The sequence below is a fragment of the Neovison vison genome, chromosome 2 (genome assembly GCF_020171115.1).
Source record: "Neovison vison isolate M4711 chromosome 2, ASM_NN_V1, whole genome shotgun sequence".
NCBI lineage: Eukaryota > Metazoa > Chordata > Mammalia > Carnivora > Mustelidae > Neogale > Neogale vison.
The window spans coordinates 65,554,290-65,698,468 of NC_058092.1; the positions used below are offsets into that span (position 1 = coordinate 65,554,290).

Consider the following 144,179-nt stretch of genomic DNA (forward strand, 5'->3'; position numbering starts at 1 on the left):
GCAGCCTGAAACAACAAATATCTGGCATAGTCACTGAGGGTTAAGAATCTGGGAATGGCTGTTTCCGGTTGTTCTGGCTTAGGGTCTCTCCTGAGTTTGCAGCCATTTGAAGATCTGACCAGGACTGGAAGATTTGCTATCAAGATTTGCATACTCACATGGCTATTGTCGGGGATAGGAAGGGGCGATAGGTCCTTGCCATGTGGGCATCGTAACAGAGCTGCCTGAGTCTCTTTAAAACTACTGCTGGCATCTCCCAAAATTGAGTAATCCAAGAGGTATCAAGGCAAAAGACACAGTATCTTTTATAACCTAGACTTGGAAGTGACTTACCATAGTGCCATGCTAACATAGCATGTTATGTTGATCATACAGACCACCTTTTGATACGGTGTGGGAGGAGGTTACACAAGGGTGTAGATATTAAATGGTGGGATCGTTTGGGGTCATTTAGTGGCTCGATGCCACTGCAAGGAATGACAGTACACTCTGTAGTTAAGGTAGACCTTTTTCGTTGGGCAGCCTTGATGTAGGATCGAGACCTTTGCTTGGAATATGGATCCAGTTGGTATTTGGAGATGTCTTCGTTGTAGAAACGACACCACTAAATCATCATCTGGGATTTCCAGTTTCCCTTACTTACAAAGGAGAAAAAATTTACATGAAAAGCAATGGATGCCGAGCCCCCTTAGTTTTTATAATTTTGTACCCAAGTTTATACATTTGTCTTCCCCACATCTAGCTTGATGATAATTTTTATATTGTTTACCTTTATCAAGTCTTCAAAACTTTCATCCTAGCTTTTATAAAACCATAACTCTTTCTGCCTTTATCGCTCTTCCTTTTGTAATGTTGATGTCATTTCAAGAGCATGCAACTGATCCGATCAAGTTGAAGAACAAACCCAAGTGACTCAGGGTAGGTATATGAGGAATGTTCATACACACTGGCGAATCTTGGATTTCCGATAGCCTTAAACTTAGCATGTCCCAAACTGAGCTCCTGACTATAGCTGCTCCACCTCCTCTGGCCAGTCTTTCTCATTCCAGGAAATGACAACTCCATTCTTCTACTCCTCGGGCCAAAAGCTTGGTCGTCACATCACATGTTCAATCTGTTGCCAAAATCTCCCAGTTCTACTTCTTAAAATGGACCAAGAAAAAGAAAGTGCCAAACACGTATCCTCGCAGGCATCACTGTGGTCCAAACTCCCATCACCTTCCAGCCCAGTTATTTTGGAAGCCTCCCAGATGGTCTCCCCGCTTTATTTAGTGTATTTGCAACACATCAACCAGAGTGAAATGTGTTAAAAATATGTCTGATCATGTCACTACTTTGTTCAAAATCACCATGGCCACCCACCTTAAAGGCCAAAGTCCTTCCAACGTTGGGCAAAAGGGTTCTCTACCAGCTGTCTCCTGCCCCACTCCGCGTCCTCTTTCCCCCTTGGCCTGCCCAGCTTCACCTGCACAAGCCTCCTTCCTCTTTCTAGAACATGTCAGGATCCTCCTTGGGGTTTCTATATCTCCTCCTGGACCCTTCTCCCCCAGTATTTCCAGATATTTACATAATTCATGTTCTCATGCATCTCCAGAGATTTACCTAGCTTACCGTCTCACTTTCCTCAGGACTGATTTATATGAGGCTGTCCCCAACCATGCCATCTACAAGAACAGTATCTCCCTGCCCCATTCCCAGCATTCCCTGCTTTCACTGCTCTGGATCTATCCTTCGAGCATATCACTAAGTACATAGTTTATTTGCTCACCGTCTGCCCTCTTCCACAAAATGTCTCGAATACAACGGCAGAGCTTTTTGTTTTGTTACTGCTGTATCCTCAGTATCTAGAACTGTGTATTTGTCCAATGAGTGAATGAATGAATGAATGAATAATGGATTGGTGAAAGAAGAATAGGCCTTGCATGCTGTGGGTAGCTATCAGTTTTGTAGGAAGACTGGATTAGTCTGTTCAATCTGGTGAATCCACTGAGTGGATGTCCCTTAAGAGAGCTACGCATTTCTTTTAAGTCATACAAATAAATGTATCCTTTGAAGTTGAAAAGTGTAGGGAGGAAAGGGGTAGAATGAGAGTTTATAATAGGGGACACTGGCACAGACTGGGAGTGAAAGGGAAACTTCTGAGAAAGCAACATTCAAGTAGACAGCGAAAGCTTATACTGAAGTTAGGAAGGTAGGGAGTGGGGGAAAGAGGATTTCATGTAGAGAGAACAGCTTGTGCAAAGGCCCTGAAGCTGGCAAGTTCCATGAACTAAAGAAGGTCAAGATGATGGTATTGAAGGGAGCAAGGGGGCAGGGTGAGCTAGGTCACCCAGGTCACATGTCTGTATTAGCTTAAGTTTAAATAGCTGTTTCAATTACCAATCTGGAGCTTTTCTCTAATGGAAGAATGAGTAGCTTACACCTTTTAAAAGAATTTCCAATCCAAGTAAATAGTGAATGTGGATGGGGTGGACAAGAGAAGTTACAACTGAGAGTAGAAGGCCTTCTCAATACCCTGAGAATATAACCTGAGAGCACCACTGTCCGCCCAGAACTTGAAGTTGGAAGTGGGTGTCCCTGGTGGATTTCTGTGGATGCTAGTTCAATTAAAAAATTTTTTTTTCTTTCATCGATATTTTATTATTTATTTTCTGCCTGCAGCGAAGAATTGAAGATCTCCCCAACCAGAAAAATTCTCCCTCTGGATAAGCATTTCAGGTTTTAATATGCGTTGTCAGATGGGTTTAATTGACAAGCTTGTGGTCCAGGTTGAAAAGGCCCAAGAGTGCTAATGTCCGCAGCTGTCTTTATGTAGGTTTAGAAGGACCGGAGACGATTTGCTTTCAACTAAGGAAACGTGGGAGATTGTATAAGTATTACTTGTTTTTAGGGTTTTGGGGGGTTGGTTGGTTTGTTTGTTTAACCTCCTCTTCCCCCTCCCCCGCCACTCCCCTCTATCACCCCTCTCCTTGGAGTTCAAGAGGAGAGCCAAGAAAAGGACAGCCACAGACAGACGAAATGGTCCCGGGACTGCTGCCCTATGGCCTCAGCAATAAAAGAAAAACTGGCCAAGGTCATGCTTTGGATGAAGATAAGGTAGTAAGTGGCTCAGCGTCTTGGTTAGAAACCAGGACGGGAAGAGTCGCTGAGAGAAGTGGGCCCCAGGGCCAACCGACTGTGGGTGTTGGGGAGCCAGCTCCAGCCCATCCATGAATCCCATTCCAGTATCACTCCCTTCTCACCGGGGAGGCGGCCTTCGGTCCCCGGCCCCCGCCAAGAGGTGGAGGCAGACCCCTTGTGAAAGGCTCCACGACCCAGAGTCGGGCGACTCGCAGGTTCTGGCGGAAAGTTGGCAGCCACCACCCCCTCTCCCGCCTCCCTCCCCAACACCCCACCCCTCTCCGGGCGCTACGGCGGAGGTGGGGGTGGGGGGAACTGGCCTAGTGTTCTGGAACAGCTGCAGCCGGCGCTGGGCCCGCCTGGAATGCGGGAACAGGCTGCGCACCAGGACTTTTATGGAAACTTGCTGGTGGAGCCGGCGGCGGCGGCGGCGGCAGCCAGAGGGCTCCCAGCGGCCGGAGCGGCAGCGGCGGCGGCCGGAGCGCCCAGACCCCCGCCCACACCCAAGCGCAGGACGCGCACAGCCTCTCGGCGCGCATCGAGGACCCCAGCTCGTCGCCGGCTCCTGGCGGGTGAGAGGAGTCGGGGAACGTGGGGCGGGGGCGGAGGCGGCGGACCGGGAGGGGTCGGGGCCGCCGCCGGGGCGGGGGCCGCGGGGAGACGCGCCCCCCTCCCGGCTCCCGGCCCGGCTGCGCCGCAGCACCCGAGCGCGCGGGGCTGCGGCCAGCTGGGGCGGCGCGCCCGGCCCGGCCCGTCCTGCAGACTCCGCGGAGTGGCGGCCCGGGTCTGCGCGTCTGACAGCGCGAACCGGCCTTTGGCTCCGGCGGCCGTTCCCTCGCCCGCCGCCCCTGCTTCGGGCCCCTCGCCCCGGGTCGCCCGAGTTGCGTTCGGGCGCTTGCTCCACTCCTGCAGGGAAGAGCCCCGCGCGAGCGGCGTGGGTGCAGTCCCTTCGCTCTGCCCTTGGGGTCCAAGCGGGTATAAAGTTCAGTGTCGTCCCCCACCCACCACGTGCCCCCGGCGCGGTCTCTATCCCGCGATGCCTGCTGTTTTTAAGAGAAATCTTTTCCTGGTCTGCCCCTGCGGAGGCTGGGGAGTAAAATGTGCTTTAACAGCCTACCATTTACCCCCCTCCCTCCAAAGTACGTTTTGGAGGCGATTTTGTCCGAGGTGGGATGTTGGGGTGCGCGGCTACAGTTGGAAGTTGGAGTGCATGACGTGGTCACCTCCTGAGACCTCCCTTGTCCCTCTGCGTTTTCCAAATGCGAAGCCATTCCAACTGTTGATAAACTGTGACACGCTCTACGGTGCTAAAAATGTATTGGCATTTGTACGGAAAATAACCAAGTCCAGAGGTTAGTTGATTGTCGCAGTGCCTTCCAGGGCTTCGTTTTATATTTATTTAAGGTCCATAAGGCGAACAAAGAGAGTTGGGGGGAGGGTGCGGTGGAGAGAGAGCGAGAACAAGGTAAAAAATAGCATAAGGAGATGTCCTAACAAAATGTCTGTCCTAGGGAAAGAGGCAGGTAGAAAAATGAAGTGAACCGTAAGAAAGAAAGAGTTCCACGAGCAAAGCAATGGCAGCATCATTCATCAGCTCAATTTTGTTAATGAATTCATGTAACGGGCCCATTGGCCTGCGAGTCACAACATAGCTATGTGTTGGGCAGTACCATTAAGTAAACCTGAGTATTTATACCATCTTAGTCACACGTCATTACGTGAACCTCATTATTTACCCCCTCCAGTCCTTGTACAACTTAAATAACTGCCATCAGAAAACTCAGACGACACAGAAGTCTCTGAAATTCTTTTGACTTTGAGGTGTGCAGAAGTGGAAAAATGCATCATCAAATTGAGCGACAGTTTTCTGGGGAGATGTGTTTAATATAAATGAAATTTGATTATTTAATATAATTAGTTCAGATTTATACTTATAGGTATTAGCCCCCTATTTTTGAAACTCTTTTATATTTTGACTGAAATAATTTAAGTAAAAATGTGGGGAATTGTGTATTTTATCTGCAACAACTTCCTTAAGGAGCCCTGAACAAAACCCACAACAAAATTATTTTAAATCCAGTTTCCCTCAATACAGTATTGGTGTAATTGTTTTAATGGAAGATTCACATTTCTAAAACCATTTTAGGCAGAACTGAAGTGAATAGCAATTTTTCTTGCTCACCTTCAATGGAATCTGTGCTATTTTTGAAAATTTGATATGTAAGACTGATCATTGTCAAAATGTATGTCATCTTGAGATGGCTATATTTAGCATCAACAAAAGAATGCCTTATCTAGGCTTTTGAACAGTATTTTTCCCCTGAAATTACACTTAAAGTATTTAGGTTAGGGTTTCATTTGTGAACAGAATGAAAACTAAGTATGTATATTTGGAAGAGATTAATTGGGGATTTAGATTGCTTAGAACCAAAGTGACCTAAAATTACATACTTCATTTAGGGGGAAAAAAAACCACACCAAAAAAACCCTACTGCTATTTTTAAAATACCATAAAAGCAAATAAAGGTATTGTTTAAATAAAAACACATGCCTATAAGAAAGAAAACAGTGCAATAAATGTAGAAAAGTAGATGGGGAGATGTCTAAAAGTTTTTTTATGGAAGAGAGGACTCAGTACATTTTACAGTATGTAGGCCATATACACACACAAAATAACTTGGTAGTCTACTTTATAATTTAGAAGGAAAATGACCTACAACATTCTTTTTTTTAAAATATTTTTTTATTTAACAGAGAGAGAGATCACAAGTAGGCAGTGAGGGGGGGGGTTGGGGAAGCAGGCTCCCTGCTGAGCAGAGAGCCTAACACGGGGCTGGATCCCAGGACCCTGAGACCATGACCCAGCTGAAGGCAGAGGCTTAACCCACTGAGCCACCCAGGTGCCCCGACCTACAACATTCTCAATAACTTCACCTATTTCTGTTCTTTAATCAATTTGTGCTCCGTATCACCTGTGTAGTTTTTTCATTCTCTCTTCTGGTTTTGTAATTGCAAAATCACATATTGTTTACATACACTTGGAATTGTTGTATTTTCTCTTTCTGTTTAAATATTCAGTGCTTGTTTGGCCAGACTTAGGGTGGTGTACTTTCTACTCTCTAAGATGAGTGGATTTTTATCCTGAAATCCAACTGACTAAACTTCTAGTAAAATTTGTTTTTGTTTGTTTGTTTGTTCTAAAAATATAACCATACTTATGGTTAAAAATGATCAAGAATGGAACAGGGGACTTTCAAAATAGGACGCATGTACTGTTAGTGTTTTGATACGTTTCTCCTTGTCCCCGTGCACAGGACTTTTTTCTTGTGTTGCCGTATCTCTGGGAAGCCGTGTGTGCACGCCCCCAGTGCAGTCTCTGCCATCCAGTAAGTGTTCAGTACCTCTTCTTTTTCTCCCCATGCCTCCTTTTGTTTTTTTCCTTCTTGTCAGCTCCTTTTTGCTATCAGATTAGAAGACAGATTGGGGCTCCCTGGGCCACGTTTTGAGGTTGGTGAAACTTCACCTTTCTCTCTGGGCCTCGTTCTTGTCCTTTCCTCCCCTTTGCCTGTGCCTCCTCCATTCAGGCCAAACTAGGTCTCCCTTTGTCTCTCTATTTTCTCAGTGCTGCCTGTTCCTTTAGATCAGGGGCCGCAGATTGGCAGCCAGAAAGCCACCTGCAGCCACAAGCCTGGTTACAAATTGGTACATTTTATGATAAAATAAGGATTTCCAGCCTCTCCTGAGAAACTGGGTCATTTCTGCATAGCAGCAGTACCCTGGGACGAGGTAGTTGCTCCCCCTGGAGAGCGCACATACCCCTTCTGACACCGGTCTCCGCTGTTCCCCGTTCCCTTACAACCAGCCGTCATTCACTCACATTGCCTGTTGGTGACACTGCCCTACATTGTCTTACAGTTACATTACCTGACCCTAAACTCTTGAGTATGCAGTAGCCCCGATGGAAGTGTGAGGCAGGTCTGAAGCCGTGATAGGGTGGGAAGTCTGGACCCGGCATTAAGAACTTGAACTTGAAATGCTGTCGATGTATTTGGGTTAGCAATCCTTCTCGCAAATGAGAGGATCACGGGAATGAGAAGTTAGCATTCATTGGCAGTAACTGCTTGTGTAAGTTGGAGCTGGAAGGGGCCATGTGTCACTAACTAAAACATTTTAACTGCTGGGATTTCAGAAAGCACAGGGTAGGTATTTCCGGGAAAGAAATCTTTCCTAAAACTCTTAAAATATCCTCCTCTCTTTCCACCCTAGAAGTATTCAGAAGAGTTTAGTTTTGTTTTTAAACCTTCTAGAGATTGGCCATAAGGAGGACTTAATTGCTGTTCCTCTTCTGCCTCCCCACCCTCCCTTGGTTTGGAGCCTGATGTCTGGGTCTGTCGGTTCCCTGCTGTGTCCTTCGTTGAAAGGCCATCAGCTTCCACCTGCCCAGAGGGTCAGGCCACCCGGGCTCCTTCTGAGATTACCACGGCCTTGTGCTTGGGAAACCAGCTTCTGGTTTTTCACAGTTTAACATAAACCCATTTGATTTTATTTTCTATTCATTCATGGATGCGTCCTCATCATTAGCCCTCTTTTTGGAGGTGCTGATCAAAGTTTGACTTGGGCTGGCTTTGGATCAGGCAGTTTTTCTCTTATCTCTTTGTCATTCATCCAGCCCGCCAGTATGAATTGAGTTTATACCGTGTTCTAGTTGTTGTGTGAGACACTGAGGATAAAAAACAGAGTAGAGCAGCATTCTTTTAAGGGGCGTATAATATGGTGAATGCTCTTTGAAAACTATCACATACTGTCTTATGAGAGCAAAGTGTTATACATTATTAATACAGAAGAATATCAAAGGTTGAAAATAAGATTCTTGGCTATCAGTGAGGAATTGTTTATTGGTAGGAGGGAAAAAAATCTCATTATTTGAAATAGATAAAATATTTTTGAATTATGACAGGGTTTATGATTGGCTTTATATTTTGATTTAGCTTATTAAATTTTATTTGTTTAATTGACAGAGTGTACAAACGGGGGAGAGAGGGTAGAGGGAGAAGCAGACCCCCCAAAGAGTGGGGAGCCTGATGTGGGCTCGATCCTAGGCCCCTGGAATCATGACCTGAGCCAAAGGCAGATGCTTATCCAACTGAGCCACCCAGGTGCCTCATATAATATTTTTAAAGTTTAAGGTTATAATGTTCATTAACTAAATGTAATAAAGTCACATTGTAAAACAGTCTGAGGGGTTTGAAGTGGCGGGGGGGTGGGAGGTTGGGGTACCAGGTGGTGGGTATTATAGAGGGCACGGCTTGCATGGAGCACTGGGTGTGGTGAAAAAATAATGAATACTGTTTTTCTGAAAATAAATAAATTGGAAAAAAAATAAAGTCACATTGTATTTAAGCATATATTTCTGCCATAGTGAAAAATGATAAAAATTTGGGCTCATATTTTATAAAGCTCAAAACATTTGTTCAAAGACTGTAAAGAGGTAGGTTTTAACAATTATTTGTAGTATACAGTTAAGTGTTCTAAAATCTTTTTTTAAAGACTTTATTTATTTATATGACAGAGAGCTAGAGAGCACAAGCAAGCAGAACAGCAGGCAGAGGGAGAGGAAGAAGCAGGCTCCCCCCTGAGCAGGGACCCCAATGTGGGACATGATCCCAGGACCCTGGGATTAAGTCCTGAGCCAAAGGCTGATGCCCAAATGACAGAACCACCCAGATGCCCCAAGTGTTCTAAAATCTTAAAGGAAAGCCTGGGTGGCTCAGTCAGTTAAGCGTCTGCCTTTAGCTCAGGTCATGATCCCAAAGTCCTGAGATTGAGCTCCATGTCAAGCCCTGCTCAGCAGGGAGTCTGCTTCTCCATCTCCCCTTCCTCTGTTCATGCTCTCTTGGGCACTCTCTCTCTCTCTCAAATAAATGAAATCTTGAAAAATAAAATCTTCTTAAAAGTTGAGACTAAGAATTTACTTGAATTTAATGAAATGCAGATTTAAAGCTGTCCGTCTTGACGATTCTGTTCCTTGAGAAAGGAGGTAACACATTATCACAATGAAACAGTTATTATAAATGATAGCTATGATTTAAAATTCTTTTCTTGATTGCTGGATTATTTGCTATCTTGGAATATTTTAATTGTATGTCTAAAAAGGAAAATTAATTAAATTTAGAAAATACGGAAGTCAAACATGGATCCAATGAGATTCTAGAACCGAAATACTAACATGCATATTTTTAGGTCCACTGTGCTTAATATTACATTCTACTATAAGACTTATATATTATCTCACAGCTGGAGCTTCACACCTTAATATCCAGCCTGGAAATTGTAACAGCCCAAAATTACACTCTTTTCTTGAACACATTTTATCAGGCTATGAAGTCATCTTCAAAAGCTTCTTGAAGCTTATCTCACTAATTGCTATGCCTGTTGATACCAATATTAATATTACCATTGAGCATGTTATATATGTTTCATGTACTTAAATGAGGTAAAAATGGAGAGTGATATGGTGAAGTGAGTAGTTGAGTAATAGTCAGGAAACCTGGAGGCTAGTTCCTTGTTCGGTGACTGAACGGCTTTGCAACCTGGATAAGTCACTGAATCTCTTTGCGGCTATTTTTTCATGTGGTAAATGAAGGAGTTGGACTAAGTGATCTTGTTTGTTTGTTTATTTAAGATTTATTTGAGAGAGTGTGTGCGCATGGGCCCATGTGTGTGAGTGGGGGGAGGGGCAGAGGGCAAGAATCTTACCCCGGGCTCAATCCCAAGACCCATGAGATCACCACCTGAGCCAAAAGCAAGAGTCCGATGCTTAACCGACTAGGCCATCCAAGCACCCTGGACTAAGTGATCTTTAAGGTCCTTAAAAATGAGCTCTAAAAATTCATGATTTTTTTATTTGACAGCACTAGCAAGGGGAAAAAGAGAGGGAGAATCAGGTTTCCCACAGAGCAGAGAGCCTAATGCGGGCTCAGTCCCAGGATCCTGGGATCATGACCTGAGCCAAAGGCAGACACTTAACTGACTGAGCCACCCAGGTGCCCCCAAATCCATAATTCTTAATCCATGTATAAACAGACCCCAAATGTAATTTTGAAAGGTAGTAAAACCTGTTCAAAACTCTATTCATTTTCTTCAAACGTATTTTCAAATTTAATCTCAATTAATGGTAACTCTGTCCACTCATTCACTCAAGCCAGAAACTTTGAGTTAATTCTTCACAGTATTCGTCTTCTCTCCTCTCCCTCTCCGGATCTAACTGGCCAAAATTCTTGCAGTAGTACCTTGGCTACAAGGTAAATTCGCTGGATTCAGGGACTTGGTGTGTTGGTTCACTCTCATCCTTCCACAGCCTAGAATAGTGCCTGGCCTATAGCAGGAGTTTGATAAACCCTGGTTAAGTAAATGGATGAATGGGCCACCATGTCCTGTCAATTCCACTTCTGAAACGTCTCTTTCAACTTTTCATTCGTAATGCCACAGTCTTAATTCAGGCTCTTGTCTCGCCAAGAGCACTGTGCTTGTCCTCTTCCCTGTAGCCTTCCCCCATTTACTCCAATTTTTTTGCATGGCTGTCAGAGGGCTTTTTCTTTCTAGAATACATACCTGATTCACATTCTTTTTTTTTTTTTTTAAGATTTTATTTATTTATTTGACAGAGAGCGAGAGCAGGAACACAAGCTGGGGGAGTGGGGGAGGGAGAAGCAGGCTTCTCGCTGAGCGGGGAGCCCCATGTGGGGCTCAATCCCAGGACCCTGGGACCATGACCTGAGCAGAAGGCAGATGCTTAACAACTGAGCTACCCAGGTGTCCCTGACCCACATTCTTGCTTTAAAAATTCCTTTTTTGGATCCTCACTGCCTAGTTTAGATCAAGTCTAAGCTTTCTTAATAAGACATGTAGGAATCTTCCCAGTACGTGCCTAGCCTTTCCAGTTTCACGTGGATTTGCTGGATAACTTACAGCTCCCCAAATCTGTAATGGGTCATTAGGCATTGGTGTTTTTGTTCATGTTGGTTCTTTTGTCTGAATGTGTGGAATCCTATTTATCTTAAATCTGTTTGTCTTTCAAGGTCTAAATCAAATGTCACCATCTCTATGTAACTTTCCTTAAGTCCAGCCCCTCTTTCACCCCCCTGTTGTCTTTTCCACAAATTTTCCATGTTTCTATAGTCCTGTACATATACTGCTATTTTAGTACTTAATACTTTGTGTTATAATTATTTCTCGTCCCATCTATTTCACCAAACAAATGTACATGACTTCAAAGGCTTTTTCATGCATTTTGTATCCTATTGCCACACATAATGTCTGGGACAAAGTACGTTCTCCTTCTCATAAAAATACTATATTGTAAATATAAACCAAATATGTCAAAATTGAAAAAAAATGGAGCCTTTCTGATAAATCATTTAACAATATGCTATAGACTGTAGTAATGTTACAATACAGTCTCTGAAACCTATGATGTGTACTGAGTTGTCTTCATTTGACATGAATGATTAATATGTTAGAACGGAATCATTAAATCCCGTCATCATCCCAGCTTTCTTTATTATGACCAAGCTCTAACTGATGAGCTACATGTTTAGCCTTATCTTTTGGTGTTTTCTCTCTACTCATTCTTCATAACAATTCATCTGTGCCTGTGATCTTGAACACTGAAACAGTGCAGAAGAGCTGGATTGTTGTGTTGCTGCTGCCCCCTGAAGGTAGCCAAGGGCATTGCATCTGCCTGTGACGGCAGAAGAAAAGCCAATTAATACTAGGTTAAGAAAAAGGCTGTGAGATTTCCCATATAAAAGCCTTTGACATTCAGGTTGCTGAGTATAGGAATTAACTTATTAAAATAACTTCATTTAGCATTCTAAAACAGTTATGGGAGTGCTCAGTCCAACTACTTTGTGGAATGAGAACTGACGAACGTTCTTTCCTGTAATTCAGCCAATCTCAGAATGTGGTTTTAGAATACCAGGGAGTCCCTAGGAGCCTTTAGGAGCCCCTGAAACCCTTCCTTTTCCAATTACATGTCTGTATGAGGCCATATCTTTAAATACTTAGAACAACATATCTCAATAGTTTGAATGCAGAAGCAGGTATGAGAATGTATCTGTCTCTTATTAAGCCAGAATTAAAGAGATGTGCAAAAATATAAAACAATGTTACTTTCAATATATTAATTTGAAAAAGTTATTTTTAAAGATTTTATTCATTCATTTGACAGAGAGAGAGAGAGAGAGATATCACAAGTAGGTAGAGAGGCAGGCAGAGAGAGGGGGAAGCAGGCTCACTGCTGAGCAGAGAGCCCGTTGTGGGGCTCAATCCCAGGACCTGAGCTGAAGGCAGAGGCTTAACCCACTGAGCCACCCAGGCGCCCCGAAAAAGTTATTTTTTATAAAATGTTTCTGTTGATATATAATGGGTTTGTTATTAGTTTAAAAATGACTCTCTTGGGAAGACTTTAAAGTAACCACTCAAAAAAAATTTTTAAGTATCTATTTGATGAAGTCATTAATAAGATTAAGTTCCATATGTAAATAAAATGTGAGAATTTTTTTTAAAGATTTTATTTATTTATTTGACAGACAGAGATCACAAGTAGGCAGAGAGGCAGGCAGAGAGAGAGGAAAGGAAGCAGGCTCCCCGCTGGGCAGAGAGCCCGATATGGGGCTCGATCCCAGGACCCTGAGATCATGACCTGAGCTGAAGGCAGAGGCTTTAACCCACTGAGCCACCCAGGCGCCCCGAGAATTTTTTTAATGTAAGGATTTTTTTAAAAAGCTGCAGTATGTTGCAGGGTAGACCTGGGGTCTCTTTACTGAATAAAGAAGAGTGGGAAGAATCTTTTAATTTACAAAACATTAAATATCTGTAGATATAATCTATACAGAAGTTCTCTCAGGCCTCTCTATATGGCACAGACATTAATCCCTGAACTCAAAAAGTTTGAGAACCACCCCTCTAAATCATAGCCTTTCTTTTAAGGCATTTTTTAAAAACATCAGAGAACTTATTTTTATATGTGTTCACACTTTCAGAAGTTATTTAAATGAGTCATTTTTAACTAAAAATGTTAGCCTCTTTATATTGTTAATTATCTTTTATCCCATATAGACTATGAGCTCCACAAAAAGATATCTTAGGGATGCCTGGGTGGCTCAGTGGGTTAAGCCTCTGCCTTCAGTTCAGGTTCTGGGATCGAGCCCCACATTGGGCTCTCTGCTCCTCTAGGAGCCTGCTTCCCCTTCTCTCTCTGCCTGCCTCTCTGCCTACCTGTGATCTCTCTCTCTGTGTGTATCAAATAAATAAAGAAAATCTTAAAAAAAAAAAAAGATATCTTAGGGGTGACTGGGTGGCTCAGTCAGATAAGCATCTGACTCTTGACTTCAGCTCAGGTCATGATCTCAGTGTCATGAGACTGAGCTCTCTGCTGGGTGTGAATCCTGCTTGACATTCTCTCTCCCTCTCCCACCCCTCCTTAAAAAAAAATACGAAGAGGGATGGCTGGGTGGCTCAGTGGGTTAAGCCTTTGTCTTTGGCTCAGGTCATGATCCCAGGGTCCTGGGATCGAGCTCCAAATCAGGCTCTCGACTCAGAAGGGAGCCTGCTTCTTCCTCTCCCTCTGCCTGCCTCTCTGCCTACCTGTGATCTCTGTCTGTCAAATGAATAAATAAAATCTTTAAAAAAGTGAAAAAAAAAAGATTTTATTCTGTTCATCTTTGTAGTGCCTTACACTGTGTCTAGCACATTGTAGAAAGTTGTTCAATAAGTTTCTTGAATGAATGAATAAATACTTGTTTTAGGTAGTTTCATCTTTTCTCATTTATTCTTAATTCTACCACACTCCTAACATCTAAATCTTATAAAATAACATGCAGACCATCTACCGTGTGGCCCATTATAGGGACTCCTTTGTTTACACTCTTCTCCTTTATTCATTATAGATACCCCAGGTCTTTCCTGCAATGTACTGTAGCTTTAAAAAAAATCCTTACCTTTTGTTTATGTATGTATCTTGATTTTAGTAATGATTTCATCAAATGGGAACTTAGTGATTTTGTTTGAGTAGTTGCTTTGAAGTCTTCCCAAGAGAGAATAAAAGGCAAGAATTAAGGATTTGATTTGGAGAGTAGGAGGCTATATTTTGGGGGACCTAGCATGTGGTGGTTGCCCCTGTAGTAGGATTTAAAACCCCTAGGATGGGGTCACCTGGATGGCTCAGTGGGTTAAGCCTCCGCCTTCGGCTCAGGTCATGATCTCAAGGTCCTGGAATCAAGCCCACATTGGGCTCTCTGCTCAGAAGGGAGACTGCTTCCCTCTCTCTCTCTCTGTCTGCCTCTCTGCCTACTTGTGATCTCTCTCTGTCAAATAAATAAATAAAATCTTAAAAAAAATAAATAAAAATAAAAATAAAACCCCTAGGACATACTTATGTGTTGTGCTGCGTGAGATGCACAAAGACGTATTGTTGAAGATGATGGAGAAAGTGAGTGATCGTTGAAGTTTCTTGATGGGTATGGGAGGGTATGTTATATTAGTCTAATTTTATACATGTCTGAAATTTCCTTAATAAAAAGGTAAATAAGATAGATTAGACTGATAGGTCTGGGATGTTTAACCATATAAAAAATTCTAAAGTTTATGCCGGGTATACCTAGAAGCCTAAGCACATTTAGAGGTCTCAGAGACCGAAGGAGAGAAAACATTCATGCTTAGGGTTTACTGGGGAAAAAAATTGCAATTTCTACTATAATTAGTTTGGGAAAATACTTTCCTGATAAAAAAGTGGCTTAAGAATCGTGGTGGAAGGGGGCACCCGGCTGGCTCTGATGGAGCAGCATGGGACTCTTGATCCTGAGGTCAGGAGTTTGAGCCCCACAGTGGGTGTAGAGATTACTTAAATAAACAAAACTTAGGGGAAAAAAAGAATCCTCTTGGAGGTGGAAATGAGCTACTGAATGTGTTTGTTAGGTGAGAGGTTGAAGGAATGAGAAGGGAAACCATGTCTGAGGGAGTGCGCAGAAGGCTTAACAAGCCCAGGTGAGAATCTTCATTGTGATCCGTGCTGCCCCAGCAGTTCATGTGCTCAGAGCTGGAGCCATAGGCCCGAGTTAAGGAGCACAGAGGCGCTGGGGATGTGGTGGTTGAGTAGGTGAGCCTGATGAAGACAGAAAGAGGGTGACTTGTTACCGTACTAGAAATCAAAGGAATCATGGCTACAGGTTACTCTGAAAACTTTACTGAACCTCATTTTACTAATCATGTATACTTAAAATCATTACCCTTCAACGGATGAATGGATAAGGAAGATGTGGTCCATATACACTATGGAGTATTATGCCTCCATCAGAAAGGATGAATACCCAACTTTTGTAGCAACATGGACGGGACTGGAAGAGATTATGCTGAGTGAAATAAGTCAAGCAGAGAGAGTCAATTATCATATGGTTTCACTTATTTGTGGAGCATAACAAATAGCATGGAGGACAGGGGGCGTTAGAAAGGAGTAGGGAATTTGGGTAAATTGGAAGGGGAGGTGAACCATGAGAGACTATGGACTCTGAAAAACAGTCTGAGGGGTTTGAAGTGGCGGGGGGGGGTGGGAGGTTGGGGGTACCAGGTGGTGGGTATTATAGAGGGCACGGCTTGCATGGAGCACTGGGTGTGGTGAAAAAATAATGAATACTGTTTTTCTGAAAATAAAAGAAAGGGGGAAAGATCATTATTCTGATAATATGTAACCAGTTTCTTTTTTTTTTTTTTTAAAGATTTTATTTATTTATTTATTTGACAGAGATCACAAGTAGGCAGAGGTGGGCAGAGAGAGATGGGGAAGCAGGCTCCCTGCTGAGCAGAGAGCCCGATGCGGGGCTCAATCCAGGACCCTGGGATCATTACCTGAGCTGAAGGCACAGGCTTTAACCCACTGAGCCACCCAGGTGCCCCTATATTAACAGTTTCTTAACTTTGAAGAAATTGCATTGAAACAGTTTCCCTCTAGAAACTGAAGTAACTTTATGTACTTACCATACTTGGATTCTGGGACCTATGGATAAGACTTGGTAATTTGAAAATGTTTATTAGGATTCTGAAGAAGAGAAAACTGTTGAAATGGATACTTTGAATTTTAATAGCTTCTCCTCTTGTAAGTTTATTAATCAAAATGACAGTAATATGTGTGAATACTAAATATATGAGTATATTTGGTAACTTTAATTATATGAAATTAAAGGAGGGCTTGGGGTCTCTGCTCTAATGGGGCAAATTCCACGTTTGTAGACTAGCAGATGAAATGTTGACTAGTAGCATATAAAAAAGCATCAAAGTGGGAGGCAATGATAAAATTAGTCCAAGACTGAATGGATATTTGGATTTTGAGAATATGCGCCCAAAAGATTAGATTGAAAATCTTCTGTAACTGTCTAATAGCAGATTTTAACACAAGTACAGTTAGTTCATTAAGGAAATTGAAGTTGGGTCAAAGGAATGGGATCTTTTAGACGATTCAGTTTTGATCATTTCTACATGGATATTAAAACTCTTTCCATGATAGCTTTTGGGGTTTATTTTTAATTACAATGTATTATTTAATGGGCATTGAGACAGGCACTGGAGAAGAGCCAATCTGCTATAATCTGGGAAAGGAGTGTAAAGTCTATCAGATGGACAGGTGAAAATCTGGGGGGATGTAAGAGAAGTGCAAACAGTAGTCTGAGAATGGAGGTCATTATCTTGGGGATCTAACTGGAACGGGGAGGTATGGTGCATGTTGCTTTCCAATTTTATATCAGAGATGGTTGATGTTAGAATTTTACCCATGTTGGGGTGACCTATGGGTGGCTCAGTCTGTTAAGCATCCAGCTCTTGATTTCGGCTCAGGTCATGATCTCAGGGTCGTAAGATTGAGCCCCACATCGGGCTCTGCACTCAGTAACAAGTCTGCTTGAGATTCTCTCTCTCTCTCTCTCTGTCTTTCCTGATCTCCCTCTGTCCATCTATATCTCCCTCAAATAAATAAATAATTCATTTTTGGGTATTTATTTACTGAGGATTTTATTTATTTATTTGACAGAGAGAGACACAGTGAGAGAGGGAACACAGGCGGGGGAGTGGAAGAGGGAGAAGCAGACCTCCCACAGAGCAGGGAGCCCGATGCGGGGATTGATCTCAGGACCCTGGGATCATGACCCGAGCTGAAGGCAGACACCTAATGACTGAGCCACCCAGGTGCCCCATCTTTTTTTTGTTTTGTTTTAAAGAACTCTACCTTGCCTGTAGATAGTGAAACAGACTGGACCATTAAAAATTCTGTTCCAAGGCTTTTGTTGAGAGTTTGGGCCAAGGGGCTGTTAACAGCATATGAGACTAGGAAGAGTGTCTGTCTGTTCATTGAACTGTATTTCTCAATGCTCAGCCGAGTGCCTGGCACATAGCAGATGCTTAATAAATATTTGTATAATAAATGGTTTGTTCTATTTATATTGTATTCCTGCATGATGAAAATCATAATGATAGTAATAAATTATATCCCCAAAGCTTTAACTGTTTACAAAGTACTTCACCTTGAAGTTGGCAGGATTTACTTATGTAGTAAATAGTTATTATGTATGTCTTCTGTATGCCAGGCACATGCCTCGGGCTATGGACACAGTAGTGCATCAACTACAGTCTGTACTCTCAGAGCTCACACTCTGGTAGAGAGGTAGTCAGGAAATGGTTCATTACCGTACATTATGGTTAATGCTAGAGTCAGGGTAAACATGAGGGTACAATGAAAAAACACACAGGGAAGCACATAGTCCAGTCTTGTGGGGTCAAGGAAGACTTGCTGGGAAAAAATGACTGCCGAAAACCTAAAAGAGGAGGAGGAGTTAGTGAGGAGCTTTAAGCTGAGCTTTAAGCTGAGGGAGCTAGCTATGCAAAGGCTGGAGGGGTGCCAATTTTTCCTCATGGATGATAGCAGGAGAGGAAGGTGTGGCCAGAGATGTGGCTAACAAGGCAATGAAAACTACCAAAATGTATTACATCACTGAATAAAAAGTGTAGAGTGAGAAGAAAAGGGCAAAGACTGAAACATGTGGGCAGACAACATAGAAGAAGAGAGAGGCAGAGCAGCCCTCAGAGGAGACAGAAGGAATGGTCAGAGACACGGAGGAACAGGGAGAGAGCGGCGTCATGTGCCAAGGGAGGAGGATTTCCCAGTGGAGGCCTGGGATCATGGACCTGAGAATGTCAGATGCAGTCTTGACCTTCTGAAGGAGGGAACTGTCCATTTTATTGGGCAGTGTAATGAGAAAGGTATTGTTGTGCCCATTTTTTATATGAAACTGAAGTTCACAGAAGTAAACTGGCTTGTCTAAGACTAGGCATCTAATAAGAAGCCCAAACAGAATCCCTAATACAAGTTTTCTGGGTCTAACTCCAGTGCTTCCTCCACCATCGTGGCGTTCCTAATGTGACTGGAAAATCAGCTGTTTCCTGAGAAAGTGTCATCAGGATATAATTTTGAGCATTTTGCTACAAGGGTCCTTAAGCAACAGAAGCTCCAGTTGAATACTTTGGAAGACTTCAAAATATGTTTATTAACCTTTTGCCAAATTTAAAAATACATCGGTTTAAACATTTTTATATGAGAGGAGGTTTATGAAACATTAGGACAAGATTGAACCTGAATATGCGGTTTTAAAAACTGAAGTGTTGTTAACAGTGTTTTATATTAGTTTCAGGTGTACAATATATCTATTCAACAATTCTATTCATTAGTCAGTGTTCACCACGATATGGGGGTACTCAGCCGGTTGTCACCGTATTTACTGTGTTCTCTATACAGTGCTTTTCATTCCCGTGACTTATTTATTTTATAACTGGAGTTTGTACTTCTTAATTCCCTTTATATATTGGGCCCATCCCTCTACATGCCTCCCCCGCCCTGGCAACTACTGGTTTATTCTCTGTTTTTAAGAGTTTACTGGGTTTGTTTCTTTATTCATTTGTTTTTTTTAGGTTCCACACATATGAGTGAAATCATATGGTATTTGTCTTTCTCTGATTTATTTCACTTAGCGTAATGCCCTGTAAACCCATCTGTGTTGTCACAAATGGTAAGATCTCATTCTTTTTTATGCCTGAGTAATATTCCTCTGTGTGTGTGTGTGTGTATCTTCACATTTTCTTTATCCATCCACACACTGATGGACACTTGGGTTGCTTCCATATCTTGGGTATTGTAAATAATGCTGCAGTAAACATAGGGGTGCATTTATCTTTCTGAATTATATATGACCATTAGAATGGCAAACACTGGAATCTCCATGACATCTTTCACAGTGGTGGTGCTGGTTTGTATTCCCGGCAACAGTGCATTAAGGTTATGTCTTCTCCATATTCTCCCCAACACTTATTTCTTATCTTTTTGATACTTAGTCATTTTGACAGGTGTGAGTTTATAGCTCACTGGGGTTTTGATATGCATTCCGTAATGATTAGTGATGTTGAGCATCTTTTCTTTTCTTTTCTTTTTTTTTAAATATTTTTATTTATTTATTTGACAGAGAGAGATCACAAGTAGATGGAGAGGCAGGCAGAGAGAGAGGAAGGGAAGCAGGCTCCCCGCTGAGCAGAGAGCCCTATGCAGGACTCGATCCCAGGACCGTGAGATCATGACCTGAGCCGAAGGCAGCGGCTTAACCCACTGAGCCACCCAGGCGCCCCGAGCATCTTTTCATATGTCTGTTGACACTCTGTACATCTTTGAAAAAATATCTGTTTGGGTCCTCTGCCCATCTTTCAATTAGAGTGTTTTTTTTTTTTGATGTTGCATTGTAGAACTTCTTTACATATTTTGAATATTAACCCCTTATTGCATATGTCATTTGCAAATATCTTCTCCCATTCAGTGAGTTGCTGTTTTGATGGCTGATGGTTTCCTTTGCTGTTTCCTTCATTGTTTTGGTGTAGTCCCAAGAGCTTATTTTTGCTAAGTTTCCCTTGCTTGAGGAGACCTGCCCATAAATATGTTGCTGGGGTGATTTCCAAGAGATCACTGCTTTTGTTTTCTTCCATGCATTTTATGGTTTCAGGTCTCAGATTTAGGTCTTTTTAATCCATTTTGAGTTTATTTTTGTGTGTGGTGTAAGAAAGAGAAGTTCTTTTGCATGTTGCTGTCCAGCTTCACCATTTATTTTCCTTCTTGTATGATCCTACTTCCTTTGTTGTAAATTAACTGACCATGTAGGAGTGGATTTATTTTTGTGGTCTCTATCCTGTTCTGTTCCGTTGATCTACGTATGTCTTTTTGTGCCAGTACCATACTATTTAGATTTCTACAGCTTGGTAATATGTTTTGAAATCTGGGATTGTGATACCTCGTTTTGTTCTTCTTTCTCAAGATTGCTTTAGCTATTTGAGGTCTTTTGTGATTCCAGAGAAATTTTAGAATTATTTGTCCTACTTCTATGAAAAATGCTATTAGTATCTTGATAGAGATTGCATTGAATCTGTAGATTGCTTTGTGTATGTTTTGGATGTTTTTTAATGATATCAATTCTTCCAATCCGTGGGCATTATATCTTTCCATTTGTTTGTGTTGTCCTCCGTTTCTTTCATCTATGTCTTAAAGAGTTTTCAGCATACACACAAATTAACTTCCTGGGTTAAACTTACTCCCAGGTGTATTTATTCTTTTTAGTGCATTTGAAAATGAGATTGTTTTCTTAATTTCTCTTTCTGCTACTTTCTTATTAGTGTATAGAAATGTAACTGATTGCTGTATATTAATGATCTGGAATTTTTGTATCCCCACATACTTTGTATCACAAAAAATTGTGATCATTTACATATTAGGCAGCTATTATTTAGTCCAAGTTGGTCCCTAGTTGGCTGATATATGAGAGGGAGGCAGTTTGGGCAGAGTTGAGCCCTTCTAGGAAGGCCAGAGTATTTAGGACATTGTGGAGTGAGGATGGAGAGGGTGGTAGCAGACAGAAAGGAGAGGATTTAAAGGAAATGGAAAACTTTCAGCTTAATGATCCATTCCTCGGCTAAGTATCAGTACTGTTGGACTTCCTTCTGCAGAACTTCCTTGACGAATGTATGGTTCATTGTTGAGATTCACTAACATGTGTGACATTCACATAATTTTTGAACATTTCAGTCCATGTCATGACTTTGTTGGAATCACATATACTTTAAAAATCCCTGGGGCGCCTGGGTGGCTCAGTGGGTTAAAGCCTGTGCCTTCGGCTCAGGGCATGATCTCAGGGTCCTGGGATCGATCCCCAGATCAGGCTCTTTGCTCAGCGGGGAGTCTGCTTCCTCCTCTCTCTCTCTCTCTCTCTCTCTCTGCCTGCCTTTCTGGTTACTTGTGATCTCTGTCTGTCAGATAAATAAATAATCTTTTAAAAAAGTAAAAACAAAAATCCCTCATAAAATCAAAATCCTCACTGTCATACAATTAAAAGTGAATTTGGTAACTATAGGAGTATACTTTTAAGTAATGTTCTGCTAGATAAATTCAGAGGCAATTTAGTAGAATGGTAAGAGGTCTTTCCTTAAGAGAATGACATTCATGTGAATATTGTTACCTGATTTTTCACTATCATTAATTACAACAATAAGAGTGCTGGGGCGCCTGGGTGGCTCAGTGGGTTAAGCCCCTGCCTTCGGCTCGGGTCATGATCTCAGGGTTCTGGGATCGAGTCCCGCATCGGGCTCTCCCCTCAGCAGGGAGCCTGCTTTCCTTCCTCTCTCTCTGCCTGCCTCTCTGCTTACTTGTGATCTCTCTCTGTCAAATGAATAAATAAAATCTTTTTTTAAAAAAAAAAAAGAGTGCTAACTCTTGTTGCTAACTCTAACTCGTGTTGCTGACTTTGGTACTTTTAGAATCAGAGAAAATAGTACCTGACTTTATCACATGTGAATGAATTCACTAAACCACAACCAGCTGAGTTAACTGCTTTTCATTCAGTACTTGAGAATCATTTAATAACCTAACTGTGGGATCTACTCAACTCCAAGTAATTCTAAGAGAATAACTGCTAGCACGTATCAACTTAAAATGAAACAAATGTGCTTAAATAAAAATTGTGCTCTCATGGGGCAAAATATCAGCACCATATTCTACGGCCAGTTGCCAGCTCAAGACTACAAATTCATTAAATGTAGAGAATACTATCAGTCATGTCTTCTGAGCTTCCAGTATATTTCTACTTCTCAGAATTATGGTTCTCAAATAATTTGACTACACTAGTAGGTTAAACCTTCTAAGCTGGCTGGTATTCCCCTCCCTTCACTGCATACACCAGTTGTACTGTTTTCTTTTTCCTTCTTTCTTTCTTTCTTTTTTTTTTTTGCATTAGTATAATACAGTGGGTAAGACTGTAGAGTGTGGGGGTGTCTGGGTGGCTCAGTGGGTTAAGCCTCTGCCTTTGGCTCAGGTCATGATCTCAGGGTCCTCAGATCGAGCCCCGCATCTGGCTTTCTGCTCAGCAGGGAGCCTGCCTCTCTCTCTCTCTCTCTCTCTATCTGCCTGCCTCTCTGCCTACTTGTGATCTCTTGTCAAATAAATAAAATTTTTAATTAAAAAAAAAAAGACTGCAGATTCTGTAGTCAGACAGCCTGTTGTATCCTGTGTCCACCAGTCATTACTTGTGTGGTCCTGAGCAAGTTACTTAACTTTCTAAGACTCAGTGTCCCATCTGTAACAGTTTACAGGCTTCAAACCTATTGATAAGCTCAAAGATATTATTCTTGTCTTGATATTTTAAGAATTTTTAAATTACTGGGCTTGGAAATTTTGAGAGGCTTTACCTGAAAGGATTATTGAGGGGAGTGGATGAAATAATGCTTGTTAAACACTTGGCACGTTTCCTGGCACACAGTAAAGTCTCCATAAAATGTTAGCTTGGATTATTAATATCATTTTATTCATATGTGATCAAAAGATTTATTAGTGAGATAGTCAGTTTCAATAAGAGAATACAACCATGGACTGTGGAACAGAATTCTTTCTTGTAAAGTTACTGATCCAAACGTAGTTAAATTCATACCTTTAACTTTAGCTCAGGGAGATAACTGGGTTAGCAATTGGAATATAATGCTTTTTCTACGAGGCAGAGTTACACCTCTTAAAAATTTATAAAGGAATCCTGGGGTGCTTAGGTGGCACCATCGGTTGAGCCTCTGAGTCTTGATTTCAGATCAGGTGGTGATGTCAGGGTTGTGAGATCAAGCCCTGTATTGGGCTCTGCGCTTAGTGTCGAGTCTGCTTCCCCCCTCCCTCTAAATAAAATATTTGAAGATAATAAAAAATGTAAAGGAACCCTATAGATATTTGCCTTCTTGTTTTTGAAAATTTTTTCTCTAACATGAAACTATCTGAGAGATAGGAACCCTACTGGTTTGTAATCTACACCTTAAAAGACAAGTCTGGGGATGTCTGGGTGGCTCAGTCGGTTGAGCATCTGCCTCTTGCTCGGGTCATGATCCTGGTGTCCTGGGATCGAGGCCCGCATTGGGCTCCCTGCTCAGTGAGGAGTCTGCTTCTCCCTCTCCCTCTGCTGCTCTCTCTCTGTCGAATAAATAAATCTTTTAAAAAAAGACAGGTCTGTAAGACAAAAAACCAGTAAACTTACTGTGCTACAAGTTTTTTATCATCAAAATGCAGAACATAGCAAACTCTGCAAAGGATCACTTATATTTTATTTTAAAAAGCTAAATTTAGGGGCACCTGGGTGGCTCAGTTGGTTAAGCGATTGCCTTGACTCAGGTCATGATCCTGGAGTCCCGGGATCGAGTCCCGCATCGGGCTCCCTGCTCGGCAGGGAGTCTGCTTCTCCAGCTGACCTCTCTCATGCTCTCTCTCATTCTCTCTCTCTCTCTCTTTCAAATAAATAAATAAAGTCTTAAAAAAAAAGTTAAAGTTAGTACTATTCAAATTTTCACAAACTTTCAGAGCTCAGAATACTGAAATGATATTTAAAGACTTTTGACTGGTTTTACTCATACTGATTTTAAAAATTAAGCTTATTTTATTCTGAATCTATAAATAAGTCAAGATATAATTTGAAGATTTTTTTAAAAATTAAATGAAGGTAGCTAATTCATTTATTCTCCAGGACTATTCTTGACGGGCTAATTTTTCATCATCAGCAAACCACACAATTTTCTTTCATTTCACCGCACACACAGACAAAAAATGTTCCCTAAATTTCCCTCTGGGCAGTTCATCCAGCTAAATTTATCAATCCCTATAATCCTATGTGAGATTGCTCAAAATTTCCTCTTGTCCTTTGGTATTACTCTTTTAGATTATGCAAATAATATATTAATATGTGCTCACCGGCAGGGGAATGTAGATTTTTAACTGAAGACGGTAAAAAAGGTAGTGAGGGAGGCCATGAGTAATGAAATTGATCAAAACTGTGGGCACCTACTAATGTTAGGTATTGTTCTAGAATTTTTCACATATGTTATCTACTCCTAACTGGGAAGCACAGAATCGAAATTTGGATTTAGGTGTGATTATCAAATTGTGATCAAAGTGTGAGTTGTTAAAGGCTCACCCATATTATTTATGGATGCAGTGAAAATAGTGAAGTAATATATTTGAACAAATTTGAAAGAACCATTCACAAATCTTTGACAATCTATCATAATTTAGGAGCTCTAAAAGAAGAATGAGCCAGAAATCATTCTAAGGTTTGAGAAGCTAGGAGAATGAAGGGTAAGTTTTATTAGTTATACAAGAAGAAATCTCTACTAGTTAATTCTAGATGTGATAGAGTGACTCAAGTAAGAGCTCAGGACTAGAGCTATTATTTTTATCTCAGGCACACAGATTACTCACAAACCTTGGTAATGACACACAGTCACATGTGGTCTGCTTTTATTAGAAAGTATTATTAATAATGTAATAAGCACCCACAAGCTCACGAACAGTAAAAGTTAAGACTTTGTTGATAGTTTTATGGAATTGTGTCCCATCCACCTCCATCATATTGTCTTCTTCCAGAGAGAAAACTTTAGCCCCAGATGGCTTCACTGGAATGTTCTTGGAAATATTTAAGGAAAAAGTGATATCAATTGTACATGAGGAAAGTCTTACAGAAAATTAAAGAAGAAATACTTCCCAACTCCGTCTATGAGAGCAGTATTACTTTGTTAACAAAAGCAGATGTTACCAAAAAAGAAAACTACAGACCAGTATCTCCCATAAATATCGATACAAAACTTAACAAAATTTCATCAAATTGAATTTATCAGTCTGTTAAAAAGATAATGCATCATGACCAAATAAAGTTTATCCTAGGAATGTAAAGTAGATTTAACGTTTGAAAAATAATCTATAATAAAAATAAAAACCATCTGGTTAACTCAATAGATACAGGAAAAGCATTAGATTAAATCCAACATCCATTCCTGAAATTACTCTTGCACAATAGGAATAGAAAGGAACTTAATCTCATACAGGGCATCTAATAAAAATCTGTACCTAAGATTATAGTTAATGGTGAAAGACTAATCATGTTTCTCCCAAGATCAGGAATAAGGCAAAGATGTCTGCTCCCCTCACTTCTATTTGACTTTGCATCGACTGTCCTATAGCCAGTATAGTCAGGCCAAAAAAAGAAGTAAGAGACATCCAGATGGGAAGGGAAAAAGTAGAAATGCATTCATAGATGATATAATCATCTATTTAGAAAATCTAGTGGAATCTCCAAAAAAACTCTGGTGGAACAAGTAAGTTAGTTTAGCCAGGAAGCAGGATATAAGATCAGAATATAAAAATATATTTCTAGGGGCACCTGGGTGGCTCACCCAGTTGAGCATCTGCCTTCAGCTCAGGTTATGATCCCGGGGTCCTGGGACCAACTCCAGCATCGGGCTCCCCGCTCAGCGGAGAGTCTGCTTCTACCTCTTCCTCTGCTTCTTCGCCCAGCCCCCAACTCATGCTTGCTATATATTTTTATATACAAGCAACAAATAATCATCGATTGAAATCTAAAAAAAACCACCATTTATAATAGCATCAAAAATATGGAATTATTTATGGATAATCTCACAGAATATGTGGAAGACCTGCATACTGGAAACTACAAAACATTTCTGAGAAAAAAAATTATAGAATATATAAATAAATGGAGAGTTGTATAGATAAATAGAGTTAAAAATGGAGAATTCATGGCTTAGAAGACTCAAGATGTCATTACAGATTCAGTGCTGTCCCAATCAAAATCTCAGCAGGCATTTTTACAGAAATTGATTACCTGATTCTAAAATTTATATGTGAATTCAAAGGACTCAAAAACAAGTTTAAAAAAGAACAAAGTCAGAATTACACTAACGTTTTCAAGGCTCATTATAATGTTCACTAATCAGACACTGGGGTGGCTCACTCAGTTAAGCATCCCAGTCTTGATTTTGACTCAAGTCATGATCTCATGGTCCTGGGATAGAGCCCTGCATCGGGCTCCCTGCTCAGCGAGAAGCCTCCCTCTTGTGTTCCCTCTCTCGCCGTGTCTCTCTCTCTGTCAAATAAATAAAACTTTAAAAACAAAGAAGTTAAACATACATTTACCATAAGGCTTGGCCATTATACTTTACTTGAGAAATAAAAAGCATATGTTCACACAAAGACTTGTACATGAATATTCATAGCAGTTTTATGTATAATAGTAACTATAAACAACCCAAATATCCATCAACAGTTTGTGGTATATTCATACAATGGAATAATATTCAGTACTAAAAAGTAATGAACCTTTGATATATATAAGAACATGGATGAATCTCAGAAATAATTATGTTGGGTAAAGAAGCCTGACAAAAGAGTACATACTATCTGATTCCATTTATAGGAAATTTCATCTACAGTGACCAAAAGCATACCTGCCTGGGGATGGAGGTGGGAAAAGCAAGAAAAGGAGGGAGTTAAGGGGTCTGAGAAAAATTTTGTGAGTAAATATATATTCTTTTATGGTGATGTTGTCACAGGTACATTCATATGTCAGCTTATCAAATTGTGCCCTTTTTAAAAGTAGTTTATTGTATGTCAATTAGTACAGCCTTTAAAATTTTTTAAGCCAATGGATAAAATTCTAAATATTATTCAGTTCAGAAGTAGGCAGGGAAACAGTAATAGAAGAAGGAAAAAAAAAAGGCAAGCAAGAAGCAAATAGTAAAATGGTAGACTAAAGCCCACTGATATAAATAATAACATTAAATGTTAATGGACTAAATGCTGCAATTAAAAGATATTATCAGAATTGATTTTTCGGGGCACCTGGGTGGCTTAGTGGGTTAAAGCCTCTGCCTTCGGCTCAGGTCATGATCTCAGGGTCCTGGGATCGAGCCCTGCATCGGGCTCTCTGCTTAGCAGAGAGCCTGCTTCCCCCCACTCTCTCTCTCTGCCTGCCTCTCTGACTAGTGATCTTTGTCTGTCAAATAAATAAATAAAAATCTTAAAAAAAAAAGAATTGATTTTTCAAAAAACCAAGGTCCAATTATATGGACCAATATGAAGTAAATAACTAGAAAATTATATACATCACTCAGGTTAAACCTCAAGTTGGTGCAGCTATTTTAATATCCAATAAGTTCAAGACAAGACAATGAGATCAAAAGAAAATTTTATATTGATGAAGGAGTCAATTCAAAAAGAAGATACCATAATGCATATCCACTTAAAAGAGCTTGAAATTACATGAAAAGAAATAGATGGAATTAAAGGAAGAAATAGCCAATTTCACATAGTTGAAGACTGTTAGAAGAGCTAGTCCACACACACAAAAAAAATTAGTAAAGACACAGAAGATCTAAATAACACAATCAACTACCTTGACCTAGTTGATATTTATAGAATAATATACCCAGTAACTTCAGAATACAAATTTTTTGCAAGTACACTTGATACATTCAACAAGCTCTTCTGAATTTACAAGGATCTTTTTTTTTTTAAGATTTATTTATTTGAGAGAATGAGAGAGAGAGAGCAAGGGGGAGGGACAGAGAGGGAGCAACTCAAGCAGACTCCATGTTGAGCATGGAGCCTGTCACAGGACTTGATCTCATGACCCTGAGATCATGACGTGAGCTGAAATGAAGAGTTGGACACTCTATCAGCTGAGCCACCCAGATGCTCCCATAAGGATCTCTTAATACCTAATGTGCCTTGTCCATTCTATACCCTGAATCTTGGGAAAGGAAGCTGAAGGTTATCCCAGTTTATTACTTGCTTGGATTGTGTCAGTGTTTTTTGAGGAGCAATTAACATGCTGTTACTATTTACAAATATACATAGCATATTAAGAATTAAGTCATTAAAAATTGTTACTCAGTACTAATATATTTTTTCAGGTGCAAAAACATATAGAACTCCAAAAACACCCTGAGACTGCATTCAGCAAACATGAATGATATTTCCCAAAAGGCTGAGGTAAGTCTCCAAAGAGGAAACATAGGATTGACTACAGAGCTGCAGAAACATAGATATGCTTGGTGGGAGGGTCATAGTTCATAATGATATAGTGTCAGGACAGAAAATGTAAAAGCTAAATTTCATAGGCTGTTCCTGGGCCCAGTGTTTTCATTTGGGTCCAAATCTTGGCAGCATAATTATTAAATTTGTGGATGACCGTGAAGTAGATGTGATGGCTAGCACCTTGAATAGAATTTTAATACTTTGATAAGTCTTAGAAGTTATTTTTTTACTATTAAAAAGCCAGATTTGATGTTTATCTTTGGGAGAAAGCAATAATTCACTCTCAAGTGAGGCTCCTTCTCAGCTCCTTTTTCCAGCAGCTGCAGTAAAACTTCTCTTCACCTTTTTTCTGGTTCTTGGCTGTACTTACTGGGAGTTGTAGTAAGAAGAGTTCATTTGCTGACACCCCAACATTATGAATTAAAAAAAAAAAAAACAACCTTACATGGCCAATGACAGCATAAGACAATAATAAAATAAGGGCTGGGTATGCCACAGATTAATAAGTAATTTTCCATTATCACTAGGAGAAAAGGGTTTGGTGTTCTGAGGCACTGATGTTTTATTTACTGAAACTTTTTAGCAATCAGCTTAATTTTCAAAATGATTAAAACAAGCGGCTTTCCTGGTTTTAGAGTGGAGGGAAATATTTGCTCCCCTTTTTTTTTTTTACTAGATTCCTCCTTTTACTAGATTCCTCCTTTTCTGGGAAGCTCTTTTGCCACCTTAGAGTTCAACCTGCTTGGAATGATACGTTTTTACACATTTTTAATGTTGGTTTACAGACATTTTAGATGGGCTATACAGCAGCAGTACCAACCTCAAAATCACTGCTTATATGTAAAGACCCTAGTACACCTCAGCCATACATGGAAATAAAGGACAGCCTTCAGTTTGATTCATATTTTTTAGGGAAACAAGCAAGAGTGTTGATATATGAATTAGACTTTAAATCTGAAAGCCTAAACTTTTGCTTTGTTTTTACCTTCACCTAATTTATTGAAATTAGTCATGGTATCTTTTAAGGGAGAGATGACAAATCTGAATCTTTAATTATGGTGTAGGAAAATAGAGTATATTGTTTTAAATTACAACCCAGTATTCAATGTTTATATTTCACTAGCCTTCAGCTTCAGGGGAATACATCTACAAAATGGTACTTCTTTATATTAATAAAGGTTTTACTCATATTTTCTTAATTTCATGTTTCATACTTAGACTTTAGCAAGTAATCAGATTATGATTGTACAAATGTTTCAAACTTGTTTCTATTTTGTTCTAATAAGTATTTCTTATGTTGCTTGTTCTGATCTGTCTTTACCTGATTTCTTCCTGTGTTTTTTTTTTAACCTTTTTCTCTTTATTTTCTTCTAACGAAGATTCTGCTTTCTTCATCTAAACCTGTCCCAAAAACCTATGTGCCAAAACTTGGCAAGGGTGATGTAAAGGATAAGTTTGAAGCCATGCAGAGAGCCAGGGAAGAAAGAAATCAAAGGAGATCTAGAGATGAAAAACAAAGAAGAAAAGAACAATATATTAGAGAGAGAGAATGGAACAGGAGAAAGCAGGAGGTTATTTTATTTTATTTTATTCTTGTGCAAAATTAATTTTCATCTTTTTAATTTAGACTTTATTATTCACATTAGCCATATTTTATATTAACTATAATTAAAATAATTTTCTGTATAAGTTCATTTTGAACTCTGAATATAATATAATTTAGTCTAAATTTTGGATATGTTCATATTAATTTATTTAACCATTTAGATTAAAGAAATGCTTGCATCTGATGATGAGGAAGAGGCATCTTCGAGAGTAGAAAAGGCTTATGTCCCAAAGCTAACAGGTAAGAAACTTGAAAGGTAAATTGTAAATGAAATTGCAAAAAGGGAAACGTAGCAAAATATCGAACGTGTTTCATATGTTCTTAGGAACTGTTAAAGGTAGATTTGCTGAAATGGAGAAACAAAGACAAGAGGAACAGAGAAAGAGGACGGAGGAGGAACGAAGACGCAGAATTGAGCAGGATATGTTAGAGAAGAGGAAGATACAACGTGAATTAGCAAAAAGGGCTGAGCAGGTATTCACTAAATATTGAATTGGTATGTGCTTCAGAAACTAATTGTACAGAGTAAAACTAACCCATACATTGCCTAATTAAAATATTTTAATATAACATTAGCTTATTAAGTAGCCGCTAACTTGAAAACAAGATCTTAAGTACAAATATTTATTATCAAATGCCAAGAAGGATAAGGGCAGAATGTACTTAATTTTAAGGTTGAATGCTGAGATAACTTTTGTTGTGTACCATCTTGTCATTCAGTCCATATTCCTTACATGGTCCACACTTCTTGTTTTTCTTGACATGTTAGAAGGTTTCACAAAGATGTAAGGCAGTTTCACATAAACTATCCACAATATGCTGGTCTTTCAAGTAATCAATAAATACTTGTTGGTTATCACACATGAAGGCATAATTAGGATATCTTCCTACTCAAGAATTTGAGACAAATCATATTTTATTTAATAATGGTATTATTAGATAGCTTTTTTTTTTTAAGATTTTATTTATTTATTTATTTCACAGAGAGAGAGAGAGACAGCAAGAGAGGGAATATAAGCAGAGTGAGTGGAGAGGGAGAAGCAGGCTTCCCATGGAGCGGGGAGACTGATGCAGGGCTTGATCCCAGGACCCTGGGATTATGACCTGAGCTGAAGGCAGATGCCCAACGACTGAGCCACTGTTAGGCTATTAACTAGCTAATTAACTTTTTTTGCTTTTAGAGGTTTTTTTTTTTTTTTTTTTTAAAGATTTTATTTATTCGTCAGAAAGAGAGCACACAAGCAGGGGGAGCTGCTGGGTAGAGGGAGAAGTAGGCCTCCAGGCTGAGGAAGGAGCCCAATACAGGACTTGATCCCAGGAGCCTGGGATCATGACCTGAACAGAAGGCAGACACTTAACTGAGCAGCTACTCAGGAGTTCCAGCTTTTTTTGTTTTTTTAAGTTGGGGATGGTGGTAGAAAAGGGCAGAAATGTGTGGCAGCTATTTCCTTCAGACAGCCATTATTGATGCCCATAGCCACAAGGAACAAATTAGAGGGGAGAAAAAAATTACTACTATGATCTTAATTAGTCCTTTTTTTTTTTTAAGATTTTTATTTATTTATTTGACAGACAGAGATCACAAATAGGCAGAGAGGCAGGCAGAGAGAGAGGAGGAAGCAGGCTCCCTGCTGAGCAGAGAGCCCGATTTGGGGCTTGATCCCAGGACCCTGGGATCATGACCCGAGCTGAAGGCAGAGGCTTTAACCCACTGAGCCACCCAGGTGCCCCTTAATTAGTCCTTTTAATGAATTCTGATTCCCATGTTTTTTAGCTTAAAGCATGAGAACTAAGAGGTTGGTAAGTATTTTTAAAATACTCAAGAATCTGAGGGCACGTGGGTGGCTCAGTGGGGTTAAGCATCTACCTCCAGCCTGGTGTGCTCGCTTCGGCAGCACATATACCTCCAGCCTGGTCATGATACCAGGGTCCTGGGATCAAGCTCCCCATCCGGGTCCCTGCTCCGTGGGGAGTCCGCTCTTTCCTCTCCCTCTGCCTGCTGCTCCCCCTCCTTGCGCTCTCTCTCTCTGTCAAATAAATAAAATCTTTTAATAAAAGAAAAGTCAAGAATCTGATCTAATTTTCAGAAAATCTATTCTCTCAAAATGATTAATGATTATAATGACATATAAACTTGAAGTCTAATAGTCTTTATTTTATTTTATTAAGTAAAGAATCGATCAATTCACAAAATTTCATTCATGCATTGATTCTTTTTTTTTTTTCTTAAAGATTTTATTTATTTGACAGACAGAGATCACAATTAGGCAGAGAGGCAGGCAGAGAGAGAGGAGGAAGCAGGCTCCCTGCAGGGCAGAGAGCCCGATGCGGGGCTCGATCCCAGGACGCTGGGACCATGACCTGAGCCAAAAGCAGAGGCTTTAACCCACTGAACCACCCAGGCGCCCCTCATGCATTGATTCTTGTTTTATATTATAAATTATCTATAGTCACAGACTTGAAAGGAGGACAGTGATACTGTTTATGCACTTTACCTAGTTTGTAAGATCAAAAGAGACAGTGTATTGAGGTTAATGAAATGGTACTTATTGCCTAGAGTTGTTGATAAGATTATATGAGGGCCGCTGTTAAGTATCTGACTTTTGGTTTCAGCTCAGATCATGATCTCGGGGTCCTAAGATTGAGCCCCGCATCAGGCTCCCCACTCAGCAGGGAGTCTGCTTCCCCTCTTTCTCTGTGTCCTCACACTGCTCATGCACACTTGCTTGCTCTCTGTCTCTCTCAAATAAATAAATAAATAAATCTTAAAAAAAAAAAAGATTATATCTAAGTGCAGAGCACTTAGAACAGTGCATGGTAGACAGTAAGTAGGCTATAAATAACATTTCACCTAAATAATAGTACATGTAGATAAAATATCATGAAACCATTTTAGCTTTCCTCCATCTCTCATCATTAACAAATTAACATAGTCTTCACAGTATAAAACCATTTTTATCGCAAAACTATACTTGGCTATTTTTTTTTTTTTTGTATCTGGCTCTTTTTGCCTACTCTTCAAGTGCCTTCAATCTATTTGCTATGCTCCTTAAAATTTCCTATCTTTCTAAAAAGAAAAATGACAAAGAAGGCAAAGTGTATGCCACACTTACATGTCAAAGAAGTTTACCCAAAATTTGCGAAACAAACAAACAAACAAACTTTCTGGGGGCACCTGGGTGGCTCAGTGGGTTAAAGCCTCTGCCTTCGTCTCAGGTCATGGTCCGAGGGTCCTGGGATCGAGTCCCACATCGGGCTCTCTACTCAGCAGGGAGCCTGCTTCCTCCCTCTCTCTCTGCCTGCCTCTCTGCCTACTTGTGATCTCTGCCTATCAAATAAATAAATAAAATCTTTAAAAGAAAATACTTTCTGTGCCATGAATAGCCACTTATATAGTGGCATATAATGACATATACCAAGGATGCCTGGGTGGCTCAGTCATTTAAGTGTCTGCCTTGGGCTCAGGTCATGATCCCAAGGTCCTGGGATCGAGTCCCACATCAGGCTCTCTGCTCAACAGAGAGCCTGCTTCTCCCTCGGCCTGCAGCTCCCCTTGCTTGTGCTCTCTCTGTCTGACAAATTTTTTAAAATGACATATGCCAGATGAATTATAGAAAAGAGTTAGAATTACCTGTATTTTATCACTTTGTACCTCTTTATCTAAAGAAAGGATGGCATGTACTTTATTTTTTATTTTATTTTTAAAGATTTTATTTATTCATTTGAGAGAGAGAGACAAAGAGAGCACAAGCAGGGGGAGAGGCAGAGGCAGAGGGAGAGGGAGAAGCAGAATCTCTGCTGAGCTGGAAGCTCCCCCGTGGGCCTTGATCCCAGGACCTGGAGATCATGACTGGAGCCAAAGACAGATGCTTAACCATTGAGCACCACGGCGTCCCAGGATGGGCATGTACTTTTATCTCTCCCATTTCCAGTCACAAAGATGAGAATTAATTTTGCAATGAAATTTCACCCGGAAGTACAAATATAATAAGTATTATAGATTTTATATTATAAATATAAACTATATTAGCATATATAATTACATTTATAATGTAAATTATAAAATAAGGTAATAAAATTTATAGTTAAAATATAAGGTATTTGACAACAAATAGTGGGTATGTACAGGTGGTTAGTCTACTTATTTTAAATTTTATGTACTTTTTCAAAAAGCACTAACTAGACTCATGAGACTTTAAGACCCACTATGACCCCAAGAACTGACTATATAGGCAGTGGTTTCTCAAAGAAAAACTATGCCTGTGTTGAAGAATTGAGTTTGAATATGATGAAGACATGGGATACTAAGAGAGAGAGGGAGACAGAGTATTGTGGGGGAAAAAAAGCCACTTCTTTAGTAACTCCAGAAACTACCTGGCAGGGTGCCTTAGAGTCCTGCTTAATGAAAATTTTGGCTTATTACATTATTTAAGAATGTGTAGAGCAAAATAAACTATTAATAGTAATTTTATCTTACAAATATGGAAAGTCCAATTAAAATTTTTTTTCTGCTCACGTCTAATAAAATTGAATCTATCTTTGAATTTAAGAAGTATGACATAGGCAATCAAGAAAAATCTCAATGTTGGGGCAGCTGGGTGGCTCAGTTGGTGGAGCATATGACTTGATCTTGGGATCATCAGTTCGAGCCCCACATTGGGGATGGAGTTTACTAAGAAGAAAAAGTTTTCATGTTAATTTGAAAAACCCACTTGTACAAGTCCATATCCAAGAATGCGTGAGAAGGGATTCCTGAGTTAGGAAGATAACTGAGATTCTAGGATCTTATGATGAATTAAAAATGGGTAGACTTCATATACTAAATGTTAGAATCAAGACCTATAAAATTTGGGGGAGAATCTTAATTTAGTATAATCTGGTTATCTTTGAGGATACTCCAATGGGCAAGGTTAACATCTGTCAACTTATAAAATGAGAATTTATTGGTAGAGGACTGGGATGTTGGAAACAAAGGGGTCAAAAGGAAGTTGCTCTGGGAAGGAGTAAAAGGAGTTTCCTTTTCATAATCAAAAGAAATAGTTGAGGGGCACCTGGGTGGCTCAGTGGGTTCCCAAAGCCTCTGCCTTCGGTTCAGGTCATGATCTCAGGGTCCTGGGATGGAGGCCTGTGTAGGGCTCTCTGCTTAGCAGGGAGCCTGCTTCCCCCAACTCCCGCCTCTTTCTGCCTGTCTCTCTGCCTGCTTGTGGTCTATCTTTCTCTAAGTTAAATAAATAAATAAAGTCTTATTTAAAAAAAAAGTTGTAAAGCATCTCTTGGGTGGTAGCTTCTGAGAGCCAACAATATAACAGAACTGAATGTCTCAGTTCTCTGTGAATATACTGACAACATGGCCACTCAGACAAATTTACCTTTTCCTTTGTTTATTGAAACCCAGTGGAAATAAAATTCTGTCTTTGTTAAAGTTTTAACAGTGGCTTAAAATGAGCAATGAAGCCACCATACAACAACAAAATGAAAGCTACTCCAGATATAATTTATTATCTTACCATACGCTAATAAAAATCTGACTATGTTTTAGCAGCAAGTAAAAAAGAAATTTGGAGTTAAGACATTTAGAATTTCTTTCCTATACTCTCAAAGTTTGGCTTCTCACCATTTCTCCTAGAACTTTTTATTGAGAGACAAATGTGATTTGTCAAGGAATTGTTAGCATTCTTTAGAAGGTAAATACTTTTTTTTTTTTCTTAAGTTTATTTATTTATTTAAAGTAATCTCTAGAGGCGCCTGGGCATCTGCCTTTGGCTTAGGTCATGATCCTGCGGTCCTGGGATCAACTCCCCGCTTGGTGGAAAACCTGCTTCTCCCTCTCCCACTCCCCCTGTTTGTGTTCCCTCTCTCTCTCTTTCTCTCTCTCTATCAAATAAATAAAAATCTTTAAAAAGAAAAATCTCTACATCCAGTGTGGGGCTTGAACCCATGACACTGAGGATCAGGTGTCACATGCTCTTCCAACAGAACCAGGCCACTGAAGAGAAATAATTTTGTAATTATTTTATTATAGTATAAAATTTTTCTTAGTAGAACACAGCACTCACTAAAACGTTCACCATTTACATAGCAATATATGTAATAAATAATTGTGCAAAAGAAATTATTCTAAACACAACATAATAAAATTAATGTGTAAAATCCAATTTATTTTTAATTAAATCAGAATTTATTTTTCAAGAAATTTGTTATCTTAATAAAATGTATTAATTCTCCCATGACAGAGAATATAGAAAAGGAAAGTGAAATGATGAAGAACAGGGACTTAGCCAGCCTAGTTCCTCCTATGAACCAAGGTACAACAGAATTCCCTTAGACTGGTTAAGGAAAGAACTACTTCCAGATTCTTCCACTGATGTTAAAAATCATGTCAAAACATAAACAATATGAATGTTTACTTTCTAACTTCTCCCATTTTCCCACTGCTTATGTTTCCTTTTCCTGAGATCTCAAACACTGCATTATTTAAACCATCTATCTTCTCTCTTGTTTCTGTTTGTTACATACATTAGCTTGCCCCTTAAGTTGCCCTAATGGTGTTTCTTATGAGTAATGTCCAAGTTGAGACCCCTTCTATTAAATGAGGGCCTTTTCCTCCTAGATGTGGTTAAAATAAGAGTAAACGATTATATCTACCCGAGTTCTTGTCCCTACTAAACTTGCCATGTGAAAGCTAGTGCACTGCACTGTATTACTATGTCAGTTATATTTTTTCCATATATTGATATTGCAAAATATAGTCATGATTATTTGATTACTAATGATAGGTTTTACTTTAGCTGGGGCAGAGACAGAGAATGGAGAAATGTTTCTGTATCTCAGTTTTATTGCTAATTTATAATTGCTACTTGTAAGCTTACAGCAGGTCATGAGTTTGGTCCACTCAAATTCCAGAATTACAAAGGTAGGCTTTATTTTCATTTTTTTCTTAATATATTCCCTAGATACTGATTTTTATGTCAAAATACAAAAACTAATATAAGGTTTAATCTCCACTTAAAAGAACATAATAGGCTAATTTGGAGAAACATTAAAATATTCAAAAATTATAAATTTGAAAATTTACCATAAATCACAGCTAAATTACTTTTCAAGTGTATATTTAAAAGCAGAAAGCAGAAATTCAATGTAATGTAATGATATGAAATTCTCATTCAATAGATTGAGGACATAAACAATACGGGAACTGAATCAGCACCAGAGGTAAATGGACATTTCCTTTAATGAAACATCACCTAAAATTATCTGGTTCACAAATAATCTTTTAATTAAAAAATTAAAAGCATTTTTATTTTTATTATAATTAGAGCAACAACAACAAAAGGACAAAAGTATTTTGCAAAGCAAGATCATAATTCTGCACTTTCAAACAATAGCTTAGTGTCTTAAAAGTATGAAAAAAAAAGTATGCTTTTGCTTTCATGATTAGAGACACAAGCCTCAATTTGAGATACTCTGTCAAGACTACACATTTCTTGAACTGTTACTAATAGTCAAGATTGTTGAAAGTTAACATTTTTTAAAAGCAGGGTTTTTTTCATTTGTCTTCTTTCCTCAGAGTTCTTCATAAGTTTGTTTTGATTATCACATACTAGTAGAAAGTACAGTGTCTAGTACCACGAAGGAATGTTCAACCACCACAGATATTTTAGTTAATCCCTTTTTATCTAACAGAGAAATTTGAACATCAGTCAATTTGATGGTGTGCCTAAAACTACAGCCACATAAAGTGGAAGGAATTTTATTTTAGAGGCATGTGTTACATATTATAACTTTATTTTTTAAAAAGTTCAGAGGTAACTAGATTACACAATAGAACTAATTAAAATGAATTTTAAAAACAAATTTAAGAATATTTTACTAGAACCAAATGCTAATGAGTATTGTCTATAAGTGTTTTATAAATAACTTAGAAATACTGTTTGTTTTTCCTCACTAAATAATACTTTTGTTAAGTATTTAAAAACTTACATGGAGGAAAAAAGCCTTATGGAGAGACTTTTGTGTGTGTTTAAACTGTATCTATCCACCATCAAATTGATTGAGAGTACATTCACATGTATATCACCTTTTGTGGAACTAGTGCACGGACAGCTAAATTCAGATGATGTCATGCGGTTTTATCCAAACAGCTGTATTAACACCACCTTCTAGGAAAGAAGATGCTCCTTGAACCTTATCAGCAATGGATTTCAGTTAAATTAACTCAATGTACAGTGAGTTCAGAGAAAGAACTATTGAATAGAAATCGGTAAAAAAAATATAAATTTTTGTTCTTCATAACATTGATGGCAATGTAATGAAATATACCAATAATGGAGGTAAAGTCCCCTGAAGCCGAAACTTTGATTAGCAAGAAATTTGCTAATTATCTATTTTATAAATTAGGAAGGAGATGATTCACTACTTATAACAGTGGTACCTGTCAAATCACATAAAACTTCTGGAAAGATAAAGAATTTTGAGGATCTAGAGAAAGAACGAGAAGAAAAAGAAAGGATCAAGTATGAAGAAGATAAGAGAATAAGATACGAAGAACAACGGCGATCTCTCAAGGAAGCGAAGTGTCTTTCGTTGGTCATGGTAATTTTTATTTTTTTGGTTTTTTAGGAACAAATCAAAGCAGTTAAGTTACCAGCGTTTCTTTTTGTGATTAATAGATGTGTTTTCACAATGTTTCTTAGGATGAAGAACTAGAAAGTGAGGCAAAAAGAGAATCACTCTCTCCTGGAAAATTGAAACTAACTTTTGAAGAACTGGAAAGACAAAGACAAGAAAACCGAAGGAGGCAAGCTGAAGAGGAAGCAAGACAACGTTTAGAAGAAGAGAAACGTGCTTTTGAAGAAGCAAGGCGGCAAATGGTAAAACAAATATATATATAAAACGTATTTTTAAATATATAGAATATATATATTTTTGAGATTTTATTTTTAAGTTTTATTATATTATCTTTATATTCAATGTGGGGCTTGAACCTACAAACCCGAGATCAGGAGTTGCACACTCCACCAACTGAGCCATCACGTGCCCCTATAACATATATATTTATATATAATGACATTATATATAATGATATATAACCTATAAATTACATTTTTATACATGTTACATAAATGTGACATATAAAACATTTACTATTAGGGAAGGAACCTGGCTTTAGATAAAATTCATTCCTATAATTCAAGGAGATTTTCTATATAAAAAGTTCTGATTTTGAAACTGTACATTTTTCCTATATAAATGCATCTGTATTATTTTCTAGTTTCCATAATGGGACATTTTACCAAATATGCTTTAAATTTTTTCTTTTAAAGATTTTATTTGACAGAGACAGTGAGAGAGGGAACACAGGCTGGGGGAGTGGGTGAGGGATAAGCAGGCTTCCCACAGAGCAGGGAGCCCGATGCAGGGCTTGATCCCAGGACCCTGGGATCATGACCTGAGCCAAAGGCAGAAGCTTAACAACTGAACCACCCACGTGCCCCTATGCTTTTTAAATTTTTATTTTTATATTATAAATCATAAATATGCAAAATAGTCGATGAGCCTGGTTTCTCTTTATCTTTAGTTCAGCCTTTAGTATATTTAATGACAGGGTACAGTACATGCATGCTTTCAAGTCTAGTTATAAATGTACACTTAGTTTTGGTCCAGTTTTGAACATAATAAAATGTTTCCTATAGAATACGCAGTTTGTCATATAAGGTATATCGATATGTGTGTGTGTGTGTGTGTGTGCATGTGTGTGTAAGTATAGAGTATAGTGGCTAAGAGCATAGCTTCTGGATTCATGTATCTGGATTCACACTGCCTGGATTCACATGTTTACTGTTCATTAAGTGTGTAACCAGAGACAAGGTATTCAACCTCCCTATGTCTTACTTTCCTTATATGTAAAATGGTGAAAATAATTGTCTACTTCTTAAATTGTTGAGTGAGTTAATACAGAAAGCAGTTAAAGAAATGTCTAGCATCTAAGTGCTATAAAATGGTAACAGTTAATTATATTGATGACTATATCAATAAAAAATAAAATTGAAATAAGAAAATACTGATTCTAAATCTTATAAAAATTTTAAAAATTTTAATGGAATCTCTATAATTTTTTAAAAGTTTAGAATTTCTTCATCAACTTTCATTAATGTTCTAAGGACTGTATCTACAAAAGTTAAGTTCTATAGACATTTGTTTGAAAATGTTATTACTTTTGGGTAATTATAATGTATAATACATGTACACTTAGCTATCAGTGTTGGTCAGTTTTGTCAAGAGAAAAGAGAAATATCAATTAAATCATAAACTTCAATAAATAATATTTAACTATAATTTTAACTATAAAATCATAAAATTTGAATTTTATAAAAAATAGTACCAGGCAATCTTTTATCCGATTAGTATAAAGAAAAGTACCATAGTTCATAGTAAAATATCCATGAAAATTACAAAATGAGAACTTTATTTTACTACAGAAGAGACTCTCTATAGGTATACTTGAAGCATAGTAAGTATACACACACATATTTTATGTTTTGTTCTGAGAGTTTTGTTGTTTTGTTTTTTTTTTAAGAATTTTTACTTATTTATTTGACTGAGAGAGAGCACAAGAAGAGAGAACAGCAGAGGGAGAGGGAGAAGCAGGCAGCCTGATGCGGGGCTTGATCCCAGGACTCTGGGATCATGACCTGAGCAGAAGGAAGCTGCCTAACTGACTGTGCCACCCAGTTGCCACAGTTCTGAGAGAGTTTTAATAGAACTCTTAAATGAGCCCTTAAATTTTTTCAAGCACTCCATATCTCTATTTAAAAACTTGACTTTCTTGGGTGCCTGGGTGGCTCAGTGAGTTAAGCCTTTGCCTTTGGCTCAGGTCATGATCCCAGAGTCCTGAGATTGAGCCCCGCATTGGGCTCTCTGCTCGGCAGGGAGCCTGCTTCCTCCTCTCTCTCTGCCTGCCTCTCTGCCTACTTGTGATCTGTCTGTCAAATAAATAAATAAAACCTTTAAAAGGAAAAAAAATTGACTTTCTTGGGAACTGTTACTTAACTTGAGTACATCTTTATTTGGAATTTCTCCAAATTTGAATACTTTATCAGATAAGACATTATAAAGGAAGGGAATTTTGATCAAATATATTAAAGGCAAGAAAATATTTTTGTGGGTGGTGGCCGATTCTGTGCCTTTTCATTGATAATTCATTCCTGCCTTTGATGAATTGCAGTTCTTAGTAATGAGTTGTTTCTTCGTTAGGTGAATGAAGAGGAGGAAAACCAAGACACAGAAAAAATTTTAAAAGAGTACCGCCCTGGTAAACTCAAACTCAGTTTTGAAGAAATCGAAAGACAGAGGAGAGAAGATGAAAAAAGGAAAGCAGAAGAAGAAGCCAGGAGGAGAATAGAGGAAGAAAAGAAGGCGTTTGCTGAAGCAAGAAGAAGCATGGTAAGATAGAATGTAACTGGAGAATGCCATTAGGATTCAGCTCTTTAAAGAGTATATTAAGATGGGGTGCCTGGCTGGCTCAATCAGTAGAGTATGCAACTCATGGGGTTGTGAGTTTGAGCCCCATGTTGGGTATGGAGATTACTTTAAAATTTTAAAAAATTGGGTGCTTGGGTGGCACAGTCAGTTAAGTGTCCACCTCTTGGTTTCAGCTCAGGTTGTGATCTTGAGGTCTTGAAATTGAGCCCTGTGTCAGGTTCCACGCTCAGCACAGAGTGCTTGAGACTCCTTCTGCTCCTTCCTCCTGTACACACACACACACACACACTCTCTCTCTCTCTCTCTCTCTCTCTCTCTCTTAAATAAACAAACCTTAAGGTGTGCCTGGGTGGGTCAGTGGGTTAACTCTTCTGCCTTCAGCTCAGGTCATGATCCCACGGTCCTGGGATCAAGCCCTGCATTGCGCTCTCTACTTGGCGGGGAGCCTGCTTCTCCCCACCCTCCCCTGCCTCTCTGCCTACTTGTGTTCTCTGTCTGTCAAATAAATAAATAAAATATTTTAAAAAATAAACCTTAAAAATTTTTTAATTTAAAAAGATTTAAAAATAGCAAATGTTAAGAAAAATAATTAAACTTTGGAGAATATTATTCCTGGAATCTGTCCAAAGTAGAGATAGCAAATAAGCTTTAAAGTCTCCTATGGCATTAACACCAGTCAGTTAAAAATGTTTGCTTTAGTGTAATGTAGAGAAGGTTCTCGACATTAAGTTAAGTTGCTGTGCCTGGCTTAGAGGATTGAGTATTATCTTCCTTCTCTGAGAAGGCATGTTTTCCAGAAGTATCTAAGCAGGGAGTTTCCTACTCTACCTTTCCTTCCATTCTCTCTATTATTCTTTCCCTTCCCACGTTTCTTCCTTCCCTTGATCCCTCCCTTCTTGCTTCCTTTCCTTCTTTCATTTCACCTTCTATCCCATCCAGTACATATGAAATGACCAAAGGCATTTAATCACAATTATTTAATTCTCCGAAATGCTCACCCATCAACTTCTGGGTGATTGCTACCAAACTTAATTCTGTCACAAAGTTACACACCCTATGCCACTTTAATGTTTGCAAAATGTACAGTTATCTCACAACTATTTTCAAGCAAGTTGACTTGTAAAGGCTGTATCTCCTTCTTGAAACATTTTTAAGTAGGCTCTACACCCAACATGGGGCTTGAACTCACAACCCAAAGATCAAGCATGGCAGGCTCTACCAATTGAAACATTTCAGTTGGTTTCAGTGATATCATGACCTGGTTTTCTTCCTTTGTCTGGGGGAGCTTCAGGCACAGATATCCACGTGCTTATTTACCTTCATCTCCCATCCTAGATGCTCAAATCAGAAAGTCGGGAGCCTTCAAGACTTCCACCTTCTCATTCATGCCTCACATCCAGTCATTCACTAAGTCTCTCATTCATTCTACCTTCTAAATCCCTCTAAAAATCAGTTTTCCCCTCATTTCCACTGTTGTTATCCCTTGCTTGGGTTACCTATCTCTTCCCACGTCAGTTACCTCTAGCCTCAAACCAACTCCTGTTTAACTTGCTTTCTTGCCTATTACCACTCTTCTTTGTAAAGACAAAAGTTCTCTTTCCCACTCTCTCCTTCTCTTTCTTTCAAGTAAATGTGTTACTGGGGCTCCTGGGTGGCTCAGTTGTTAAGCGGCTGCCTTTGGCTCAGGTCATGATCCCAGAGTCCTGGGACCAAGCCCCACATCAGGTTCCCTGCTCAATAGGAAGCCTGCTTCTCCCTCTTCCGCTCCCCCTACTTGTGTTCCTTCTCTCACGGTCTCTCTGTCAAGTAAATAATTAAAATCTTAAAAAAAAAAAAAAGTAAATGTGTTACTATTTTGCTTAAAAAATTTCCACTTCCCTTAAGCAAAAATCTAAAAATTTTAAATCCAAAAAAATTTTTAAACAAATTTCTTGGGGCACATGGGTGGCTCAGGGGGTTAAGCCTCTGCCTTCAGCTCAGGTCATAGTGTCAGTGTCCTAGGATCAAGCCCCGCATCCGGCACCCTGCTCAGTGGGGAGCCTGCTTCCCCTTCTCTCTCTGCCTGCCTGTGATCTCTCTCTCTCTGTGTCAAACAAATAAATAAATAAAATCTTACAACAAAACAAAACAAAAAAAACCAAAACAAATTTCTTTATAATATTGCCTAAGTGTTTTCTTTTTTTTTTTTTTCCCGATTCATGTCTTGATTCTTCCTTAATCAGCCATCTTTGTTGCGGACATACGAAATTTTTCCCAATGTCTTCAAAATACTGTGCTCTCATCCAGCTCTAGACTTCATAAATGCTGAATGAAACGTGTCCTTTTTTGCTTTCCCTATGCTCTGCTGTCTTCTCTTCATATTTTGTTTCCTCTGGGAAGCCTTTCCTGAGAACACAAGTTCCAAAGACTTTCTTGTATGCATTCTTACAGCATTTAGTACTGCCCTGACATAGGACTCGTGCTTTGTTATTCTTGCTTCTCGCTGTCGTGCACACTCACGAGGCTGAGACTCTTCATCAGGCATGTGGCACAAAGCATTCTAGCATAATGAATTTCCTATAAATGTTTGTGGAGTATATGAAAACTATCTTTTAAAAAAATAATTAACTTACTTACTTACTCAGTAAATGCTACCCTGACATGGCGCTTGAACTGACCACCTCAAGATCAAGAGTTGCATCTCTACTGACTGAGCCAGCCAGGGGCCCCTTAAAACTATCTTGTGTGTGTTACTAGGTAATCCTTGACTCACAAGTGATTTCTGCACAGAAACTCCACAAACATTGTGATGGTACTTAATGTTTGGAGAATAAGCAGGTTCAGAAGAGATAGACAAGAAGTAACTGTGAAGATCAGGAGATCAAGTCCCAGTGGCAGATTTTTAGGCTGAAACTGCCATGATTCATTAGTAGAAAAAGTGCAGGGAAGGAAAAACTACATTAAACCGAAACTGTAGTTTCCTAGAGATATTTCTGTTTCAGGAAAGAGAAACTTTTCCCTTCATTTATGTTGTTTTCTTATCCAGGGCCATATTTTAATTTTGTATTACAGCTCAGTTAGCTCATATATTAATAAAAAAATTTTGGCAATCATATAAACATTGTTTCTGAGTCAAACTTATTCTTCAGTAAAACCTGTCATATATAAAACTTGGAACAAATAAATAATTACTCTTTGCCCTTTTATTACCCTGTGTCTTCTTTAGCCACAGGGTCACAATTCAGGCCCGAGGTTTATTTTCTACTTTCAGGGGATAGAAAAACAGAATTAGGCAATTGCTTTTCATGGTAAAATGTATTCCAGTCAGCGATTTAAAAACCAAAGTTTCTATTTGCAATTTAGGGATTGCCTTTATTATAGGGAATGATAATGTAATGATAAAACTGCTATTGGGGGAGGCCTGGGTGGCTCAGTTGGTTAAAGCTACTGCCTTCGGTTTGGGTCATGATCCCAGAGTCCTGGGATCAAGTCCCACATGGGCTCCCTGCTCAGTGGAGAGCCTGCTTCTTCTCCCTCTGCCTCTGCCCCGCCTCCCTGCTCATGCTCTCTTTCTCTCTCTCTCTGACAAATAAATAAATAAAATCTTTAAAAAAACCCTCCTATTAAGAACTTATCTTTGGGTATCAGGCACACTGTAAGTGTTTGATTCTCATGACAACTCTATGAAAAGTCATCACAGAAAGGGAAATTCACACAGGCTGGATAACCTGCCCAAGGTCACAACTTAGACATGCAATTTGGGAAATACAAAAAGATAATCTAAATCATTATTTATAATTTTATTAGACTTTTGAAGTTTTTTTTTTTTTTTGTATGGCTTGAGTTTTATTTATTTTTTTTTCCAATTTATTTATTTTCAGAAAAACAGTATTCATTATTTTTTCACCACACCCAGTGCTCCATGCAAGCTGTGCCCTCTATAATACCCACCACCTGGTACCCCAACCTCCCACCCCCCCCGCCACTTCAAACCCCTCAGATTGTTTTTCAGAGTCCATAGTCTCTCATGGTTCATCTCCCCTTCCAATTTACCCAAAAGCACATACCCTCCCCAATGTCCATAACCCTACCCCCCTTCTCCCAACCCCCCTAGACTTTTGAAGGTTTGAATCCCACCTTTGCCACTTAATATTTGTGTTGACTTTGGAAAAGTTACTTTTCAGTGCCTCAGTTTCTTGTCTATAAAATGGAGGATATTAGTAATATCTACTTCATAGGATTACAGGATTAAATAAGTTAATACATGTAAAGTGCTTAGTGTTTTACATGGCAGCTCTGAGTAAGTATCAACTATTATTATTTAATTAACTAGTCAGTAAATAAATTAGTATAAAAATTACAGCATTAAGAGTGATTTTACCTGATTATGAAAGAATCATGATGGGCTATCTAATTCATTCAGACAAAACCATGATTTAATGGAAATGCTCTATTTTAATTGGCAGAATGGAAATAAATTATAATTCAATTAAAAGTGTTCTCAGTATCAGAAAATCTTAATATCTAATTCAAATTACTTGTAGTACAAATTCAGAGGATTTGTGTTCACTGGAAAGGAAAAGAGATAGTCACCATTTCCTCTGTAACCACAAAATACCATAGTGTTTATATTTTCTAGTAATTACTCCCTTGTTTATTGTTTTATACTTTTGAAGAGATTTAAGTCTCCAAATTTTTAGTTAGATGTGAAGCCTTTCTACTCAAGTGATTACAGTTTCTAAAAAAAGAAAAAAAAATTCCTCTTTAGTTTGTGTAATTTTGGCAAAAGTAATGAAAGAATTATTTTAAATAGGTAGTAGATGATGACTTCCCAGAGATGTACAAAACCATTTCTCAAGAATCTCTTACACCGGGAAAACTGGAAATTAATTTTGAAGAATTATTAAAACAAAAAATGGAAGAAGAAAAGCGACGAACAGAGGAGGAAAGGAAGCATAAGCTAGAGATGGAAAAACAGGAATTTGAACAACTGAGACAAGAAATGGGAGAGGTGAGATTTTAAGAAATACCTATATTCTCCAAATATTTATTAATATAAGTATTTTACAAGTAGTATCTTACAATAACTTTTTAAGTATTATTATTCACATAAAGGACACTCAGCATACTGGGGTGCCTGGGTGGCTCAGTGGGTTAAGCCTCTGCCTTTGGCTCAGGTCATGATTTCAGGGTCCTGGGATAGAGCCCCACATCAGGCTCTCTGCTCAGCAGGGAGCCTGCTTCCCCCGCTCTTTCTATCTACTCTCTGCTTACTTGTCATCTCTCTCTCTCTCTCTGTCAAATAAATAAATAAAATCTTAAAAAAAAAAAGACACAGCATATTAAGCACTCGGTACAAGTTTTGGCGTAGTTATGAGCACTTTCTAGCTTGCTATAACTCTGCTTCTTCTTTACTAGGTTAAAACATATATAATTGCATGTGACTTAGATATTACAATAGTATCTTAAATAAATATTTCTTCCTATATACTTCACAATTATGTGGTTACATTATGATGGAGAATTTTCCCTAAAGAGCTTAATATGCCCATTTGTATTTATTCTCTTTGAAATAAAACTTATTAGTCAAATAAAATTACAAGAGTACCATGGATACTAATAGAAACACCAGTTTGCAAGTCTTTGAATGGTTTTATTTTACTAAATTAGAAGATAGAACTCTCATAAATATCTTAATACGATTTCTCTAGTATTGAAGTGAAATACATAAATATATATATAGACTGTACAGACTATATATATAAATATATATATAGACTATACAGCATCAGCTTCATGGTATACAACTTGTGCCCCCCAGGACATTATGCTTAGACAGGCCGTGCATATGGTTTAATGTTCTAGGGTTGCCATCTTGATTTTTAATTTAAAAATTTAAAGTAAAATTTAAAAATTAAAATTTAATTAAAATTGCAATCACCTTATCTTTGAATGTGTGTGTTGTAAGTGAAAGCTGGTTGGACAATGGAGCATGTGCTAGACTTTGAGCCATGGCGCTCTCAAACCGCCTGCTGTCCCTTGCCTCTCTGTGGTGCATTCTCAACCTTTTTCCACCTCCTGATGCTGCTAGGCCCTGTCTAAACACTTCCTTCCCACAGCGGACACCCTCCATCTGGATGGCCACTTGTGTAGGCAGAAGAGAGGAGATAGAAAAAGGGGCCAGCATTCCACTGTCACCCTCGGCCTCTCTGATTTGTGGGGGGGTCTCTTGGCAGCAACATGAACAGGGTCGGGCATCAGCACACAGCCCAGTGACTTGGGGTGAAACGAGTAGTGGTTGTCCCAGACTCAAACCGGCAGTGGCGCAGCATGTTTAACAGGCAATTTGGTGGGGACCTCTCTAAGTCCTGATCTAGGAACTGAATGGGATCGTATGCAGAGGTTGCGATCTCTTAGAATGTGCCTCTTACGTAATGGGTTGGGGCAGTGGGCCTGTGGGGATATTTACTTCCTTGCCCCAGACACCAAGAGACTATAAATACTATAGATAGGTAATAATAAAATATCATGAATATGCTGTAGGAAAGTATTCCAAGGTCTAGCCTTAAAATTCTTAAAAGAACGTAATAGCATTTATTTTATAAAGGATGCTGAAAATGAATTGTCTAGAAAAACTTCTAAATTAGATTTATATTTGTTCAATTATTAATTTTCACCAGAATGATTTGGGAACCAGTGACAGGAGGTACATAACAAATTTGTTAGGTTTCTGGTATTATAGGAATTGTATGTTTTCACTCACATAGACTAAAAAAGTGAAGGTAGTATAAAGGAATGTTTTCTTTTTCCCCTTTGGCTGAACCAAGAAATTAAGCCTCATGTCATATCATCCACTGTGACCCCACCTCTGCACCTTCTTTCCCCTTCCCTGCTACCCTCTCCCCACACTTGGAATTCTAGGCCTTCTCCAGGAAAAGTATACCAGGAATAACTGCAATTTTTTTTTTTACCACTTTATATAGTGAGATTTGGGTTTAATGTTAAGAAGAATACAAAGAACTAGTAATAAATTATGAAAAGCCAAAGGAGTTTCCAAAGGAAACCAGAATAAAAAGTATTTAAGATCAAATGGTTTAAAGAACTGGAGCCCAATTTTGATGGACTCCTTTTCTGTCTTAGAAGAATATAAAACTGAGAATAGAAGTGATAGGTATTGAATTTAGGGATTTTCCCAGACAGTAGTGTAGAAAGGCTTCATTCAGTTAATTTGAGTATTAAGAGTAATATTTAACTTAATAGACTCTCATCAAAACAAAAATAGGAGGAATTTTAGGATACTCTGGCTCTATATAGAGATAAAAAAAAAATTATGTCCAGCGGTTAAGTGACAAGGCAAAAGGCCAAATAGTATCAAAGTCATAACTAGAACTTGTATCTGACTCTTAGCCCACTGTTCTTACAATTATAGCTCTTCATCTTCCTCTAAACATGGATTTTCCTATGGTTCCTAGTAAAAGCTAATCTTGATATGCAGGTTTTAGTTTTAGGAGGTTATCATGAAATATTAAATGAAGTTTTGAGCCATTATTCCAAAATGAAGTATTTTAAAAAGATGTTATCTAAAGTCTTAAATTTGTAGCATTACTTTTAGGAACAGGTTGTTTAAGCTTTATTTTTGGCTTCAAACAAGAAATTAACAAATTTTGGAAGGTTTATTGTACAAACTAATTTTCTGGCATTTAGTATATAAAAATTTATTTTTTAGGGGGCGTCTGGGTGGCTCAGTGGGTTAAAACCTCTGCCTTCAGCTCAGGTCATGATCCCAGGGTCCTGGGATTGAGCCCTGCATCAGGCTCTCTGCCCAGCAGGGAGCCTGCTTCCCCCCTCTGTCTGCCTCTCTGCCTACTTGTGATCTCTCTTTCTCTGCCAAATAAATAAATAAAATCTTTTAAAAATGTTTTTATTTTTTTTGAAGGAAGAGGAGGAACATGAAACCTTTGAAATGAGTAGAGAATATGAAGAATTAATCAAACTGAAAAGAAGTGGCTCTATTCAAGCCAAAAATCTAAAAAGCAAGTTTGAAAAGATTGGACAACTGTCTGAAAAAGAAATACAGAAAAAGATAGAAGAAGAACGAGCAAGAAGGAGAGCAATTGACCTCGAAATTAAAGAGCGAGAAGCAGAAAACTTTCATGAGGTATACTATATTTAAGAGTTACGGTATAGTAATTATGATGAGCTTAAAAGAAATGTAACATTGAAGTAAGTTTTGGTACTTAAAATTAAGCATAAGTATATATAATAATCTGAGAACTAAATAGCAAAAGCACATTAAGATCTCAAGAGGCTTTTAAAGATTGCCTCGGTTTAGCATTGTTTCAAAATGGGTTTTATCAGAATTAAATAGCCTATATTGAACATCAAGTAGTTCACTCTGGAAAAAGGAGTTTAAAAATATTTGTGGCACAGGATGCCTGGGTGGCTCAGTTGGTTAAGCGTCTGCCTTCAGCTCAGGTCATGATCCCAGGGTGCTGGCATTGAGTCCTAAGATGGGCTACTTGCTCAGTGGGGAGCCTCTTCTTTCTCCCTCTCCCTGTCACTCCCCTTGCTTGTACTGACAAGTAAATAAATAAAATCTTTAAAAAAATGTATTTATGGCACAACTTTTAGTTTGACTCCTTAGACCAGTATACATACAGGTTAAAATAAACTCGAAGGATTATTCATACTTACTTTTTTATTTAAGGATAAGGCCGATAAATCTTAATGACCTGCTTAGTCATGCCAACAATTCAGTGGCAGAAACTAAATTAGAATTCAGAGGACATGAATTTGAAGTACCTCCAAATGTTAAAAAGGCAATTACTTGATGACCCATAATGTTCTTTCCAGCCCAAGGTCTAGTTCCAGGATTAGGAATATTGCTTTAAATAGGATCTGGAGAATTTTTACTGCCAGAATTGCCATTTTATAATACTTAACAGCATTTAACTTATGTTTTTCTAGCAATGAATTTTCATCAAATAAGTCAAATAGTAAAGCAGGTGTGGGAAGTTGGGCAGTCCTTCAGAGGAGTCTGTGAGTTAGAAGAGAGAATCAAGAAATTATGTGCAAATTCTTGGATCTGTAAGCAGTTCATTATTATTGAAGCAAACAGACTGTAGAGAACAGCAAAGGATAATGATGAAGATGATACAAGCACAAACAAGATGGCCATGCAAGTTCTTAGATGCCATGTTAAGGAACTTCGCTTTATTATTCATAGAAGAGATTTTTTTTAAAGATTTTATTTATTTATTTGACAGAGATCACAAGCAGGCAGAGAGGCAGGCAGAGAGAGAGAGGAGGAAGCAGGCTCCCTGCTGAGCAGAGAGCCCGATGTGGGCCTCGATCCCAGGACCCTGAGATCATGACCTGAGCCGAAGGCAGCGGCTTAACCCACTGAGCCACCCAGGCGCTCCAAGTGCCCCCATTTTTAAAGAGATTTTTAAGAATGAGAGATTTTAAAAATATGAAGTGATACTGTCAAATAGGCATCTTTATACATAGATCATACTTAAGCAAAAGATGGTTTTAGATTAATGCATTAAAAAATTATTTTAATGCCTACTACGTTCCAGGGACTGTTTTGGACACTGGGACTACTACATTGGTAAATAAACCTACAATCTTTGCTCATGTTGTGTTTAGAATCTAACAGGGAGGATAGGAAACAAAATAATAAGTAAAAAGTATGCAAAAGCTATGGAAATTAACAATGTAAGGTACTGTTTTGTATAGGATGGTCAGAGGTGGCTTGATGAGGATTTGAAAAAGGAATTGAATGGAGAAAATAGTTTAGAATGTAGGATATGAAACTAAAACGACTTGGGGATGGTGGTGGAGATGAGAGGAAGAGGAATTAAAATGGGTATACACAAACATAGATAATATGGGAATAAAGAGTTTGGAAGGAAAAGAAATCACAAGCTGTTTTAGACAAAAGGAGATGCTATGGAACATCTGATACTCATCAATGAAGTTGATATGCATTTTAGAAAGATTTATTTTTGAGAGCCGTGGGGGAAGGGCAGAGGGAAGAGGGAGAGAAACTTCAGCAGACTCCATGCTAAGCCGAGTCCAAAGCAGCTCAGGGTCATGACCCTGAGGATCATGACCTGAAATGAAACTGAGTTGGTCGCTTAACTGACTGCACTACCCAAGTGCCCTGAAGCTGATATGAACTGTGTGTGACTTACACTAAACCTGGAGGACTTGGGGTCTGGGCTGGTAGGAAATAATTTTGTCATTGCCAAAAGCAAATTCTATTGCTAATAGCTTCTATGTTGGGCCTTGTGTTGTTTTGGGTACATGAAAGTGAATATAATGTGCCTTCAAAAAGTTCAGCCTAATGAGATGTAGGAAAATAATAATTTTAGCTTTAAGTGTTAAATAGTAGTTATATATTTAATGTTATGGGATCAAATAAGATGGAATCATTAATTGTATGAGAGGTTTAACAGTGCTGAGATTACATTTAAGCTGTGAGAAGGTAAATAAAACTTAGAAGCATTATAGATTACAGGGATGAGTGCCTCTTTATAATCTTTACATGAAGATTGTAAAAACTTATCTGGGAAATGGAAATTTTGCTCAAAGGCATGATTCATATTATAATGGATGGTGAAGTTGGAAAAGCAGTAGTTAGCTAATACTGGGTGTTTTTAATCTTGCAGGAATTATGATCTGGGAGCAATAACAATTAGTTTCTGGACAGAGTAATGAAGGGCTCGTATTTTTAAAGAATCCTGGGTTCATGGAGGAGAATGAACTAAAAGACAGGGATAAGGCATGAAGTCAGCATGCAGGGAGAAAAATGGACCCAACTTTTAACCAACCTGGGTAACAGACTGCTTATGGGTAGATAGTTGCTGAGAAGCCCAACATTACCTCAAGATTACCAGGGAAACTACATGATACTACAAAGAATTCAGAAGATCTAGAGGTCGATGAATAGTTTTGGATCAAGTTTTAACTATATTTGGATAAGGTAAAGGCATTCTGGAGCATAGGTACGGAGTTCAGGTGAGAGGCTGGAACTATAGATTCTAACTATTATGGATAGCATTAAAATCTATCAAAATAGCGGGGTACACCTGGATGGCTTGGGTGGTTGAGCATCGGACACTTGGTTTAGGCTCAGGTCATGATTTCAGGGTTTTGAGGTCTGCACTCATCTGGGAGTCTGCTTAAGATTCTCTTTACCCCTCCCCCCACTCCCTAAAATCAATCTTTAAAAAAATAAATAGGTAGACAAAGCCATCTTCAAGGAGTTAATAGTTGGAAGGTGAATGATAAAACTGGAGAACACCAACATTTAATGGTTGGATGACCACAAGATCGTCCATTTTTTGAGAGAAATATATCACAGAAGGTAAAGAAAAGTTCAGTCACCATGTACTTGCTCCTGTTTTTGTGTTAAAGGTAGTGAAACCTCACCAACAGTCATACCTACAGAATATTTAGGTACAATTAAAAATAGGGTAGGTGACTTATTGTTTTATTGCTATTACTGGCATAAAAAGGACGAGAATAGGACATGGCTAACCTGTAACCTGTGACTGTGAAGGATGCTGACATTCTTCATCTCTCTAGATTAAGGGTCACTGAGATATCCTTAAAGCATTGTTTGGGCATTGAGTGTAATGAAGTTCTAGAGGACTCCCTTCTCCCCATCTTGTATTATCTGGTTTCCTCTTTTAAAAATGTCCATTTCAATGTCTTCTGCTTCTATTCCAGACATCTTTCAAGGTCTACCTCATCCATGTAACCTCCCCTAATCGAAGAATTCTATCCCAGATCCTTATAGCCCTTAATCTGTATAACTCATTTGGTATTTAAATCACTTAATTGCCCTACGGTGTTTGACTTTCTAGTTTTCTAATAAGGCATACTCCAAAACTACCTCTTATGCTTGCTTTTGCAAAGTTCACTGCCCAACTGTTGCTTCCTTTGATATTCTTATGGTAGGTGTCAATACTCTAAGAATATACCTAGAGAACAAAGATCATTCCATTTAACATGACTGTAGATTCATTTCCCAGAAACATTTTTAACCTGGCTTTTCAAGGATTCAAGAAAGAGCAACACTTAGGAAATGAAAGACTGTTCATAAACTTTCTCTCAGTTCATGAGGAACTTACTGAATTTATTTTCTAAAGGCAGGTCTGAAGTAGCTGAGTTGACAGTTATGAATCTGCACAAAATTTTTATCCTTAAATCCAGAAAGCAAGATAACTGGAAGGTCTCAGAACAGCAGTATCATACCTGCCAAAATATTATCTTGAAGATCTGATAAACAAAGGATAAAATTAACTATCATATGAACAGAAGTCCTTTTTAAACCTCAGAAAAGCCCATTGAGATAAACCTGCAGTAAGCAAACTGGTATTTAACATCTTTTAGCCTTTTTCTTAATAAAAAACCATTGTAACCTCATTCGTTAGCATTTAACTGTAGTCTGGCATTAGTTTATCAACAGGCGTTAGGTTTATCATTTCAAACTGAAGTATTTGTGTTAATGGCACGAGTAGAATTTACCCATTAGGTGGTATCTGATGTTCTAGGATTTTCCAACATTAAAGAAAAATCTGATTCAAGAAAACAAAAACTATCCAACTCCTCCTTTGTTATTCGTTGAAGTACAATACTTCAAACTGATGCAAAACATCCATACACCAAGATTTTTCTTATATAGACAATTATTTTAGAGCTTGTTTCACAATGTCCTTCAGTTGGATGTGGTATCTTGAAGCACTTTCTTTAGTACTGTGAAATATAAATGGTGAGATTTCTGACAGACCCATAAAAGTCTAAGTAGATTAGATACTATAGCTAAAGTACTTTAGAAACCCTGAATAACCCTACGCTACTAACACCTCCCTCAAAAGCCACTAGTGATCTTTTTATCACCAAATTGCTTTATAGATTCAACACTGTTTTAATAGTTGAATCTTAGATGAATCCCTTATCTCCATGGTTTCTAGCTCTTACTCTAACCACCTACTTCAACTCAGTGATTTCCCCAACTTCCAGTCACTGCCTCTTTCAGTTATCTTCTCATTTATTCTACCTGCAAAAACTCCTGTCTGCCATTTGACCATCAATAAATTTTGTTGGATGAAATTCATCTCAAGGACAATTATTAGCTAAGGGTGAGGAAGGAAATCATGAAGTGGGAAATAGCAGAAACTGCATTTTCTGTATTACATAGGAGTGTGAAGAGTGATGGACCATCTTGTGACAAGGGAGTATTTTAACAGTTAAAAAGTGTAACATCCCCACCCCTTTCTGTTAGTACTATCAGCCAGCACAAAGAGTTGGTTAAACAAATAAAAACACTGGGACTCCAGTGATAATGTATAATCTTCACACTGGGAGGAAAGGGTTGTCAGGAAACTTATTCAAATAAAACTTCATCTTTTCCAAATTAGGGGATAGTGAAAATCTTTACATCCAAGCATAGCACAAATATGTAAACCAAACATGGCTAATTATTTTGTTCCTGTAAATGACAACTTCATTAACTATTAATGTTTAGCTCTTGTTGGTTTCTAGAAAACAAGCAATTCTTATTCTTGGCCCCCTTTCATAAAGGAGGAAGATGTTGATGTCAAGCCTGCAAAAAAAAGTGAGGCCCCATTTACTCATAAAGTGAATATGAAAGCTAGATTTGAACAGATGGCTAAGGCAAGAGAAGAAGAAGAACAAAGAAGAATTGAAGAGCAAAAGTTATTACGGATGCAGTTTGAACAAAAGGAAATTGATGCAGCACTACAAAAGGTACCAGGCTTACATAATCTTTATTTTTCAAATATGCTTAGAATTTTGTGGGATTAAAAATAATTTAATAGCTTTCAAGTCAATGGAATGTTTTGTAAAGTACACATTGTAGTAGGCATAGTTTCATGATCTTTGGGAAGCAAAAACCCATTTACACATGAAATTCTATTACTAAAGCATTACTGAAATGCTACTTTAAATGCCAACTTGAATGCACTTATTTTAATATAGAAAAGAGAAGATGAAGAGGAAGAAGACGGTGGTAGCATCATGAATGGTTCCACTATTGAGGATGAGGAGCAAACGAGATCAGGAGCTCCATGGTTCAAGAAGCCTCTAAAAAACACCTCGGTTGTAGACAGTGAGCCAGTTAGGTTTACTGTTAAAGTAACAGGAGAACCCAAACCAGAAATTACATGGTGGTTTGAAGGAGAAATACTGCAGGATGGAGAAGACTACCAATATATTGAAAGAGGAGAAACTTACTGCCTTTATTTACCAGAAACTTTCCCAGAAGATGAAGGAGAATATATGTGTAAAGCAGTCAACAACAAAGGCTCTGCAGCTAGTACCTGTATTCTTACAATTGAAAGTAAGAATTAATCACTTAATCTAGAATTTTTATTCTATTTAATTATTTTTTTCCTTTAAAAAAAAATCACTTTTCTTCTTCTCTTTTTTAGCGGACGACTACTAGCTCCCCTTCCCTCTCCCTGGAACTTTCTTTCTCCCCCTCCTCCCCCTTTCTTACTACATCATGTTTTCTGTGGCGGGGCCAAAATGGAAACCAGAAGTGCCACTATGTTGACTTTTTATTCCTTTTCATAATGGTCTTCAAACCACAAGCTCATCTAAAGAATATTTTCTTCCTTTCCAAATGATCACCAGATTCATCACCTTATTAAATGCAGAAGTTAATTTATATCTAATGGGGCAAAGTGGAAATTTTACTCAATTATTCTAAGTTTACAGTAATAATATTTTTAAAATTATATTATTTTGCATGAAAGAACATCTTTTATGAGCTATTTGTACCTAAAGTTAGTCCGAAATAACAGAGACTTAATGTATTTGTAACCCATCAATTTGAGTTTTCCTTAATACATCATTCCCTTGCTGTAGTTTCAAAGTCTTTCTGAAGCAGATAAGGGGAAGGAGTACCATTCCTTTCAAGGGAAAGGGGGAGCATGGAGAACAAAACTAAGACTTTCAAGAAACAATTGTCAGAATTTAATAGAAACCACTGCCTATATAGAGTTCTGAGTGTTGAGAACAAATATTAACATGTACTTTTCAAATGTGTGTAATATATATTCAAGCTTACAAAGCAAATTTATGTTGTGACCTTGCCTGACAAATTATATTTTAGTGAGAAAACTTTGCATCAGTAGTTTATGCAGGAGAAAACACTTAACATATGGACAGTTTCAAGATCTAAGAGGGGAAAAAAATGGCACAGTCTTCAATTTTAAAATCTGTTCTTTGAGTTTGTAAATAATTAACTACCATGTTCTATTACCAAGTTGTTTTATATTTTAGTTTTCTGGAAGACAATTTTATTTTACAATGTAAACTCAATAAAGTAACTTCTGTATTAAAAAAGTCTTTCAATATTTTAGAAAAGAAACAAAACACTCCTTTATAATATTGATCAATGTACATTTATTTTTTTTATTGAGGAAACCATAATCAATACAAAATTACAGCAATCACGTGCCCTTTTACATACAATGTCATTAAAGCAAACTCTAAACCACAGTTTGTAAAGTATTCAATTTACCTCAAGTCCAAGCTGCATCTCCCTAAGACACTGTTCCCATCACAGTAGCCATTTTAAGCCAATCTTCTTTTTACACACGGGTAGTTTCTGTAGAGAACACTTTTCTCAGGACGAAAATGCATCGAGCATGCATAAGAAAAAATATATATATATATGCGCAAATACATTTAAGAGTTTCTATAGGGCTATCATTGAAGAAAATAAAACCTTGGGATTTGCTTCTTAAAAGCACCAATTTAAAAAATCCCTCAGAAATTTATACTGTGGCAAGAAAACTCAAGTGACTAAACAAAAAATAAGGTTATTTTCAGAGTCAAAATTATCTTTAGGTATTGTTAAAATACATTTTAAAATGAGGCAGAATTTTCAGAAAATAAAAAGACATCCTCATTGATCATTTCTATATCCTTATTCTAGACAACAGATGTCTGCAGGTAGAGCTGGTTCTCCTGGCAGAGTATTCAAACAAATGTTATCACTTCTGCATATATTCCTATTTCCCTCTTAAGGTACTCTGCTACTCCTACCCAAACCCACCCTTATGAATTAACTACCAAGGTGCTTGACTAAGGAAATATTTTATAATGTTTATAAACAACTAGTATTAAATCTCTAGTTTTAGTATTAAAACCATTTTCATTAATTAAAAGTAAAAGTATACTTTTCATTTCTAAAAGAAACATGAAACCATAAGAATTCTACGTCTCACCACACTAAAATATCTTTTAAAAACGAAACACATTGTCAAGTTTTTAAGTGCTAAATAAAATAAATCAGTTCAATTTCAATCTAAACATTGTTTCTACCACTCCTAACATCCATTGCATTCAAGTCAACTGGCTCACCTTTTCTGCTTTCCATTTATTTCATGGTTAAGATTAGCGCCATTTTAAAGAAATGCAGAATCAGAGAAGGCTTATGGTAATGAATAAAAAAACTCTCGAGATAGAAACAATGCCCCAAAATCTATTAGCATTCATCTATATTTTATAAAAATGCAAACTACGACTAACCAAAACTTGACAGGCTCTTTAGTTTCAAAGAGCTCCTTTATATTACCATTCTTAACATACCTATCATCTATTAAAACAATACATACACACACATAAATGTGGTGCAGTAACTACATAACTTACAAAATTTAACAGTTCATGGAACATTTAAGATCAAGCGAATAGCACTTTAAAATGAAAAGTGATCAAAAGCAGGTACATTACACCCTATACCATATTATGTATGGGAATACATTTCATATTTTTCAATTATGATTTGCCAATTTTACCTTCTACATTGAGCCCTTCTATGGTCCATGCTCATCGGCTCACCAATGGCATACACTCAAAGGATTCCTCTTTATGGGTAACTATCTCAGGACCTGATTTTATGAGCTATGATTTGGTGCTTGCAGCATCTTCAGCACTGTGTGTGAAAATGAAGGCAGTATTTTTGAATATTTTTCTTTGTTGCAGAGATAAGCAGGAGTTTTTAAAAGGATCAGCACATTTTAGAAATTGAATAAACAAAACTGATATGATGCTGCTTTAAATACATTCATCTTAACTCAAAATATGTACCAGTTAAAATCATTTATAAGAACACAAACATTTTAAACTGGCAAAAATTAAAATAAATGCAGCGTCAGTTATTAAAATATTATAAATCAGAAAAATACTGGTTGCTACACAGATTATGAAAGGTTATTTGCTATACAGTTAACATTTCACTGATGCACATGCCTTAACAAAAACATACTGCCAGTATTCCTTATAAATTTTTCCTTTTTTCAGTGTATATAAAAATTATGAAAACTGAATTGCCTAAAAAAAAAAAAAAAAGGTCATAGAATAAAACTCTGACCCATAATGTCCTTACTGAATTATTATACTTCAAGAATAAGACAAAAAGAAAGACTCCATAGCTTTGGAGGGCAAAGAAAATGTCCTGTCAATCAGAAAAAGACTGTGAAGGCTGTTGAAGTTTCTAATCAAGTGATTTCCTAAATCTAGAAAACTATGTAATTGCTCTTTCTTAATTTTAACAATCCTTCTATAGTTGGGAAAAGATTACAAAAAGTTTGGATGTAGTTCAATTACAGCAGCAATCTACTCATCATTTTTTTTTTCATTAAAAACAAAACAAAAAAAAAAAAACAAAAACAAAACCACAAAAAAACCCCAAAAACCATTACCCAGAAATGTAAACAGTTGTTTGAACAACTTACAGACTTTCCACTGAAATGGTAGCATAAATAACAAAATACATTTTGGGGAAGCAGTAGCAGATTGCTTTTGAATTACACAACCACAAAAACCTCACAGGGACAACATTAATGTACTGAAATATTTATTTATATATGTCCTTAGGTTGTGCTTACCTGTTGCTTTTTGCAGCAGAACCTAAGGTGGAAGGTCTGGGAAGGCACTGTGAAGTATAAATAATTGCACTGTTTGCAATTAATAAAGATTTTAAACCTTAAATGAATCAAAATCAACAGCCTCCAATTTGTGAGTTATGAAACTGAATCCAACTGAACTATTTCTTCAGCTTAATTAATAAATGCACCACTTTCCTAAAAGGTCATCTATAAAACAGTATCATGCAAAATACTGAAATTGTTCATGTCAATAACCCTACTCTTAAAGATAACACATAACTAACTCCTTTACTATTAAACTTGAAACTAGAACTACATATCTAAATAAGGGCAAGGGAAGTCACTCCAGGTTCTATGAAACAATCAAAAACATTTCAAAATATCTATAATGAACTGAACTGCTATCTTCTACCCTGTAAGTAATCTCAACATTTATGTCCTTGTACATCTCCCTTAATAGTCAGAACTGGTGCTCCCCACCAATGAAAGAATTAATATATACTTATGAAATGGTGTTAAACTGCTACATTGCTTAATATTTGCAAACTGAAAACCACTTCTGTCTGATACATTTCAAGTCTTTCATATTAATATAGAAGATATGCATACTGTACACTGAAAAACAATATTTTTAGGAGCACCAATGAGTAATACTATTCAATTTTAATGATCAGTTTTCTTTAGCTATAGCTAAAGCATATCAAAAATACTTACCCATTAAGCTCACTTAAAAAAAAAATACAGACCTATGTATTATTCTATGTTAAATTAAGAAGCAGTTATGGTTTTCCAAGATATCAGCACTGTATTCCAACATAATATTCACACAAAGTATGGCATTTACATTATGTGGAACATTGACAAAAAGATACTGTTGCAGTTCATCAATTTGTCATTCTGATGTACTTACAGTGCAATGCTCCTTGAAGGAACACAATCAAGGATGATACACAGCACAGTCCTCCTCACCCCTACAGAGCTAGTTCTATACTGGCTGGATCAAACCTGCACTTCAACAGACAATGGCAAGACAGACTGTATTTGCATGTAGTCTAATATATTAATATGCAAAGAGCCAACAAATATGCAAAGAGTAAACAATGGATTTCAACAAAATATCAGAACTTCAGCATGAGTGTTATAGAGTAATAAAGTGATTTCAAGTACATAAAAAATTAAGTTGATTCAATGATTGGACTTGTGCATTTACAAAACAAAGCTTATCTATACTGCAAAAAGAAAAAAAAAAAAAAAAAAAAGGAAAAAGCTTGAACATTTCCATACCCCAATAATGTTGCAATGGCAGATGCACTGTAGCTATACTTTTTGCATACTATTCACTTTTCTATCCTAAATTTAAAAAGAAACACACTAATATTGTATACATTGAAAGTTTCTTTACATGAAAAAACTTCTTATTCGACTACTCATACTCACTATCCGAAAACTGTTTAAAATTAGTTATGCTGAAACAGTCTTGGAAATCAAGTAATTATTAAATTAAGAACAGAAAGGTTAACTGTTATAGCAGCAGTACAGATCTGAAACAGTGGTCATGTATAAAAGGAAATTTCACTGTTAATTCAATGGAAGTATGCCAAAAGATCATTGTACACACATGCAGGTTTTAATCAAACAGAAGGAAAAAAAAATGAAGATATCAGGATTACTTGTGCTGAAACAGCCAAATACAATAAATGGAAAAGATCCTCCAATCTACTACTATACTGCAAGGGGGAAAAAACATGCCAGTGTTTAAAAACTCAATTAATATTTCATGGGGAAAGCTTATATATTTGTGTATATGTATCTTAATTTATCATTGCTAAGAAATTATGAATCCTTTAAATACCCACATATCCAACTTACCGACACAGGAGGTTTCATATCATTTATTGTAAAGCACAAAACAGGCATTTTAAAAGTGAAAGTATACATTGAAAAAGTACATTTATATCACAAAGCATTGACCACATAATAGTTGCAAATACATTTGCTGGAATGTGTACATCTACACTAAATACTAAAAACAAACCAATTTTCATTTCTACACAGAAATATTAACCTCCTATCAGTAGTGATAGATATTTTGTACATTTTCAAAAAAAAAAAAACACTATTTTAAACCAAAAACAAATTAAGATCTTCATCAAGTCGTCTGCATCCATATATTTAACAAAGGTTTTTTTCCCCCACACAATGAAGCAAATACTGTATTGTCCACTTCTTATTATTGGCCCTGTGCAGAAGAGATACATAAGAAATACACAAAAAGTTAAAGAAAATCCTTTAAATGGAGCTAACTCAGGAGTGAATCCTTTAAGAAAGAAAAACTGGTTAATATAAATGGTGGTGGCTTCTTGCATGATTTGCAAATCCCTGGGGGAAAAAAATTTATTTTTAAAATCAAAGGCATTGTAGAAATATTCAGCACTCAGATGCCAGAAAGCATTTATAAAAAACAAACAAAAACCCAAACAATACACCAAGGTACTTCATTTAGTTATGCTATGCCAGATAAAAATTAAAAAGGCAAACATAATCCCAGACAAAACAGTAAACATGCAGAAAACATGATTGGATCAGAAATCAATACATTAGCAAGTTTAGTATACCTGAGGTGCTGGAGGATGCTGTGGCATTCCCTGGGGACTTGTCTGGGCATAGTAGGCTGCTTGTTGTCTATAGTACTCAGCCCAGGCTGCACTATAATCTGGCTGACCACCTGGTGGAGCACCAGTAGGAGCAGGAACAGCTTGACCTTTGAGAAAACAGAACAACTTTGTTGCTGTAACCACAATTAAAAGCCCCAAAGAATCTCATTTCTAATAAAAACAATACCTTGCTTCTTGTAATATTCCTCCCAAGCTTTTGAATAATCTTGTGTCTGCCCTTGTTGACCTAAAAAAAACCCCCTAAATTTTAATACAAAATTATATCCACTGTAAGTACAGGTTATAAAGACAAGCACAGAGGGTCAGAATTGCTCCTATTTTATTTTATATATTCATTAGTGTCCTATTTTATTTTAAATAGTCATAAGAAAACGATTCTTGCAATTCAAAAAAAATCAGAATGCTGTTTCTTTTTGACTTATATTAATCATTAACTTTTAGTTCTAGAGTATCACTATCAATAAAAAACAAAATAGAAACTTATCCACATAGTTTTAACTAGGAAAGGAGAAGATTTAAATATCTTGAGCCAATGCAAAATTTGAAAATTAATGTTCTAAGATGAGTTTGGAAAGTACTTCAAGTAAGTAATCTATGGTACCCTGGTACTGATGCTGGGCACAGGGATGCAAAAGACCTTTATTTTTTTGTCTTATTCATTTGGATGTTACACTATAGGTTTTAAATAAAATGTAAATCCTTGATGGAGAAAAAGAACATTTTTGAGAACAACAACAACAAAAAACCCACCTGAAAGCTATTAAATATTTCATTTTTTTAAGATCTTGTCAAGATTTTTTTTCCTCATTAGTTACCTATAAACTGTATGTACCAAGACTAATCTTCAAGATACCTTTTAATAAGATGTTAAGAGTTGCAATACAATGTATTCAAATCACAACAAAATTATATTAAAAGTAACCTGACAAAGAACATTAAGAACAATTCCTGAAGAGGCTCAAAGCAACAAGACCAATGAAACATAAACCCCACAGCTTTCATGAGCAGCTTTTTCTAGGTAGTGTAATTTCTGAATTTAAAGACTAAAGAGACTTAACAACCTAAATATATTCACAAAACTAAAATTGGCTCTGGATTAAAAAAAAATTTAACAAAACTCAAACACACAGCAACAAAAGACACTTTCCTAACAATCAAGGAAATTTAAATATGGTGTGTACTTTGATGATATTACTGAAATAATTTAAGTCTGCAACTTTCTTTGTAAAGGCTTAGGCACAATAAATACGTACGCACATACAGACACAATGTACATATGGTAAGCTTTTAAGAAGTGTTGAATTTGAGTAGCAAATATAAATATGGAAATATACTTTCCAGTTTTCTGAAGGTATAAAATTTTTGAAATAAAAAAGGTGGTGAGAAAGAACACGTGTTTTCTTATTTAGCTCCTTTGAGAATTTTATTTAGCTTGTAATTACTTGACCTGATGAATTATGGCTAGACAAAAAATACTGAAGCATAGACACAGAGAAAGCTGTTTTTATGTTTTGCTGGGTATTGCCAACAAGGTTAACTTTATGTAGTTGCAGAAATTAGTGTCTATCAGCATCACAAAACTGGCTGAATAGAAGCAATTAAGTGAATAGAATTTCAACATTTATGAGTAACTTTAAAAACCCAAGAAAACCCCCCCTTCTATAAATACAGGCAACAGCAGAGAATCCCATGTAATACAAACAAAATTCTTATTTTTGCTTTTCCCAATTCTTTTCAAAGAGGAATTGAGTTTAACATTCTGATCCTATGAGGAGGCACTAAATTAAAGCAAATCTGAAACAGGTTTCAATGACAACTGCCAAATACCCCAGGATTATCAACAGTAATAAAACTACACAATGTCTCTTACAAACTATACACCTGAAAACTGCTGATTTAAGGCCAAACTTGGTTAAGACACCATCAATTTTTACTTTGGGTTTACAAAAAGGAACTGATCACTGTCAAGATACTCATTCTAGAGGCAAAATAATGTAAGATGGTAGAAACAGGGAGACACATTAAGAAAATTCAGCAAACTCCAATGTTCCCTACCCTCTCCTCAAGTATTTCTGTGGAAAGTGAAAGGTAAACATGTTAAGACCCTAAGGAAAACAAACACTTGGTAAGTCATAAGCACCTCACACTCCAATCTTGAAGGTGTACAAAGAAAAACTCAACTCATGCCTCCAATCTGAGGGACAAATGTGATTCATCCTGCCCTGCCAAAAGTAACCGAAGAACTCTATCTACTTCAGACTTGGCTATCTCCTAGCCTTTTGTGCCTCTCTGCCCCTTTTAGGAATGTCCTTAGCTTGCTCCCTTTATCCTTAGGTTCAAAAACTGTTTTGAGGACAGATAGTTTTAGTTTATGCTGTAGAGCATTACTTAATATTTACATATAGGTTTATAATATGTAAGAGGTTTTACTTCCATTTTTTTAAAAAAAGATTTTTAATTTATTTGACAGAGAGAGAGAGATCACAATTAGGCAGAGAGGCAGGCGGGGGAGGGGGTGTGGGGGCGGAGCAGGCTCCCTACTGAGCAGAGAGCCCAGATGTGGGGTTTGATCCCAGGACCTTGATATCATGACCTGAGCAGAAGGCAAAGGATTAGACCACTGAGCCATCCAGGTGCCCTGGTTTTACTTTCATTTTACTCAAGAAAGGAGACTTGGCCTAGAGTTCACATAGAACATTCTATTATTACAGCCCAACACTCTAAATTATCTCTCTAAACACCTGCATCTTTCCCACAACCACTTTTCCCCTACCACTCACCCTCCACCACCCATCCCCCTGGGCCTTCACCCATTAAGGTACGACACACCAAAGGTGACAGTCTACCATATCAGTGTTTAACATTTTAAGGGCCTTCCTCAACTCTCAGTTTTTCCAAAAATGCTTCACTATCCCTCTTCCAAAGGGTTACTGCCATTCTCTACTTTGAAATCCTGTTTCATCTCCTTAGGGTGTTTACTTATTACAAAAAAGTTTCCTTCATTCTAGCTTCAAAAATACCTCATCTTCCATGTTGGCTGCCATTCCTTATTAAGACTAAAAATTTCCTTCATAAACTCTATAATCTCATCTTTATGACTTTCTCTCCTAAATTCTGATGGTGTTAATCCTAGGAAATTCAGGGGCACCTGGGTGGCTCAGTGGGTTGGGCCTCCACCTTCAACTCAGGTCATGATCTCAGGGTCCTAGGATTGAGCCCCACATTGGGCGCTCTGCTTAGCAGGGAGCCTGCTTCGTCCCCCCACCCCCCGCCGCCTGCCTCTCTGCCTACTTGTGATCTCTGTCAAACAAATAAGATCTTAAAAAAAAAAAAAAACCCAGGAAATTCAGATTTAAAAACTTAACTCCTGTTTCAAGAGGCTTATTTACTTATAAGCTAACAATGACAAATTTATAGTATTAATATTTCGTGTTAAGAAAAGCAGCTGAGGGGGCCCCTGGGTGGCTCAGTGGGTTAAAGCCTCTGCCTTCAGCTCAGGTCATGATTCCCTGAGTCCTGGGATAGAGCCGCACCACTGGGCTCTCCGCTCAGCAGGGAGCCTGCTTCCCCCTTTCTGTCTGCCTGCCTCTCTGCCTACTTGTGATCTCTGTCTGTGAAATAAATAAATAAAATCTTTTTAAAAAAAAGAGAGAGAGAAGCAGCTGAAGGGCACCTGGGTGGCTCAGTGGGTTAAGCCTCTGCCTTCGGCTCAGGTCATGATCCCAGGGTCCTGGGATCAAGGCCCTCAACGGGCTCTCTGGTTGGCGGGGAGCCTGCTCCCCCCACCCCCCGGCCTGATCTCTGTCTGCTAAATAAACAAAATCTTAAAGAAAAAAAAAATAGTAATAATAATAAAGAGAAGCAGCTGAAATTTGCCTTCAAAAGCTGGGACAGCCTGTCCAGTTTGGTAAAGAAGACACTCTATTGGGAATTGGAAAATGTCCAAAGTCCTAGAAAATCCCAGCTCTGCCACTGGAAGAGTTCAACTTGGCCTCTCAAAACAAGGGAGTTGGATTTGGAGATAGATTTTTATCTCCCTAATATTTTATTACTTTCTTCCCTTTCATTTAAAATTTTGAGGGCATCTGTCTGGCTCAGTCACTTAAGCACCTGACTCTTGATTTTGGCTCAGGTCATGATCTAAGGGTGGTGGGGTCAAGCCCTGCATTGGGCTCCACACTTGGAACAGAGTCTGCTTCTCTCCCCCTTTGTCTCTCTCCTTGCTCACAAGCTCTCTCTCTGAAATAAACATAAAAATCTTAATAAAAAAGTAAAATATAAAAATTTTGAAAACTGTCTCAGTAAAGCATGTGACTCGATCTCAGGGTTGTGTGTTCAAGTTCCACATTGGTATACAGATTACTTTAAATACATACACAGATACATACATACATAAAGATTAATCTTAAAAACTAATTTAAGGTCACTTATGTGTGGTTGTTCTAAAAGTATCCTAAGGACCAGTAATGCACCTAGGAGAAATGAGAGTAAAGCAACCAGTCATTTAACAAAAGAACTCTTAAAGGAAAAAATAAATTGACTTTGTAGCTATCATTAAAGACCTGGCAATTTAACATTATTTTCTTTAAGATTTACAAGTGAGAGAATCCTTTGCTCCATAAATTAACAGCTGATCACTGTCATACTACAGAAAAACATACAACTGGGGAAAGGAAAAAAAAAAAGTAGGGGATAAGGAGGTTCTTAAGCCAAACACAGTATTATTTAATTATTTCTGTAACTTTTTTTTCTCCCCAAAGGATTCAACAGAATCCAGGACACTATCTATAAAATTAAAATTTTATAGTCAACAGAGTAAAGATAGAAAATGAAAAAAGAATGGCAAGGTGAGATGTCTATCCTTAAAAATCTGAATGGTATTAAGACCTCACAGATTATATTCAACACACACCCCTCACTTTGGGCAAGTATGAAAAAGTTAAACAGTAATTAATGGCTATGCTGCAAATGAATGATAAAATATACAAAAACACAAGTTGCACTAATTCCCCAATAATTCTCTAGTCCACAAACACACCTATTTTTACTTATTTTTAATATTAACATAGAGAACATCTCTGGCATATTAACCACTGTGAAAATTCAAGTCAGATCCAATGATCTTAATTTTTTTTTTTTTTATTTGACAAACAGAGATCACAAGTAGGCAGAGAGGCAGGCAGAGACAGAGAGAGTGGGAAGCAGATTCCCCGCTGAGCAGAGAGCCCGATGTGGGGCTCGATCCCAGGACCCTGGGATCATGACCTGAGCCAAAGGCAGAGGCTTTAACCCACTGAGCCACCCAGGCGCCCCAGATCCAATGATCTTTAACTGCAGCAATTGCAAATGTTCAAATCTTTAAAATGGTGACACTATTTCATAAAACTTAGGGTGACCATAAGTTCTGACAGAAGAGCATCCTCAGTTATTCTCGAACTATCCATATCTGAACAATAAATTATATGATCACCCTAAATAGAATATACTGTTTGGGAGGAAAAACAATTTTTCTTTCTTTAAACAGATTATCAAGCTGTGTAGAACATTCTTATCACCAGGTAAATGTATCCTACACAAAAAGATTAATATAACTACCCTTCTGGAATTTCTTCTTTCTGTGGAGGATGACAAAACATCCATGGGCAAAGAAAACATTGAAATTTACATTGAGAATCTCAAATAGACTGTATCTTATGAGAAAATTCTACCTTCTTTAGATCTGTTCTATACCAGTGAAAAGATGCGTAAGTCTGTTTAGCTTTCTTTTATGACAAGTGGCTGTGGTATACATGTGTTAATTTTAGATGAATAACACCACAGGCTTCTAAAAGCAAGAACTATTTGTTCAGAAATACAGCTGACCCTTGAACAATTTAGGGATTATGGGTACCGACCCCTGTACAGTTGAAGACCCAAATGTAACTATGATTTCCCCAAAACTGAACTACTAATAGCCTTCTGTTGACCAAAGGTCTTACAGATAGCACAGTCAATTAACACATATTTTGCATGTTTAAGTATTACATACTGTATTCTACAACAGACTAAGTCAAAAAACAAAACAGAACAAAAACCCTAAGAAAATCATAAAGAAAATTCATTAACAGTATTGTGAAAAAAAAAAAAAATCTGCTTATAGGTAGTCCCACTAAGTTCAAACTTACATTGTTATTCAATGGTTAACAGTAATAATTCCCAGGTTCCAAGTGGTCCCAGGAAAAAGCAAATTTGCGAGGCAGACTTGGGATTTATGCCCTCTCGGGAGTTCAAAATCTGCTGCTACCACTCAGTAGCTATACACATGATGTGTTAGTGGAAATATAGTTCTTTTCATTCGTAACAGTTCGTAGTAATATACCTGGCAAAGTACTTGATTAACAATTGTATCCTCCGTGAGAATATAACTAGAAAGGCAGGGGCTCCTAGCTATTATGCCCATAATCACATTCTCAGCTCTATCGTTATGTCTGGCATGTAGTATATGCTCTACAGTTACTGAATGGAAATGGCTTTTCTGGGTGATTTTTTCCTTTTTCATATATGCAAATGTTATTTAAGTACTTAATGTAGTAGGTCACTGTCAGTTTTACTTTGCAGCAGAAAATACCACATACAATCCTTTTTTTGCTTGGCACTCCAGAATTTAACCTATGCCAGTTAGGCTTCTAATATATGTAACTATCTTTGACAAAAGCCAAGTAATATCCAGTGTTATGTGTGCCAATGGAGCAATTTTTAGTTTCAATTATTAAGTGGCTGACAAATGCATTTAGAAATAAAAAGACTTCCTTGTTATGTGACCACAAACTTAAGAATTATCTGTAACAATCCCAATATACCTAAAAGTTCAGTGATTTTAGAATGCATTCAACTATTCTCCACTTCAAGATTTTAAGTTAAATATAAAAGAAGTCTCAGTAATAAAAAACAATTCAAACATCATTTTATTGGAATCTTCATCCTTCTATGTGGTATTTACTAAATGCATCCATTTCAATTTAATTAAATGTATAAAAAAGAAATGTAGAACATACCCATTTTCTTGTAATACTCTTCCCAAGCCTTGGTATAATCAACCTGTCCAGCTGGAGCTGGATTCTGCTGATCTCCTTGATTAAGAAAAACAAAAACAAAAATACAGTAAGATTAAGGGTTTCCAAAGACATTCTTGGCCCTTTCCTTCTGTTCCTTGAGTGGAGAAATTTGGAGCAGCCTGCTATAGTGACTGAGGGAGCTGTGTGGTAGTGGGATTCTTGCTCCTGCCAAAGACATAGGAAGCAGGAGGTACAGAGACAGTCAACAGAGAAAATCTGTCTATATACAATGGAAGAATAGTCACACTGAGCATTTAATTCATTTGTGAAATAAGGAAACACACTGAATATATAAGGTCTTTCACAATTTATAAGCATGGAAAGGGAAAAAGCTACAAAGAACCCTGAAGTGTTATAATGGAATTGCAGGGGATACGACAGTCTTAGAAATATATACATGTATAAATATTTATGTTGTTTTATGACTGTGTATACAGATATACATGCAGGTAAATTTCCTAGCTTTTTATGCTGAAAGGATTTAGAAGCAATGACACCTTGGTAGCAATGAACACACTGAGTTTGGTTTCTTGGATGATGGTATTTATTAAACGGAATCAGGGTTCCTTGAAAAAATGGCTAATTCTAGAAGCTTGAGCCCAGGAAGCACAAAATAAGAATCTTATTATGCAAGAAAGTAAGGATGTGCTTAAAGAATGACAGACATGTCAAAAGAATACAGGAGCCATCTTGAAGGTACTCCTGATTGGCCAAAGCTAGGGCAATCTGATAATCAAATAGTATAGACCGTTTAAAACACGACATGTTGAACAAAACAGGAGGCCATACTGGTATAAACAGAAAAAATACTTCTTCTCTACAGTACAATACCAAATAAGATATATAAATATAAAATAAATGATGTAAAAAAAATTATCATCATAGTTGTAGCTGAATCAGGAATTTTATCATAAAAGCTGCTGTTAGGAATAGAATACTCCTATTATCTCAGCATAAATTCTCCAACAATTTTTACTTTCAAAGAGAAAAATGCAATTTTATGGTATAGAAACCTGGTGAACACCAACATGATGAAGTGACTATGGTTACCATCTCCAGGAATGAAGCGGGCCAACATTATGTGACCCCATGATATAATGCCTAAGAGCACAGGATTATTTCTGAGGTACTGCCAACTCCCAAACAGGACTTCAAGAGCATGACGTTATTATTTTGAGAAAAAGTTGAAGGAACCTATGTTGATCTATTGTCATTACATAGAACAAAATGTTGGTACTTTTTTGCCAGATGGGATCCTGGATCAGAAAAGAGAAACTGAGGGGACAACTGGTGAAATCTGAGTAAGGGTTCTGCATTCGGACAGTAATGATGTATCAATGCTGAAAGGCTGTTTAAGAGCGCTGTATGATAGTAATGTATTTTTGGAGTAATGCAGAAAGGGTACTTAAGGTTACTGGGACATGATGTGTACAGCCTGATCTTAAAATGATCCTGAAAAACTACTGGTAATGGATATGGACACGTATGACAGGAAAATGGGACAAACGGGAGGTGGGGATAAAATATTAACAGCTAGGTTACCTGGGTGTTCTGTAATGTATCTTACAACTTAAACTTTTATGAAAGTTTGCAATTATTTCAAACTTATTTTCAAAAACGGAAAGTCAGCTCACTGAAGCTATAATTAAATATTGTAAAATTTTAGGTTTCATACATTGATGTACTTCATATATAATTCCAAACACAAGTTTCTACTTCTTTTTTTTTTTTTTAAAGATTTTATTTATTTATTTGACAGAGAGAGATCACAAGTAGGCAGAGAGGCAGGCAGACAGAGGAAGGGAAGCAGGCTCCCCGCCGAGCAGAGCCCGACGCGGGGCTCGATCCCAGGACCCTGGAACCATGACCTGAGCCGAAGGCAGAGGCTTTAACCCACTGAGCCACCCAGGCACCCCAACACAAGTTTCTACTTCTACATACAAAATAAATTCTTTAATTACCATAGTTACCTTGTCCATTGGTTTGGGTTGTAGTTGGTGCACCAGCAGGAGCTGCAGGTGGTGGCTGTGCTTGCTGTTGATAATAGTGAGCATAATAGGCAGCCCAAGCTGCTGAATTTGGATCCGTTCCTGCCTTAGCTAGAATAAACACAAGTTCAACGTTTGCATCTGAAGTCTGTAATCTCTCTCTCTCACACACATACACACTCTTTGGTAGAACCCCAAATTAAATGGCTATCAAAAAATAAACAGTAAACGGGAAGTTTTCAATTCTATTAATTAACATTCATAAGCTTTAATTACAGCCAAGTGAGGTACAGACATTAAGTGATGTTCCTAGAAAATTAGCTGAGTGGCAGAATTAGGATAAGAATAAACATCTTTTGTCTCTAAATTTGATGCTTTGCCTCAAACCATCCTGCTGCCTTGGTTTTTTCCTAAACTGGTTTTGCCTCAAGATAGCAATTCTACATGGCAAATGACTAAAACAAAGGATTTCTAGGAACTAATGTGTACAAGAAACAATTATCTGAGAACTATGAATTCTGTCCTGTCTTGTTTTGGATGTAGAGCCAACATAAAAATCTTAAAAAATAAACAGATTAGCCATATTTCATCTCATCATATTTTACAATAATTATCCTAAAACATACACTTGATATTACTGCCCTACTTGAAATTCTTCATTAATTCCAGAGTCTTTAGGGTTGTTAAAGATTTTAAGTGCGACGTTATCACCACCCAGTTTCTTTAATGATCTAACGCCTTGGCTTGTCCTTCCCATTCTAGCCCTATCTGCCCCCATTTGTCAATATTTTTCCAACACTCAAGTTCTGGTCACAGTAAACTGCTTGTACTTTTCAAAGGTTGCCATGTTCATTATCTGGCCTTTGACCATGTTATGCTTCCTCATTTCATCCTTCATAAAAATCAAACTCATGCAGTAACAGTTTGAGATCTCTCAGTCAGAAACAGAAATCTCTTCTGGACTGTGTCCTTTATATGAAGAATATGGTATGACACTACAGATACATCTTAAAGTTTATATTATCAAGGAAAATGTAATTTCCTTAGCCAAAGTTTGTATCTATATGAAATCTGTGTAGCCTTTATCCCAAATGGGTATCAAGTCTCAGCTGTTTAATAAAGTTTGAGAAAAAAGGAGCAAGGATTCCTAGTGATACAATGACTCAGGTAATACAATTTTAAGGCATTATCCACCCTCCAAACCTTCCTCAAATAATAAATGTATTGCCTTTCTAAGTTGCACGTTTTTATCTTAATTGTGTCATTACCTATATACTAATACAAGTATTTCATTTGACACCATCTCTGGCCAGAGAAACTAAGACAAAACAGACTTCAGAAAACGATACTTGAACTCCTGAATGTGTAGAGGGTGTAACAGAACCAGTCCAACAGTTAGACATAACTAATACATACACAGAGATTTTATTATTCATTCAACATGATTATCCTTCATTTATCATTTTAAAGGTAAGAAAAAAAGATAGAGGGATTAAAAAACTTGCTTACTATCACACAATTATTAAAGGTGTAGCCTTAGGACTTATATGGATCTGTCTCACTCTGAAATCTAAGTTCTTAACTTCTACATAAATTCTTAATAGCCCATTAAAAAAAAAAAGATTTTAGTTATTTATTTGACAGATCACAAGTAGGCAGAGAGGCAGACGGGGGGTGGGGTGGGGGGGGGGAAGCAGGCTCCCCGCTGAGCAGAAAGCCCGATGCGTGGCTCCATCTCAGAGGACTCTGAGATCATGACCTGAGCCGAAGGCAGAGGCTTAACCCACTGAGCCACCCAGGCGCCCCAATAGCCCATATTTTTTTAAATAGAAAAAGATTTAGTTCAGAAAATATGAACTTTGTCATGGCCAAATTTAAATACCAGAATGTTAATAAGTTCACCAAAAAGTTTCATCTAAGTAAATTATTTTGGTTTTTACATAATGCAAAATCTAATATAAGCAGTATCTAACCGTAGCTACCATCTTTTAGCTAAGTGGGTTAACCCACTTCATTTTCCAAAGGCAATGCTGTAAGCCATATTCATCAACCAATTCTTAATGTGGTGACTTCACTACTACTCCCAGTGTGAAATCAAGACTGTGATAGAGACTACTTCTAATTCCCAACACTCTCTCAATCACGTTACTGATCCAAACAGTGCTCATAAGGTGCAATCCTACAAATCCAAGTTCCCCAATATAAATTCACCCCTTAACTCGCTCAAACTCTTGAATCTCTTAAATTATGTGATTTTTCTGTCTAATCACAGCATCCCAGTTGGCTTACAAGAGGGAATGGAAAGTCTTTTCATTCTTAAAAGATGTTTATACTATTACACACTAAATTATATTTAACTCTCTCTCAGTCCATCACAGCATTGCTAACATTTAGAGTGCACTTTTCTGCTATAGAACACAAACTAATCTTTGCATATCCACATCCTAGCACACTCAAGTTGTTTCTTGAATGAGTGCAGTTGTGGTTATTTGCTTATTGTCATGCTGTGCAATCATATTCCAAAGAGCACACTTCCTATGAAATTAAAGTATGTTACAATATAGGGCCACATTTAAACAACAAGAATGTTTAATCAAATTCACTAAAACAGTTGCATTTAAATCAATTATTTAGGTTCTTTTAAAAAATAAATACACTAGTGTGGAAAGGAATCCATAATTCAGTACCTTCCTTGAAACTACTCCAGTGAAAGAGGCCTAAAAGATAGGTAGTAGGTGAGAAAGAAGGATCATAAATAAGTATTAACTGATTTTGATGAATGCCCCTTTGACCATCATGAAAAGAAAACTAGAGGATGGCAGAAGCAGTAACAAGATAGAATGTATATATAAAATCCAGATCTGAAACATGTAACTTAATGTATTTTTGAGTTCTAACATGCAGACATTAAACACAGCCCTGATTTTTACTAATATGTGAAGTTACCATATCAGGAATATGAAAACGGCTCTTATATTTGAGAACTTCAAAGTTTAATACTCAAGTATTAAATGCTCCATTAGACACTCAGATAATTCCATAAATAAACGTACACTATTCTTTCATGGATAATGTCACAATTAACACATTACACATTTTGATGGCACTGGTATTTAAAACTAAGACATTATATTTCTTCCTGTAGCTTCTGGCTTTTAACACTCTGCTCTTATCACTTTGAAAGGGCAGAAAGCCAAATTCAGGTAGAAAAAAGTTCACTGAAAACAAACCATATACACACCAATCTTATACACCATGGTAAAACCAGAAACTAAGACTCCTGCTGAAACAGTCAGTGCAGAAAATGCACACAATGTAGAACTGACATTAGAAAATCTAGGAGGATCACAGGAATGGTAATACAGATTACACATGAATAATAAATGTCTTTTACCTGGATCAGGAGGTGCCTGTTGCTGCCAATGTGGATATGCATTTCCCCACCCCTGGGGAGCATAAGGAGCTGGAGGACCACTGAAAAGAAAGAAATCAATATAAAAATGCAATTTACGAAAAGCTACAATCTTTGGGTGGGGGGGAAACTCCAGAACCAAACTCAATACTTACTGTGGAGCAGGACCGGGTGGTCCTGGATTATAAGGTGCAGGGTTGTATGGTCCCATTGGAGTTCCAGGCCCTGGAGGCCCAGGAGGTCCATGGGGGCCTGGGACACCATGGGGCCCATGGGGTACAGGTGGCCCTAAAGGATTTACTGGACCCTATAAAAAAGCAAAAAGATGTTAAAAAAAAAAATCACAAAAATGGTAATGGCTGAACAAGTCAAAGGCTAAATTAACCTTCCATTTCTACCCTTTTATACAGCCACAAGCAACATATTTTAGATTTTTTTTAGATTTTCCTTCATTTCCTCATTCATGTTGCTTAAACTCTTTACCACACTGACACATGTAAATTCATTACAACCAACGCATCAGCAAAGAACTGAAATGTCTCCTTTACCTTCCATTCTATTCCTTTCAGACTATTCCCTTCTATTATTTTGCTTTCCTTTTTATACTTCTTTTACCACTCCTTTACCATTTCAGTCATGGAAATATGTTGTCTCTAGCTTTTCTTTTTCTATATCCATTCTACATCTACTTATTAAAAAAAAACATTTTATTTATTTATTTGACAGAGAGAGAGATCAAACGTAGGCAAAACAGCAGGAAGAGAGAGAGGGGGAAGCAGGTTCCCCGCTGAGCAGAGAGCCCGATGTGTGGCTTAATCCCAGGACCCTGAGATCATGACCTGAGCCGAAGGCAGAGGCTTTAACCCACTGAACCACCCAGGCGTCCCTGGATCTTCATATTTATATCATACCACATAGTTAATAATGCTTAGTTGATTTTCCTGTTCATAATCCAACTTGTAAAGACCACTAGCCTTCATTTAACTACCCTAAACACAGGTTTTGTGCAGTTAATACGGATAATAACATTTTGGAGCAAACTGCTTAAAATCACATTTGGTTGTCTATTTTCTCACTACAAAATAATGAAGCTAAACTTCGTGATTTTAAAATCCTTTTTATTATTTTAATCTTTCAAGTCTCTACCTCTTGTCATTATCACTCACTTGCGTTATCCATAAACAATCCTTTCCAAAAAGCAAAAATGGATTATTGAAAAAGTTATTTTTACAGGGCTATGTGCCAGACACTCATCCCTACAACCCTGTAAAGCAGCTACTATTATTCTCCTTTATAGATGAACAAACGGGAGGCAAACAAGAGTATAAATAGCTTACTCTAAGGTCACAAAGTTAGTAAATGACTCAGTATTCTGAACCCTAACAACATGACTTGAGAGACTCGTGCTCTTAACCATCATACTAAACTGCTTCTCAGTAACAACCTATCTTTTCGACCATCAAGCTATTAGAAACCTTGATCCATGCATGTTAGGAATCATAAAACCTAAAACCAAGACGTGTCCGTTTTTCTAGCATCAATCTCTGCCACTACCAAGTCTGGAATTATTTTCTTCACGTTTTTAAACACTTACTGTCCATACCACAGAAGTTAAAATGTTTGTATGTATTTTTAGAAGACATTCTTTCTATGTTCTTTTTAAGTAATCTCTACAGATCAACAGCTGCATGCTCTACTGACTGAACCAGCCAGGAACCCCTGTGAGACATTCTTTAAGCATCTTTTATACATCTATTTGTCTTCCTCTATTTGTCTATTAAATCTATTTGTATTCCATCCACAGTGCAGCAAACATCAAGGAGAATTTTCCTAAGAAATTCTAATTGTTATTAGTAACTTAAGATGCTCCCTTACGCGCTATAGTAAAAGAATGCAAGAAAACACTAGCTCTTCATTTATAAGCAAGCACATTTAAGACTCTATGCATTTTTTGTACTACCACCAGGAAACTGTTCTAGTTCTAAAGGAAAAAAATTGCAAATTTGGCCATGTGTCTGAATCACCTGGAACACCCTTCTAAAATTAGATGCTGGGCCCTGTTCCAGACATTCTGAATCAGAGCTGTGTGGTATGTGTAGAGGTGGAAAACATTCAAGTAGTATGTATTTTAAAACTTCCTAAAAGTCACTGTCAGTCTAAGAGTTGGATTTGTAAATTTCTACTCTAAAGTGGGGGATGCATATAATTCATATCTGCCTCACAAGGGTTGAGTAAAGTAAACCCTTATTAAATACTGAATTCCCATTAACTATGTCCTTCAAGTATATTTTATAACCCTCCAACCCTAACATCATATCTGCAAGTAACATCATCTGTTTTCTACTTATCCACACCCAAATACAAGTTTCTAAACCCTTATAAATATATATTTAATTGGGTTATTTTTCACTGCTCGAGAGTCTTCTCTATGTTACATGTACCCATTATATAATGAAACATAGACTAGAAATTGGCATTTTTCTATATAGCAGTTATAGGAACATGTGAATTAATGTCTTATTTAACTAAGAGGGTCTATGCATAAACTGAAGTTAGTTATCTATTTATGTATTTGGTTTTTTTGAACACTTTTTAAAAAAAGATTTTATTTATTCATTAGAGACTAAGCACACAAGCAGGGTCAGGGATAGAGAGGAGCAGGCTCCCCGCTGAGCAGGGAGCCCAATGTGGGGCGCAAACCCGGGACACTCCAGGATCACGACCCCAGCCAAAGGCAGATGCCCAACTGACTGAATCAGGCGTCCCTATTTATTTTTTAAGTAAGCTCTCTGCCCAATGTGGGGGCCTGAACTCACTACCTAGATAATCAAGATTCACATGCTCTACCAACTGAGCCAGGCATGCACCCCTAGAAATTGGAAGTTTAAATCACACTCACACCAATCTTTTCTTCTATAAGTTGCCGCGCATAGTCTATTTGCTGTGGAGTGCCACGAATTGTAAATAATTTCATATTAGGATCTGCATTAGGTGGAGGATTTCTCTGAAGTTCTATTCTTGCACCAGACTGTTGGCTTATGCTTTTTATGGTTTCACCTCCTAAAATCAAAACACAATAATTTCTCTAAAGATCCAAAGGATACAAAAGGAACTACCTAAATGAAAATGGTCACAATTAAGAGAGCCATAAAAAAGTTTTGAGCAGTATCCCATCTACCAATATTCTTTTAGATTTTCCTTTTATTCTACACTTGTAAATCAAGTTCTATAAGGCATTTCATGCTTCTCCTAAAACACATTCAAGTTTTTAAGACCTAAATTAATATGTCTATACCCAACCATAAAATGAATTATAACAGAAACTAACTTATCAAAATATTTGGTTCAAATAAATTGCTTTTACAAGTAACATAAACTAAAACACTTACTAAAAAATCCTAAATTTTAAGAAGATGTGAGTTAGGAAAAAGCAAATGACACAAATATCCAAACCACTTTTTCAGTCAAAAGTTTCTTACACTAATAATTAAAACTGTTGGTCCCTTCTCTAGTAGCCAATGTGATTCATATCACATTTTAATTTTATATATAAAGCTCTTCCTTTATGTTTTCATTACAAATCAATGTAAGATACAGCCAAGGAAAAATCACTGCTACTGGTGTACATTAGAAATAGCGTCCAGAAAAATCAGGTCATGTGTTAAATTTTTCCTATATATCAAAACATCAAGAGTTTAAAATACATTGCCTTTTCCTATTATTAATCCAGTTTTCCCAGTTGGTACAATGAAATTAAATTCCTGTAGTCCACCGGGTGGTCCCATGTTCCAGTTGCCTTGACCTCTACCTCTTCCTCGACCACCAGGTCCAGGTCCACCAGGATTACCAGCCTAGAGAAGGAAAGAAACAAAGTCAACATAGAAGCATACTCTTCTTTCCATGATAAAGTCATTCCATGCCTATCTTCCTCAACCTTCATTTTCCTAAACCAGAAGTTTAAAGAGACTGGGAGATGATATGACTGCCAGTCAACAAGTAATACCCACCATTTTTATACTGTGATAAGCAAGACAATCCACTTACATAGCTACCTTCCTGCTCTAAGACGTCTACCTCAAAGCAAGTTAAACTTCTTAGTTATTAACAAACTATCATCAGACAAATTCTTATATAAAACTAAATGGGAGGGGGGAACCCTTTCAGACTCAATGAAAAATATTTTTTAAATGAAAACAAAACAATGAAAATATTAACATCTGCCAAACCTGAACACTTCGAAGAAGGTCTGTAATAATTTCTGCAGCATGCTGACATCGGTCTGGAGGTCCTGTTATTTGTGCTATTCTATCAGGTGTTGTTCCATCATCTTCAAAACAAACAAAATGGTTTGAGTTAGCAACAATGCATGTCAAAAAAGTAACTGCTAATAACATAGATAATGAAAAATGTACTCACCTGGCTTAAACTGAATTCGAACACCAGCATCATTTTGTATTTTTTTAATCATCTCTCCATTTCTTCCTATTACAATACCAACAGCAAATCTTGGAATGGGGACCTTATACAAAGAAAACTAAGTATTAAGGAAAGCTATTCCCTGAAAATTAACAGGGTAACAAGATTTATATTCTGTACTCTAAGGTGTAAGTTATGGGGAGGGAGGGCAGGAATCCAATGTTAAAGAAGGCTATGTAACACAGAACAGGAAAAATACATGTATTTATGAATCAGTATACAACCATCTCCAAATGGGTATTTTTACTTACATCTATCCCTTCATTTCCTCCTATTCTTGACCCATACTCATTTCGAACTTCTCTGAAACCACCTTGATCACGGATTAACTCTAACACCATTTCCTTGGCTTGCTGAAGTACAAATAAAACACAAAACAAAACACCCAATTTACAAGGCAGGTCTCAAAACATTGTAATTATATTCCTATGTGTTTTGCCCATTCTGTTCCCAAATCCTTCTATGTAAAATATAAACAAGTTTACCTGTACTTTGTATGGGTCTCCTGTAATCCTAAGAGGTTTGTCAGCACCAGTGTTCTGAGGTCCATCTTGAATCATAACCATTTTAACTCCAGCCCGCTCCTATTAATCACAGAAATCATATGTATTAACAAAAGGGAAATGGAAACGAACTGGCTTCAAAACAGATGAAAACTAATCACTTTACAGACTAATACCTGAAGTTGTTTAATAGTTTCTCCCCCCTTTCCAATAACTAATCCTGCCTTGCTAGCTGGAATCATGATTTCTTGAACTGCATTTCCTGGTCCATCACCATGGTGGAAGCCAGGGGCTGGTCTTCCTTTTTCAACAATCTGGTCCAATAATCGTTTTGCTGATCTGTTAACAAATTAGGAGTCAAACAATAAGTTAAGGCATACTCAAAAACTTATCCAAATACAGAAACACAAAGTAATATAATCACATACTTCCCCCATCCCAATTCAGGTTTAGGTGGCTTAAAGCTAATTTGACAATTTTAATTAAGAGAAAATGCCATCAGGGACAAAGAATGATAACACAATAAATTTTCTAGGTATACAATTTGCAGTATTTTTTAGAACAGTCCTAAATGTCCAAGAAGTAGCACTCTACTTTTTTTTCCACTTTACTTTGAAAGTCATCTAAGAATTAAGCTACTCTGCCAATAACTGAATGATATATTTCCAATTTTAAAACACCACTTTGCTCACTCACACATTAAAAATTTATTTATCCATTCAAAAATACTTAAGAAATGTTAACCATATACCAAGTACTATACTAGATAATAGAACTACAACACTGAATGAAATGCACAGGGTCCCTTCTGGTACAGCTTACCTTGATTAAATAACTAAAAACAGCATGTTTGGTTAAGTGCTACAAACAAAATTAAAACAGGATAAGGGGGGCAGAATGTGGACGCACAGAGATATGCTATTTCATGCAAAGCAGACATAAAAGACTACTGATAAGATATCTGAACTAAAATGTAGAGGAAGAGAGGGAGTAACTATGAAAATATCAGAGGGCAAAATGTTCCAGAGAGAAGAAACAGGAATTTGCAAAGGTCTCAGATGAGAAGCAAGCTTGGTGTGCTGAAAGAACAGAAGCTAAATGGGGCTTAAACACAGTGAGTTGGGAGAAGAGAGGTAAAAAATGAAGTGAGAAAGGTGGCAGGTAAATCAAGCCATGATAAAGACATAGTGAAGCATTAGAGAATCTGAGCAAAGTAATGACATAAACTGATTCACATTATTTTTTTTAAGATTTTATTTATTTTTATTTGACAGGGAGAGAGAAAGCGAGAGAGGGAACACAGCAGAGGGAATGGGAGAGGGAGAAGCAGGCTTCCCGTGGAGCAGGAAGCCCAATGCAGGACCCGATCCCAAGACTCTGGGACTATCAACTGAGCCGAAGGCAGACGCCCAACGACTGAGCCATCCAGACACCTACTGATTCACATTTTAAAAAGATCATATGGCTATACTATTCTAAGAACAGACTACTTCTGAACAAGCTAAAAAGAATGGAAACATGTTGAAATATAGACAAATGGTCACAGACAAGGTAATAGTATAGAAGATGGCAAGAAGAGGCTGGATTCCAAATAAATTTTGAAGAAAAATGACCAAAGTGTTGCTTATGGATAAATGAAAGACAAGAAAAAGATAAAGGTAATTAAAAAAAATTTTTAAATTTATTTTGGAGTGCTCATGTTCAGGGGTGAGGCAGGGGAAGTGGTAGGGGAAGAGGTTCAGGCAGACTCTGCTGAGTGCACAGCCCAACCTCACGACCCAGAGATCAAGGCCTGAGCTGAAACCAAGAGTCTAGTGCTTAATATACTGTGCCAACCAGGTACCCAAAGAAAAAGATAAGAGTATTAAAACAGTGCTGCCATATACTGAGGTGAGTAGAGGACAAAGCAGACTAGATAACGGGGTGGAAAACAATTATGAACAATTCAAATTCTGAAATGTCTAGTAGACATTCAAGTGGAAATACTAAGTGAGCAGCTTGATAGGATTCTGTAAGTTAGAAAAAGAGAGCAAGGCTGAAAATAGCAATTTAGGAATACATAAAATTTATGATGTATTAATATTAAAACTTTAATATTACATATTAAAGTTTGTGAAAGAATAAATGAAGTCATCTGAGGAGTACACGTAGACAGACTGTAGGAGGACTGAATTTTGTGGCACTTTCATACTGAAAGGCCAGGAAGATAAAGGTGGACGACCAAGAATGACTGAGAAAGCAGCTAGGGAGGGAGTATCTCTAGGAAAGTCGTTCCCTGTGTCAAACAACATTGATGGGTGGAAAGATGGAGAGGCCGTATGTGATCTTGAAAAAAGCAACTTCAATGGAGCCATGGGAGTAAAAGTCTGATTCAAAGAAGTTCAAGACAAAATGAAAACAGATGCAAACGACATGGTGAAGAGAGCTACTCCTTTTAAGGAGTTTTATTGTGTAAGGAGGCAGAAGCAGAAATGTGAGTTTCAAGGTTTTGTTAAGATGGAGGGATTTTTCAGCATCTTTGTATCTTGTTAGAAATCAGCTAGAAAATGGGAAAACTAATAGTGCAGGATAAAAATCAGTTAAATTCAGGGGCAATGTCCTTCAGGTAGGAAAGAGGGGCTGGCTTCAGGCATATGATTTCATACTTACTGGACAGATTCAGGTGTTCCAGTTAGCATACAAGACCTTTCTGGAAGGCCACCACTGTCTACAATTAAATAAAAAACACAAAAATATTTTAGGCCAAAAAAAGATTATAGTATCACTTTCGATAGTTACTTAATATGCTAATTTCCCAGTCACTTTGAAAATAGCTAGAAAATAACATTACCAGGAGCTATCTGTATTTTGCATCCAGATTCTTGTTGTATGCGTGAAATCTGTTCACCACCTCTGCCAATTACTAGTAAAGAAAAAAGAAAAAAAATTATTTGCTAAGACTGTAAAGTATGTTTTGATTGTTTTCAAAACTTTAAAAATTAGGCTACTTACTAAATCCAACCATTCCATCTGGAACTTTGTATTCTTCTGTCATTACAGACCTGCTAACAAAAAACAAAAACTAACATTTTCCTTCAAAGAAAGAGAACTGATTACATTCAAAAGGTAATCCAATAAAAATGGAAGTCTAATGGCTTAAACTAGGTTTTCAGGCATATATTCAGAGTCAAAATGCAGCTTCTAGTTCAAGTCAGAATCTTAATGGGACACACACCAATTGAGGAGGGTATGGTAGATAAATAGTCTGAAAGCATTAACTGCAAAGGAGCTGGGGTGGAGGTTCAGGGAATGCTTCTTAACAATTATTTTCATTCGCTTTAGTTCTTCAAATATGTGGCTAATTCTATCTTCCTTCCAAATTACAAATGTATCTCACTCAAAAGGAAAAATGATCATTCTGTTCTCAACTAAAATGGACAGAAATGAATAAACAAAAAAGAATATACAGGCACATATTCACTATATACTAATTTGTGTTTTCACAGACATTTCAACTAAAACTTGCAAAGTACTCTTCGAAAAGCCTTTCACTATACCTTTGCTGCTGATGCATCGGTGGTAACTGTGTTCCAAAAGCTACCAAAAAATCAAATAAAATGAAAACTTTAAATTTAAGTTCACACATATTTAACAATAGAATTATATCAAGCAATACTAAAATCTTTCCCATACACACAGAAAACACCACCTTTCAGAATGAAGTTTTAGGCAGAATACTTAAATCAACATTGACAGTGGGCAATAAAGTCAGTGAAACAGCAGGTATCATTAGCAATGGCATAGAAAGAAACTGTTCTTTCTCAAGGGGCACAAGCTTAGGTTAAAAAATGGAGTTATAAAATTGAATATGAAAATATTTTAGCAATCAAATCGTAAGAATATATGTCTAGCCATAATTCAAGTGAGAGATTATGAAGACAAGAAGTATTATTTACAAAGACATTCATTCTAAAGTATTCTGGCCATCAACTAACTCCAAAGACACCCAATAAAAACTAGGAAAAAAACTCTGATATTAAAATTCAGTTACTTTAGCTTTTAACCCAATTTAAAATACTTACAGTCATTTTGAGGAGCAACTTTCTTAGCGTCTGGTTGATCTGCAAAATTAAGAGCCTTTTAACTTTTTGCCAGTAAGTACAAATACAAGACTTAGCTAACCCGTGCCCAAGCAAGAATATCAATGTAAACACTTATTGAAACAGCTGTAGGTAATTGTTGATCATTTGAACCAAAAGTGACAAAACTTATCCCAAACTTAGTAATCAAAAGAAACATTACATTTCTTTCATTCTTTTCATGTTTAAAAGATGCACAGACATTTAAAAAAATTCTTTTTTATTTTATCAAATCACTGACCTTAATGTATGTTAAGCACTTTAGAATGATACAAAACAAAGTATTTAGGTCCATTACTAGCAAAATATCACATGCTAAAGGCTAATGATGCTTCCCACTGTAGGAACTGAAGACTGGAAGAAAAACAGAACCTATCAAAATGTGAAAATTTGACATATCAAAGTTGAGTGACCACAAGGCTATGCAAAATAATAAAAAAATCACATTACAAGGCAATCTCAATCTAAACTATTCTACTGTTCCTAACCAAACATTTCACGGCATACGCTTCAGCAGAAAAACTCAAAGCAACTACATGACTACCTTCATCTACATCCTTTACACAGATGAATACAATGCATACCTTAGAATAGACAACTACATCTGAAAGTACTGCATTTTCCTCCCCCCTTCAAACTTTAATGATTAAACATCAGAATGTTGTGCAGCAAAAATTCAGACACATAATCCAAGAATTATTTGTGTCCATTTAAGAATCCACTGGTTTATTTCACGGTTACATACTAAACACAGGTAATAAATAAAAATTCCTGCCTTTAAAAGGAGAGGGCATTCCCTCCCAGTGTGTTGTACTGCTCGGACTTGTCCAAGAGCCATCTACACATAAAATAAAAAGAATACATTACATACAACATCTGAAGCATCATTAGCTCATTTTTTTTGTATATTAAAACCTCACTATAAATGTGAAAGACACTTAAATAAAAGGAAACCAAGTACACCTGGTCAAAAGCTACAAATACATTCTACAGGCTCATTCAGAATCCTCCTTAAAAAAAAAATTAAGTAAATAAAAGGGCAAAAAGAAAATGTATCAAAATTCATACATCAAATCTAAAACAAAAAATACTTGCAGACTTCTAAGTTCAGAAGCTTCAACAATTACGTTTTTTTTAAAAAAATGCAAAGCACTGTAAATCTGTTTTAAGCCACATTTTGAGTTAAACCTGAAACACAAAACAAGGTACTAAAACAAAAAAAAGTAACATAAAAAAAGGTATAACCTGCAACACACTACAGTAGCAAGCTATAGCAACATCAACCTTTAAAGTGAAATCTGAAATAGCACAACAATAAAAACATAGCATATAAAGATTAATTCACATATGATGAGAAAAACCAGTGAAATGTCTTCTAAACATTTTATATTTTTGTTCTTTTCAGTATATTAACAAGATGTCTGTGCAAACTGTCAATCTGGCACAATCCTAAAAGAGAAAATGTTGTTTTCTACTAAGACAGAACTGGCTGATTGACTCAAAATTTTACCTACCTTGTCTAAGGTCTTCCCCCCACTTTTCTCCTGAGGCCAACATAAACCTTACAATTTTAAGAACATTATAAAAGCAATGTTTCAGTAAAAAAAAATATGAAAAATATTGAAAATCACCTTCAACTAACCTGTGTCTGAAACAATTAAAATACTTATGACTATAACTTACCTCCATCTTCCAAAGGTCTTTTTTGTCCCCCATAACCATAGTCATTTGAATTCAGTGATGTACCAGCATCACCTCCAATTTTTGCTGCAATCTTAAAAAACAAAAGCACATCATCATTAAGGATAACATCATAACTACTATACACTACTTAGTGCTATAGTTTCTCATATATATGTATATGTATATATATATACACATATATACACACCAAGTATCTAATACATAAAAAAATTAATATGAAAGAAAAACAAAAATTACAGGGCCATGTATTACTATCATTAATACCATTAATAACTTCAAGGAGTTAAAAATTTATCATCATCTGGAATTAAGCTTCTGATAAATTTCTGTAAGAACAAACAAAGAAATAATCAATCAGGAATCTTCAGAATCAACTGACCACGTAAATAGCTTTGGGAAAAAAGTGGTTCTAATTCTATCTTCTCCATGGCTCTCTCCCATGACACTTCAAAAATGTGCTGTAGGCACAGAGAATGTGAACACCTTATGGGATTCCAAAGCTGTGTTGTCTAATAAGGTAGATGCTAGCCATACATGGTTATTTATTAAGTACTTCTGGCTAGGCTGAATTAAATATTAAGTACACAAATGGATACTGAAAACTTAAAGAGTGGAAAGCATCTCAGTTTTTAAAAAAATTGTACACATGTAACGTTTTGGTTATGTGGCATTAAATATGTGACTTGCATTATATTTCTATCACACAATCCTATTCTATGGAAACATGGGAGTGGGGGAAGCCTGGAAAGCTGTATCTCAAAGAAAAGTCTCAGCTACAAAAAATAAATCATTTCATTCCTAAAGACTTCTTTACAGTGGGGCAAGTAACTGCTTACACTTACCTAAACTTATTAAAAAAAAGAGCAGCCTCAACTCATAGACAGGACACAATCAGCAAAAGAAAATGTATGTTTTTTCATATATTTCAATATATTCAGTACATTGAGTAAGCACAATATACTGAATATATTGAATAAACTCAATATACTGAATATATTGAACAAATTCAATATATTCAATATATTTCATGTATTTCTTTATGAGTATTTACTTCATTTTTTATGAAATGAGATATGGAACTAAGACTGCTGAGTGCCAGCAATAGGCAAAATTCCATACTGTATGTTTTATACTAATTTTGTCACCGAATCATCACAACGACCCTAAGAGATGGGAATACTTAGTGAGATAGTGATCCATTTTACAGGAGAATCTCAAGCGAACTTAACTCAAGTTATATGGTAAGTCAACGGAGGAGATGTTCCAATTTCTACATAGCTCCACGCTAATTACTAGAAGGGGGTAAGCACCAAATGTGAGTGATACGCTCATTAGAGCTTCATTACATTATTCTGCTAATTCTGAGTATGTCTGAAATTTTCCATGATAAAAAATTACTCAGAAAATTCAAACATCTGGTGCCTAGAATTTCCCCAAAGAATCCTGATGTGAACTAAGCCAACTGCTTCATGCTTCATTATAATTAGAAAACTGAAAGGATTAAGTATACTCAAAGACTTGAGTCTTAAAATCCACTTACGTATCACTTAAAATTGAATATATATTCAATTCCCAACTGTATTTCCTAGGGTTTCTAGATTTCCCTTTTTCTCCCAAAGCACACCAGGATTAAATATTAAAAATGCTTGATTTAAAAAAGGCTTGGGGGGGGGGCACCTGGCTGTCTCAGTCAGAACAATCTGTGACTCCTGAACTCAGGGTCCACATTGGGTGTAGAGATTACTTAAAACAAACAAACAAACAAACAAAAAACAAAAAAAGGCTTTGGTCAATCTAACCTTCCTTAATCATCCTTTCACTTACTCAAAAACCTGTTCCAGGTCTTTGGGCAGCTATAAAAATCTTATTTCTTTTCTGAAAGGTTTCTTCATCAAACCTGAAAACAACTGCTTTTCCACCAAGTTTTTAAAGGTTTAATTAACATTTGAATTGTTCCTTATTACTTAAATACACTGCCTGGTACTGATTTTAGAATAACTATTTCAGGCCAGACAAGACAATAACTACTGATGATCTTAAGCCGTGAGTACCTTCTGCAGTTAGCTTTTGTAAATGCTGCATGAGTTTGCAGAACACCACTCCTTGAACGCCAAGGAACTTCTGCACAGAGAAAGGATACTTATTTATACCTCCCTATTATTCATTATTCACTGAATAGTTCTAAAACTATCCAAATGAAGATGAAAGGTTGATACTTAGTTCACTCAAGAGAATTAGTAACACCATCTTAAACATTCAGAAACAGTACAAAGACATTAGAAAAGAACTACTCAGTAAGAATACTAACAACTATTTTTAACACTGTCCTCTCCTACAACAGAGGAATTTATCATAATCAAACTTTGCTATCCTATTACCAAATGTAGAAACAACCCCCCCAGAAGCCTACTCAAGTGTTAGTTTTCAACAGAAATTAATGTTAACTGAAAAACAACAATTCTATTTTATAAAATTTTCATTGCATTCAAACAACAATTGCAGCTTGCATCACTTTTACAATCAAGGAAGAGATTCCAAGAATAACTGAGTACTTAAAGACTAATAGTTGTTTAGAAGCTAAAGAATCAAGGCTTATACTCTTGCTTTAATGCATGTTCTACCAACGATGGAGTCCACTCTGATTCACTTCTATCTTCCCAATGTCAAGGAGAAAAAAGGTAGAGAGATACATTTTGATCTTTCAACATTTCAGAGACAAACCTGCCTTAGTGTGATCACCAAACTCCTAACCAAAGAATCCCAACCCACCCTTTCGAGTTACAGCTTGAAATACACAAATAGAAATCTCTCCAGTGTACCGGCTGGAAACCCTAAACTAGAGAAGCAATCTGGTGCCCCTGTGCTGAATTTAGCTCAGAGAGTATTTAAAAATCTGGAAATTACACATTAAAAAAATAAGCCATTGGAATTCTCTGGAAAAATGATTGAGCAATTTGGTCTAAATTACCAGATGGCAAAATGAGCTAGGCAGTAACCACTTGTCCTACATTAACAAAGAACCGTCCAGTTAAAAAAAGCCAAGAGCATCCCCGTTAGTACACAGCTCTGAGGGCAAGAAGCTGTTCTTACACCTCTTCCTTCCAAGAACACTGCATAATACGCTGGACAAAGAAAAGAAACTTAAGGTTAGATGAAGATTTTGGAAATATAATCCAGCATACTTTTAACATAGATAAGGAAAAAGTAGTTCAGATATTAACCTAACTTGTTTCTTCAGTCCAAGTACTCCTCCCTGTATTCCATTTATATATTAGACAAGCAGCTATAACTGACATTATAGAGGCATCTTCAAAAGTAATCAGAAGGGGAAATTCAAATCAAAAGCCAAATTTAGGAATCTCAGGCTTAAGATCAATTCTGTAAAGAAACAATCAAATTATTACAGCAAGACATCTATAAAGAATCATATCATTACAACAAGAGCATTGAGGCAGCTGACCTATTGGCATAAAAAGAGAGTACAGGAAATCCACAGTTTGAGGGCAATTTCTGTATTTAAAAAAGCCATCTAACATAATCAAGAAATTACAGCTTAGCCAAATAATTAAGTCCAATTTTTAATTAAAGCATGGCAACCTAAGGCCTTTCAGAAGTTGTATTCATCTGTACTCACCTCAATTTCCACCCTCTTCCCCAACCAACATTATCCTCCAGTGACTTCATTCCTGGGTTCCTGTCATTCCAAAACCCTCATACCTTTGCACATGCTGCTTCTTTTTTCCACTGATCAAACTTTCACTCATTCTTTAATGCCTTGCTTAAAATATCAGTCCTTTGGCAGTCAGGCACCCCACTCTTTGGTGTTGTGTACAGTGCCTGACTCACAGCAGGAACTCTATAAATGTTTACAAAACAAGTGGATAAATTAACGGTGCCCATTTTTGTCTACTCCTCTCTAAATGCATTAATCAGACACTACTATTCATTTGCATTTGGTTCCTTGATTGTATCATCACTTCCTAGAAGGCAGAAATACAATTCACACAGTAAAAAAATCTCTAGTATCTAAGTTCAGTGTGTAGCACAAATTAATTCAATACACTGGTCAAATAAAGTAATGCAGATGAGTCCTTCAACCAATCTAATAATAACCCTCTAACAGTTTATGTCATTATATAAATGTTTCAGTCACTATTACAAAAACGTTCAGATGAACGAAAATTCAGGTGAAAAATTACACAATTCGTATTAATGGTGACTTTTGACTATTTCTGATCATACACAACTACAGGTAAGTTTAATTATATGTTCACATTATAAAAATAAGAGCCACTTGTTACATTATTACAGACTTCACGCAGGTTGACTCAAATGCTTTGATGCAACTGGAGAGTGAAAAAGGTTAACAAAGTTAACTAACGCAAACAAAACATACCACAAAATTAGTTTCTGATTCCCGTTCGCTTAACGCTATAATCTAAAAATGTCGTAACTAGAATAAAATTACTTTGCTTACATACAACATCACACACTTTAAGTTATAGTTATGTTAAGGGACCATCTAATAAAGTTCCAATTAAGAAGCCTTTAAATTTCCGGGAGCAATTTTTTTTCCCCCCGTTTGGGAAAGAACTGCCTTCAGGGCAAATGTACTCACCTACGTAATACAAAGAGGTCTGGTCAGTTTACGACTCTGAACAGAGAGGCAGATTCAAACTGAAACTCGGATATAATAGGCCTGAAGCCATTTTGAGAAGTAAGAGGAAAGGGCTGGTAGAACCCACTGACACATAAATCCTGCTCTGAGGAAGGATTCTAACACGGGATACTAGTGCTCTCTTCCTTGTAGATGTGAAAGTGAATGATACAGGAAGATTAATTTTGAGACAGCCCGAATGAGCTGGAAGCTGTAAAGACTGCTGTACTGACATATCCCTCCCTTATCACGGTTCCTGAGGACAGACCTTAGTCCTCTCCCAAACTCATTACCAGAACCTTCCATACTATTGTGTAAAAACTACGCGCGCTTTATCCCACGGAAAACGTTCAATCTGAAAAAAAGGAAATGCCACGCTAACTCTTCAGTGAAAGCAGCGCGACTGCCGCAGAAACGATAGACCTGAAGCCATCTATGCGTAACACGCGTTGGGTTCTAAATAGCTTAGACGCCAAGATACACAAAACCGAGCTCCGGCCTCCGAACTGTTTTACCAACGTGGGGAACCATAAATCTCCTCACATTTCAGAGCCCGGAAGGGCACTTCTTTCCTCTTCCTCACGCGCGAAGAAGTAGCGGCCTACTCAGCCAGCGGCCAATTACCGTGAGCGTTCGGGATCCCGCCGCACGGTCCAGACTTACCTGCCGTGCTCTCTGCAGCGCATCTTTGAAAGCATCGTTAACTCCCCCACCACCGCCGCCGCCGCCTCCACCACCAGCTGAGCCAGAAGAAGGTGGAGGCACTGTTGAGTAGTCTGCCATGCCTACGCTACAGTGGCCGCTGCCGCTTCTTCGCAGACACCTTCCCTTAGCCAACTGCTAAGAAAGAAAGAAAATGGCGGCCGTCGAGCCTGTATCACATTCTTGTGCGACCATCGTGCCGTAAAGGGGCGGAGACTGAAAGGAGAAAATCTCGCGATGTTTTGAGGCAACGAACCGGTGTGGGGGGTGGGGCTGAAAAAAAACCAAGGAGAGGCCGAAGGATGTCGCGAGACTTGTGTTTAAGATCTCGCGAGAGTGGATTTTATTTTGGCGCCTCCTCTGCGCGCATTCTCTTGTTGAGACTGTGTTGCTTCTACTTCCGGGGTGGTGGGTGCGACTGGCGCGGCGACCCCGGTTTGCTTGCATTTTTGAAGACCTCAAGAAAGAGTAGTTGGTTTTTATTGGTTGTAGACTCGGGGAGGGACTGTGGATTAGTTTCGCGCGTAGGGTCATTTTCTGTTTCCAAGGGAAAGAGGGTAACGTCGACAGGCGTAAAGACGACGCTACAGTATCTCGAGAGCGCCGCAACCAGGAGTGTGCCTGGGAGAAGGGCGCCCGGGACGCCACGCGGATATGTTTCAGAAAACGTCCTCCCGGCCCGGCGGGATTTCGTCCTGATTTTCAGGGTAGTAAAGTGTCCCTGTATTTTACTTGTAGATTGTCAGATGTGTTTTATCACAATTGGGGATGAATTCAGGCTTGAGGCCTCTTCGTTCTCTAGCTGATTTCGGTATTTTTGTGTAATGTGGATGAGGCTGTGAAATTGTGACTGTCCTTTTCCTTGTAAAAACGTGATTGTTCCTAAAATTCTGTTGTAACTACAGTTAGTAACCTAGTATGTGTCCAGGGCCCGTTTTATTGAGGTCATCTTACAGTTCACAGAAACATCATTTCTTGACCAAAATTGACTTTGTGGCTGCCGGAAGTTCCTGTAGTTTCTTTAAGAACCCAAATGTAACGTGATGTTCTGAATTGTCATCCCAGGACTGGATAAATTAAGTGTGTGTATTTTATGTCATCTCCTTCAGTTATCAAGTAATTTCAGACCTTCCCAAGCATTTGGTGGAACATAATTTACTCCAGTACTAGTAGTGGCTTCAGACTCATTTGGATGCTTTACGAATCTTAACTTAGGAGTCGATTAAAGTGATATATATTTTTTTTTCTCCAAAGTTCCCTTGTTTTTAGATAACAAAGACCGAGGTAAAATGAACTTGACCAATTTTGGCATTTTATGTTTTGTGAGTTAGGCCTAAAAAAGTATCTTTCCATTGCTAGTCATAAGAGTAATTGGAAGAAATGTGTGTTGTGATCTTCCTGATAATTACAGTTAATGTGTGCTCTTGTTCAAGGGCCCAAGTAAGATAACTGGACATACATGCATGTAGCTGCAAGTGGGCGGACATTTTCCTCCAATGAAGCTTTTCCTACTGTCTTAACCATTTATAGCTCTGATTTTCTTCAGTGTTCGTACCTATCCCTTTAGGTTTGGAGGGGTGAGGATTTGTATTTGGAAAAGCAGCAAATGTATTGGACTACAGATTTAAGTGTAACTGGGGGGGGAAAAGACTATAAGCATTTTGGGTGGTTTACTAAACAATTTTTTCAGTTATGTTTTGAGAAAGTGTCTTAACAAGTGACATTAATCAACTGATTTTTTTCATATTTTATGTATTAGGCATAATCAGTCCTTCTGATCAACATAATGTTAACCATAGAGTGATATGATTCACCTGCAAACAAACTTTATTTCAGACAATTTTAGTTGTCTCTAAATGTGCAAAGTAAAGCCTTTCATCGGTATTTTATTTGTAGACTCTCCTGGAACCAGGGTGGGGAGTTGGAATCAGTCAGATCAGGATTTCTTAACTTCAACACAGTTGACAGTGTTTAACCAGATAATTATGTTTGGAAATACCACTGTGTACTGAAATATGTTTAGCACCATTCTTAGCCTCTACCCATAGATGCTAGTAACATAACACTGCTCCCCCACACACAAACCACCACACACACTCAGTTGTGGCAGTCAAAAACATCTCCAGACATTGCTGATGTCCCCTGGTAGGCAAAATCATCCTACATTGAGAAACACTGGTCAGCCTTAATTCCTGCCCCTGCCTCTCCATTGGGAAAACCTATTTACCATACTTCTGTGGTACATTCCAAATTCTATTAATTTCCATTTCCACTACTCCCAAGTTAACCATCACTTACTCCTGGACTGTAATAGTATTCTACTTGGTTTTTCTGCTCCCACCCTTAAATGTCTATAATTAGCTTTTTTAGATTGTGAAATTATAAAAATATGTAATATACATTTAAGTTCTCAAAAGTAACAAGGATCCATTACCAATACTTTTGAAGTTCAATCCTCTACCCAATTATATTTCAGTTGTTTCTTCACATAGCAGCTTGAATGATTTCTTTCTTTAAATCAGATCATCTTACCTTTCTCTTCCTATTAAACTTTTTAAAAGATTTATTTCGGAAAGAGTATGTATCCTGGGGGTGGGCATAAGGGCAGAAGGAGAGAAGACTCCCCACTGAGGAGGGAGCCTGATAGGGATCCATCTCACAACCCTGAAATCATGACCTGAGCTGAAGCAAAGTTGAACACTTATCGGATTGAACCACTGAGGCGCCCCAAGTACTTTAAAATCCTATCTCCTGGAGTGGTGTAAGGGCTCCATATGACCAGGCCACTGTCTCTAAACACTCCTCACTTTAATTCTTCTTCACTGACCCTGCTGTCCAAGATACTTCCTGCCTTTGGGATTTTATGTTTGCTTTTTCTTCTGCCTGGCCTGGATGCTTTTATAGACTTTCACGTGGATGGTTTGTCCTCATCATTCAAGGCTCAGTTCAGATGTCACCTCCTTAGGCCATCTCTGACCTCTAGCTGTGCCATTCTGCAATCACTATCTCATTACCATTTTATAGCATTTATCTGAAATTATGTTCTGTGTGTTTAGTTGTTTATTGTTTCTTTTCCTTTAGAATGTAAACTGGAGAACAAGGACTATTTACCATTGACCAGTTCCTAATGCATAGTCAACATTCTAGCCATTTGTTGAAAGTGCATACTGAAAAAAATCTGCCTCTGCATTTTAGTTGTGTGTGCCCTGGGCAAGTAACTTTGTCTCTATGTCTCAGATTTCTATTGATGATCATAACTTCTGTTACTGTCCTCAAATGAGGTATCTGTGAGTTCTTCAGAAAACAAAGTGCTATGCAAATGGAAACTAGTAATAAACTTGTAATTTGGCTTCTGGCATTTTAGAATCAAGAAAGTATAATCTGTGTACATTTTTTGGATTGCAGTTATGTTCAAATCTTGGTTTTGGTAAAACCCAGGAACGTGCAAGAGCAGCTGAATTGTGGGAAAACTAACCAGTGAATTTTGATTAGGCTATGTGAGTTCTCATTCTCAGAGCCATTTGTACTTTTCTTGTTACTTTTAAAATTAATGAAATCAGGCTTTTCTTGACTAAATTTATTCCCTTTTACAATGTAAATTTCTTAAAAATGGATGTATCATAGCTAATAATCTAAAATTGGCTTATTATGCTTTGATATTAGCTAAATATTTGGCTGAATCATATTTTATAGTCAGACTCTTACCACAGAAATGGTATTTCATATTTTATCCTTAGGATGAAGCAAAAGTTGGTGTTTTGAACGCTACAGTAGGGAGCATTTAGATATACCAGATAACAGAGTGAGAAGATAAGCAAATGCAATTAAAGTTGAGCTATTAAATGCAGTGGCAAGTTTCTTATTTTACCTTCTCACTTACTGGTTACCAAATGACATGATTTTTTTCTTAGCACAGTTTTCACTTTTGGATTTGTTAAATCTGTGAAATATTAACAGATTCTTATTTTTAGCTTTTGGAGAAAAGTCCATTATGGCTTTTTAACAGGCATTTTACTTTTAAGATTTATTTATTTTAGAGAGGGAGAGAATCCCAACAGACTTGCTGCTGAGCACAGAGCCTAACAAGGGACTCCCATCTCACAACTCTGAGATCATGACCTGAGCTGAAACCAAGAGTGGGATGCATAACTGACTGTGCCATCCACGTGCCCCTTAACAGGCATCTTAGAGTGACATAATTGTACAGGCTTCCTGCCTCAGCTTTCTATAGATCACCTACCTTCTAACAGCTCTTAGCCAGAAGGATCTGAAAACTACATGCTATATACTGTGTGTCATTTAAACCAGGCCAGTATTTCCTTAGTACATAGTTACAACAGATTCAGGTTAGATGTGAGGAGGGAAGTGGCCACTTCAAATTAAAGTAAATAGTTCAGGATGTTGTTAGGGTGTTTGATCATTAGGTTGGTTTTTGGTTTAATGACTTTTATATCCCTTTTGACTGAGTTTTTAGAATTTTATTTCAGACTGAGGTGTGAATGGAAGCAGGATATATTAGCATTTTATTTTTTTTTTAAGATTTTATTTTTTGCGAGAAAAATAAATTTATTTATTTTAAAGATTTTATTTATTTATTTGAGAGAGAGAGAGACAGTGAGAGAGAGCATGAGCGAGGAGAAGGTCAGAGAGCGAAGCAGACTCCCCATGGAGCTGGGAGCCCGATGTGGGACTCGATCCCGGGACTCCAGGATCACGCCCTGAGCCGAAGAGAGAGCATGTGAGCACATGAGTTGGGGGGAGAGACAGGGGGAGAAGGGGACTCTCCGCCTAGCAGGGAGCCTGATTTAGGACTTGATCCTAGGACCCTGGGATCATGCTCTGAGCTGAAGGCAGACACTTAACCAACTGAGCCACCCAGGCACCCATATATTAGCATTTTAGAGAACAGAGTTGTTAATACAAATTAACTTTGGAACATTTTGGAAAACAACAGTTTGACCAGTGTCTGAAACTGGAGGTAGCCCCAGATAGTGGAAAGGACTCTGGGCTAAGTCCAAGAGGATCTGTGTTAAAGTATGACCCATGTGCCCTTTGGTAAGTCACACAACTTCCTTTTACCAGTGTACCTAAAAGAGAGGGCAGTTTAATCTGTTTCTGAAAAGTAGCCAACAGTAAAGGATAATAAAAGGTCTTATGTTATTACACTGTGACTTCTTTTTTCCCTTTCAGAAGTTAAAAATACTATCATCTCATGCTCAGTTATTAGAGATTTCTTCTCTGATTTGGGTGCCATATTTGATAGTGTGTCCTGATTGAAGGGCTGTAAGTAGACTGAAGAATACTAGGATATTGTTTTAAGATCATTGATTTGCCCTAAATCTAGACTTCTGTTATCCTCGTCATTCTCACTTACCCATAACTGCAGAGCTCCCTTTTTATCAGGTACACTTCCCACCTCTTCCATTTTACTATTGCCTGGTAATTTCCATTTTAACAGAAAGCCTGTCGAGAATTCTAAAAATTCAGGGATTCTTAGTTGTTGTCATGTACTACGTCATGACAATAATAGCATAGTATCACTTATTGTTTGTTTGGAATTCCCACTAGATTGTAATGTCCATGACAGTAAAGGTTATGTCTTTCCGTGTCTTTACTGCATAGCACACTCATAGCAATAGCTAATAATGGCTAGTGCGATATACTGGTTACTGTTCTAAGTGCATTGTCTATATTTAATTCATTTATGCTTACAGTGGCTCTATGAGGTGCTTATTAAAATCTCTCGTTGGGTACAGGTAAGTTAACTAACGTGCCCAGGGTCACATATTAGTAAGTGTTAGTGATCTGAACCCAGGCGACCTGTGTTGAAAAAATTGAAGAATCTATAAAAAATCAAGTAATGAAATGGATCTCTGTAGTTTCCTATGGTGTGGTTCATAACTTAGTATTTCTTACTTGGATTTTAAAAATACATGCATTTGTTTTTATTGAGATGTATGCCAAAGTTCTTCATGAGAACCAGGTCTTAATGTAAGGTAATAAAAATATTACATACAAAATTAAAGAACCCATGTGTTATATAAAAGGATAAAGCCTTGTTTTTCTGTGTTAATTGTATTGGATGAATCAGTAATATGCTTTACTAAAATTTATGTATATATAGTGCTTAGAGTGTATGTGTATACATACATATATATTTGGTATGATTAATATTGTTTTTCAGATACATTGTTTAGGGGGTTTATGTGTTTGTAATCCACATCACAAACTAGATTGTAAGCCCCTTCAAGAAAAGAATAGGATTGTTTAATTTAAATTTTTCCTCTGTATTACCACAGAGTGTCTATGATAGTGTTTGTACTGTTTGCATATTGGATTCCTCTATAAAGTAGCCCACCTCCAAAAAAAAAAACATATCAAAAGTTTTAAAATCAGACTTTTGGGGCTCCTGGGTGGCTAAGTTGTTAAGCATCTGCCTTCAGCTCAGGTCAGGATCCCAGGGATCTGGAATCAAGTCCCGCATCGGACTTCCTGCTCTGGGAAGCCTGCTTCTCCCACTCGCACTCCCCCTGTTTGTGCTCCCTCTCTCTCTGTGTCTCTGTCTGTCAAATAAATAAATAAAATCTTAAAAAAAAATAAAATCAGACTCTTCAGAAAATTAGGAGTAGAATTCTGTGTAATTTAATTTTTTAGAACAATTAATGCTTGAGACAAAGGCTCTTCCTGAAAATGAGATAAATTTTCTTTGCCCTTCAGTGAAGGCAGAAAGCATATATGGGGGAAAAGAGGGGCTTTGCTAAGGTTCCTTCCCAACTTTACATGGTTCTTCAACTTTAATGAAAGAAGGACCATCCTTACTGTATCGTACACAGTGCCTCTTTGAATATATAAATCGTGTTTAGCTAGTAGCACACATCTGTTGGCAGCCTGTGTGTAAGCAGGATCTGTCCTTTGACCAGGATCATGGGAGATACAGCACAGCATCATAAAATATATAGGAAATTGAATCATATTTAATGAAAAAAATTCAGAGCTACCTGTCCTTACCAATATACCATAATGCTCCCTTACTGTAGGGATAATGCTAGGTTGAAAATTTGGTACTCCTGACAGTTTCTGTCTCAAAAAATTGGCTTTACCACCCAGTTCCCAAGTGCTTTTAGTTAATTATAGCATACATCCAAATAACTTAGAATAAAGCTGGTATATAATGCTGCAGAATATAATATATAATAAAACCACAGAGTGTATGTAATATATATGGTTTCATAATTTTTTTGACCTGTGAAAGTATTTAAAAATTTTAATTCCCGGGGCGCTGGGGTGGCTCAGTGAGTTAAAGCCTCTGCCTTCGGCTCAGGTCGTGATCTCAGGGTCCTGGGATCTAGCCCCAAGTCGAGCTCTCTGCTCAGTGGGGAGCCTGCTTCCTCCTCTCCGTCTCTGTCTGCCTCTCTGCCTACTTGTGATCTCTCTCTCTCTCTCTGTCAAATAAATGAATAAAATCTTAAAAAAATTTTTTTAATTCCACTGTAGTTAACAAACAGTGTTACATGAGTTTTGTTAGTTTACTTTGAATTAGTCCTGTACTTATTCCTTAGAAGTATTTCCAGATCTGTGTCTGCAGCTATCTCCAAGAGATTTTGTGTGTTCAACAACATTTTGTGTGTTGCTTCAAAACCAAAATGTCGGGGCGCCTGAGTGGCTCAGTGGGTTAAAGCCTCTGCCTTCAGCTCGGGTCATGATCTCGGGGTCCTGAGATCGAGCCTCGCATCGGGCTCTTTGCTCGGCAGGGAGCCTGCTTCCCTTCCTCTCTCTGCGTGCCTCTCTGCCTGCTTGTGATCTCTCTCTGTCAAATAAATAAAAATAAAATATTTAAAAAAAAAACAAAAAAAACAAAATGTCTAAAATAAATTGATATATTTACTGTTTTTATTCTCCCTTTATTTTGTGGTCAAAACATGTTTATTTTTTCTCTCCTTAATTGAATCATATATTTATACATCAGTTCCTTTCACTTCTGTTACATTTATCTTATTCATTAAAATTTTAGCCAAATAAAGATCAAAATTAAAAATTATCTTTTTTCATGAACTTTAACTTGACTAACCAATTCTGTTGATCTTTTACTTAATTCAGTATATTGATTACAGGGAGCTTTTTAAAAATGTTAAAGCTGAGCCCTGACCCCCACTCCCAGAATCTTGATTTCATTGGTCTGTATCTGTATGTGTAACAACTTCCTAAGTTGATCCTTAAAGTGTAGCCCACACTTGAGAACCACTAAAATAAAATTGCTCCATTAGACTTTTGCTAATTTTTGATGCCTTATAGTTTGTTCTCTAGTGATTATGGGCATATCGTCTAGAGAATTCAAGGTCTAGAAGCATTTTCTGTTTTTGAACCCTATCAAGTTTTTGTTGATCTAGGCTAGGACAGTGTTCCTTAATCAAGAGTATGTTTGAGGAAAAACCCTGCATTATCTAGGGTGTTTTTTAAAAATGTGGATACTTGGGCCCCACCTGGACCTAATATAACTTGTTTTAGGAAATTTACATCTCTTATTTGAAAAAAAAAAAGGCATCGTAGTTGATTCTTATGCTTATCAGTCTGAAAACTGCTCTCTTATGCAAAAAGTTTAATAATACAGAATTTAGCTTAATTATATTTTGTTTCCCCAGTTAGACTAGTACATGTTCTGAACACAGATATCTTGTTCTCTCCCCTTTTCTCTTGTATAAAAGAGGGCTGGTTGAGGACTGGATCTTACTCTGGTTTGCCAATGTATCTTGGTGCTTTTATGTTGGTAAAGTCTTTTTTTTTTTTTTTTAAAGATCTCATTTATTTGACAGAGAGGGAGGAGAGCAAGAACAAGCAGGGGGAGGAATAAAGGAAGAGGGAGAAGCAGGTTCCCCATTGAGCATGGAGCCTGACTTGGGGTTCAATCCCAGGACCCTAGGATCACGACCTGAGCCAAAGGCAGATGCCGAACTGACTGAGCCACCCAGGTGCCCCTATGTTGGTAAAATTTTAGTATCAAATTGAATTGTTTGTTATAGTTACCACTTCCCTGCAAAGTTAGAGTTCAAATTGCTAAATACGTGGTTATAAATATTGGGGGCTTTTGAAGCTATCTAGCATGGAAAAGAAGATTCACTCAACTTCTTAGGATAGTAGACTTGGAAAGACCTTGAAGATCATCTAATCTGTTTCTCTTATTTTATGGTGGAGGAAATTGTGACCTGGATTGCTTGAAAGCCATGCACAAAGTGACAAGATTAATTGCTGTGTCAACACTGGACTCCTAATCCAGTGCTCTTTATTTCATCAAAGAACTCTGAAGCAGCAGTGATTCAGTTAAATTTCAGTTGGAGGTTTTCTGCTTCTTAGGTACAAGGGGAAGATGAATCTTTGCAGAACCAAAAACATTTTGATTTTTATAATCAGGACGTCTACCTTTACAACATTTATATTTTGAAATAGATTATTTAAAGAGGATCTTTGCCAGTGAAAGAAATCCTTAACTGAAGATGGGTGGGTATGAGATGTAAAGCCCACTTGGCATACGGTTTTGTTGTTGTTTTTTAGTGGAACTTTGCTTCTCTGTCCTGACATTTTCATGTCTCTATTTATAGCAGTGATCTCTTTGGAATTTGCCTTCTGATTCTGTTTGTTCTTTTATGTTGCTTCATATTAAGTGATATTCTCACTTCACTTTTGTTAAAATATATTTGAAAGGACTTGAAGTAATTAAAATGTTTAAAAGCAGCACCTGAAATTGTTATTTTTTCTTTGATTTACATAATCATTTTTTATAACAGGTCATCTAATTGTAGTACCTAGTGATACAATACTAATTTTTCAAGATAGAATGGTAGCTTATTTTTTAAATTTAAGATCATATGAAGCCTACAATAAATTTTTTGGTCCAGGACAGATAATGCTTTTAGATTCTTAACAACCTTGCTCTTTAAGGATGTACTTTGATATAGGTGAAGACCGAGAGATTTTTACTTAGATCCTTTTTTTTTGAAATAAAGATTTTATTTATTTATTTTTTTAAAGATTTTATTTATTTATCAGAGAGAGAGAGGGGGAGAGAGCGAGCACAGGCAGACAGAATGGCAGACAGAGGCAGAGGGAGAAGCAGGCTCCCTGCCGAGCAAAGAGCCCGATGTGGGACTCGATCCCAGGACGCTGGGATCATGACCTGAGCCGAAGGCAGCTGCTTAACCAACTGAGCCACCCAGGCGTCTATTTATTTGACAGAGATCACAAATAGGCAGAGAGGTTGGGATGAGGGAGGCTCCCCGCTGAGCAGAGAGCCCAATTCCAGAACCCTGGCATCATGACCTGAGCCTAAGGCAGAGGCTTTAACCCACTGAGCCACCCAGGTGCCCCTTACTTAGATCCTTTAAAATGGTAAACTCCTTAAGGGTGGGAACCATTTTATTTACCTTTGTGATTAACATAATACCTCTCATCTAGTAGGTGCTTATTTATTCGGTTCAGCAAAAATGCTGGACATTGTTCTAAGTGCTAGAGATATAGTAGTAAACAAAATAGACACATACACCTACCCTCATGGAGCTTATTCTAGGGAGTTAAGGTTGAATAAAACATGAATCACTGCAAAGACTCCATCTTTGTTTTCAGATAGTTCTTTGGATCAGTCTAACAAGGAATATCTAATATTTGAGCCCCATGTTGGGTGTAGAGATTACTTTAAAATCTTTTAAAAAATAACCTATAGTTTATTAAGCAAGTGTTGAAGAGTTAGAATGGAAGAAATTTAATGATCAGATCAATCATTAAATGTTTACTTCTGAGTGTGCATATGTGAAATTATGTGAAATACTCACATAATTGCCAGTTACTGTCATTCCGATTCTCATTCACTTGTGCGCTGTGTGCAACCCTGTGTAAGGACCCCAGTTGCTAGCCAAGCTACAACCAGGGAACTTCATCTCAAATCAGATACTACTGAGTGCCTTTGATTATGCTGGCCAGAAACTCCATATTCACCAAAGTTCTAGTTGTTTACTTGTTTGTCTGTTCTTCACACCAAAGTGTGACCTCCACAGAGCACCTTGTGTGTTTTAGTTAGCACTGAATCCCAAGTACACAAAATAGCAAGCTACATAGTGAGTGTTAGTAAATATTAACCAATCAGTCCCTGAGTACTCAAAATACAATTAATTCCCTTTCATTGGTACAAGCTACATCTAGTCTCCAGACTACTCAAAAATTAAAAATCTTCAATTCTAATATTAAGAGCTCTTTTCACTTTATCTTGTTTACTAATATACTCCGTAATTCTGATACTTCCCTTTTCAATCTCTATTACTTCCAGGTCTTGGTTTGCCAGTCACTTTGAGAATTCCCAACTCTTGTTCCCCATGTCTTTCAGTAGTGTCCACTCTTTAAATCCACAATTCCCAATCACTTAAAATAGACACTGGAGCTCGATGAGCTTCAATTCACCATTATTACCTAAGTGCTAGGTTATTTAACCTTGCCAACTTTAAACTTTTAGAGTTTCAGTTTGTTCATTTGTGTTTAAATGTTTATATTTTTTTAGTATATGTGCTGCCAAAGCGAGCACAAATGTTTGTATTTTTAAATTAAACTCTATGTCCAATGTGGGGCTCAAACTCATGATCCCAAGATCAAGAGACACATGCTTTATTGACTCAGACAGCCAGGCACCCCCTGAGTATCAGTTTGTTTTTTGATACCTAAGCATTGCTATGAAAATGAAAAATGAGATTATTGTAACCAGTTGCTATTTCCCATAAGTAATGAAAACCCGTATTAAATAATAACCGAAAAATCCAGGCACAGAGTGACCCTATGGCTGGTTGAGTTATAGCTCAGCAATACATGAGATACCCATTTTTTTTCATCTTTGCCCTCTGCCATCCTCAGCACAATATGCCTGATGATTGCATAAGGGTTGCCATGGTTCCCAGTGTTATGCAGTCATAACTGTAAAGTGGAAGAAGAGAGTTTCTTGTCTTCAAAAGCAAGGAAACCTTTCTACTACCCCCTTCCCCTGGACACCAATCGGACTAACCTTGTGCTGACCAAAGCTGACTCACAGGCTTACTCTAGCAAGTACCATACTTGGTTTTGAATAATTAAGATTCATTTCCTGGGGATAAGGGAGAGGACCCCACCTTCCTAGAAATAGTTACTACTAATGCATTTGTGAATCTTAGAACTCTATCCTTGGAACTTCTTTTCCCCATCTGCATTCACTCTAGTATAATCTCTAGCCTCGAGGGTTTTTTTGTTTTTGTTTTTAAAGATTTTATTTATTTATTTGATCGGGAGAAATCACAAGTAGGCAGAGAGGCAGGCAGAGAAAGAGGGGGGAGCAGGCTCCCTGCTGAGCAGAGAGCCCAATGCGGAGCTCAATCCCAGGACCCTGAGATCATGACCTGAGCCAAAGGCAGAGGCTTAACCCACTGAACCACCCAGGCGCCCTCTAACCTCGAGGTTTTAAGATCACCTCTACTCCCAGTTTTTTATCTTCTGTTTGGACTGCTTCTAAGAATACTAGGCTCCTATATCCAACTGCCTATTAGATACTACCATTTGTAAGTTTAATAAGCATCTTAAACTTAAAATGTCCAATATTGAACTCCCCAATTCCCCATCCCTCAGCTCTTCTATCTTCCTATATTAGTCAATAGCTTCCTATATTAGTCAATAGTCAAGAACTTTGTTCTTTCCGTTTGCTGAAGCTGAAAAATCTTGTGTTACTGATTGCCCTCACATCCCACATTTGATTCATCAGGAAGTCCTATTGACTCTACCTTTAAAATAAATAACACTTCCACTGCTACATCATTGTCCAAACCACCTGAATTATTTGGTCTTCCATCATTACCCACCATACTTTCCCTCTCTCTTTTTTTTTTAACATAGAAGGCCAAGCAGTCCTGTCATTCTGCATAAAACTCTCCAATGGCTTCTCATCTTCCCTCAATACAAATCAAAGTCTTTAGCAGCCTACAAGACTCTACACCATCTAGCCTCTTACTATTTCTCTGACCGTCCCTACCCCATCATTCTGACACAGCTGTACCTTGAAGATGCCTGGCATTCTCTCACCTCCAGAATTTTGTACTTTCATACTTCATTTTTCCCTCTACCTGATATCAACCCACACCTATATACATAGCTTTCTCCCTTTTCTCTTTCGGCTCATAGTACAAATGTCATTTTGTCTCTGAAGCCATTTCTGCCCACCACATCTAAAATTTTAATTCTTTTCCTTTCCTTAGCTCCTACCACCATCTAACATTGCATAGATTAGTTTTTTTAAAGAATATTTTTAATTGCTAAATCTTTATAGGCATGCCTGGGTGGCTCAGGCAGTTAAGTGGCTGACTCTTGGTTTCAGTGTAGGTTGTGATCTCAGGGTCCTGGGATTAAGCCCCATGTGGAACTCCATGCTCTGCAGAGTCTGCTAGAGATTCTCTTCCTCTCCCTCTCCTTCTACCCCTTCCCCTGCTCGCACACACTTGCTTTCTCTCTCTCTCTGTGTCTCTCAAATAAAAAGATATTTTAAAAAAAAAAATCTTTTTAGGAATGCCTGGATGGCTCAGAGTTAAGCATCTGCCTTTGGCTTAGGGTGGTGATCGCAGCGTCCTGGGATAGAGTCCTGCACTGGGCTCCTTGCTCAGCAGGGAGCCTGCTTCTCCCTCTGCCTGTCACTGCAGTTCTCCCTGCTTGTGAGCTCTCTCTCTGACAAACAAATAAAATCTTAAAAAAAAAAAAATAAAATAAAAAAGGAACAAAAAATTCTTTAAAAAAAAAATCTTGTCTTCCTCATTAGAACATAAAGTACACAAGGCAGGAATTTTTGTTCATACTGTATCCCTAGTACCTAGAAAGGAGGTCATTAAATTGTTTATAAAGAAATGAAAGTCTATTCATCATGATTTCTTGGTTTTAGCTGTGTCAAATTTAGTAATCTTACTTGTTTCCGATCAATTTCTGATCAATTCCTATTTCTCATAATTGCTATGCGAGACCATCACCATTCTTACTAAATGCCCTACTTTAAGTCTCAGCTCTTTAGTAGTGGATGTCCTTTCTAAAAATTTTATTTATTTTATTTTATTTTTTAAAAGATTTTATTTATTTATTTGACAGAGATCACAAGTAGGCAGAGAGGCAGACAGAGAGAGAGGAGGAAGCAGGCTCCCCGCTGATCAGAGAGTCCGATGCGGGGCTCCATCCCAAGACTCTGGGATCATGACCTGAGCCGAAGGCAGAGGCTTTAACCCACTGAGCCACCCAGGCGCCCCTAAAAAATTTTTTTAAAGAACACTGATAGCATCTATGAAATACTTTTACTTCCTAGTCTATCCTCTTGCCTTCAAATTCATAAATTGGTCCTTACCTATTTTCTGTTAATCTCCGAGCCCATTTCTCCTTTTGTTCAAATTTTATCTACTTGTACTCTTGTACCAAACCCTCCTGTCTTCTCTGAACCTTACCGAGCAATCATTTCTTAAGTACTTTTATATCTCATTTTCCTCTGCATTTTTTTCTTCTTCTGTTGACCAGTTAAAACCTCCTTTATTCCCTCCCTTATATACAGTTCTCTTCTTACCTTCAGATGACTTTCTTGAAATGTTTGTATTTACTATTCCATTTTCATATCCCTCTTGTTCACTTCACTGGATTCTGGCTTTTTCTTTTCATTGCCTATAATTACATCTACTTTATAGGATTGTTATGGGAGATTAGATGAGGTTCTATGTGTTGAGTAGTGTTTGCACATGGTTAATGGTTTTTTTGAGTGTTTACCATGATTATAACTCTTGAAACCAAAATCGTTCTTGTGGGTACCTTTCTTGACTTTCCTGTATCCCTCATGAAATGCTCCTCCTTTTCATTTTGGGACACCAGTGGTATCAGAATGATTTCACCTTCAAGTAACAGAATCTCTCTAGCTGTAAGTCCAATGGTGGTTCCAGGATTGATTCAGAGATGCAATAACACTACTGAGAACCCAGGTTCTTGCTCTCTTTACCCTCTACCATTCTCACTGTGTCACAGATATTTATCTTGTTGTAAGATAACAAGCATTATGTTTTTATTATCCAAAAGTAGAAAAGCAGTGCTGGGGTTTCTCCTGGGTGGGTATTCCTTTATAGGGAGGACAGTCTGCCTTAAGTTCCCCAGAGCATTTCCCATACATCTCCTTGGCCATGCCTACACCAATCACTGGCAAAAGGAAATGTGATTGAGTCATTCCCCAGGGCCTGGGGAAGCTCTCACCTTCCTTGAGTTCATTATTTTGGAAGAAATTTGGTATCTGTTAAGCCAGGAAGAAGATAGGATACTTAGATTTGGTTCGTAATCAGTAGTGTCTGCCATTCCATTCTTTCTTGGTTTCTGATTGTTCATTCTCAGTGTTTTTCATTGTCTCCTCTTGATTAATTTGTCCCGTAAATGCTGGGCAACTAAAGTTCTGTCTTTGATTCTTTCAAAAATTATTCCTTTTTTCCACTTTAAAATGTTATAATATTTTCTTTTCTTTTTTTAAGATTTTATTTATTTATTTGACAGAGACAGGGCGAGAGATGGGACAAAAGCAGGGGGAGTGGGAGAGGGAGAAGCTTGCTTCCCGCCAAGCAGGGAGCCCAATGCAGGGCTTGATCCCAGGACTCTGGGATCATGACCTGAGCCGAAGGCAGATGTTTAATGACTGAGCCACCCAGGCCCCCCTGTGTTATAATACTTTCTAAAGCTTTATTTCAGCTAAGACTTTTTTCCAAAGCCCAAATTCAGAATATCCAACTCTCTCCTGGACATCTTCAACCCCATTCAATTCAATTAAATATTGTTTTACTAGGTTTTGGAGAGTCAAATAAACCTTTTTCCTATGTGATCTTACATTATAGTTGGGGAGTTAGCCAGAGAAGTGAGTTGTTATAACATAGATAGTAATTAAGAATGCAGTCTTAGCAAGCAATAAAATTTACCAAGTATGTAAGTAACATAGATGAATGGGTGATTGGGGGGGGTAAGCATGTTTTGGTGGATCTCCTTTTCCCCTTCAAATGTACTCTTCCTATATTCTGTATTCTATACCGTCATTAGTAGCCCTGTCACAAGTAGCAAGTAGTACACATTCTACCTTTTTACTACTTAAATTTACTCATTTGTCCTTTTACATCCTACTCATACTTTAGGTCCCTGTAATTTCTCACTTCATTGAATTATGTACTTAGTAAAAGTTAATTGAATAGCAATGTACTATAGGGCTTTGTACTAGGGGAAAAAAAAGTAGAAAAAAAAACCCTAAAACTGAAACTCTCAGGGCTGTTAGAACACCATGGGTGAGGCACACAGAGATGGTTATGTAATTGTGATAAGTGATGGAGTAGAAATATGGGGGGGATATGGGAGCTCAAAGTCAAGGGAACCTAATCCAACCTGGCCCTCAGATTCACGCAACCAGAGGCTGAGTCTCGGAGTGGTAGTAAGCTCCGGGCAGAGAGGGAAGAGTGGAATACACCCACACGATTTCCTTTATACATACCAAAGAAATACCACTTCAGAGACATTACTTTGGAGGCTGTACTTAATATTGCTATTGCTCAAGAAGAGTTTTTTAATTGACCATCATTAATTTAATTTAGAGAATTACTGGTAGTGTATATCATAGAGTTGATCCTTCAGGATTCACCAATTCTGTACTTTCATATTTGCCCTCACTAAAATTAATTTGTCTCCCTAAAAACAGTATTTGGGATGCTTTCCCAGTCATTTGCAGACATATACAGAGGCAAAGCAGCAAAAAAATATGAATCTATGTGCCCAGCTGAGATCCAACAAGGCGGTGCTTTGACTTCTTATTTTAACTCTCATAATAAGCCTTTGTGATCTATTAGTGCATTTTTGTATCTTTTGCATTTGTATGCATTTTGTTGGTGACTTCACTGTTTAAAGAAATGTTTCAACACCGGGCTGAATTGCTGTCTGGTGTTCCTAGGCACGAAAAGGCTGTGATGTGCCTTAAGGAGAGAATCCATGTGTTAGATAAGCTTCCCTCAGGCGTGAGTTACAGTGCTATTGGCCATGAGTTCAATGTTAAATTGAATGAGGTGTCTTGAAACAGAAACACATAAAACGAGATTATGTATTGATGAGTTGACTTAACCCTGCCATTTCCCTTAGGGGCAATGGTTCAATATTCGCTAATTTAGCATCCATGACAACTTTATAGAACATAACTATGGCAAATAAAGAGAGTTGACTATTTTGTGGGTAAATTTGATTTTGGGAAATAACCCAAAAGAAGTCATTTATGGCCAGGAGGGATGGGTTAGATGACGGTGGTTAAACTGGACAATATAGAGGTTTGATTATTAAAGTCTTTGTCAACCTTTTAAAACATATTCTGCCCTTGGGATGAACAAATAGCTTACTCACCACCCTGAATATTCTAATCTATTCCCCTTAGCAGACATGCCTACGTGTACAAGTTTTAGTGTACAAGTTTTATCTTACCACCAACCAGGCTGATGTTTTATAGTGAAAACTGTGTTTAATAGTGAAAACTACAGTTTTTTAAAAGTTTACTAGATACAATAAAATTTTATTACGGTGCATGCTTAGACTTCGGTCTCCCTCTGGTCAAGAATAATTTGTATAAAGCAAGGGTTGGCAAACATTTTTTGGTCAAAGGCGAGACAGTGTATTTTTAGGTTTTGTGGGCCAAAGTCTCTGAGGCAACCCCTCAGCTCTGCCACTGTATTGCGAAAGTGGCAACAGATACTAGGTCCTATTATATATATTTGCATTGTAAACTCCTGATACTGTTTTATCCTTCATGGCATGTAATACATCGTGTGCAATAACTGTTGAGGCAAACTTCCTGATTTAGCTTAGATAACCAAAAGGTTATATTTTAAAATATTTAAAAGTCAAATGTTAAAAACCTTCCATTTAAATTTATTCTTGGGGCACTGGGGGGCTCAGTCACTTAAGCCACCAGCTCTTGATTTCAGCTCAGGTCATGATCTCAGGGTTCTGGGATTGAGCCCCAAGCCGGGTGTGGGGCTCTCCCATCAGAGGTGATTCTGCTTGGGTTTCTCTTCCTCTACCCTCTTCCCAGTCTCTCCCCTCTCTCTTTTTCTCTCCCCCCCCCCCGCAAATAAATAAATCTTTAACAAAATAATAACATTAAATTATTCTCTTTTTAAAAATATTTTATTTATTTCTTTGACAGAGAGATAGAGTCAGAGCACAAGCAGAGGGAATTGCAGAGGGAGAGGGAGAAGTAGGCTCTCCACAGAGCAGGGAGCCTGAAGCGGGACTCAATCCCAGGACCCCAGGATCATGAGCTGAACCAAAGGCAGACTCTTAACCAATTGAGCCATCCAGGCGCCCACATTAAATTATTCTTTTTTTTTTTTAAGACTTTATTTATTTATTTGACAGAGATCACAAGTAGGCAGAGAGGCAGGCAGAGAGAGAGGGGGAAGCAAGCTCCCTGCGGAGCAGAGAGCCTGATGTGGGGCTCGATCCCAGGACCCTGGGATCATGACCTGAGCTGAAAGCAGAGGCTTTAACCCACTGAGCCACCCAGGGACCCCCACATTAAATTATTCTTGAATCCTATTTTTTTCTCTTATCTTTAAATGTCCTTCTTTAAGCAATTAGTAGTTTGGGCATGTTGTATTTGGAATTAGGCAGTCAACTACCTAAATTTATAGTAGTTGGTGAATACTATAGAACATGTTGGCTTATTTAATACATTTCCTCATACTTAATGTTTGGTAGGTTGTAATAAAGTTTTTGAGTTGTAGTTAAATCACAGTAGCAGTGGTTTAATTATTATGACTTTATTAATGCAGTGTATTATAAAGATAATTGATAGCTTGGGTTAGGTCCTGATTTAAATGAAATCAATTTAGAATTAAAAACATTTGGAGAGCTAAACAAACTTGCTAGATAATCAGTTTATTGCAGTTTTGACTAAGATTCTAATAGTTCAGTGAAATAGCAGCCTGTGTTCTGCTCTCCTGCCTCTCCTCTGTGCTAGACACTTTTTCCCCTTGTATTGCTTGTCTTATTCTGAAGAGCTGTTGGCTTCTCTGTGGCTACAGACTACTCCCCTTTCTCTAGCCACCCAAGTAAGTTTTCCAGTGGATTCTGATGCCTTCTCTGACTACTTGTGAGAGGAGAAACTTTAGAAAAGAAAAAAGTGAAAATCACAAAGGTTCCTCATTTCCGAGTGTTGCTTCTACTTACAACACTGTGAAACTTTGTATACTAAGTGAACTGTGTATGCATGGAGCCATTCCCACTGCTTTAAATGTAAAGTATCATTTCAAAATGATACAGTATCTTTTTTTTTTTTTTATGAGAGAGAGAGGGAGAGAGGAGGCATGTGAGAGAGGGAGAGGGAGAACAGGAGCAGGGGGAGGGGCAGAAGGGGAAGCCGGTTCCCCACTGAGCAGGGAGCCTGACATGGGGCTCGATCCCAGGACCCGGAGATCATGACCTGAGCGGAAGGTAGACACTTACATGACTGAGCCACCCAGGCGCCCCAAAAAGATTTTTTCCTAAAGATAAAAAATAGAATACTATTTTTCAATGTTACTGAGGTAAAATTGACAAAATTAAAAGGTATTTAAGTGCACACTGTGATAATTTGATATATGTATGCATTGTGAGAGGATTCCTCCCCTCTAGTTAATTCACATCCATCACCTCACATACTTACCTTTGTTAAGACAGTAAATGCTTCACAAATTTGCATGTCATCCTTGCACAGGGGCCCTGCTAGTCTTTCAGTGTTATTCCAGTTATAGTGTATGTGTTGCTGAAATGAGCACTGGGATACTATTTTATAAGTAAAAATGGAGTTTTCTTTAGAGTGCATCTGTTGAGTTTATTTCCCGCAAATGTACATGTGAGAGATGTGTATGTGTGATACTTAAGTTCTGAAAAATTGGATCATAGAGCTGGTGATTTGTAGAAACCTTTATATCTACACTGTGTAATACAGTGACAACAAGCCACATGAAAGCTAAGGACCTGAAATGTGGCTACCTGAATTGAGATGTTGTATAAGTGTAAAATTCATACTGGATTCTGAAGACCTAGTGCCAAAAAAAGAGTGTAGAGGATGATTATTATTGATAGGATTTAGAAAGAGGGGCATGGAGAGGTAGAAGATTATTATTATTGATAGGATTTAGAAAGAGGGTCACAGAGAGGGTTTTCAGTTTGGATGGAGAACGCAAAGCACAATGGAAAAGAGCATAAGATATATATGATACAGCAAAAAGACTGGTCAGATTACAGCATTGGACTTAGGAAGGCACACATTAGGAAACTCACAAAAAAAGTTATGGTCAGATTGTTGAGGATTTTGAATGTTATTTTTGTTTTTAAGTTTTAACTTAATAACATTATTATCTTTATAATGGTTACATGTTGTGATGGTAATATCTTGGGTTTATTGGGTTAAATAAAATACATTATTAAGATTAATTTTAATTTTCTTTTTATTTTTACTAAAATGTGGATTCTAGAAATGTTTATATGATATATGTGGTTCACTTTATATTTCTGTTGGACAGCATTGCTCTAGTTTATGATCTTTCAACATAGTCAAAGTGTTATAATCAAATGTCAATTTACAAAACCCATTTAAAATAACCTAGAATTCTATAGTTTTTTTGGCTCTCTGATTCAGTATTAAAAAGTAATGTAGAGAACACTTTATTTTAACTAATTCCAAAAAGCTAGGGAAGTATGAGATTAGCTCACTGTATATTCACTAGTCTTCTAGTAAGTTTTTCAACAACTTCTTGTAAAAAAGGGTACAAAGAAAGGCAAGTTGTTACTGGGCTATTTTATTAGGATACTTTTTTTTTTTAACAAGGAAGGAAATCATTTTTTTTTTTTAAGTCGGCCCCACGCACAACATGGGACTTGAACTCATGACCCTGAAATAAAGAGTTGCATGCTCTACTGACTTAGCCGAACAGGTGCCCCACGATACATTTTAATACCATCACAAAATAGAATCAGTTGTACACTCTTTTTTTTTTTTTTTAAGAATTTATTTATTTATTTGACAGACAGAGATCACAGGCAGAGAGGCAGGCAGAGAGAGAGGAGGAAGCAGGCTCCCCGCTGAGCAGAGCGCCTGATGCGGGGCTCGATCCCAGGACCCTGGGATCATGACCTGAGCTGAAGGCAAAGGCTTTAACCCACTGAGCCACCCAGGTGCCCCTAGTTGTACACTCTTAAAAAAGGAATTTATTTTTTAGGTTTTTGCTTATTAAGGCATCTCTACACCAATGTGAGGATTGAATTCAATGACCCTGCGATCAAGAGTCACACGCTCTTCCAACTGAGCCAGCCAAGTGCCCCAGGGAATTTTTTTTATTTATTTGTTTGTTTGTTTGTTTGCTTAGCAGGCTCAATTCCCAGGGTAGAGCCCAATTCAGGGCTTGAACTCCTGACCCTGACTGAGATCAAGACCTGAGCTGATTTCAAGAGTTGGATGCTTAATTGACTGAGCCACTCAGGTGCTCCAGAAATTATTTTTTAAAAAACAAAATATTTCTGATTCTTGGTGTCTTCAGATAACTCTAGTAATTTTTACAAACTTTTTTTTTTTAAAGATTTTATTTATTTATTTGACACAGAGAGAGAGATCACAAGTAGGCGAAGAGGCAGGCAGAGACAGAGGGGTAAGAGTGATCCCTGCCAAGCAGAGAGCCTGACCCAGGGCTCGATCCCAGGACCCTGAGACCATGACATGAGCTGAAGGCAGAAGCTTTAACCCACTGAGCCACCCAGGCACCCCAATTTTTATAAATTTCTTAAAGCAATACATGTTATCTTATTTTTTTGAAGACAAGTACTTTTACATTTTATTTATTTTAATATTTTATTTATTTATTTATTTATTTTTGGAGAGAGGGGAGGGGAGGGGTAAAGGGAGAGATGGAATTTTAAGCAGGCTCCACACCCAGTGGGGAGCCCAATGTGGGGCTCGATCTCATGACCTTGAGATCATGACCTGAGCCCAAGTCAAGAGTAAGCCACCCAGATGCCCCGTTTGTTTATTTTAAAAGTTTATTTTTAAGTAATCTCTATACCCAACGTGGGCCTCAAATTCAAAACCCCAACATCAAGAGTTGTATGCTTCACGACTGAGCCAGCCAGGTGCCCCTGTACTTTTAAACTTTGTTGTAAATTTTTCTTTTGTAAAGGCCATTAAATCAATAAAATTAAATGTGTATCTTTTATTATAGTGCTTCTGCAGGAAAAGTGTTATAAAATCAAGCAATGACACAGTATTAAAACTTGAAAATTTTGGGAGTTACCAATATAACTATAATAATAAAGTGCTGGGAAATTCCAATGGTACAGACAATAGTCCACAGAGAATTATGACTAATAAAAAGTCTTGTCAAATACCTGGGACATCCAGGTGGCTCATTCGGTTAAGTGTCTGCATTCAGCTCAGGTCATGATCTCAGGGTCCTGGGATCAAGTTCTGCATTGGGCTCCCTGCTCAGTGGGGAGTCTGCTTCCTCCTTTGCCTGCCACACTCCCTGCTTGTGCTCTCTCTCTCTCTCTCTGACAAATAAATAAAATCTAGAAGGAAGGGAGGGAGGGAGGGAGGGCAGGCAAATACCTTTAAAAAGGAAGTTTGTTTTGGGGGCGCTTGGTTGGCTTACTCAGTAGAGAATTCCACTCTTGATCTTGGGGTTGTTAAGTTTGAGCCCCACGTTGGGCATAGAGTTTACTTAAAAAAATAAATGAGGTTTTTTTCAAAGACCTAATGAATTAGCCCTTTTTGGGAGCAGTCATTGTTACGATAATGATATTCAAAACTCCCAAAAATCTGACCATGTGAGTTTCCTAATGTGAGCTTTCCTAAATCCTATCCTGTAATCTGACCAGTCTTTTTGCAGTATCACATACATTTTATGCTCTTTTTGATTGGGCTTTGTGTTCCGGGTCCAAACTGAAAACCCTCCCCGTGCTCCTCTTTCTAAATCCTATCAATCTTTCAAGACCCCGCTTATATTTTTCTTTTATAAAACTTCCCCATACTAGGCCAAGATGAGCATATAATTAACATTTGTATATATTTTATTTCTGTGAAACCCTTTCACATATTTTCTCATTTTTTAGTGTCAGTAAATGAGAGAGGTGTTGTTATCTATTTCATAGAATAAAAGAACTGAGTCTCAGAGAAATAGTAATTTTTCCATTTTTCCAGAACTTCATATAGATACTAAATAGTGAAGCTAAGAATATTAGAAACAATTCCTCTCATTCCAAGTTTCCTGATCTTTTCTCTGTAGCTTAATATAGTCCCTTAAATCCTGTAACAGTTACATAACACACTTATTTAAAGCTATTGATTGTTTACCCTATTTGTACCAAACTGTTTAACTTGATTGTTAGCTATAGGCTTGAAGGAATATATACAGATTGTCCATGGGGAGGGGGAATAAATGGAAAAGGTGAAGAGAGCTGAATATGTTTCTTGATAATAGAATCAAAGAGGTCATGAAGAGCTCTTTACTAGTCTGCTTGCTTTTCTGAAAGCATTATACTTTTTAAAAACTGTGATACCTAGCCTTGCTCCTTTTCCTCTACCTACCCAAGTGTGAAATTTTTAGTATAATTCTTAAAGCAGAGCTAAACAGTGAGGTCTTCCCTGACTATCCTGGATAAAGTGGCCCCTCTCCATCAATCCGTGCCTTAGAAATGTTTAAAATTTTTCTTCAAACTACTAAAATTCTATCATTTCTTTATTAACTCGTTTCTTGGTTGTCTTCTCCCACTAGAATGTGAGTTGAATGAAAGGAAGGATGTTGTGTATCTCCTTTATAGTACATAGTAAGCACTCAGTAAATATTTGCTGAATGAGACACTTTATTCATGGAAAATGTTCACTATGATAATATCCACTTTTAAAACAAGTTTTATAGTACTCATCAAATTTTATACAGTATGTACTCAAATGTTATTGACTGTTTAATTCCAAATACGAGTCCAAATTACTGTAATTGCCCAAAGAAGGACATTTTATAGTTAAGAAAAAAATGGGATATTTAGAACATTTAAATAGGGTTAATGTCTTAAAGACTTACCTTAAGTTTACTTATTCTGTCTTATAACCCAGATGGAGTAAGAAATAAATCTCTAATATTTTTCTTTTTTTTTTCCTCCTGAAGATAAATTTGCATTTGAAATGATGACAAAGTTTTTACATATTGTAACTTATGGTCAAAGTCTAAGGTCTTTCTACAAGAATGAAAATTAGGGGCACCTGGGTGGCTCAGTTGGTTAAATGTCTGCCTTCAGCTCAGGTCATGATCCCAGGATTCATGATCCCAGGATCAAGCCCCACATCAGGCTCCCTGCTTGGTTGGGAGCCTGCTTCTTCTCCCTCTGTCTGCCACTCCCCCTTGCTTGTGCTCTCTCTCTCTCTCTGTCAAATAAATAAACAAAAATTCTTAAAAAAAAAAAAATGAAAATTCAGCATCTGAGTTCCAAACTTAAAACAGAAACTGTAGCAACAGGAACTAAGGCTAGAAAGATCTGACTCTAAAATCAAAGATACCTATTTTAAGGGGCATCTCCCAGGCTCAGTCAGTAGAGCATATGACTTAGTCTCCAGGTTGTGAGTTCAAGCTCCTCATTGAGTGTAGTGATTACTTAAAAAACAAAACAAAACAAAAACCCATATCTTAAAGATACAAACATTGGGGGCGCCTAGGTGGCTCAGTGGGTTAAAGCCTCTGCCTTCGGCTTAGGTCATGATCCCAGGGTCCTGGGATCGAGCCCCGAATCAGGCTCTCTGATCAGCAGGGAGCCTGCTTCCCTCTCTCTCTCTGCCTGCCTCTCTGCCTACTTGTGATCCCTGTCTGTCAAATAAATAAATAAAATCTTACAAAAAATAAAATTTAAAAAATTGTACCTTTTTCGCATGTATTTTCAAAATTTTAAGTGGACTCTATTCTTTTAGAGCAATTTTAGGTTCACAGCAAAATTTAGTGGAAGATGCAGAGGTTTCCCATAAACCTCCACACATGCACAATCCACCCCACCTCATTATCAATGTCTCTCACTAAATGGAACATTTATGTACAACTAATGAACTTATATTGATACATCCTTATCACCCAGAGTCTATAATTTACATTAGGGTTCACTTCCGGTGTTGTACATTCTATGAGTTTGGACATGTGCCCACATTTCAGTATCATACAGAGTAGTTTCACTGCCCTTAAAAAAAAAAAAAATTCCTCCATACTCTGTTTATCCTTCCCTTCCCACTAAACCCTGACAACCACTGATTTTTTTTTTTTTTTTTACTGTCACAAAGTTTAAAAAAAAAAAAAGGGTAGTTTTTCCTTTTCCAGAATGTCGTATAGTATATAACCTTTTCAGACTGGTTTCTTTCACTTAGTAATACGCATTTAGGGTTCCACCAATGTCTTCCCATGTCTTGCTAGCTCATTTCATTTTAGTACTGAATAATATTCCATTGTCTGAATGACTGTAGTTTATCACATTCACCTATAGAGGACATCTTGGTTGCTTCCAAGTTTGGGCAATTATGTATGAGGCTGCTGTACACATCCATGTGCAGGGTTTTGTGTAGACCTACATTTTCAGTTTCTTTGAGTAAATACCAAGAAACATGACTGTGGGATCGTATCATAAGTGTATGTTTACTTTTCTAAGACACTACCAAATTATCTTCCAAAGTGTACCATTTTGCACACCCACCAACAATGAATGGTTGCTCTACATTCCTATTGCTCTACATCTTTGCAAGCAAGTGGTGTTGCCAGTGTTCTGGATTTTGGCCATTCTAACAGCTGTCGTGGTATCTTTGTTTTTATTTGGATTTCACTGATGACATTTGATATGGAACATCATTTCATATGCTTATTTGCCCTCTGTGTATCTTCTTTGGTGAGGTTTCTGTTAGGTCCCTGGCCCATTTTTTAATTGGGTTGTTTGTTTTCTTGTTGAGTTTTAAGAGTTCTTTATATATTTTGTTTTGTTTTGGTTTTCAATTTTTAAAATTTAAGTTCAATTAATATATAATGTATTATTAGTTTCAGAGATACAGGCCTATGATTCATCTGTATAATACCCAGTGCTCATTACATCACATGCCATCCTTAATGTCCCTCACCTAATTACTCCATCCCCCCACCCCTTTCTCCTCCTGCAACCCTCAGTTTGTTTCTTACGATTAAGAGTCTCTTATGGTTTGTCTCCCTCTCCGATTTCATCTTGTTTCATTTTTTCCCTCCCTTCCCCTACGGTCCTCTGTCTTGTTTCTCAAATTTCTCATATCAACGAGATCATATGGTAATTGTTTTTCTCTGATTTATTTTGCTTAGCATAATACCCTCCTAGTTCTATCCATGTCTTTGCAAATGGCAAGATCTTATTTTATTAAAGATTTTATTTATTTATTTGACAGGCAGAGATTACAAGTAGACAGAGAGGCAGGCAGAGGGAGGAGGAAGCAGGTTCCCTGCTGAGCAGAGAGCCCAATGCGGGGCTCAATCCCAGGACCCTGGGATCATGACTTGAGCCGAAGGCAGAGGCTTTGACCCACTGAGCCACCCAGGTGCCCCAAGATTTCATTTTTTAATGACTGCATGATATTCCTGTGTGTGTGTGGACACCACATCTTCTTTATTCATTCATCTGTCGATGGACATGTAGGGTCTTTCCATAGTTTAGCTGTTGCAGACGTTGCTCCTATAAACATTGGAGGTGCACATGCCCCTTTGGATCACCACATTTGTATCTTTGGGTAAATACCCAGTAGTGCAATTGTTGGGTCATAGGGTAGCTCTATTTCCAGCTTTTTTAGGAACCTCCATACTGTTTTGCAGAGTGGCTGCACCAGCTTGCATTCCCACCAACAGTGTAGGAGGGGTCCCCTTTCTCTGCATCCTCACCAACATCTGTCATTTCCTGACTTGTTAATTTTAGCCATTCTGATTGGTGTAAGGTGGTATCTCATTGTGGTTTTGGTTTATATTTCCTTGATGTCAAGCATTTTTTCATGTGTCTGTTGGCCATTTGTATGTCTTTTTTTGAGAAATATCTGCTCATGTCTTCTGCCCATTTCTTGATTGTATTATATGTACTTTGGGTGTTGAGTTTGATAAGTTCTTTATAGATTTTGGATACTAGGGACGCCTGGGAGGCTCAGTTGGTTGGACGACTGCCTTCAGCTCAGGTCATGATCCCAGGACCGTGATCGAGTCCCGCATCAGGCTCCCAGCTCCACGGGGAGTCTGCTTCTCTCTCTGACCTTCTCCCTTGCTCATGCTCTCTCTCACTCTCTCTCTCAAATAAATAAATAAATAATCTTAAAAAAAAAAAAGATTTTGGATACTAGTCTTTTATCTGATAAGACATTTGCAAATATCTTCTCCCATTTTGTCACAAGGTAAACAAGGTTCTTTATATATTTTGGGTAATAGTCCTTTATCAGATATGTCTTTTTTTTTTTCTCCCAAGATTTTACTTAAATTCAGGTTGGTTAACATATATTGCAGGAGTAGAATTTAGTGATTCATCATTTACATATAAAACCCAGTGATCATCTCAACAAGTGATCTCCTTAATGCCTATCACCCATTTAGCTCATTCCCTTACCCACCTCCCTTCAAGCAACACTCAGTTTGTTCTCTATAGTTGAGTCTCCTGTTTGCCTCCCTTTCTGTTTTTATCTTATTTCATTTTTCCTTCCCTTCCCCTGTGTTAATCTGTTTTGTTTCCTAAATTCCCATATGAGTGAAATAATATGGTATTTGCCTTTCTCTGATTGACTTATTTCGCTTAGCATAATACCCTCCAGTTCCATCCACATCTTTGCAAATTCAGATATCTTTTGAAATATTTTTGCCCAATCTGTGGCTTGTTTTCTCATTTTCTTGACAATGTCCTTCTCAGCATAAAATTATAATTTTAATTCAGTCCAGCTTATCGATAACTCTCTTTCATGAACTGTTCGTTTGGTATTATATAAAGATCATTGCCAAACCCAAGGTCACCTAGGTTTTTTCATGTGTTCTAGGAGTTTTATAGTTTTGCATTTCACACTCAGGTCTGTGATCCATTTTGAGTTAATTCTTGTGAAAGGTATAAGATCTGTGTCTAGATTGATTCCTTTGCAAACAGGAATTGTTTTATCCAGTTGTTTTAGCACTATTTGTTGAAAAGACTGTTTTTTCTCCATAGTATTGCCTTTGCTCTTTTGTCTTAGATCAGTTGACTATATTTATATGTGTCTATTACTGGGTTCTCTATTCTGTTCTACTGACTATTTGCCTGTTCTTTCACCAATACCACAGGATCTTAATTACTGTGTTTGAAACAGTGTATTTGAGATTTGCATTTGAACTACAATGAATGCTACCTATGTGAAATTTTAATGATTTTAAATATTAACAGAGTTAGGATGAGTAAGTAGCAAATATTAACTGGGGTATTTGGAAAGAGCCATTTATTCTTAGTTTGACAGCTGTTGTGTGTGGATGTATATGCTTGTAAATAAGGACATTTTATTATACCTATGGTATGGTAATTTTTTTTCTAGGAAAAGTTCTAGTTCATATGATGAGATGAGGTCATTGTCATCACAATAGTAGCTAACACTTTCATAGTCCTCATATGTGCCAGTCACATTTAAGTGTTTCACACATTTATCCCATTTAATCCTCACAACAGCCCCTTGGAGGAGATATTATTGCTCATCCCACTTGACAGGTAAGAAAACTGACGCACAGGAAAGTTAAGTCCAAGGCCACACATCTAGTAAGTGGTATTGTCAGGACTCTAACCAAGCAGTCTGACTCCAAAATCTGTTCTTAACCACTATACTACCAATATTCCCTGGTGTTGCCCTAGCAAATTTTATAAAGACTATTCAGCTATCTAAAGCACTTGTGAGAACAAGGTGTAAAAGTGCCTCAGTCTGTAAGAAGTACTGGGGAATTGAAGTCACAATTTACTATAATTACTGGATGAGACATTTCTGGACTAAATGTACCCATTTAAGAATTAAATATCGACAGAAAAAGTTTCCAACGGGAGCATTGGTAAAATATTAGAAGTCATCTGTCTTTAAGTATTTCAGTGATGATCTGAATTTCAGTAGTGATTTCTTCTGAGACTCTGGAAGGCATGCTGTCTTTCTTCAAACTAATGAATTGTAAACTGAGAAATGATTTGTGAATTGGAGAAAAAAACAACTTTTTTATTGTATATTAATAAAACCAAAGTAGAAGGTGAAGATGGCATCAATTGAATGACTATTTGTGTACTTTTAAGATTCTTTGTGTATGGTAAAGTGCTATTTTTAGCTGTCATGATCTAAACATATATAATATTTTAAACTGTGATTATACCATCAAAAAGAACTCATACTTCTTATAAAAATAATTTATCTATAATTACTATGAAAGCATAATATCACATAAGGAAACTTTGCTAAAGTTTTTGAAAAAAAATATGTTATTAGAATTTTTACTTAATTCTGGCCCATGTGTCCCTAAAATAGAGTGACACACTTCCTCCACATACATTACCGGGCACAAAAATTCTTAAACTGTGTTTTAAAAAACAACTCTGATAAAGAAAATAATAAACACACTTAAGTTTTCTGAATTTGGTTGAAAAAATTAAAATCTTTTAAAATACATTGTAACTTACCTTTAGTTAGAGATGAATCAACCCTATCCCAGTATGAGACTTAAACTTGTGAACTATAAACATTAAGGAGAAAATCTCTTTGTGATTTTATTTATTTATTTATTTACTTATTTATTTTTAAAGTAAGCTCTACACCCAATATGGGGCTTGAACTCATGACCCCATGATCAAGAGTCACAGGTCATGCCAATTGAGCCAACCACACATTTATAAACCTATAAAATCATATAAGCAGGATTTATGTGATTTTAAGACAATATTTCAAATAGATTATTATGTAGGTTTTTTTGGCTTAGCTTTTATTTTTACATTTATTTATTTATTTATTTATTTACTGAAGAGTCCATTTATCTGAGAGGGAGGGAGTGAGAGGGAGTGCAGGAACAGGGAGAAGAGGGAGAAACAGATTCCCCGCTGAGCAGGGAGCTGGATGTGGGGCTGGATCCTGGACTCCAGGATCATGACCTGATCCAAAGGCAGCCGTTTAACCGACTGAGCCATCCAGGTGCCCCTACTTTCACTTTTAAAAATATATTTTTTTAAGATTTTATTTATTATTTATTTGACAGACAGAGATCACAAGTAGGCAGAGAAGCAGGTAGAGAGAGAGAGGAGGAAGCAGGCTCCCTACTGAGCAGAGAGCCCAACTCGGGGCTCAATCCCAGAACCCTGGGATCATGACCTGAGCCGAAGGCAGAGGTCTTAACCCACTGAGCCACCCAGGCGCCCCTCACTTTTAAAAATATTAAACAATTGGGTACCTGGGTGGTACCTTGTTAAGTCTCTGCTTTCAGCTCAGGTCATGATCTCAGGGTCCTGGGATTGAGCTCCACATCTCTGCTCAGCAGGGAGTCTGCATCCTCCTTTTTCTCTCTCTGCCTGCCTCTCTGCCTACTTGTGATCTCTGTCAAATGAATAAATAAAAATCTTTTTTAAAAAAATCTTTTAAAAAATATTAAATGAGCCTTGTTCACATCTCAGCTCCATTTTCCCTGAAAACTGCCACTGCTTTTCCCTTTACATACTCTATTTTTGCCATGATAATTATTTATAGGGGTAACAATTGGTCACACACCCCCATTAAAAAACAGAACAAATCAAAACAAAAAAAAAACCCCATGGAATTCTTGGGTGGCTTACATGGTTAAGTGTCTGCTTTCAGTTCAGGTCACCATACCTGGGTCCTAAGATTGAGTCCCAAGTTAGGCTCTCTGCTTGGCAGGGAGCCTGCTTCTCCTTCTCCCTCTACTGTTCCCCCTGCTTGTGCTCTCTCACTCTGTCAAACAAATAAATAAAATTTAAAAAAAACAACAACAACAAACAAAAAACCCCTACACTTATAGATGAAAAAACTTAGATGAAAAAAATTTAATGTAAAATGACCGTGTAATGGATTTTTAACCCCTAAGTGGTAAGGAGACAGCTCAATCTGAAAAAGTAAATGTAACAGCAAAATTTCTCTAAAGCACTATGTAATTTAATAATTATATCAATCTACTACCCTATTGCATCTAATTGCAGTGAGTATATTGGTATATTTAATAGTTTTTTCCCTTTGGATTATTTTCTAGGGATTAATTTCAAAGTATGGTATTTACAGAGATTTTAAAATCATTTTTAACAATTGTTCCCAGGGTCTGCTGGGTGGCTCGTCAGTTGTGTCTGACCCCTTTCCCCCCCCCCCAAGGAAATACTTTAATTAAAAGGGGATAAAGTAGGGAAATCTGGGTGGCTCAGTTGGTCAAGCATCTTCGGCTCAGGCCACAATCCTGGGGTCGTGGGATTGAGCCCTACATAGGGCTCAAGTGCCTGACTCTTGATCTCAGCTCAGGTTTGTTTGTTTGTTTTTAAAGTTTTTTTTTAAATTTATTTGACAGAGATAACAAGTAGGCAGAGAGGCAGGCGGGGAGGTGGGGGGCTGTGGCAGGGGAAGTAGGCTCCCTGCTGAGCAGAGAGCCTGATACGGGGCTTGATCCCAGGACCCTGGGACCACGACCCAAGCTGAAGGCAGAGGCCTTAACCCACTGAACCACCCAGACGCCCCCTCAGCTCAGGTTTTTTTTTTTTTTTTTTTAAAGATTTTATTTATTTATTTGACAGAGAGAGATCACAGTAGGCAGAGAGGCAGGCAGAGAGAGGGGAAGGGAAGCAGGCCCCTGCTGAGCAGAGAGCCCGATGCGGGACTCGATCCCAGGACCCTGAGATCATGACCTGAGCTGAAGGCAGCGGCTTAACCCACTGAGCCACCCAGGCGCCCTCAGCTCAGGTTTTAATCACAGGGTTGTGAGTTGTTCCCAAATGGTTTTTAAATTATTTTTATTATTTATTTATTGTTAATGGATAAATGGGTGTTTAATTGTTACCCATTTTGAACTGTCAATTTACATCATACAGACTTTTTTGTGTATCTCACTATATTAGTTTCCTCAGGCTGTTAAACAAATTGTCACAAAGCAGGCATCTTAAAATAACAGAAATTTAAGGATGCCTGGATGGCTCAGTTGGCTAAGCCACTGTCTTCGGCTCACGTCATGATCCTAGGGTTCTGGGATCCAGTCCTGCATGGGGCTCCTTGCTCGGCGGGGAGCCTGCTTCTCCCTCTGCCTACTCTGCCTGCCACTACCCCTGCTTGTACTCTCTCTCTCTGACAAATAAATAAATAAATAAATAAATAAATAAAATCTTTAAAAACAACAACAACAACAATAGAAATTTATTCTCACACTTCCTGGCAGCTAAACCAAGATATGGGTAGGGCCATGCTCCTTTCAAAGGCTCTGAGAGAAAATCCTAGGAGAGTAGTATAGATCTACACATTTCAGGAAAAACTTCTGCTTATTTGAGTGTTTCTCATTTTTAAAACAAAAATGTAGTGGGTTTTATTTTATTTTTAGTATTGTATTTTTAAGTAAGCTCCATACCCAGCATGGAGCCCAATGCAGGGCCTGAACTCCAGACCCCGACTGAGATTAAGATCTGAGCTGAGATCAAGAGTTGGATGCCTTAACCCACTGAGCCACCTAGGCACCCAGAGAATTTTAGCTCTTAAAAAAAAAAAAAAAAAAAAGGATGTTTTTCCTCGGTAACCTGAATGTACTGTTTCCTTTTTCCCTGGGTCTACCTTGTTTCCTGGGATCCATGTTGTTTTTTTCTGCTAACTCGACAACTGAAGTAGTGGAGGGGTAGTCGGGCTTCCCTAGCTTTGGGTATGAGTTGGCCTTGATCCCCGCCACCTCCTCCTGATGCTGCCATATTTATTTTCTTTATTGAAGTACAGTGGACACACAATATTGCATTAATTTCAGGTGTACAACATAATGATTCAGCAACTCTGTATGTTGCACTCACCACAAGTGCAGCCATCATGTGTTAATATACAATGCTATAATGTTACCACTGACTATATTCCCTATGCGGTACCTTTCATCCTTGTGACTTACTCATTCCATACATATAATATCTTCTTTATCCATTCATCTGTGAATGGACACTTGGGTTGCTTCCCTATCTCGGTGACAGCAAATAATGCTGTAATTAATATGTGGGTGCATGTATCTTTTTGAATTACTGTTCTTCTTTCCTTTGAATAAATACCCAGCAGTGGAATCACTGGATTGTGTGGTATTTCTAATTTTAAATACCTGATGAAGCTCTGTACTATTTTGTGCAATGGCTAACCAATATACATTCTTACCAACAGTGTACAAGGGTTCTCTTTTCTCCACATCTTCAGCAACATTTGTTATTTCTTGTCTTGATATTAGCCATTCTGACTGGTGTGAGGTAGTATCTCATTGCGGTTCTGATTTGCATTTCCCTGATGATCAGTGATGCTGGATATCTTATCCTGTGTCTGTTGGCATTGTTCCCAAATGTTTGAAAGAATTATTTACACTACTCATTTTATCAAAATCTAGCTAGACTGTTTTATATTATTTAAAATTATAAATGCTTCCTTATTAACTTGAAATTTCAAAGTTGAGGTGACTTCTTGCTTTCCAAATTTAGCACTATGTTTCTTTTTTGTGTGTATATTTGAAGAAATATGAAAATCCTTTATCACCCTTCTCTATGTGTGGAAAGTCAGATTTGTTTCCATTTTTCAGAAATGTGAAAGATCTAGTCTTTGGGTTTTAAAATCCTTTAATATGTCAAGTCCTGATAATATTTCTAACCATCTAAAAATGACTGACTCAGATAAGAATCTGTTTTTCTTTCCTCTCAGTATTACCTACCAGAACAATTCAGGGTTTTCACATATAGTAATAGTCAGTGTTCCTTTGGTAGTGAGTATTTAAATGAGCAATTAATTCTAGAAAAGGCGATTTTTATTATATTTTTACTCTAGATGCTGATCATTGCACTGGACTTCAACTTGCTTTTTTTTTTTTTAAGAAGGAGTTTTAGGGTGACTTTGGATATTAGCATTTTTCTCCAAGCTTTTTTGAATTTGAATGGTTAACCTTTTGACATGGAATATTCCTTGGTGGGACTAAAAAATTTGAATAGCTAGCTGACCAACCTCTGTAACCTATAAATAGGCTAGACAGATGCTATACATTTCTAATACCAAAGTATTTTTAAAGGAGAGAGTTTTGAAAAATAGGAAATCCTATCTATCAAATGTACAAAAATGAATGTTCTGAAAGAATTGCTGAATCATGAATGTAAAGCTGCTTGGCATATAAACTAGGTGTTCCCATATCTTTAAAGTTTAACATGTGATCATTAACTTTTCATCATACTCTAAACATACCTAATCCTAGCTATCAAATGTACAAAGATGAATTTTTTTTTTTAAGATTATATTTACTTATTTGACAGACAGAGATCACAAGTAGGCAGAACATGGTGGGGGAAGCTCCCTGCTGAGCAGACAGCCCTATGCCGGGCTTGATCCCAGGACCCTGGGATCATGACGTGACCTGAAGGCAGAGGCTTTAATTCACTGAGCCACCCAGGCACCCCAAAAATGAACGTTCAGAAGGAATTGCTGAGTCATGAATGTAAAGTTGCTTGGCATATAAGTAGGTTCCCATATCTTTAAAGTTTAACATGTGATCATTAACTTTTCATCATACTCTAAACACATATGTACATTTCCTTTTCCATGTTCTGTTTTTCTTTTAAATTTTACAGATTTAAACTATTTATAGGGCTTTGTGCAATTCTTTTCACATTTTCTTATGAATCCATCTTTTCATTATATTAGAAATGGGAACATTTTTGAACAGATGACAAAACAATATAGGATAGAAAAGATGAGTAATATACATTGAAAATATTTCTCATAAGCATCCAAAAAAGAAATATATATACATATATAAAAGCAGACATTGAAAGAGTATGTAAGTGAGAGGATATAAACTTTGTTAACAAAAAAAAAATACAAAACTACAACAAATAAACATAAGTATCAGAAAAAAAAGGAAATATACTAACATTTAGCAGGGATTACCTAGAGTGGTATGATAGGTTTTTATTTTGTATTTTTTTCTTCTTTTTTCCTTCTGTGTTTTCCAAAACCTTCAGCAATGAGTATTGCTATTTATAATTAGGGAAATGTGTTTTCAAAAGAAAAAAATACTTCTCATATCACTGCCCCGTAAATAGCGTATCCAGTTTTTAAGATGATCCAGTCAAGGTCTTATAAGAAACATGAGTATTTACTGTCTGTAACCTGATACTTGTCTTCTATCTTTCCTGCAGCACAAAAATTCTTTAAATAGTGACCCTAGGAATTGGGTGGAGGCGGGGAGGGGCTGAGAAGCGGGCTCTCATTCTGTTTTTGCTGAAGTAACTAAAATCAGATATGAAGCTTTCACAAATATTTAGTTTGCCAGAACTATTAACTCTTGTATACTACAAAAAAACTAGTTAAAACCACTAGCTAAAATAGTATTTAAGTCCCTTACTGCTTTTGATGTTTATGATATGTGGCCTTTACAATGTGAAATTAGTAAGTTGACTTCCTGGCATTTCTGATTGCTAGACCCCAGGAATTCTAAAAATGACTCAAATTATCTGAAAATTTTAATTTAAACAAACCATATTTTGGTATTGTATATCTTTCATTTGGATAACTTGAAATAAAAATTAAAATACCTAAAATAAGTTCAAGGGTACCTTTATTTTATAATACCTTTAATTTATTTTAACATAGGATGCCTAATGGCTATAATTATCTTTGTTGTTTTTTCACCTACAGTAGAGTGAATAAATATGTAGTTATGACCTGCTATGCTGAAATAATTGGCTTTTGAATCCACTTAGCTTCTTAAAAAGGAAATAAAACTGGGAAAGCCAGAAGGAAAAGGAATAGTTAATCTTGGAGGAGGAGAAAACCTAGCTCAGTACTTTGACTAGAGGCAGCTGGGGAAGTGACGTCCTGTAGCATTTGCTGTTCTAGAAAGTACAGAGACACGTAGTGAAAATGGGAGGATCTAGAAGGAGGCCGTCTCCTGTGTAGTGTATATTTATCTGTAAGTGAGCCTTTGGGGAAGGAATTAAATACAGAGACGCGGTTTGCTTGCTGCCTTAAGACAGCGAAGCTGAATTGCTGATTTGCTTTAACTTTTAAAATACCCAGCTTGGTTTATTTTTCTTAGAATCGTACTGCTAAGACTGGGGACGCTGTTTTCTTTCACAAAGGGAAATCTAAGTTCATTTCAAGGCATTCGAAATGGGGAAAGACTATTATTGCATTTTGGGAATTGAAAAAGGAGCTTCAGATGAAGATATTAAAAAGGCTTACCGAAAACAAGCCCTCAAATTTCATCCGGACAAGAACAAATCTCCTCAAGCAGAGGAAAAATTTAAAGAGGTCGCAGAAGCTTATGAAGTATTGAGTGATCCTAAAAAGAGAGAAATATATGATCAGTTTGGGGAGGAAGGTAAGTATGCCTTGTATATCTTTTGGTCTCTCTGGCTCTGTCTCACTCTCTCTCTTTTTTCCCCTCTCTTTCAGCCTTCTGGTTATCTTTAAATTAAATTCTCAGACATCGAAAGTAGAAAGAAAAATAATGGATAAAAATAAGATTTCATCTTTGAGCATCTGAATGAATATTATTACATAGCTGTGAATGAAATGTACTTGTTTGCCTTTTTTAAATTTTGGCATTTTAAAATACATATTTATTCTGCCACTAGATTTGTAATGTTAACATTGTGTATTTGAAAAGAAACCTTACATTCCCATACTCATTAATGAATTGTGTCAAAAGTCTTATGCAACCTGTTTTGTATTCTAATGAATTTTCTGCCATAACCAGTATAAGCCCTTAAAATGTTAAGACTGGCAGTTCAAATTCTGGGTAGTTTATATTTTATTCACAAAAACAAAAGAAGTTTTTGCCTTTCGGATAGTAATTTAATTTAGATTGAACAAGAGAGATTCGTCTCTTTGAGAAGCAGAAGGCCCAGGCATTTAGCTCTAGTTGTTTTTGGCATTCCGCCTGGAGAGGAAAGAATTTTCCTGATGTCATAAAATACCAGAACAAGTTTTTAGCTTAATTGTAAACAGTAATTTTGTGCCAAGAAAATGAGATCTCAGAAATACAATTTTTGACCTAAAATGGCCACCTAGTTAGCACAATTATTGATTTACTTTTAGGTAACATTTCTTTGGAAATTTTACTATCTAGGTATAGAGGAAAGCAGGACAACTTCCCTTTCCTCTCCCTGCCATACTTTTGTTTCATGAAAGAAACAAATTCATTGTGAGATCAGAAACTAGTTGAATACAGTAAATGAGGGTTATTAAGATTATCCTTTTATCATTCTGTATTTTAAATTAAGCTTGTCCATCATTTCCATATAAGTGTAGCTATAAGGTAAGACTATTTTAAATCGCTAATTAACAGCAACAACAAAAACACTTTAATTCCTACAGATTCTGGGATTTTCAACATTTTGAATCAGGACTAAGTTACTTCATTAATACTTTTCTCCCAAAATATTCTTTTAAATCATTGTATCATTCTTTGTCTCCTTTATCACATTTAACATAAAGTTTTCTTAATCAGAAATATATCCTATTTTACAGTGAAGCAGTAACTACTCATTTTGAGTTAAAAAACTAAATTTATCTAAGCAGAGTGATTGTGTAAAGGGTTTTGGTTTTTTTTTTCCCCTCTTCCTTTTTTGATTTATTTTATTTTTCTTTTTGATCTGAGTAGCCAAAAATTGCAATTTCTGTTCTTGGTTTTGGTGTGATGAGGACCTGCAGTGTCAGCTTCTTCCAAAGTCAATATTGAAAAAGGCACGTAATGGCCAGTTCAATTCTGCTTGTTCCTGATGGCTGTACTAATCAAAATACTATGATTTGGTTCATTTTGAAAGCTAAGCAGGATTCTGAGGTACTACAAACAATATGCTCTTTCTAAAAAGTTATTTGTAATTTTGTAAGGGAATCTACAACCATTCCCCCTGAAAAAGCAGATAGCCACTGCTTAAACCACATCTCATTGACAGCTCAAGTTTGTTTATAACTAAGCCGTAGAATTCAGTATTTTCTAAGGATATTTATCTTCAGAATTTTCAAGTCATCAAATGATACATTTTTCTTAACATTACCTCTTAATAGTTTTTTCCTCTTAATATCTCCTGATACTGCTTAACATTACCTCTTAATAGTTTTTTCCTCTTAATATCTCTTGATACTGCTTAACATTACCTCTTAATAGTTTTTTCCTTGAGTGCTGTTTCTCTAGTTTGATGCTTACTGATCATTATCAGTGGATGAATTTTTTTTTTAAAATGAAAGCAATGTCATTTGTGTACCCTGAATTTTTTTTTTTTTTTTGGTTCTTGAGTCAGATAACTGATACAGGCAATAGAGGTAATAGGGAACAAAAAGTGTTTTAAAGCACTGAAATATATTCAGAAATATTCTCTAGTTATGAGTGACTTCAGAATATAGTTAAATGAAAATTATTTGATTATTTTTTAGAAATTATTCTTCCTTTACAGAAAAGCATTATGTTTATTTGCTCTTTATTTGGAATAGTTCATTTATACTTTGGGAAAATCCCTTTTAGGTATACTGTTTTAATGTGGAAAATATTTTTTGTCTTTGCCTTTCATTGGTCAGTTTGTGCCTATAGGCCTGGTTCCATCACCCAATGTGTTCTCCAGTAGTAACAAAACACTGAATTTAAGGACTGTGGAGCTATTAGTAATTTACGTAATATATGCCTTAACACACCCCCCCCATTATTACACTGTCTTTCAAGGCGTGGGACAGTGGGTACAGAAACCATGAACTGTGAAGTATATGAGTTGAACAAGCTAAACTTACATAGTTAGAGAATAAGAGAGAGGCCCGTGGGTGGCTCAGTTGGTTAAGTGGCTGCCTGCAGCTCAGGTCATGATCCTAGAGTCCCAGGATCGAGTCCCACATTGGGCTCCCTGCACAGCAGGGAGTCTGCTTCTCCCCCTGACCTTCCACTTCTCATGCTTTCTCTCTCTCGCTGAAATAAATAAATAAAACCTTCAAAAAAAAAAAATAGAAAGAAAACCAGTGATCCAGTTTATTCATGTTTTGAAAATCTGTAATATCCACAGTTTTAAAGGTTGGGTTTAAAAAATTTTGGATAAAAATAGAGATGTTTTAAATTTACCATATGACCCAGCAGTTCCACTCATAGGAATCTATAAAAGAGAAATGAAAACGTAGATCCACAAAAAGACATGTACATGAATGCTCAGAGCAGCATTATTTGTAATGGCCCCAAACTGGGAACAATTTTAAAGTACTATCATTAAGTGAATAGATAAACAGAAAGTGGCATATACGTACGTGTACACACACCCACACACATGCACACACACACGTATACCCTAGAATACTACTTAGCAATTGAAAGCATTGATTTAATAAAACATGCTACAACATGCATGAACTTAAAAACTATGCCAGATAACAGAAGTCAAATTGTCAAAGGCTACATATTCTATGATGCCATTTATATGAAATGCATGGAAAAGGCACAGTTATAGAGAAAGAAAGCAGATCAGTGAGTTGCTTAGTGCTGGAAGTAGGGGCAGAGGTTAGCTACAGATAGAAATTAAGAAAGCTTGTTGGGTTGATGGAAATGATCTATAACTGGGCTGCGATGATGGCTGCAGAACTCTACAACTTCACTAAAATCACTGAATTATATCTTTGCAATGGGTTAATTTTACAGTATATAAGAAATAAAGCTATTTTTAAAAAGGGAGAAATGTTCTCCATACTTGAACCATTTGAAAACAAAAAAATAACAACTACATAAATTTAAAATTGGATTTTGAACCTGTCTCTCCCAGAAAGTTTCAGGTTTAGTTCTGAATTGTTCAGTGGATATGAACAGAAGTGTGCATTAAAAGACTGAAAAAAAATTTTTTAGTAACACATCCTTACAGTATCCTAGTTCTCTAACACTTCTTTTTCTTTATGCCCCCCCCTTTTTTTTGGTTTATAGTTTACTGAATAACTTTCATTAAATACTGAAAGGTAGTATTTAATGATCAAACTTGTGTTCAGTCTATTAATCTATACCAGCTTGCTGCTTTAGTTCTTTAGTTTACATAGTTAACCAACTATTTATTTTTAAAAATAAGTTGGATTTTTGTGAGTCAAAGCTGCTTAAAGGATCTCATTATGCTAGTAACTCTGTACGTCTTGCTATAAATCTATAGATTTTTACATATCAGATCTCCTTAAAGTAAGAGTTATTAAAATCCCAATTTTTTTTTCTTTTAAATCCTAATTCTTCTCCAGTGCTGCTGCTTTTGACACACTTCCAACTAACTAGTGGAAATCATGGTTATAGATTGTATACCGAACATATATTTATTTTTGGATTGCAAATTGGTTGGTTGGTTTTAAATAATAGCAGTCTTTCTACAGCATAGGCAAATGTTGATTCTAGAGCTTATTCCTTGACATGCAAAGTGATGATGGTGTCTAGAAAACATTTTGGAGAGCAGAGGGAATCCAATTGAATATTAACAATTTTCCACAAGCAGTCAAAATATATGTAATAAAGAGTTGACTGTATGGTTGATAACATGCTTGGTACAATTCAAGTGCTAGGCAAGGCAGTCCTTGCATAATAATTCATGTTATATTGTTGTGACTTTTGGTAGGATTTTTTGCAGTCATTATATAGCAGTCTGTCCTTTATCTAAGCTATGTTCTTGACTGTTTAGTGTCAAGGAAAACGTCATAGTTTCATTGGAGCCTTCACGTCAGCTTTGATAAATGTCACTTCAGACTGTGACTCTTCTCAGGGACTCTGTAATCCTGATTGAGTTACCAATTTTGGCAGAGGAGGGAAAAGCTTTTAGGGAAAACCCAAACCCTTAAAAAACTTAAAATGTTAATTCTTCTTTTCATGAATTTATCATAAGTCCAAAACATTTAGATATTGACTTGTAGACAGTGAGATTGGGCAAGCTAATTTACTCAATTTATGTTATTAACTCTCTGTTAAACTATTATACTTTATTATATTTGTGGGATGAAAAATGAAATGATTGAAGTAATGTAAGCATTGGTTTAGTCACATTGATCATGACCTTGAGTTATATACCTAAGCTATCATTTATAAAATTCTATCTCTAGCAGAGTCGCGCAGCGGAAGCCTGCTGGGCCCATAAAATTCTATCTCTAGCTTTTTTTTTTTTTTTTTTTAACATTTGGAGTTATAACTGAACTGCTAAAATTTATAAAAAGAAATTTGTATGAGCTGCATGTTAAAAGTCCTTGTTCTGCTTTTGCTGGTCATTCTGTTTCTGTAAGGGATATCCTAACTGCTCTTTGGATATATCATTTAATACATATTTTGACAGTTTACAGATTATTAGACTTTCCTTGGTCTTTCCAGATTTCTGTTCATGGATGAAAGTAAAAATGTAAACATCAGCTGAGACTGTTGGATGACACAGAATATATGCATACCTTTTAATAGAAGAAGACAAATAGAATAAAACATACAAAACTAAGTCTCTTTGAAAGCATGCTGAGTATAATTTCTTTATTATTAAGTCTCTAATGTGTATGTGTGGTTATACTTTATATTGCTATATATTATACTCTATATTGCTTTTGCTTTTGCCTCTTTTCTATCCTGATACTCAAGACACCTTTTAAAGTTTAAATAGACTTTAAGAACTAGTTCATTCTCTATTCAATAAATACAAGCACCTATCATTTTCACCCTGTATATGTGAGCAATGCAAAAATGAATTAAAATATATTTCCTGCCCTCGAATTACTATTTGAACATATTAGAATCGCTTAGTTTAATCTCACAGTTTTAAGATTTTTAGATTTTCTTCCTGCTTGTTTCCTTTGTCAGGAACTCCCGTAACAGTCATTCACAATCTTTGCTACTGCTGTAATGATATAAATCCTTGTCAGTATTGATCCCTTAAAAGATCACTTACTAATGTTTTATGGGTTTTAATAGAATCTTGCTTTGGTATGTAACAGAAAATGCTAATTCAAATATGTGATTGCTTGTGAGCTACATCTTACTTAGCCGAACCTTAAAGAATAGGGTCAGATGTCACTATCTTGGTGTCTGAAGCGAGTTGTCCACAATAGGCAGAAATTACCAGTCCAAAGGACTAACATGTCAAGAGGGTTTACAATGCTTGATTTTAATCTTCTTTTTACATACTGTTTGAAATTAATGCCATTACATGGTAAGCCTAGATAAACAATTTTGTTAGCTAGAATAGGGATAATAATTTTGGAGTCTAAAAAAACATTTTTCATACAGTGTCCTATTATTAGAATTTTTTCCCTTTTTGCCACAGAAAGAGTTCATTTTAATTAACTCTTCAGTAAAAGTACTGAAATAAAGCTAGTTAGTATGATGATGATATTTTATATTGTTGATTATGCTCACTGATTATAATGGCACTTAATGATTTAGGTCATGCATTTTGCATTGATTATCAAACACCTATTTCAATTGACATCTTTTGAAAACTTACATTTATACGCTTTAGATTGTCCAACCAGTAGTTTATGAGATAAGAAGTTTCTGGCTTTATTTTATTTACCAGTGGAACAAAGACTCAGGAATAAATTGTCACTAAACATGGGGATTTGGAGGAAGAATTTGAAAGCTAAAAGTTGACCTTAGGATGGAATGATCAAAAGTTAGGTAGCTGTTCTGCATTTAGTCATAATGGCATTTCTGGCCAATTTATTAATAGATTGTAGCCTAAGTTGGCCAAAGTTTGTTAGTAATATGGTTTTTTACAAGTTTCACTTTCAAGAGTTGCAAGCTTTTTTCTAATCATGTTTATTTGTTCGTTTAGGATTGAAAGGAGGAGCAGGAGGCACTGATGGACAGGGAGGTACCTTCCGGTACACTTTCCATGGCGATCCTCATGCCACATTTGCAGCATTTTTTGGAGGTTCCAACCCCTTTGAAATTTTCTTTGGAAGACGGATGGCAGGTGGTAGAGAGTCTGATGAAATGGAAGTAGATGGAGATCCTTTCAGTGCTTTTGGATTCAGCATGAATGGATATCCAAGAGACAGAAATTCTGTGGGGCCCTCCCGCATCAAACAAGATCCTCCGGTTATTCATGAACTTAGAGTATCACTTGAAGAAATATATACTGGTTGTACCAAACGGATGAAGATTTCTCGAAAAAGGTTAAATCCTGATGGAAGGAGTTATAGATCTGAGGACAAAATTCTCACCATCGAGATTAAAAAAGGATGGAAAGAAGGCACCAAAATTACTTTTCCAAGGGAAGGAGATGAAACACCAACTAGTATCCCAGCAGACATTGTTTTTATCATTAAAGATAAGGATCACCCAAAATTTAAAAGGGATGGATCAAATATAATTTTCACTGCTAAAATTAGTTTACGAGAGGTAAGTTAGTAGGGCTTGGGATTCTGAAACCAAACAGAATTATGCCTCTAGTCTTAGGGAATGTATCTAAATAATAGCTAATATTTATTAAATGTTTAGTACACATTATTTTTTAAGTTCTCATGAGAACCCTCCAGAGGTGGGGCACCTGGGTGTCTCAGTCATTGGGTGTCTGCCTTCAGCTCAGGTCATGATCCCAGAAACCTGGGATTGAGCCCTGCATCGGGCTCCCCGCTCAGCGGGAAGCCTGCTGCTCCCTCTCCCATTCTCCCTGCTTGTATTCCCTCTCTCTCTATCAAATAAATAAATAAAATCTTAAAAAAAAAAAAAAAGAATCCTTCAGAGGTAGTACTACTATTATACCTCTTTTATGGATAAGATTATATTTTCTAAGTTTAGTTACCTGTACTAACAATTTAAATGCCGACTTGAAGTGCTAACCAGATTATGTACTAGGAAGCCTAATACTGCCTTTACGCTACTCAAATTTTATAGGTATCGTATATGAGCTGTGCATTGTAATTGAAGTCGATGTATAAGATTTTTTCTAAAATTGTTAATTTGGAGTAATAATTATATAACCAAAAAGATATTAATTTAAAATAATTTATAAGCATACTGCTTTAATATATGAGTCCTTATTTGTTCTATTTTTAGACATCATTTTTCAAATTGGATTATAATCCTGCAAAAATGGCCATGTCAGTTATCTGCTTAAAATGCTTAAATGATCCCCCATACTATCTACCATAAAGTCCAAACGTTTAAGCTTAAAATGAAAGGTCATTTTCAATCTGATTTCTACCCATAAATGTTTATGCATTTCCCTAAGTTTGCTCTATTATTATCTTATATATATTTATGTCATCATCTGAGTTCTAAACTATGGAGCACTGTTGTTCGTTACTCTGCCTTGAAACCCGCTACTGGTTTAATGTTTAGCTCAAGTATTCTGTGCTCTCAGAAGCTCAGGGGGGTAAGCTGGGTGCTCTTTGTCTCACAAAAGACTTCTGCACCTCTGTGCTAACGTTATACTGTATTATTATTTCTGGTTTGCTTCTGAGTTCCTTGAGCATTCCCTGAGGTGGGATCTGTGTTCATGGTCCCTAAGCTCGGTATCTAGAAGGAATGTGTGGCATATAGTAGCACTCAGTAAGCATTTGTTGACTAAACTAATAAAATGTATGTCTTATCCTAACATTTTCCTTCCAAAGAAGTAGGTAGTTGCTCTTATTCTAATTCCCCTCACTCCTAAATTTCTCCCTCTTTTCTTATCCAGCTCTATCCTGCATCTTGAATGTTGTAACGGCAACCTCCATATCATTTTAAGACAATGTGGAAGACCTCCTTTACTTCTCTTTCCTTTCCTTCCCTTCTCCTTTCCTTCTTTTGTACTATGTCTGATCATGCATGACCTGAAGGGATTTTTTTAATAGGGGAAAAAGTCTTAAAATTATTGATATGCTTTTGGAGGTTAAGGTTTTACCTTATGGTTTTATCCTTTATACCGAGTTTTGTTGTTGAGTTTTTGAAGTTCTGAAGTTTGTTCATTTTATTTGGTCTCTTTTAGGCATTGTGTGGCTGCTCAGTTAATGTGCCAACAATGGATGGAAGAACCATACCTATGTCAATAAATGATATTGTGAAGCCTGGAATGAGGAGAAGAATTATTGGATATGGGCTGCCGTTTCCCAAAAATCCTGACCAGCGTGGTGACCTTCTAATAGAATTTGACGTGTCCTTCCCAGATACTATATCCTCATCATCCAAAGAAGTACTTAGGAAACATCTTCCTGCCTCATAGAATGAAAAACTTTGTTACCCATATTTTGATAAGGCACTGAAAATATAAAAGGACTGGCAGTTTACTGATGTAGATGTGAATTCTGTATAAAGATGTGTAAATTATCTTGAGGATTCATTAAATTGCATGAATAGAGACGGGTCAAATAAATAGGCAAAAGGGATTTTTACAGTTAGAGATGAAGACACAACCGTTCACTGTATTTTATTTCATTTCTCCCAAATCAGAAATTTTTAGTATTTTGCTTACATGTAAAATTTGTTTTTGTGGAGTTAGTGGATATATTTCTAATAAAGTACTAGACTATCCAAGTACTTTATTGCTTTTATTTTTACATTGTCAGTATGATAGTTTCTCATTTTTAATGGAAATTTAAGTTCCTAACTTACCTACACATGTGATATATGTTTCTAGAAAATAAAAACCCAAGTAATTTGGAAATGTGGTTAAGTAGATTTAAATCTTCAACTGAAATGTTGCTATAGGGCTGGGACCCATAAAAGAATATCCTAATGCATATGTTTCACCATTTTGGTTTTTAAAGTATGCTGTAACATTTCTTAATAACATGGTTGTAATGTTCTTAAGGCACACCTTTTCATCATAAAGAGTAAATTATTGGCAATTTATCTCCCGTGGAAATCCCAATTGCCTGAATTACTGATATTTTAGAAATAGGCTGTTTTTAAAATGCCATATGTAATTTTATGCAAGTTGACTATATATCTTGGACTTAATAAATTATAGGCACATTTTATTGTACACTAGTTTAAAATAACTTGTTTAATAATAAATGTGTTTTTAGAGGAAATATTGTTACTTGGAATTAATTTTCCAATTACACAATCTTCTATAACTTACTCATCATATGCTATATGTATCTTATGCAATTTCCCTAAAAAGAATAAACTACCACTATGGTGTTAAACCAAAATATGGGGAAAATAAACACTAACTGCTGCTTATGAATGACATTGCTATTATTGTTATGCATATAAATATTTTACTTTTTCATATGTATAGATTGCATTTCTTGGGTGTTTTAATTTTTTAAATATATTTACGTTTAAAAATTATTTTGCTTTCTTTTTTTATTTTTTTTGACCACAGTAAGAATGATGTCTTGAAACAAAGTTTTTGGTTTAAAAGTAGCTTTTAAGATGACTGATCTATGTACAAGGTACACTGGATCCTATCACCCTTCAGCAGAATACAAGGATTCTTTTAGAGATATAGTAAATGGGCTCTAATCGCCACATACTTTATAGCCTTACTGCATTGTAACTGACATGCCATAAAGCTTAGCTTTTTAAAAGTATATCGTTCAGTGGTTAGTATATTCACAGAGTTGTGTAACCACTAAATCAGAACATTTTCATCACCTGAGAAAGAAACTCCATATGCGTTAATACTCACTTCCTATTCTTCAGTGTCTGGGGAATACAAATCCACTTGCTGTCTCTACAGATTGGTCTGTTCTGGGCATCTAGTACAAATGGGGTCAAAGAATATGTGGTTTTCTTTCTCATTCTCTCTCACTTAACATGATGTTTTCAAGTACATCCATGTTGTATCATGTATCAGTATTTTGTTCTTTTTTTTATGGCCAAGTAATGTTCCGTTCTATGGAGATAACCACGTTTTACTTTTACATTTATTAGCTGATGGACATTTAGGTTATTTCCTCTTTTTGGCTGTTGTGAATAATGTTGCTATGAATTTTTTTTTAATAAGATGTGATTTTTTCTCTTTTTTTTTTCTTAAAGATTTTTATTTATTTATTTGACAGAGAGAGATCACAAGTAGGCAGAGAGGCAGGCAGAGAGAGAGGAGGAAGCAGGCTCCCCGCTGAGCAGGGAGCTTGACTCGGGGCTCAATCCCAAACCCTGAGATCATGACCTGAGCTGAAGGCAGAGGCTTTAAACCACTGAGCCACACAGGTGCCCCACTATGAACATTTTGCACAAGTTTCTGTGTACGTAACTTTTCCATTTTCTTGGGTATATATATCTAAGAATAGAATTGCTGAGACTAAGCATATGCTTTAGTTGTAAATGGAACCTGGCTGGCTCAGTTGGTAAAGCATGCAACTCCTGATCTTGGGGTTGTGAGTTTGAGCCCCATGCTGGGTGTAACGGTTACTAAAAAATTTAAAAAAAAAAAAATGTTGAAAATGCCAGAGAATTCAGCTAATCATACTTACTACTCCACCTAATTCATAAATAATTCCTTTATTATTTTGTTCTCTGAACAACAGTTTAAACTCTTATAAGGGGCGCCTGGGTGGCTCAATTGGTGAAGCATCTGCCTTTGGCTAGGGTCATGATTTCAGGGTCCTGGGATGGAGCCCCGCATTGGGCTCTCTTCTTGGTGGGGAGCCTGCTTCTCCCTCTCCCTCTGCTGCTCCCTCTGCTTATACTCTGTCTCTCTGTCAAATAAATAAATAAAACCTTTAAAAAATAAAACTCCTTAGGGAAGTATGTAACAAAAATTTTCTCACAGGTCTAAAGAGAGCTGAAAAGCATCAGTCAAAAGTGGTGGATGTGGTTTCTATACTAAACCCACTGTCACTTATTGCAATTTTTTTGATTAAGCATTTTCTTCCAGGTTAAATAAAGGATTTATAGACTAGGTAAATGGATAATCTTTGGATTAAAAATTATTTTTTGAAGTACAGAATTATTCTTTTAGTAAAAAAAAATTAATTTTCATTGCTATATAGAAGCAGTATGCCAGTATCTTTCTTGCCTTAAAGGATACTGATAATGCTTTAGCATGTAGTTGGTTCCCAATTTTTATTTGTTGAGTGCTGAATTAATGTAAAAATTGAGTTTGAAGTTTTCTTATTTATGTAAATTATGAAAGTACTTTTGGTTTTATTTATTTATTTAGTCCTTTTGATTTTAAAAAATGTTCTCTTTCAATTCAACCTCGAACTCGGATACCCGAAATAGTTCGGCAGTGTTGGAGATGGTAGTAAGCAAATTGATAGAGATGTTTATCTTTCCTACCAGAAAAACCAGATTGCTTATGTTTTATAATTAGGATGTCTTTAGGCAAGGTGTGAACTGTTGTGTTGTCACTGACCTAACAATCTCAACTGTGTTATATGAAGCCACTTCACACATTTAGTTCATTTACTTCGCTGCCTCTGAACGCATCTGAGTTTGTGACCTTTTATCTTTTAGCTCATTACTTCTGCCTATTATTAGCCTTTCTCGGGGGCAAGGAATTGAAAATACTTTTGTTTATTTTTAAGAAAAAAAATATAACTAGTTATGATGGAAAAAATGAAATTAATATATGTGATTAGACTTGGTAAATGGCTTAGAAGTAATTATTCTTGTATTCTAAGGACTGTTAACCTCACAGTGTTAAGCTTAAACATTACCCAGAATCTAATACAATGGTTATGCAACGGTGTGTAGTGTAGTGTACTTACCTATATACTTGGCTTTTATACATATATATTCCCACTTTTTGGAGAATTATAGAAAGAAATATGGTTTGTTACTTTTACATTGTAGCTTGATCAATATTTATTTGATTAGACAAGTTCTATAGATTGAGTATTTCAAGCTTTTTATCATTTTTTCTGCGATTTTTTAATTAATAAAATTCATAAAAGTTTTGGAGCTGGGAGAATTTTAGAGATCACATTTTCTAGATGAGGAAGTAAACCCGGAGATGCTAAGTGACTTGCCTGTAGCTAAAAAGCAAGCTTGTAAGGGAATTCTGAGATGCCTTGTTTCTTATTTTCTGTAACAGTTCCTATTAACATGTTATGATGTCCCCTGTTGTTAAATTTCCAAGATTTAACAGATTCTGTTAAAGTACATTTACCTACTTCTTTGTGAGGTCTGTATAATTCAGCACATTTGAAATATTTTGAGTCACTTGTGAACATGTAGAATATGAATCTATAATTTGATGGTGTTAACTATCAAACTTGAAAGATTAGTTATGAAAACTGCTATTTTTTTTAAGAAGGGAATTAAGAGCTCAGAATTGAAATGTTTTCATCATTAACTTAAAAAAATGTATGCCAAAAAAAATGTATGCCAATGTTATTCTCAGAATGCTTCAAGGCCACATCTGATCTTTTAGATAAATAATACAAATTAAATTAATACTTTTCCAAGTAAAAAAGTTACTATCCAAAATATGTGATATTCTATCATTGTAAAGAGAGAGAGAGGAAAGAGGTGTTGAGAGGAGGAAGAGGAGAGGAGGAAGGAAAAACCACTGTAGATTTTACTGAGAAAAATTTTTAATGAGTACAATGCTTATGGAAGCTCTATAATCATTTGGAAATACAGTAATCTCTCCCAAACTAAAAATTAATAGGTACATCTCTGTAGCCTTTAGAAATTTGGCTCGTATGAATGCAGTTCTTGAGCCATTCTTATAGAGAAAATTGTTTTCATTTTTTTCCCCTCATTTTAAGTAAAACCTATGCCATACATTGGACTCTAACTCATGACCCCAAGATCAAGAGTCGTGTGTTCTATTGACTAAGCCAGCCAAGCTCCTGTCTTATAGAGATAATTTTAAAAAGAGGAAACTGGAGGTTGGATAAAGGAAAGGAGAAGAAAGTAAATGGCAGAGGAAAGTAAGTTTTGGATACAGTCTTAAACATGAGAAATAAAACTGGAGGCAAAGAACTCCATTCCTGTTTCTGTTAGAGGTATGGCACTGAGATGAATATGAAATGAATATGAATATGAAAAATCTGGACAGGAAGTAGTATTAGTTACATATTCTGTATTAGAGAAAAGCTTGAGAAATATTTACATTAAAAATTTTTTTAAAGATTTTTATTTATTTGTTTGACAGAGATCACAAGTAGGCAGAGAGGCAGGCGGGGTTGGGGGGAGGGGTGGGAAATCAGGCTCCCCACTGAGCAGAGAGCCTGATGCGGGGCCTCAATCCCAGGACCCTGGGATCATGACCTGAGCAGAAGGCAGAGGCTTAACCCACTGAGCCACCCAGGAGCCTCCATTTTTTAAAAATTTAAAAAACTTATTTATTTGATAGAAAGAGAGAGCACAATCAGGGGGAGTGGCAGGCGAGGAGAGGGGAAGCAGGCTCCCTGCCGAGCAGACTCGGAACTCCATCCCAGGACCCTGAGATCGTGACCTGAGCCAAAGGCAGACACTTAACTGACTGAGCCACCCAGGCGCCCCTACATTTTTAAATTTTTTGTTAAGTTAAAAGTTAGACAATATTAAGAGGTTTTTAATTTTTTTTAAAGATTATTTATTAGCGAGAGAGAGAGAAGATGAGAAGTGGGAAAGGGGCAGTGGGAGAGGAAGAAACAGACCCCCTGCTGAACACAGAGCTCAATTCTGGGTTCCATCCCAGGACTGAGATCATGACCTGAAGTCGAAGGCAGACACTTAACTGATTGAGCCTCCCAGGCACCTGTAGAATTTACACACTATTTTAAATCAACTATATATTTTGCATCTCCAGGATTGGTATGGAGGGGTTGAAAAAATGGAATTAACTGAGAATCGTAAGATCTGAAAAGTATTAAACATTTACAATGAGGTTAGGTTTCTTGTCTTCTTAATTGTCTTTTTTTTTTTTTAAGATTTTATTTATTTATTTGACAGAGAGAGATCACAAGTAGGTAGAGAGAGGAGGAAGCAGGCTCCCTGCTGAGCAGAGAGTCTGATGTGGGGCTTGGTCCCAGGACCCTGAGATCATGACCTGAGCCGAGGGCAGCAGCTTAACCCACTGAGCCACCCAGGTGCCTCTCTTAATTGTCTTCCTAATGTGCCTACTAGGTCCAACAGAGCAAAAACAAATTTGAAGTGGAGTGGGAGATCCTGAAAGGTTTCTAGTGAGTGAGGAATGATAAACCATATATTTATTACTCATTAAATAATAGGCTATTATTATCTGCTTTTACTTATTTATTTTATTCATTTTTAAAAAGATTTTGTTTGAGAGAGAGAATAATTGGGGATGGGGGCAGAGAGAATGGAAGAGGGAGAAGCAGATTTCCCACTGAGCATAGAACCCAGTTCCGGGCTTGATTCCAGGACCCCGAGATCATGACTTGAGCTGAAGTCAGATGCTCAACCCACTGAGCTACCCAGGAGCCCCTCTTCTTATTTAATACAATCTTAATTTTAGTGAACCTAAAAAACTAGGGTTTTTAGGGTTGCACCTAAAACTATTTTTTTCTTCTTATTTAATACAATCTTAATTTTAGTGAACCTAAAAACTAGGGTTCTTAGGGTTGCACCTAAAACTATTTTTTTCCTACAACAACTTCAATTCTTCAGCTAATCCTTTGTCTGCCACAGTGTTTTCAGAAATAACCCTTTCAGATGGGGAAATTATATTGTACTGTAGTTTTTATAAATTACACTCCCTTATTAAGGCAATCATGAAAATGACCACAGCCGATTTCAGAGGATTAATTACACAATAGTAATTGTTTTAGGGGCAATTGGGTGGCTCAGTCATTAAGTGTCTGACTTTTAATCCCAGCTCAGGTCTTGATCTCAAGGTCATGAGTCTGAGCCCTGGATTGGGGCTACTTTAAAAAAAAAAAAGAATAGTTAGACATTTTATCCTCCTTTCCCAGAGTATTTGATGTATACATTTTGGAGGAGATTATTAAAAGTTAAAATTGGAACCCTGAGCTGATAATGGGGTTTTAGTATTATTTAAAAATTAATTGCTGGATTATATAGGTTATTCTCATGAAGTTTAAAGAGATATACATGATGACCAAGTGGGATTGATTCTAGGTGTTCAAGGCTGGTTCAGTATTTATAAATTCTCTAATACATCTTTGTCTCACTGCCTTTGTACTGTTTTTGGCAAATAATAGTATGTTATAGCACAAGAACACATTACATACACCTTGTTTTATAAGATTTTATTTTTTTTTTTATTTATTTGAGAGAGAGAGACAGTGAGAGAGAGCATGAGCGAGGAGAAGGTCAGAGGGAGAAGCAGACTCCCCATGGAGCTGGGAGCCTGATGTGGGACTCGATCCCGGGACTCCAGGATCACGCCCTGAGCCGGAGGCAGTCGTTTAACCAACTGCGCCACCCAGGCGTCCCTACACCTTGTTTTATATAATTGCTTTTTAAATCAGTTAAGAAGAAATATGCATTTATACTGTCTTTTATAATTACATTAATTACCTTTGCCAGTGCTCTTCATTTCTTCCTGTGGATTTGAATTTATTGACCTGTGCTCCTTGCTTTCAGCCTGAAGAATTTTTGACAGTATTTATTGTAAGGTGGGTCTGCTATCAACAAATTCATTTGCGTTTTGTTTATCTAGGAATACATTTATTTTGCCTTCATTTTTAAAAGATAGACTTGCTAGATACAAGATTCTTGGTTGACAGATTTTATTCTTTGAGCACTTTGAATATTTTATTCTGCTGTCTCTGGCCTCGTTATTTCTGGTTATAGGTCAGTCAATCTTATTGGGGTTCCTTTGTAAATAATAAGTCATTTATCTCTTGCCACTTTTGAAATTATCTTCTTTCTTTGGCTTTTAGCATTTTTATTCTGATGTTGTGGATCTCTGTGCTTATCCTATATTGAGTTTGTTGATATTTAGATTAATGTTTTTCATTAAATTTGGGAAGTTTCCAGCCATTATTTCTTCAAAAAAAATTTTTTTTGCTCTTTTCTTTCTGGTACTCCAGTTTTGCATATAATTGGTATGCTTAATGGTGTTCCACCATTCTCTGAGCCTTGCCCATTTTTCTTCATTCTTTTTTCTCTCTCAATTCTTTGGATTGCATAATCTCATCAGTCTATCTTCAAGTTTGCTAATTCTTTTTTCT

General features: G+C 37.1%; 3 protein-coding genes and 1 non-coding gene across 26 annotated transcripts; 2 read left to right on the forward strand and 2 right to left on the reverse strand.

Moving 5' to 3' along the window:
• The first annotated feature begins 3,614 nt into the window (after positions 1-3,614).
• NEXN (nexilin F-actin binding protein) lies at positions 3,615-57,053 on the forward strand. 7 transcript variants are annotated; one of them, XM_044238519.1, is made up of 15 exons: positions 3,615-3,692; positions 6,435-6,506; positions 28,480-28,558; positions 29,983-30,174; positions 30,371-30,449; positions 30,535-30,683; positions 37,380-37,421; positions 38,607-38,801; positions 38,903-39,079; positions 41,463-41,651; positions 46,483-46,680; positions 49,606-49,827; positions 55,266-55,451; positions 55,683-56,043; positions 56,135-57,053. In XM_044238519.1, exons 3-15 carry the CDS (start codon positions 28,532-28,534, stop codon positions 56,146-56,148), a joined length of 2,031 nt encoding a protein of 676 aa, XP_044094454.1. In that variant the 5' UTR covers positions 3,615-3,692; positions 6,435-6,506; positions 28,480-28,531; the 3' UTR covers positions 56,149-57,053. The 7 variants fall into 7 exon arrangements, with proteins under 7 accessions (XP_044094454.1, XP_044094457.1, XP_044094458.1 ...); XM_044238522.1 differs by having other exon boundaries at positions 55,683-57,053; XM_044238523.1 differs by lacking the exon at positions 37,380-37,421.
• A 40-nt stretch (positions 57,054-57,093) lies between these two features.
• FUBP1 (far upstream element binding protein 1) lies at positions 57,094-91,138 on the reverse strand. Of its 17 annotated transcripts, XR_006383179.1 has the most exons (24): positions 90,896-91,138; positions 85,555-85,645; positions 84,647-84,709; positions 83,815-83,853; positions 83,290-83,329; positions 82,745-82,797; positions 82,584-82,655; positions 82,403-82,460; positions 79,930-80,092; positions 79,736-79,834; positions 79,502-79,603; positions 79,191-79,293; positions 79,001-79,101; positions 78,484-78,625; positions 77,674-77,834; positions 74,930-75,081; positions 74,757-74,836; positions 71,336-71,473; positions 69,315-69,389; positions 62,447-62,506; positions 62,221-62,366; positions 60,516-61,844; positions 59,606-59,652; positions 57,094-58,650 (listed from the first exon to the last, which is right to left on the reverse strand). XR_006383179.1 is itself a non-coding variant. In XM_044238509.1 (22 exons), exons 1-22 carry the CDS (start codon positions 91,013-91,015, stop codon positions 61,836-61,838), a joined length of 2,067 nt encoding a protein of 688 aa, XP_044094444.1. In that variant the 5' UTR covers positions 91,016-91,138; the 3' UTR covers positions 57,094-61,835. The 17 variants fall into 17 exon arrangements, 13 of the variants coding, with proteins under 13 accessions (XP_044094444.1, XP_044094453.1, XP_044094442.1 ...); XR_006383176.1 differs by having other exon boundaries at positions 57,094-59,652; XR_006383177.1 differs by having other exon boundaries at positions 59,606-61,844.
• Positions 91,139-110,657: 19,519 nt separating this feature from the next.
• Positions 110,658-110,763, reverse strand: LOC122901555. Its single transcript, XR_006383563.1, has one exon. It is a non-coding gene; the product is annotated as a U6 spliceosomal RNA (small nuclear RNA).
• A 16,265-nt stretch (positions 110,764-127,028) lies between these two features.
• Positions 127,029-137,165, forward strand: DNAJB4 (DnaJ heat shock protein family (Hsp40) member B4). Its single transcript, XM_044238526.1, has 3 exons — positions 127,029-127,557; positions 133,982-134,550; positions 136,121-137,165. The coding sequence occupies exons 1-3, from the start codon at positions 127,347-127,349 to the stop codon at positions 136,352-136,354; spliced, it is 1,014 nt and encodes a 337-aa protein (XP_044094461.1). The 5' UTR covers positions 127,029-127,346; the 3' UTR covers positions 136,355-137,165.
• Positions 137,166-144,179: the final 7,014 nt, after the last annotated feature.

What these genes read in the sequence shown, in the direction of transcription:
- FUBP1 (XM_044238506.1), bottom strand. Translation starts at nt 91,015, where the DNA reads ATGGCAGACTACTCAACAGTGCCTCCACCTTCTTCTGGCTCAGCTGGT. An exon ending in CAAAATACAGATAGCTCCTG is followed by an intron (nt 82,461 to 82,583) that starts GTAATGTTATTT and finishes ATTTAATTGTAG; the next exon opens with ACAGTGGTGGCCTTCCAGAA. An exon ending in TGGATTAATAATAGGAAAAG is followed by an intron (nt 77,835 to 78,483) that starts GCAATGTATTTT and finishes TTTTGATTTTAG; the next exon opens with GAGGTGAAACCATAAAAAGC.
- NEXN (XM_044238519.1), top strand. Translation starts at nt 28,532, where the DNA reads ATGAATGATATTTCCCAAAAGGCTGAG. An exon ending in CTGAAGCAAGAAGAAGCATG is followed by an intron (nt 41,652 to 46,482) that starts GTAAGATAGAAT and finishes TATTTTAAATAG; the next exon opens with GTAGTAGATGATGACTTCCC. An exon ending in AAGCAGAAAACTTTCATGAG is followed by an intron (nt 49,828 to 55,265) that starts GTATACTATATT and finishes CCTTTCATAAAG; the next exon opens with GAGGAAGATGTTGATGTCAA.
- DNAJB4 (XM_044238526.1), top strand. Translation starts at nt 127,347, where the DNA reads ATGGGGAAAGACTATTATTGCATTTTGGGAATTGAAAAAGGAGCTTCA. An exon ending in TGATCAGTTTGGGGAGGAAG is followed by an intron (nt 127,558 to 133,981) that starts GTAAGTATGCCT and finishes TTGTTCGTTTAG; the next exon opens with GATTGAAAGGAGGAGCAGGA. An exon ending in CTAAAATTAGTTTACGAGAG is followed by an intron (nt 134,551 to 136,120) that starts GTAAGTTAGTAG and finishes GGTCTCTTTTAG; the next exon opens with GCATTGTGTGGCTGCTCAGT.